The 144,179-nt window shown below is 42.2% G+C and overlaps 1 protein-coding gene across 3 annotated transcripts; it reads left to right on the top strand.

Annotated features, from left to right (window-relative positions):
- The first annotated feature begins 70,922 nt into the window (after window positions 1-70,922).
- On the top strand, window positions 70,923-116,284 carry lmo3 (LIM domain only 3). Of its 3 annotated transcripts, none has more exons than XM_039792353.1 (4): window positions 70,923-71,490; window positions 76,684-76,897; window positions 107,505-107,630; window positions 114,922-116,284. In XM_039792353.1, exons 2-4 carry the CDS (start codon window positions 76,692-76,694, stop codon window positions 115,025-115,027), a joined length of 438 nt encoding a protein of 145 aa, XP_039648287.1. In that variant the 5' UTR covers window positions 70,923-71,490; window positions 76,684-76,691; the 3' UTR covers window positions 115,028-116,284. The 3 variants fall into 3 exon arrangements, with proteins under 3 accessions (XP_039648287.1, XP_039648286.1, XP_039648285.1); XM_039792352.1 differs by lacking the exon at window positions 70,923-71,490 and adding an exon at window positions 72,899-73,260; XM_039792351.1 differs by lacking the exon at window positions 70,923-71,490 and adding an exon at window positions 73,315-73,826.
- The last annotated feature ends 27,895 nt before the right edge of the window (window positions 116,285-144,179 follow it).

Genomic DNA, 144,179 nt, shown 5'->3' with positions numbered 1-144,179 from the left:
TGTTTTCATGTTTGAGAATAAAGAATCCAGTGGCCAGTGTGAGTGATTGTCACTGTTAGAGCTCTAATGACCCACTAGACAATTCTTATTGTTATCGTCACCATCTAAGCACTACAGCTGTCCGCACGCTGGATGTTCCCCAGCAGCCCTGACTGCCTCCATTTGTCTCAACTTCTGCAGGGCCACATCTCCTCTAAATCACTCCCCTCTGAAACATCTATAACGCTGGAGCAGTTTGAAAAAAAAAAAAAAAGAGGATCTGAAAATGGTCTCACACTGCAGTCGCCGCGCTACATCCAGTGGAAGAGAAAATGAGGGCGAGAGTGAGGAAGTCTCGGCCCGGTGAATAACAGGCAGCAGCACATAACGAGCCTCATCCTCCAGCTTCATTAGCGAGGAGGAGTCCCTAACCCCGAGGGGAGAGGGGCCATTCCCACAGCGCCCATTGCACTTTTTAACAAGCCCCTGTTCCAGACACAGCCCACCAGAGATTTGTCCAGTCCACCTGATTTGTCGAGTCCGGCCCACTAGCACGTTTTAGTTTAAATCCGCCCCAGATGATGGTGGTCCTGTGGGAGCTGCCGAAGCCTCCTCTGACACCGCCTGCTTGTGTTTGCAAACAGAAGAGTCTCGGCACTAAATACTGTATTAGGAGCTAAAGAACCACTGCCTCGTACAGCACACGTATTAGCACAGCACAAGGCAGCAAAAGCTTGTGTAAACTGCCCTTACAAGCCACAAACAACAACACGTGTTTGAACGTGAGGTCGGACTCAATTCTAATGGCTGTTATTGCACAAAATGTCACCCCATAATGACTGATCCCACGGATTACAAATTGCCTTTTTTTTGCCATACATTATAGTAAACACATCTTTAATGCAGAATCACCTCATCATTTGGTTAAGATGTTTACCGATGTCACGTCCCTTGTTTCCGTCTGATCTTTCCCAAGGCCGCAGGCTTCTTAGCTGAAACAACATTATCATAGTGACAGCGTGCCGCATCCATTTACTGGAGGGGTCTCTGTAATAGCTCTCCAGGTATGTTCAGCTCATATTCACAACAACTGCTTCTCCGAACAGAAGGAGGAGATGCGCACGGTAATCACTCTGTTTTCTCAGAGAAAATGCTGTTATTATTCAAACTTCACTGTGAATAATTGAGCTAGTGAATGTGCTCGGAAGGGCCCAGAAATGAGACAGTAAGTGAAGTGTGTCTGTGTGTGTGTGTGTGTGTGTGTGTGTGTGTGCGCCTTCTTAGCATTCGCCTGCTGCCTTCTCTTTGAGGAGCAGCCATTACTAATCGCAAAGAAATTTCCTCCCTTTCCTACCTGCGGGCCTGTCAGGTCGTAAATGAAAAGGAATTAAGTAGAAATCCATACGTCTCCGTGCCTGCTTCCACCCCCACTGCCTGCACCACAACGCCGTATATCATTAGAGGAGCAAATTAAACATTAGCGCTTCGGCTGCCGCTAGTTTGGGCTAATTGCTAATCAGCAGTAAAAGTTGCCTGGCACAGAATATTGCTTACCATAAGCTAAAGGTATTTTGCTTCTCAAGACGAGCTAGAACGGCTCGTCTGTTGTTGTCCAGAGTCCATGCCTAATTACTGCCGGAGGGTGATGACAGTCACTCAATGGAGATTAAGACCGAGGCGAAAAATGGAAATGTGCCATAATGCTGGAATGAGCTAGAAGTGCTTCTGTCTGCTTTTCTTTAATTCCCTCTCATTCTCCCTGCATGGCTTGCTACTGAAATAGATGGATTCTGGGAGGGGAAGTCAGAGACAGGGCTGTTGCTCTCTGCAGTGTGGCCCTGAACGCAACACTCAGTCACGTTTGTGCATTATAACCATTTATTAATTCAACTTTATAGAGGTGTGTTCAAATCCTAACTGAGAGATCCAGACAGACGACAGTGTGAAATTGTCTTAAAAGGTACACTGTGTAGTGTTTTAAGTATTTTATTAGCTAAAATCAATGTCTTCATTCATAAATACTGTATGTCCTCATTGGTGTAAAATGACCTCTGCCAATGATCTGACTTATCCTCGAAAGCGAAGAATTTCTTATCTGTATTTACATTGGACAGGCAAATCCAAGGAAGCTTCCATGTCGTTCCACCATTTTGAAAAACTATGATCGCTGAGAGGGACATAAAGCGCTAGCCGACATGTCTAACTGATCCACGACGCGTTTTCCTTCAGAGCCAGCGTCACGTGACTGAAACCAGCTGAAATGGAGAAGGAGATCAGTGAGAGGCACTTGTCACTGCCCCGGCAAATTTGAAAGCCTGCACCTGCACTTTAGTTCACAATGAAAATTGGAAGAGATGTTGTCATAGCTTCTTCGTACATAACGGCTACCGTAGTTGCGACATGCATTTGAAAAAGCGAGGCGCTAGAGAGCACGATTTGTTTCAATGCAAAATACAATTTCACTGCTAGATGGGATATATTCCTACACAGTGTATCTTTAACTCTAAATAAGGATATAGCCAGCAAAGATCTGTGTATGTATGTGAGTAGTTGTAATTAAATTTTTTTTTGACAAACTACAAAACATACAACTCACACCGTGAACAAACCCCCCCCCTCATCATCACCACCCACCCAGACAAAAATCAAGAAAAGATGACACAGCAATTACAACATTCCAGATCATTCAACAAAACAGTAACAAAATAGACAATAAACCATAAACCAAATAAACCTATTTATAAATGACAACATCACAAGCATATCATACACGTCTCTCCCCAGCACAAAGCTTCTTAGGAGCCCTCCAGAAAGTTCAGGTACTTCCCCACTTTCTAGTGTCATGGTTTTGAATTTTGAAGTCCTCTTGTGTTCTTAATTATGCCTGTGTCTAACTCTGCTGTCATTTCAGACCCTGTTTACACGTAGGTGGTTATTTTTTACAAACTGAGACATATCCCTTCCTTTGTACCCTTCGTTTACATGCAAACGGAGAATTTGGCTCTGAAACCGTGTCTTTCTAAAAACTCCGGCCAGAATGGCGGTTTTTGAAATCTTCGTTTGCGCGTTTTCCTGTAAACTGAGACAAACGGAGGTTAGGCAGCCGAGAGAGAGAAAGAGGAAGTGATTTGTTGATGTTGTTGCTATTTTGGGGATTCTGATTGGCTAACATGGGCTTGAGCTTCTCGTTTACACCGCCACTTACAGGTTTGGAGTGCTCTTGGCAGCATTGACGGCATATATAAACGGGTACGTGTAAACGAACACTTTTCTGAAAACTGACAGCTGTGCACAATGTTATTTTTGAAAACTGAGAGGTTGAAATGTCCGTTTATGAAAATAGCCGGCCACGTGTAAATGTAGCATCAGACCCTGCCACTTCCGTCTGCCTGCCCTCCCATCACTTGATTAACTTCACCTGCTCATCCTCCCCACTCAGCTGTTTCCCATTCACTCAATAGCTCCATAGTATATCATCAAGTCATTTCCACTGTCCCTCTGCCAGATTGTCTCAGTGCTTTTGCTCTAGCGGTCTAGCGGTCTAGCGTCTATCGTCTAGTGTCTAGCGTGTTAATCTGGAGCCTACCTAGTTTTTGACCCTGTCTTTGCCTCAGCCTTACCCCTTTGTTCTTTTGTCTGCCAGGATTTTGCTTCAAGTAAAAGACCTTTTGGACCATCTTCCAGAACAAATAATCTTGGGCTGAATGGAGCCTGGGTTCTTGCTATCTGACATAGGTTATCATGTATTCTGGTCCAAAATTCCTGGACCTTATCACAGGACCATAGGACATCAAGTAATTGGCCGTCCTCTGTCGTACATTTCCAACAATTTGGTGTGTCTTTGAGACCAATTCTAAACAATCTGGAGGGAGTCCAATAGATGCGATGCATAATCTTGAACTGAATGAGGCGCACCCTCACATCGGGTGACATAGTTTTAATATTCCTACAGATTCTGTCCCACTCCTCCAGTGTAATACTCAGATCCCTTTCCTATGTCTTTTTGAGGGCTGTCCAGGCTCCATCCCCCAGGTCCTGCATAAGCATAGAATAATAGCCAGAAGCCTCATGACCTTTTCCATATTTCAACAACAACTTATCTAAACATTCTGGTGCCTTTAGGGCTGAAGAACTGGATCCAAAATTCCCCACCAACAGATGGCAATATGCAAATATTTAAAAAATTAAGACCTAGGGATTCGAAATTGCTGTACCACATCCTCAAAGGATTTCAATATGCAACCGAGATATAGATCTCCCAGTTTAACAATTCTCGTCTTCAACCAATCCCTCCAAAAAAGGAGAGATCTACCAATACATAACTTTGGATGACACCAGATACTTAATGAAGTATTTAGATATGGATCCAGTTCAAACAGCCGGGCCACTTTGGTCCAAAGCACATTTAAGTGAGAGATTATCAGATGTGTTTTTGCCTCACCATTCACTTTAACAGACAGGCTTTGTAAGGGCGATAATGGGGCAAGAACAGATTGATCAATACAATACCAGGGTGGGGCTCTCTCAGGAGGAAGTGACCAGTAGGCCAGATGCCTTAAGTTAAAAGCATAGTAATAATACAACATCTGTCATGGTTGCGATTTTCTGTTATAGTTTTTCCTGTTTTATTGTATTAATTTATTCCTTGTTGTTTACTGTCTCTTGTGTTCTCTGTTGCGTTTTATGCTTCAGTTTCCTGTTTTATTTTGTAGTCTGTTTCTCCCATGTCCTGTCCTGTTTTACTTCCTGCCTTTGTGATTGTCTGCCCCACTCCGATGTGTTTCACCTGTTCCTGAGCCCTCGTGTCACCTGTCCCTTGTTTCACCCTCGTTACTTTGTGTATTTAGTCTTTGTGTTGTCTTTGTCTGTTGTCAGATCAGTGTGTCTGTGTAAAAAGTCTACGCCCTTATTCTCGGAGTGCCAGTTTATTTTTGGATGCCTGGTCTTTTGGTTCCTCAACGGTTTTTGGTACCATTTTTGCCTACTTTCTTCAGGACTCATTTTGTTCTGTTGCTTTTTATTTTATTAAATCTCCAAGCTCACCACTGCCCTGTTGTCGCTGCATTTTTGGGTCCACCATTTCCCTAATCTTAACATCTTTGGTAGACCCAAACCTTCTCTATCAATCGGTCTTTGTAATGTATTAAAATGTAGCCGGGTTTTTTTACCATTCCATATAAATGTCTTTGTTATCCTGTCAAAACATTTAAATATGACAGAGGAACTTCCAGAGGAAGATATTGGATAAGGTAATTCAGCTTAGGAACACAAACATTTTATAACATTGACCCTTACTGCTATTAAGAGATGAGAGTCGCCCATCTATACACATCAAAAAAGATTGTATTTAAATAATGGATCCAAATTAACTAACTAGGTCTTTTAACTAGGGAGGGAATAAGATCCCCACATATACGATACCTTGCTTTGCCCACTGAAATGCACCCTATTGGAAGGCTGTTATGGGGCACTGAGCTGTTAAAGGTAACACTTCTGACTTGGACCAGTTTACCCTATAACCTGAAACTTTCGAGAGTCAATGATTCAGAGTAGACAGGGTATTGATCTGCTAGGATCGGACACAAAAAGTAATATGTCATCCGCATAAAGCATATGTTTGTGCACTGCACCTCCTACCCTAACACCTTGGAAGTTAGTCTCCCCACTAATAATAATAATAATAAGTTTATTTGATATAGCACCTTTCACAGACAGAGTCACAAAGTGCTTCACATGATAACAATTTGTACAAAACATAGTAAGTTATACAACTAAAAAGACTAAAAACAGTCATTAAAAGACAACATTTTACATACAGGAATCAAAAGCAAATTTAAACAAGTGCGTCTTCAGCTGCTTTTTAAAAGCTTCAACAGAGACTGCAGAACGTAAGACAATAGGAAGAGCATTCCACAGGTTTGGAGCCACCGCTTCAAAGGAACGGTCACCTCTAGTCTTTAAACGGGTGCGTGGGACAACCAGTAGTCCCTGGTTAGAAGACCTGAGGGGCCTATTCGTAGTGTATGAATGGAGCAAGTCCGAGATATACGCCAGAGCCTGATCATGCAAAGCTTTATAAGTCAGAACCAATGAGAGAAGAACTAATGGCTGCTGCTAAGGCTCTATGGCTAAACAAATAAAACAAAGGAGAAAGAGGTGAGTCCTGTCTTATTTCCCTTTCAAGAGCAGAATATTCCGAAATCAACCTGTTAGTTTGCACCACAGCCTCTGGGTGTTCTACAGCACCTTAATCCACTTCATAAAAATGCTGCCAAACCCATACATTTCCAAAATTTTAACATATAGTATATATTCCACCATATCAAACGCCATTTCGGCATCGAGGGAAATAGCAGCTATTGCAGATTGTCTATCAGCTACAGACCATGCAATATTAATAAGACGCCTGATATTATCTGACGAGCTACGCCCGGTAATAAACCCCACCTGATCAGGATGAATTATAGAAGTATTAACCTTATTTAAGCTATTTGCCAAAATGTTAGCAATAATCTTAACATCGAACTGCATTAGGGAAATTGGGCGGTAATTCTTACAGTCTCCTGGGCCTGGGTCTTTACCTTTTTTAGGAATCAAAGTTATCAAAGCCTGCCTAAATGTTGGTGGCAGTGTGCCCTTCTCCACTGCCTCTCTATACACCTCTAACAGAAGTGGAGCTAGTTCAGTTGCAAAACTCTTTTCTGCTGTGAAGCCATCGGGCCCCAATTTGCTCTTAATTTCCTCTATAGTCAAATCCGCATCAAGGAGTTTTCTTTGCTCTTCTGTCAGTTTGGGAAGCCCTAGTGGCTCAATGAAGGAACAAATTTCTTCATCAGTAGAGGTAGATAATGACCCATTGAGATCAGTGTAAAATTCCACAGTTGCTGTAAAAATAAAAAAATCTCCACATTTATATCTAACTCCAAAAACACTGGAAGCTGATTCCCTCTCTTTTATGTATTTAGCGAGTAATTTTCCTGCTTTGTCTCCTGATTGAAAATTATTTTGTCTTGCCCTGAATACATTGAATTCAACCTTCTGAGATAGAATATGATTATATTGGTATTTTAATTGAGTCAGGTTTCTCAGGCCATCCCGTGAAATTCTTTGTTTAATCCACGTTTCAGCGTGTTAGATTTTACTTTCTAGTTCTAACAGTGCTTTAGCTCTATTACTCTTACGAAATGAAGCATGTTGTATAATGCGCTCCCTGAACACAGCCTTTAAGGCCTCCCGTGCCACCTCTGAATACGACACTGAGGACCAATTGATCGGCAATAATCTTTTAGCTCAGACCTAAGCCATTCTATATTTTCTGGCTCCTGTAAAAGGGAGGAGTTAAGGCGCCAACTATAAGAGCACCGTCCCTCACTTTGAGGCAGCAGGTCTAGGCACACCCACGCATGGTCAGAAATTACCATATTTCCTATCTCACATCCTGTAGCAAAGGGAGCCAGTGATTTGGACATTTAAAAGAAAAAGTCTTTCCTAGAATATGTCTTGTGCACTGATGGAAAAAAAGGATAGTCTCTCCCAAATATTAACCAAACCTAAAATCCTACTCATCCTCTGTAATGTGAGAGAGGCTCTGGGGGCCCTGCGTGCTGCAACCCCACTGTAGTCCAGAACTGGATCTATTATCAAAGTAAAATCGCCCCCTAGAACAATATTGTCGTTCGCTACAGCTTGTACTTTCTTTTCCAAATCTATAACAAATGCTTGATCATCTGCATTAGGTGCATATATGTTAGCCAGAATTAGTTCTTGCCCTTGTAGAAGAAGAAGTTGTTAAATTAATTTAAATTGCAGGTGCTTGCTAATCAGTCTAATGACCCCTCTACTCCTGCTAGACCCCACACTATGAAACACATATCCTACCCATCCTCCACACAATTTTTAAGATTCCACAATCAAATTGCGTTTCTTGTAAAAACATCACATCATGTTAAGATTGAACATAACCTTCCTCCTCTTGATGGTAATCCCCATTCCATTAACATTCCAGGTGGAGAAATGTACAGAGCTTAAGTTGGACAACATAAATATATATTCAAATACCACAGCCATCTTCTGAGCACATACCAAATACATAGTGGTGATGACTAAACACAGCTAAATCCCAAATACTCACAGAACAGTCCATGTGCACCTGAACCTGAACAATGCACAGCTAAACTCCCTTTTTAAAGTTCGTCTTTACGGTCCGTAATCCATTTGAGTCTGAGAAATATCGAGAAATATGTCTATCTTTGCACCAGTCCCATGAGAAAGCAGAGACAAAAGAAAAAAAGTTAAAGCGGCCTTTAGCAGGGGCTGCACATATAAATATAAATCCCTCGCCGACAAATCACTCCATATTTTCTATGAATGCCATCGCCTTCCGGGGGGTGGGGGGGCATTCAAATGTCTTAACTCCAGCCTTGGTTTCTATTTTAAGTTAGGTAGGATACAGTTTTCAGAATCAATCGTTACCCTCAGGGATGCCAACAAAACGGACATTATTGCATCGGGATTGATCTTTAAAATCTTCAATTTTGTCCCAAAGCATGTCGACCTCTCTCTTGCTAGCTAGGATCATCCTGTCTCTCCCTCTCGGCCGCCTTGGAACTCTCCACGTGGCTCTCAATCTCATTTATTCTGGTGACCAGGCTGGAGACGATCGACTCCATCAAAACAATGGAGCGTCGAATTTCTTTCAGACCTTCTAGCTTAGCAGAGATTTTCTCTAGTGTTGCGATTATTTTACCAATATGTCAACATATTAGCCTGCTTTTCTGCCACGATCACAGCAGCGGTGCCATTTTGACAACTTTCAGCCGCGTCTCCCCCACGGAGCATATGCTGCTTAATATCTCCAACGGCCGCTTACTTTTTAGATTTAGACAAATTTCGGCATCCAGAATGTTTCTCGTTCTGGCTGAGCACAAATATCTCTGGTCAGTATCTCCAAAAGGATAAATACAGCAGTGCACTTTACGGAGCTTGTCCTTCACCTAACTAGTTCGCCATTAGGTCACCTGACACCCTCTAATTTCTTCTTTTTAATCAAACAGGCTACAAATTATTTAGGTTTGTTTCTATATTTAGATACAACGAACACACAGACAGACCAAACACATTCACGAACATTCAGAAAGGCCCAACCTAGTGGATTTGAACATACCGTGCTCCAAGGTAGCATCCCATTCATTCTGATGAAAATTTCTCACTGGATGCATACTTCAGTGTTAATGTTTATGGGCCAATATAGCACCAAAGACCATCTGCCACTCGCCGCCCACATGAATGGCACAACAAGAATTTACTCAACGGCTCATTGTTGTCGTTCTGAAGTGTTTGTGACACTTAGAAAAATGTATTTATCATTATAACAACAGCAACAACAATTTACACAGTAACAATTTAAACAATAGAATCAAACTGTTACACGTTACAAAGTAATGTACCAGGTCTGTACACTTGCAGGTATTTGATTGGCCAAAGCTGTGTGTTGCCAGATGACATTGCATTGCGATGAAAGTGGCTGTTTTCCAAATCACGGGGCGGATATATGAATTAATTTTCACTTTTGTTAACATTGCGAGATAGAAAGTTTGTGCTACATTCATGTGGTGTTGGAATAATAGGGAAAATTCCCACTGCATTAACAGAGAGAGGACATGGCTTGGCAGAGGTCTGCACTCTCTGAGTATCCTTCTGGTTTATTTATGGAACTGTTTGTGTTTTAACATCATTTTATGTGAGTGTTTCATGGGTGTCTGTCTTTTATGTTATTTGAAAGCGTTTGACCTAAGATATTGTTCTATCATAATGTGATAGACACTAACATTTTAAGAATCTTGAATCTTGAAAAATTTGTCATTTTTGACAATGGGATCCACCCCAAAATATTTAAGTTTGGTTTTCTCATCATCATTGATGTGCCACCTTGTGTCAGCCGGGTGTTGATGTGTACTGATAGGCAGCCGAGCTGCCATGCTACAGCACATGTCACCCCACAGATACTGTGGCCATAGATCGCTGTGTTAGTGAGTGCTGTTTGGTCTGAGCTGTCCTTCATGTTTCAGAGCTCAGGGCTGTAGAGCAGCTGATAGAGATCAGAGAGCATTCTTATCATAATTAACTATCTCTCATTGCTCCTCTACTGCTTCACAGGCCAACAGTCACACCTGTATGCTTCTGCTCAAAAGGACGATACTGGTACACTGTAGACACACGTTGTTGATAATACACCAATATTTCAGTATATTATACTTCAAAGTAGTAGGTTCAATTAAAGACCCGCAAAACATTTAATATTGCCAATTGAAATTCTGTTAAAAGCAGAAATGTGTCTGCATTACTGTGAATGGTTAGTTGTTGCACCATGAAAGAACAAATATTATTTACCTTGAAGATAAAAGTGTAGAGACCCATAAGTAGTTATTGTAGAAGTAGGGTTTGTTATTGAAAGATGAAATGTTGCCTCCACACACGGTTATATTAGGTCCTCTCAATGGGCTGTCTATTCTTTCCTTCTTCATCACAGTTATAATGACATGGTCAATCAATCTGGCCAATCAGATTTCACTCTGGGGCTGGTGCCACCCCAACTGTATGCTACCTAGAAAACAAACTAAATTATGTCTGGTCTTAACCTAGGATAATACATGTCTCATCACCTACAAATCAGCAAAACACTGCTCATTGGGAAATCTCAGGTCTGCTTTTCCAGACAGGAAGAAATCTCCATTATTATTATCAGAGCTGGAAGATACTGACCCACCCAAATACCTCGGAGAATAAAAGGCCAATATCAGCCTCATATAATGGTCTATCCTTGTTCAAGAAAATAACTTCTTCTAAGTGTGTGTATATGTGTATTATATTTCACACACAGTATCGGCGCCTGTCTTCCTCATATCAAAGTCTGAAATAGCTCCAAACCAAAAGGTATAGCAGTCAGATACAGGACGATGGAGAGGAGGTGTAGGTGTCTCTGGCATGAAAAGCAGGCCAGTTGGATCCCAACTACAGTCCAATCAATACATCGTTATAGATCGTAATCACGTGAAGCGTATAATCGCCTAAAACCTATCAATTATAAAGAGAGAGATAGCCGGGGCCTCCAAATCCTGGCCTGCAGCCCTCTTCCTCCTTGGATAAGGATCTGAGATTGGGTCAGGATCATAGGGGCTGCGCCCAGGCCGGCCAGATATCAGATTAATGACCACTCCAGGGGCACACATCTCAGCCAACAGTTAGAGGGAGAGGGATCAGCGAGTTACTGCAAAATAAATAATACATCATTTGGTCTGGGAGCTGACATAATTATCACCTTAGACACAGGCTCTCTGGCCAGTGCATGAAATATCTCATAGACAAGAGTGATATCAGTCTGTTGGAAAGCACAGCTCAGATAGATATGACGAAAACAAGGGAGACTGCCATGTTGTATTTACTTGTAGTATTTTCTTGATTTTTGTAGATTCATTAAAATATAAGAACACTCTTTAGTTCATACACGCTTTCAGACTTTCTTCAGCCATACAAGGCAAGCAGAAGAAAATAACACAAAGTGTATTTATGAATGTTCCAGTAATGATCAGTGTTGGGAACGTTACTTTAAAAAAGTAATTAGTTATAGTTACTCACTACTTGTTCAAAAAAGTAACTGAGTTAGTAACTGAATTACTCTATAATAAAAGTAACTCGTTACAGGGAAAGTAACTATTTGCGTTACTTTAAAAAAAAGTTGCTATATGTCAAAGAATTTGGATTTTTTTTAGCAGTTTTCACAAGTCGGTTGAAATGAGTAGAACAGACAGGTGTTTAACGTACATAACTTTCCATATTTATTGCACGTCGACAGACAGCAAGCGGTTTATCCTGCACTTCAAGTATTATCTTTGTAAGAAAAGTAAACAGTTACACCATATAAACTTATATGACACATATACTTTAACAACATACCTGCCTATCATACGGTTGACTTCAGCCTGTGTCATAGGTTTTTGTTGTGAGGCAGAAAGATCTAGCTTTTGCTGCTTGGAGGACTTTGCTCCGAGTCCTTCTTTGCTAGTGGATAGCGAGCTATCATCTGTGGTGGAGGTATCGCTGGTTTTGGCCACTAGCTTTGTAGATGCGTGTCGTTGTGAGATGCTTCATTAAATTTCTTACAACGGATGTCGACAAAGTCTTCACTCCTGGACATAATGTACACATTACATGCACGTTCTTGCCTTTGACCACAATTAATTTGAAGTAGTGCTTATATCTCCACCTTGAAAACGCCAACTTTTCATTGGATTGCTCCTGACTCGCCATCTCTGCTGAATCTGTTTAGCTGTTGTGTGTGTGTGTGTGTGTGTGTGGCGCGTGTGCTGGCATGTGTGTAAAAACACTGGCTCTGATTGGCTACCATGAAACATGATCAATCATAATCGCTTATCTCGTTATTAACCCACCTCCTCACTAGCTGCGAGCCAGGGGTGCGTTCGGATTACACAGTTTATTCAATCAATGCCTAGTAACGCACCGCATTTAACGTCCAGTAACGTTAACAGCGTTGTAACGACGGGAAAAGTAATAAGTTACATTACCCCGTTACTGAAAAAATAACGTCGTTACCTAACGCCGTTCTTTTAAACGGCGTTATTCCAAACACTGGTAATGATCCCCAATGTAAAACATCTGTGTGTCCCTGACATAAGATATAGTACTCAAGGGAATTGTAGCCTTAAGGTATGTATGGACTAAAACATTAGACATCGGATAGAATGTCGATGAAGTGAAGTAAGAAAACCTTGGATCATAACCTCGCTCAATGTGTTGTGCTTTTCACTCCATATGTAAGGCTTTTAAATCTTTAAAAAAGTATTTTTTTATCAGACCACAATGCTGTTACTTTGAAAGGTCCTTTACACTCTTCTTTTTATAAAACCCCACCACATCGTACTGCAGCCTAATTCAGTGACATATTTCCAACTGTTGTATTCCTATTACAACACTGCCACAAAATCTGGATGAATTCTTCACTGTTGGGTCGTGCCTCTGACCGGGCAGAGAGACGATAGTTTAGGATAACGATTTCAGGGTCCCGTTCCACTCCCTGGACATGCCCCTGTTGACGCGCTCTCCATGGCAAAGCTAGTAAGCAATTGGCCTTCCCCCGCTGAAAGACCTTGTAGCCAACAGCAAGGCAATTAAAGTCACAGGAAGTAATTTCACATGCGTGTCTCTGCAGCTGGAATCTCCAATCAAGACACTGCCTGTGAGGTGAGGCGCTCTCATTTCCTATACTGCTGTGTGTGGATGGTAAGGCCTTCTGCTTCCAGCTCCCCTCCACCCTCTGCTTTCACTAGAAATGAAAAACAGTCTGATGGTTATGGGAAATCCAACTACAAAAACAAATATGTATATTTTCAATTTATCTCACCTCCCATACCTGTCTGTGCTCCCCACAAGACTTGGCATCTCTCCTAGCTGCCCCTCCAACTCACTATTTAAATTCAGAATTCATAAGCGGATTTTCTCAATTTAGCCATACTTTTAATCTTTGGCGAAATGAGTGATGACTTCTTTCAATAAAAAAAAATAAAAAAAAACCCTGACAGGCTTACAGCGCACACCGGCGGATTAGTTTCCCGTGGAGATGAGGTTTTCCTTTGTGCCGCCATGTGTCTGTTTGATGGGGTTTAACAGGAAGCGTTGCTGCTGAAATTGGATGCAGCAGGGATCGTGGGTAGATGGCCCGGGTTCGATACAGACCCCCACGCTGCAACTTTGCCCTGTGCCTTTTCCTTCATTTTCCTTTCCCTCGGGTCCAATGACTGAGCCTTTAAACACTTAAAGACAGACTGACACACAGATATACACACACCTCCAGACACAAATACAAACAGAAATACTGCCTCTAAACACACATACACAAAGCAGCACACACACACCAGCACATATGCTGTTAGCAATATGCACACCTACTTTGAACAGTCCAGTCGAGTATTAAATCCCACCTGCTCTATAATCTATCAGAGTCCGCACTTTGTTGTGCTGGATGCTCACCATCTTTCACTACACAACAGTGGAGCGCCAGTCTGTTCATCATCCATCCTGTTAAAACAATGTACATACTGGCTGCCATCACTGCCAAACAACCGTTTGTACCGCCACGTGCATGTTGAATAGTAACTGTAATGGCAGTGTGATGAAGGCAGCAGTGTTTCCTCTCTGATTGGATCTATACGCGATAAAACGAGTTGGGTGACCATACCTGATTTGCTAGTCTGGAAAACATCCTCTGATAGCTGCCTGGAGCCGGGAGTTGGTAGCTGGTCCAGTGAGAGAATGGAGCTGTGGAATGGGAGGATTCCTCCAGTGTTTTTCACCTCTGTAAATTCCCATTTGAATGTTTTTTTTTTTAGAAAGGAATATTTCAATATTTGGGAAAATACTACTGACTTTGGTCTTAATAAGTATAGATGGATTGTCATGGAATTTGGAATATTTGTGGTGGCTAAAGGACAAATCCTTTGACTTTGATGAGCCCTTGATTTATCGCCATCATCAGGCCAAAATATTAATTTGTCCAATGCATGCAAAACTAATGACATTCCCATCAGCCTCAGCTGTTTAGTGCTGCTAAGCACAGGTTAGCATGCTAATATGCTAAACTGACCATGGGGTCAGCCCTATGTTCCCACAGCCCTATGTTCCCATATTTCTAAGATGTTTCTTAAAAGTAGGTCCTGTGTTAGGATTAGGGTTTCATTTAATCTGTAGTCCATTGCTACTGGATAATAGGTTGGGTGTAATTGGCTACCAAATTGGGAGAAAGGAAATGTGGGAACATAGGGCCTAATTTTCGAAAAAAAATCGTAGAACTGTGGGAACATAGGGCCTAATTTTGAAAAATAAAATCTTAGAAATGTGGGAACATAGGGCCTAATTTTGAAAAATAAAATCTTAGAAATGTCTGAACATAAGGCTGTGGGAACATAGGCAGGCTTCCCTGACCATAGTTAAACGAAAAACTATTTCTATGGTTTTGCTTGCAGTCAATCACAGCAGGCATTTTTCGATTTAATGTAACATGTTGGCCTACCCTAACCCTAACCCTACCACAGCAGCTAGTGGTGGAGTGGTGCTTTGCAGTTTCCATTCACATGATGGATATAGAATGAAGTAGAAAAAAATGGTATCAAATGAAGGTTTCCCTAATTATTTGAAGCTTTGGCCCTGTGTAATGTGACATCTGACAATATACATTATAGATAGGCTATGACAGAAAATACAGAAAAGCATAATACATCTCCTTTAACATCATATGCCAACAACAATCTATGGGATTATGTGTATAGTGTAAAACAAATGTTTTACATTATACACTCAACACAAGTTAGAGTCAGGACGTGGTTAGCTTAGCTTAGCATAAAGACGCAGGGGGGAAACAGCTAGCCTGGCTCTGTCCAAAGTTCACTGATAAACATGTTGGATCTGGTTTGCGTTATCTGTACATGAGCAGAAATGTAAAGGCAATTTGTGGCTTTAGGGGCAGTCAGGTGCCCAGCAGTTCTGTGCAGCATGTCCAGCTATAGCACAGGTTGCCAGATACCATTGGTAAGCACAGGTTTTGGTCTCCCATGTCAACACTGTTAGCTGATTCTTCTGTTTTTCAGAGATACATCTTGGGGTTAAAATTCTACTTAGAAGTAGTTCATTTATTGACTTACAGCTGTTAAGTAATTTGGCAATGTCTCCACAAAAGCTGACATGTTTTTTAGGGACAGAGTCCAGTGATGGCCCAGTGAGTGGTGCATTCATCCATTCAGGTGTAGGAAGAGTTCTTGTTGATGTCAGGGTCTATCAGTCATCGGCTGTAAGTTTTCCTGAAATGATTTATGTCTCAAGTTGATACATATGGACCAAACTGATGATGGTCAGAGTAACCACTGCGTGTTGCACAGGCTCATGACAGATGGGCTCAGCTAGGCTGGGCTCAGACAGTCTGAGACACTTGGCTTGGTGTGGCTGGGTGCATGGTAGCCAGCAGCAGCCGTGCTCACTGAGTATCTATGGCCCACCATTATTCCTATACCTCCTTAATCCAGTATAGAGGATTTAAGCTTCTTTGTTTGCTCATTTGACTGTGTGGGTGCCATATCCCAAAGCTGGGCGTAGGATTAGTCAGGCATTGTGTCAGTAGCTTGTGATGATGCTGGGGAGGGGGATGGGGCTGCCTGATTAAACAGAGGCAGCAGAAACAACAACATGAGCCTTCATTTGATGAGGGACTGCAGTAAGGTAGGTGGGATCCCACAAGGACACAGGGTCTGATTCTATAAAATCCATGCGATACTTTGGCATTTCTATAAGATCTGTTGACTCATTTTGCATTGACGCAGCCTTGCCCACCAGCAGGAGAGGCATTTAGGTAATCTAACAATGCAGAGAGTGCTCTGGAAATAGCCATTCTCCTCATTTCCTTTGATGTGTACATACATTTAACGTGAGCCAGAGCTGGCTGAGAAGCATGACAAATTCGCTGGAGAGAGTTTCTTCTCCACACGTTTTTCTCCAGGGTCGGGCTGGCGGTATGGGGTAGTACAGGGGTGGGAGATTTTGGCATTCCCTTTGGAACTCTGCACTTGACCTACTTTTCATTAATGGGGATTCTGGGTGAATAAGATGAGCTGTTTAGCTTGTGATGAACAGCATAATGACATTTGGTTAAAGGCAGTGGACAGGGTAGGATGCAGTCACATTCACTGACCCCCACGGGTGTGTGCCTTTTGTGTTTGGGTGAGGCTGCTGGTTGGACGGGCTGGCTGAGTGGAGAGCTAGATGAGCTTGGTGACACAAACACCTTTTGAAAAATGTTAGGTGAAAGCACTGCTGGGAGGTTTCCAATGCTCTCGCTCATGAATCCAAAAAAGGCAATTTTCAAGATGCTCGGAACTTAAAGTCTAAAGGGGATATATTGTATGAAGAGCATTCACATCCATCATACTGAGTGGAGATGAGCTAGCCTTAGGTGAGGGAACCTCGGAAGTTTGGCTGTGTACAGTGACAGCAGGTGAAAGAGAGATATGTGAATGCTGTCCAGAAAGAGTGGAGAGAGGAGAGAAACGGTACTGGGCCGTGGCAATTAGAGAGTCTTACTTCTGAGGTCCAACTGACATCAAAGAGAATTATTCAGGGCCCACCCTTTTCCATTTATTTTATTATGGCCATTCTGACCTCTCATCGATGCAGCCACAATGTGTTTCACCAATTAGCCTTGCTAGTGGACACGGCTGATATGTTGTCAGAGCATGGCAGGTGGCACAATGTGTTGAGGCAATGTTGTGTCTCAATCTGCAAATTATTCACCCCAGCACATGAATATATGATGACTGCAACTCACAGCAATGTATTGGATTTCTCTGACCCCTAAGGCCATATATATAGAATGTTCAAATTGGAAATATAGATGTTTCACAATAATATTTTTGACCATCTCAACCATCTTCTCCACTCCCCTGTCTCATTTTTCCTTCCTCTCTTATTCTCTTTCGTGCTCATGTTCCCTCTTTCTCATTTGCTATTTGAAGCAACTATTAGTGTTTTAACACCACAGGAAAGCGGCTTCATTGAAATGCAATGAAAACTGCACAGAGAAGGCAAAGTTAACTAATGGGCTCAAATTTTCAAACGAATGCAAGATTAAAGTCAATTGAATCTCCCATTGGGTTTTGACTGAAACCCTTTGAAAAGAAGCCCCACAGTGGGTTTCAGAAATGAAAAATAGGGCTTGTTCTAAAATATTAATAACATTTTATACCCTCATTACAGCAAGCAATAACATTTGTTCAGAAAACTTACTTCTATCTTTACCTTGAGGTGGTTCATGCGCTGCAGATAGGACGGCAAGGTGATGTCTGTTCACCTCAGCCTCCTCCAACATGGCTCTGCAGATGCTACTCATTGACAACAACACACGACAGGATATCACTGCAAATATGCTATATTCATATGTGATCTGCAGCTCTTAACTCTGCTGCCTTCTCTGATGCTATTTCATTGTGAGCAGTTTTTTGAGCCATGATCCAGATAAAATGAATGAGAGGGAAGACATTCCCTGACAATATTATGGTGTCTTGGCTGCCAGAAAAAAAAGAAGAAAAAAAAAAAAGCCGGGGAGCGGAACTACAGAATAACCAAACAGAAGAAAAAGAGCTGAAGCAAAGGGGGAGGGAAGAAAGGAAAAAAAGAAGGTGTTGTCTGACTCAAAACCTTAGAGAGAGAGCTCCATGGATTCCTTGGAGGGCGTTTTTTTCCTTCCTTTGCACTATTATTTAAGGAGCACACACAGCAGATCCTGCATCAACTACGATGGCCTAGTTTTTCAACTTTATATACCATGAATTAAATATATTTTACAATACGTGCCCACATTCCCATAAATGAAGTACGCATGATAAACGAACAACATAGAACACATTAGGGAAAGTTGCTCTCGTTCTTTGACAACATATTCAACAACTCTTTGTCTAAGGCTCTCATTCTTGCGTGCCTACACACACACACACACAGTGCATGTTCGTTCTCCCTGACTGTCTTTGGAGGATTTAAATGTGTCAAAACTCACATTCAAGCCTGAGACAAAGAGCAGCAGGCCCACAGGAGTGACAGGAGGAAGATCTGAAAACTCTTCCGTCGCCTGTAATGGGCTAGAAGTCATTAAAAACATCACTGCCGGCCTAATTAAGACGGGACATCTGGTCTTTCCTCACAGAATGGATCGCAGCAGAGTACAAATAACTCCTCTATGACAAGTTGAGAGGTGTCATACATCTCAGTGATTGTCAGTCAACATGGGAGTTATGGAGCTCTTTCATCATTAACGAGCAAATGCTTTGTTTTTGCCATGCGATTAAAAAAAAAAAACAGTTAGATAAATTAATAAAATAAAGATTTTGAGGTTTTTCTGTGTCTTCTAATGCTGCAATCTCCCTTTTATGTTGCTGCCAATTAGTTGGAGTAAACTTTACTCTGTCTTTGATGATACCAGTCTTTGCATAGAGCAAAAGTTGGCTGGAGTCTTCTGTGCTGCATTCGGTCATTTTCCATTAAATGGGTCAATCACGGAATCAGCTGTTGCAGCATAAATAAGGCCTGATATGGAGTAGTTATGGGGACAATTTAGTTATACAACATATCATACTAAATGGAATTAGCTAACTGAATGAAATATTAGTACCCTGTAAAAACTTCAACAAATTTTATTTTGGCATAAATAACAATTACAAGTTGTTAGGCCTCAGAAACTTACAGGGAACACTTTATTTGAAGGGTGTGAATAAGACTGACGTGACACCGTCATAACCATGACATGACACCTGGGATGGAAATGAAGGAGTCTTAATTCATGTTTAAGACTGTTGTCATTGGGTAAATCATGACTTAATGAAAATCTGACTTTGTTTGAGATGTTTGTGTCATGACAACTTGACATTAAGCAAGACAACAAACCTGTCATAAATATGTCATAGCAGGCCAAATTATCAAAGCTAAGGGAACTATTTAGCTTTATATGTTAACATTACATTACACCATCATAAGTTGTTTTTTTAGACATGGGACCATTATAATTGAGTCATGAATATTTTCCTATACCTTAACTAAAGTGAAACATTTGGAACACATAAAATTGTCATGAAGTTTGATTTCACTATCAAATGGTGTCATGAATAATAGTTGCACTTTATTTTACAGTACATTAAAAATATGTAAACCTTAAATTAAATCAGAAATAGAAATAGAAATGACACGGTCTTTATTAGACAGAAACCAAACAGTTATATCCTATTTAGACAGCAAACACCTAAAGTATGCTGTAATTAGTACATAAATAAGACATAATAAGCCTTTACTTTGTCCAGGTTGATCCCACTAGGGGATTTTATCTGTCTGTCTGCACCTGATTGTTGTTGTATTGTCCCCAACAGGTCTCTCTTGAGAATGAGACCCCGTGTCTCAATGAGATTACCTGTATAAATAAAGGTTAAAATAAATAAATGACCTAGCTCAATTGTGCGTCACGTAGCAGCTAGATTTTCACACACAGGGTGGAAGCAAAACAGTATTTATTTAGCATTAACAAAGAATCTAATCAGACACCGAAGGCGCAAATGCATGAAAATAATTGGAGCCCAAGGGGTAATATTTGTTCTCCTGAAATGATGATTATTCTTATGGTCTTTGTGTGCTAACGGTGAGCCACAGAGGGAGAGCACAATCCACCATTATATTTCCATCAATAACCATTTGTGGGCGTCTGTGGAGGCAGCTGTATTTCATGCATGTAGTCAGCCTCACCGTTTAAAGGGGTGATAGAATGCAAAACTGATTTTACCTTGTCATAGTTGAATAATGACAGTTTAGTGGGTAACTAGGACATACATAGAACCTCTAAATCCCATTGACACCTCTTTTCTCTGCAAATCTCACTATTTGAAACTGCCTCTGAAAACGGGCAAATCTCAACAAGCCTCATAGTTGACGTCAACTATTGCGGCTCCTCCTCATTTGGCTCTAGTCTGTGTTTGTCACGCCCCAACATTTGCATAGGCTACACAACTGACCCGAGATCAGTTAGTCTTCTGAATCTAGGTCGTGCAGATCTCAGAAATGGTATACATTGTTCATATGCTATTTTACCATTAAATTCACTTCTGAAACTTTTTTATGCGAGAAATCAACTATGTAAAGCTCAAATATGGGCCGCTTTACGAAAATGGATGGCTAATTGCAAATTTTGTCCGACTGTGTGTCGGAGTTCAGCGCCGGTGCTGCCTGTGTTGCTGCCTCGCCGCCCGGCCTGCCTTCCTTCACAGACCCCGGCCTGCTGTGAGGTACTTGTTGCTCCGTCACGACTGACAGCCCACAGCACTCCATACCAAAGCAAAGTCACCGTCTCTTGGGCTAATGACAACCAAATGCCCCTGCCCTGACAGAGCTCCAGGACTGCAACTCCCCTCTTCCTGCTAGGTAAATGTATGTGAGTGAGAGCGCGGTCAGCGAGCTTGTTACGTGAGTGAGAGCGCGGTCAGCGAGCTTGTTACGCCAGCAATCTCTTACCACAGGTTCCAGTTACTCTTTTAATGTGTGTAATTATAATGTTGAGTTATTTAAACAAACGATTGGGGAAATAAACGCTGCTTGTCTGCGAGTCTCATTGATAGAGCCTGCTGCTGGATGTAGCTCTATCAATGAGATCTAGCTAGCCTCCTCTTAGAATTCCTCTGGAATTCACAAATATTCATTAACTTGAAATCTGACACCATTGTTAGCTTTATAAGATATTTAGCTAGATGTTGTTTACGTGGCGTGACGAAATTCAAACTGTAAATATACTCGAATTACGACCAAAAATGAAGCTAACTATCCGTGATTTGTAGCTACACAGGTAGCAAGGATTGAAGGGACAGTTGCAGCTAATGGAAGCCCTACTCTTCACAAATATTCATTAATTTGAAATCTGACACTGTTGTTAGCTTTATAAGATATTTAGCTAGATGTTGTTTACGTGGCGTGACGAAATTCAAACTGTAAATATACTCGAATTACGACCAAAAATGAAGCTAACTATCCCTGATTTGTATCTACACAGGTAGCTAGGATTGAAGGGACAGTTGCAGCTAACGGAAGCCCTACTCTTCACAAATATTCATTAATTTGAAATCGGACACCGTTGTTAGCTTTATAAGATATTTAGCTAGATGTTGTTTACGTGGCGTGACGAAATTCAAACTGTAAATATACTCGAATTACGACCAAAAATGAAGCTAACTATCCGTGATTTGTAGCTACACAGGTAGCCATGATTGAAGGGACAGTTGCAGCTAACGGAAGCCCTACTCTTCACAAATATTCATTAATTTTAAATCGGACACCGTTGTTAGCTTTATAAGATATTTAGCTAGATGTTGTTTACGTGGCGTGACGAAATTCAAACTCTAAATATACTCGAATTACGACCAAAAATGAAGCTAACTATCCGTGATTTGTAGCTACACAGGTAGCTAGGATTGAAGGGACAGTTGCAGCTAACGGAAGCCCTACTCTTCACAAATATTCATTAATTTGAAATCATACACCGTTGTTAACTTTATAAGACATTTAGTTAGATGTTGTATACGTGGCGTGACGAAATTCAAACTGTAAATATACTCGGAATGACGCTGAAAATGAAGCTAACTATCCGTGATTTGTAGCTACAAATCTACATCCAGCCGCAGGCTCTATCAATGGGACTCGCGGACAAGCAGCGTTTATTTCCCCAATCGTTTGTTTAAATAACTCAACACATTATAATTACACACTTTAAAAGATTAACTGAAACCGGTGGTAAGAGATTGCTGGCGTAACAAGCTCGCTGACCGCGCTCTCACTCACATACACCGGGCATTTAGCTAGCAGGAAGAGGGGAGTTGCAGTCCCTGGAGCTCTGTCAGGGCAGGGGCATTTGGTTGTCATTAGCCCAAGAGACGGTGACTTTGCGTGGGTATGGAGTGCAGTGGGCTGCCAGTCGTGACGGAGCTCCAAGTACCTCACAGCAGGCCGGGGTCTGTGAAGGAAGGCAGGCCGGGCGGCGAGGCAGCAACACAGGCAGCACCGGCGCTGAACTCCGACACACAGTCGGACAAAATTTGCAATTAGCCATCCATTTTCGTAAAGCGGCCCATATTTGAGCTTTACATAGTTGATTTCTCGCATAAATTTTTTTTTCAATGGAATAGCCCGATAAACAATGTATAACTTTGCTGAAAATATGAAATATGAGAGTCTCCCATGTGTTTCTATGTAGTTTGCTCAAACCAATCAGCACGTAGCTTATTCGGAATATTCATGAGCATACCATATTTGGAAGAAAAGCTCTTGTTCCAAATAGAGCCATATTCACAGGGTAGTTAAGGGCCTAATAAAATAGCATTCGGGCAATTTTCAGCCCAACCAATGTTACATACCCTATTAGGAGACCTTAAGGAACAGTGTAAAATACCCTATATAATCATTCTATCACCCCTTTAAACGGATAACATAGCTCCTGCCATGGGGTATTCCATCCATTAACCTCATGGGTTAATAATGCCATTGTAAGGCTTGGGAAAAACGTCAGTATGGTTTATATGTTTAGTATTATTTGTAATATATGATTCTACTTTGGTTTCTGGTGTCTTTTTCTGAATAATGGTGTCTTGTTAGCCTGCCTAGGCTGAAAATATGACACAATAATAATAAAAATCAAATCAAATCATATAGGAAGCTGCTTCTGTAGATTCACGCCAATGTTGGACTTGACAATTAAACTATAGGCTATCAGGTGTAATCAATACATAGGCCTACATCCATTGTTTAGACTCTCTGAAACTAGATCATAGTGATAAAATACCTCAATGTTTATGCCAATCATATCGATGCCGGTAGTGAACTGCTTATGCCACGATGATAGCAACCGGTTACTCATTCAAAGTATTTATGGTGAATAATAAATAATAAGCCATAGTATGCCTGGGTAATGTTCCATGACATGGAGTATGATGCAATGTTTGATTGTGTGTTCTACTAATAAGTTAAACATGCCAAAAATAATACAAGGATTATTTATCTAGTCGGCCCTAAATTTCGGTTATGGGTTAGTCAGACCAGCTACACTGGATTTACGAACGCTTCAAAAGCACTGCACATATCCCAACAACAGAACAGACTAGAGACACTAACTCCGGGCTTCCTGTAACGATAGCTCTCAATCAAGGTAGACTAAGGCGGGTTTGTGTTCGTGAGATCACCTTGAAAGTGACCAATCATAAGCTGGCCAGTGCTTCCTTGGTTTGCTCCCCCAAAATGCAGAAATCAACTTGGAGAGGAAGTTTACCTGCGAGAGCGTGTATGCCCTCCTGCGCTTGCAAAGCAGCCACTCGTGGGCACGTGGTGGTTGCTCTGTGCACGTGCTGCTTAGTTTTGTACATGCACAAGCCATTCTTTCCCTCTCCCTATGTTTTGTTTTATGCTTGCAGCTGCCTGTACAACTCTTGATTGCTGAATTGGTGCGCAAAGAGTAATACCTGACCGTGTGAAATAATATAATTTGCTTGTGAGTATGTTCTATCGTGCTAAGGAGATATTATATGAATCATCTGCCCTACCTCCGTTTGGAATGATGATTGTGTATATAATGTGCATCAGATCTCCAAGTTTTCATTCCAACCCTTCTGGTGTCGTTTGATGCCTTGCAAGCCATTGATCCCAAGGGTTCTACTGGAGAGGGCAACTTGGATCCTTTCTTTCTTAAACTGACTGCTCCTTTTATTACTGAGCAATTAACTAATATTTTCAACCTTTCTATTTTAACAGGCATATTTCCCAGTATCTGGAAATTGGCACACATAACTAAAAAATGATAAGAATTACAGACCAATTTCAAAATGATCATGCCTTGCAAAAATCCTGGAATCTCAGGTAAATAATCAACTAAAGGTTTTCCTCACTAGTTCTTCAGTTTTAAGCCCTCATCAATCAGGATGTAGGACAATCACAGCACCATCTCATCCATTACATTAGTCACAAACAATTCTATGTCTGCTCTTGATGAAAAGAGGCATTGCGCTTCCCTTTTTGTAGACCTTTCAAAAGCATTTGATACTGTTGACCATGCTTTGCTTTTAAAATGATTTATATGGGAAACTCAGTGTGTAAGCATCCAATCTGTGTTCTTGCCAATTTCACAGTAGGGTTCACTTCTGGGACCAGTCCTTTTTTATTATTTATATCAATAATATTGTTTCTTCTTTGAATGACTGCCTTGTCCATCTCTATGCAGACGACACAATTATATATTGCATTGCAGAGTCTGTTCAGATTGTCTTGGAGAAGCTTCAGCATGCTTTTAATGCCCCACAGGAAGCTCTAGTTAAACTTAATGGTGTTTCTTCATGCATGTAAGACAGAATTCCTTTCATTTTATAAGGCCAGAGATATCGACTGATAGCTTGTTTATATACACTGCGAGGGTATCTAAAAGAGAGTGTGTCCAAGTAGAAATATCTTGGTATCTAGCTAGATGAGAAGAGCTCATTTCAATACCATACTGATAATCTTATCATCAATTTGATGCAAAAACATGGCTTCCTTTACAGAAACAAATCTTGCTTCCCTATGTTAAGTAGAAAAAGAATTGTTGAAAGTGTTGCTCCCTCCAACCTTAAACGCCTTATCAATCTGCTCTCAGATTCATCACTGGAGACAGCTATAATACTCATCACTGTGTACTCTATGCAAAAGCCGGACTATCATCTCTAGCAGAGAGGCGTAAAAATGTATTTTAAGGCCATAAATGGAATGCTCCTTCCTTACATTGCTGCACTGTTAACATGGAACTCCGGCCCTTATCAAACCCAACAACCTGGTTTTACTTAAGGTCCCGAGGGTACAGTCAGAGCTAGGTAAATCAGTTTTGTATTTTTAATGCTCCAACAACCTGGAACAGGCTTCAACAGTCAGTTCAATTAAATGCTCTTCCATCTTATGGGCAGTTAAGAGCAATGGTTTTAAATAGTTTCTGGTTGTAATTGTTTTTAGTCATTTAAATGTCTGTGATTTTATCCCGATTCTTTTACTTTGATCTGATTTATATCCCTCACATGTCATTTCACATACTTATTTTAGTATATTCTCCGGTCATTGTAATTTTTAATGTTTGCGCTGTTTGTATACTGTGTTTTAAATTTCATTGTCTACAGGTATTTATTTTCTGTAATCTCGGCTACATTGAAAATGGGGGCTCGCCATCAATTGTACCCCTGAGAACTGAATAAAGGTTTATGATAATGATGATAAAACTCATAATTACATAGATTATGTATGTAGTGACACTTGAACCTATGGGAATTCCATTTAGAACTGTTCAAAACTATGAATGAACACATGGAGTTATGTACTTAATAACTGAAAACATGTCTTATATTTTAGATTCCTCAAAGTAGCCACCCTTTGCTCTGATTACTGCTTTGCACACTCTTGACATTCTCTTGATGAGCTTCATGAGGTAGTCACCTGAAATGGTTTTCCAACAGTCTTGAAGGAGTTCCCAGAGATGCTTAGCATTTGTTGGCCCTTTTGCCTTAACTCTGCGGTCCAGCTCACCCCAAACCATCTCGATAGGGTTCAGGTCCGGTGACTGTGGAGGCCAGGTCATCTGGCATAGAGCTGTAATCGGGCCTTAAAAGTACGGCCTGAAAAGGCCCGAGCCCGACAGAGTTCGGCCCGAACCCGACAAGTACATTTTGATTGACAGCTTTTTAAAAGCCCGAATCCGTTTACAGCCCAACTGTACAAAAGGCCGTCTATCAGCAGTCATTAGAGTGTCGGAGAATAGCGCGGACACGCGCTTCACACTGCAAGTGGGCACACGCACCACTCAGTGGAAAAGGGAGAGAAAGAAAAAAGAGACTGCACCGCACGCACACAGCTCCTTTGTCTTCCGTAAAAAATGAGTCATTTATACATGTTTTAACATAATTTATTCATGACTAACGGAGGCTACAGGCCACTTGGAAGTTGGAACAAAGAAATTAATGAAGTCCTCCAGAGACCAGCCTCTGTTTCACCTCCTCAGGATCCAATTTCACGCTAATCGAAACGCATCAGCTGACCGCTCATTTACCATGGCAACCCGAAGCGCAAGCCCCAGCCCGTGTAAAATAATAGAAATTAAGACCGAACCCGTCGGGTCCTGTCGGGTTCGGGCAAAGATCTTCAGCTCTAATCTGGCACAGCACTCCATCATGCTCCTTCTTGGTCAAATAGCCCTTACACAGCCTGGAGGTGTGTTTGGGGTCATTGTCCTGTTGAAAAATAAATGATGGTCCAACTAAACGCAAACCGGATGGGATGGCATGTCGCTGCAGGATGCTGTGGTAGCCATGCTGGTTCAGTACGCCTTCAATTTTGAATAAATCCCCAACAGTGTCACCAGCAAAGCACCCCCACACCATCACACCTCCTCCTCCATGCTTCACGGTGGGAACCAGGCATGTAGAATCCATCCGTTCACCTTTTCTGCGTCGCACAAAGACACGGCGGTTGGAACCAAAGATCTCAAATTTGGACTCATCAGACCAAGGCACAGATTTTCGCTGGTCTAATGTCCATTCCTTGTGTTTCTTGGCCCAAACAAATCTCTTCTGCTTGTTGCCTCTCCTTAGCAGTGTTTTCCTAGCAGCTACTTGACCATGAATGCCTGATTCGCGCAGTCTCCTCTTAACAGAGATGTGTCTGCTGCTAGAACTCTGTGTGGCATTCATCTTGTCTCTAATCTGAGCTGCTGTTAACTTGCGATTTCTGAGGCTGGTGACTCAGATGAACTTATCCTCAGCAGCAGAGGTGACTCTTGGTCTTCCTTTCCTGGGTCGGTCCTCATGTGAGCCAGTTTCGTTGTAGCGCTTGATGGTTTTTGCGACTGCACTTGGGGACGCATTAAAAGTTTTCGCAATTTTCCGGACTGACTGACCTTCATTTGTTAAAGGAATATTTCACTGCTGGAAAGCTGAATATATCTTTAAATTGGGTCACTTATGTAGTAGAAATGTGAAAAAAAAATTGAAATTGGTGCCTTCTAGGCCGAGAAAAGCCAGAAAATGTGTTTTGGTCTTATATGGATGAAAAACACCAAATCCCAGAATGCACCTGCTTCGTTGCTTTGAGTCCACTCCCAAGCCACGCCTACCGCTTGACAGACCCTTATATATATGTCAATGGACAGACCCGGACAGACCGACAGAGGCATTCAACTCAACTCAAGCGTATTTTATTGTCATTTCAACCATATACACGAAACAGCGTTTCATCGTGACTCAAGTGGTGTTACACATTTAACATATATAAAAACGACATTATATAAAAACAGGCTACATTTAGTACACACACTTTATAGGCTCCGTAAAGTTCAGCTAACGCATACTAGCATTAGCGCTTGGTGGGCTGTAAACACCGAGCATAAACACAGCCGTGAATTAGTGTGTAATGTAGAATGGTCGGCATTTAACAGTCACAAACTCCACCAGCAGTTAGCAGTTAAATGGATACAAATCACCACATTTCTGCGCCACTCGGTGTTAACACAGCCCACAGCAGTTAGCAGTAGCTAGTTGGATTTTATTTCTACACCAGTCCACCTCCACGGGCCGGCGAGAGCAGCCTGGTAGCTGGATAGTCCCGGTTCCGGTACACTGTTGTTCAGGCATGTTTCCACAACAACAAAAACACAGCAGTCTCTGAACTCACGTTGGGAGTTTCGTTGAAGGAGGATGTAGTCCAGCTTGTTGTTTAATGAGCAGACACTTGCAAGCAGGATGGCTGGGACAGGTGGACAGCTAGCGTTAGCTTTCCACCTAGCCGATGAGGATGTCCCCTAGCCGGCTAGCGGCATTGAGCGATACCGCTGGTCTCTGTGCAGGCGAAGCTCACGTAGTGTGCCGAGTATTGCGTCTGTAATAACGTTTACTCCATATTCTCCGATCTGTACCGATGTATCCCGGTGGTACACACGTCCGGTAGTTTGAATGCAGATAATTGTTGTAAATGTTTTCTGCTGAAAACCGAGAGCCTGTTTAGCGAAGATTCAAGATGGCTGACAGTCGTTTTCATTCGGAATACCTCGGCCAGACTCGGCAGTCCAACCCTGTTAGGCGTGTTGAAAACATACGGAAGTAGATCCTACTACTGGCTGTAGTCCTTTGCCTCTGGCCCAAAAATCTTCCAATGACGCAAAAATCGTCATTTTACGTCATCGGAAGATTTTTTTCCAGGCCCCAAATGCAGAAATCTCTCGTCTCAGGGGGACATGAGGGAGGGAGGCACAGTCATTCAGAAATACTATCGGGTTTCTACTGATACAAAGCTGAATGCTAAATCGGTGAAGTATCCCTTTAAAGTAATGATGGCCACTCGTTTCTCTTTACTTAGCTGATTGGTTCTTGCCATAATATGAAATCTAACAGTTGTCCAATAGGGCTGTCGGCTGTGTATCAACCTGACTTCTGCACAACACAAGTTATTTCACACTTTTTTGTTAAGTACATAATTCCATATGTGTTCATTCATAGTTTTGATGCCTTCAGTGAGAATCTACAATGTAAATAGTCATGAAAATAAAGAAAACTCATTGAATGAGGTGTGTCCAAACTTTTGGCCTGTACTGTACACTATAAGTCTGTAGTGCACACTTTTAAATTTAGCCAATGACCATTTAAACCAACCATATCACGTACCACTACAAATTAAACATGTAAAGATTATTATGTTGAAAACGATTTGCCATCACTGAGGGAATACATATTTTCACTCATTTGCCAGACATTTCTGTCCAAAGAGACGCACAGTCCAGTTTTGCCTATTCTACACACGACACACGTGACAATATGTGGACGTGAGGAGCTGGGGATTGAACCACCAATCCTTTTGGGCAACCCATGCTATCACCTGACCTACAGATGCCTAACACATTTTGATGCCAACACAGTGAGTTAAACTTGAAGTTTTTTTTGTGTAGAATCTGAAGACAAGTAGTCAAAAAAGGCTGAGTAATATAGTGTCATTAACTGTACTGGATTAAAGTCTAGTACTGACTGTGTAGTACTGTTTCTTACCCCCTCTGAAAAGCAACAATAGAATGGGAAGTCCATTCTTAACTGTTGAAAATTGCTCCATCAGTGCAGTGCACTAGCACAGGAACACTCTCAATCAATACCATATCTTATCCCAGACCTCGGATAAAGAGCTATAATAAGAGAATGAAAGAAGTCCTTATTTAGTCTAAAATAAGGCAATTTCTATGTAAATCGGCAATAAAGCAGAACTTTAACAAATGCATAAGCTTTCCTATTATTGACATGTGGTAGCCGAAAATCGTTTAGCTGCTTCATAGCAAACATTTTATCTCAAGTATTTGCTTATCCTCCTCTTATATGAATGTTTCCTGCAATATTAAGCTGTCCTCCAAGGAGATAAATATCTGCTGTGTGGCAGCCATTCACACTATACCCTTTGATTATTTAGCCAGGTAATTCCTTCATAGACAGAGCTGTAGCTGAGCAGCCACATGATATTAACAGCAAGCAGAATATCAATTTCAAATTGAACCTTGGATGCATTATTGATTGACCGCTGATATTGTTCTCTGAAAATAAGTGCCATTGGGTTATTGTTTAATATGAATGATAATGCCAAGTCTCTATCTGGAAATAAGGTCCCTGTGTCCTACCCCGGCCTTTGGAATAAGCTCTGATTGACTCAATTGATACTGTGGGATTGCGAGCAAGGCAATACCGGTGGAGGCTAAGGTTCCTTCATTATTATAGCCACATAGACAGCACAGAGCCACATATATGTTTGGATATTTTTCCTTTGCTCTCTCTTTAATATGACTTTGATTACATTTTGTTGTTTGTGTACAACTTTTGTGCTTGTTTTGCTGTGGCCATCTAAGCAGCATAAAGATGAATTTGTTTTACTATCAATAAGTTCTTACCACAATTATTTCAGGACATTAACATAGTTGTCATTACCAAACAAGCTATCACTGAGGCATGTTTTCATGCATTTGACATTGTGTACCACTGGTTACAGGTCTTAAGGCAACACTTCTCTAGAACTTCAAGTATGTCTTTGTTCCAGGGGGAGCGTGCCTATGTTCCCACAGCCCTATGTTCCCACATTTCTAAGAATTCTTTTTTTCATTGAAAATTAGGCCCTATGTTCCCACAGCCATATGTCCCCACATTTCTAAAATTATTTTCAAAATTAAGCCCTATGTTCCCACAGTCCCCACATTTCTAAGATTTTTTTTCCAAAATTAGGCCCTATGTTCCCACAGTTCCTTTTTTATAAATTTTATATCAGAACATAAAAAATAACTTATTTTCAATGACTGCACACGATACACCCCCCCCCTACACATAACCATTATACCATACCATATGAGGTGTTCGGGTCTACTGGACCCAAGTGTAATTATTACAGTGTAATAATTGTAGGTGCTATGAAACTTGACTGTGTCCTCCACCTAACTGGGCCTGCTGTGTGTGTGTGTGTGTGTGTGTGTGTGTGTGTGTGTGTGTGTGTGTGTGTGTGTGTGTGTGTGTGTGTGTCTGTATCTGTGTCTATGTGTCTGAGTGTAGGTGTCTGTGTGTGGGAATGTTGTCTTTCTGCACCTGCTATTCCCACACAAAGTTACTAAATTGTTAGGAAAAAGTATTTTTTACATAAATTGTTATTGCTGTATTGATTTAAAAGCCTAATAATGTGGTGGTTCCACCAGACCTGGGAACATTGGTTGTGTAACAAAAATATGAACCACATACAAGGGTTAAAGAAGAAGTAGTAGAAGAAGAGGAGGTTGCTTACCAAAAAAAACAAAAAAAGCAATTGCCTTGGCCCTCTACCCCATGTATGATAGGAATCTGTTTCAGTTGGGCACATTTTAATTGTTCTTTCATTTCAGCTAGTATTGACCATGTTTCATGTTGTCCAGAGAAGAAGACATGTTAATGCAATGATTGTAATGCACGTAGCAAGACGGCAACAGCGGAAACATATGATCAGTCCTACTTCATAACTTATCTGGCAAAGACGTTTCCATATCCCATTTAGCAAATCAACTCTTTTTCAACAAAGGAAAACCCCACCTCAAACGTAAAAACCATGCTGTTTCCATATAGCATTTCTAATGCGATACTTCAAAATGTGCATAACAAAAGGTTTATGGAAACATGGCTAAGGTAACAATTTGACAACCAGGCTATGCTGCAACTGCAGCTGTAGCATATTTGGGATGTTTTCAAAGACCAGGCTCAGCATATACTGAAAGTATACAGCAGCTGTGATTGAATGCTAAAAAAACAACTTGAATAAAGTCAAAATTAATATCAGTGTTTCCCAAAGACTATATAAGGTCAGGCTGCAGAACCTACACCATTTGAATCCCAGTCAAAGGAGGTTATACTGTATGTACTGTAAACCTTAGGCAGTTTGGGTTTAATCCAGTTGTCTGTCACAAGCCCTGGCTGCTGATAAGTATACCCAGTTGTAGGGCATTGATTTATTCATGCTGTTTCCTTTAAATATTCACATTGTGGCAATCTATGGAGACATGCATTCTGTCTCCAGAGCAATAGACAAGACGATGCAACAGCCAAAGAAAAAGGACGAAGGGCAGTTAATTATTGAGTGAGTCAAAAAATAACCAGCAATATGTCTCCTTTGAGGAACATGAGCATGAGCTCTTTATACCAGGTCAATGATATGATGTGTGTATAAGAGCTGCTTATGGCAGTGTATACACTGGTGGCGTATTTGTCCTTTGGTTTATAGGACTTGTTGCTTCTGTAACTTAATGAAGGTAAGTATAGGTGTTGGTTATGCATGTTTTCTTACCATTAGCTCTTTGGAATGTACAGGTTAAGGAAACGGTGTCCAGAAACAGAAATAATAAATAACAGTAATATCAGATTTTCAAACCATTTACTATCCTTATCTAGATATGTTGATTGAAGCGCACAACATACTTTTGATCAGGGTTATGTATCAACACTATAACGTCATGAATGAGGTTTTCATACTCCGGTTGCGGTTTCACTTTGACAAATGTAGAGCAGTCTGTGTAGAGTGTAGAACGTATGCATAGGCTTGTAAATCTAAAATAATACTGTTTATATAACACAATACAGATTTGTGGGATTAAGAGCATCCATTCACATTTCATTTTTTTTAATTCAATGCTTGTAATTATGACAGTGAAAATGATATCAAATATAAAAACAGTTTTTGCCACAGAGAGTGTTGTTCCTAAAAGAACAGTTTGATATTTGGGGACTTGCAGAATGAGTTACTTACTTATCATTGCAATGGTGTACACCTGTCAATTTAGTCTTTTGACTGTATAAATCAGCACAGAGTAGTCTATATGCACCACGTTCCACTTCCGAGATTGTTCAGGTGCCGCTGGAAATTCCACCGAATGTCCCTCTTTTTTGGTCGGATGTCCGTCCCTTTCCTCTTTCTCTGTGTTGGCGTTCTAACCTCCGGTGGATTTGTGAGGACTATGGTTAACTGCTCCTCAGATCTCTGCAGGGTAAATCCAGACAGCTAGCTAGACTATCTGTCCAATCAAACAACAAATAAAACTACTTTTGAACGTACACGTTCCACCAAAACAAGTTCCTTCCCGAGGCTATTTTGTAGAGGCACCGTCACTGTGTCCGTGGTTTAGCACCGCCCATGACGACTGTGATTGGTTTAAAGAAATGCCAATAAACCAGAGCAAGTTTTTCTCCCATCCTGGAATGCTGTGTGGACTAGCCAGACCCTCCTTCGCAGCGCTGTGGAGGAAGGTCTGGCAATGCAAGACTAACACGGAGTAATGAGTCTTCACATCTTTTTGTTCAGATGTTCACATGTGATTTTGTGAATCAGGGAATAAAACACAATATTGCATAGTGATATGTGCCAAAAATTTTGATTGAGGTTTGGTTTTTGTCTCACATGAAATCATATAAAATTAAATTCCAGTGAAATGTGATCCTGTCAGTTACTACAATGTATGCTTGAGGTTTACCTCATCTATGAGAACTAAAATAGTTCATTCATTTAAGTACAACGCTCATTTCAAACTATTTGAAATCCAAATGTAAGATGAACCAATTACATTTTATTGTGAATCTTCTAATATATCGTTTTTTTGTTTATGCGAATGTACCATCTTAAAATGTTTTCATTTCATTTATTTTTATTTGAAACAAAACTAAAAATACATATATGCATACAGTATGTACCATATATACATATACATACATGCATACATACACATGCACATACGTATACATATAGACACATATACATACACACACATATATATATATAAAAAAAAAAAAAAAAAAAATATACACATATATATATATATACATACATACATACACCCATGCATATATATACATATAAAATAAAAAGTGTGTAGCAACACACAAAGGAAAAAGAACAATATCCTAACAGTGTTTACAAATAATATTAAAAATACTATTACAATTTCTAATTTCAAAAATTTGTCCGAAAAGGAGCGGGGTGAAGCCGAAGCTTGTAATGTTTCCTACCCCTCATTCACTTTAACTCGTTTCTTTATTTATCATATATTTTTACAACAGGATAACCAATATACACAACAATGCAACAATACATCTCTAATTTTTCACGATCCAAACCTTTTGTTTATTTATTTACATTTTAGGTAAGTCAACAACCTATTTCCGTAATCCATCACCATAACAATCCGTACACTAACCCACCTTCACAATCATCTCTCTTCCTCTTCATATCCTTTTAATAAAGTGTTTTTATATAACTTTTTAAACTTTATTATATTTGTACAATGTTTAAGCACCTGGTCTAACCCATTCCACAAACTCACCCCACCGATCGTGATGCACATACTTTTTAGAGTTGTTCTTATTTTGAGTTTTTTAAAGTTTATTTGTTCTCTCAGGTTATACCCACCCTGTCTTTCCATAAACATTTTTTGTAAATTTCATGGAAGTAAATTATTTCTTGCTTTGAACACGATTTGTGCCGTCTTAAATTTAACCAGATTGAACAGAATTTCAGAATATGTGACTTGAAGAATAAAGGACTTGTATCCTCCAGGTATCCGACATTATTTATGATTCTGATTACTCTCTTTTGTAATGTGCATAACAACTGTAGGTTGGTTTTGTATGCATTTCCGCAGATTTCCACACAGTAACTTAGATATGGTTGTATGAGGGTATTATACAGAGTATGTAATGATTTATTGTCTAAAATATGTCTCGATTTATTTATTATTGCTATGGTCTTTGTTAGTTTTGCTTTGACATGGTTTATATGAGGTTATATTGTGGTCTAAAATCACACCAAGAAATTTATTTTTATTTAATTTTTTTCCTATACTCTTTCAATACTTATGTTATCGATTTTTAATTCTACTTGACGGTTAGTTTTGTTTTCCAAATAACATTATTTTTGTTTTGCTTATATTTAATGACATAATTTGTCAATTTCTGGTGTGATCATCTCCAAAAGCTGCTGTAAATTATCACCAGAACAGAAAATATTTGTATCATCCGCAAATAAAATAAATTTTAGTATATTCGATACTCTACATATATCGATGTAAATTATGAAGAGCTTTGGTCCTAAGACCAACCCCTGTGGTACCCCACATGTTATGTTCATGTATGTTGATTTATGTTCCCCAATTTCTACAAATTGTTGCCTGTTTCTTAAGCTACTCACCCATTCCAATCCAACCCCTCTGATACCATATTTCTCTAATTTATGTAATAAAATGTCATGATTTAGATCTATAAATATTCCCACTACATGTTTCTTTTTATCCAAGCAATTTGTGATTTCCCCAACTAATTCCATTAGTGCCAAAGTTGTTGATCTATCTGTCCGGAATCCATATTGACTGTCAACTAAAAGCTTGGGTGTTTCGATAAAATTGTCAAGTCTTTCTGTAAAAAGCTTTTCAAGGATTTTGGAGAACTGGGGGAATATAGAAACAGGCCTGTAATTTGTGAAAAGGTGTCTAGCCCCAGTTTTATATACTGGTATTACTTTTGCTATTTTGATTTTGTTTGGAAATTTACCAGATTGAAAAGACAAGTTACAAATATGAGTTAGTGGTTCAGCAATTTCTTCAACAACTTGTTTTACTATAATCATATCAATATTATTCCAATCCGTGGAACATTTGCTTTTACACTTTTTTACAGTGTTTATTATTTAATTTTTTTCCACTGCTCTAAGGAAAATAGAGGTTGGGTTACAATTCCACAGATCAGCATTTACCCCATCTATTATTTCTTGTTTTTTTTATTTTTTCTGCTAAATCTCGTTCCACATTGTTAAAACCACTAACCACATCTTCCATGTTTTTTATTTTCAATATAAAATTCTGGGTATCTTGCCTTCCCATTGTTAGTTCCATTTCTAATGATATTATTTAGAATATTCCATAGACCTTTCATGTTATTTTTATTATCATCTAATATTTTGTTATAGTATTCTTTCTTGCATATCCTCATAATATTAGTTAATTTATTTCTATACTTTTTTATATTTATTTTCTCCATCTGGGATACGAAACTTGATACATTTTCTATAAAGTGTATTTTTCTTTTTGCAGGCATTAGATAAACCCTTAGCGATCCATGGGCTATTTGTTTTACTTTGTCTGTCACTGTATTGTTTTACAGGACAATTTTTGTCATACAGTGTTGTAAAAGTTTTTAGGAATCCATTGTCCATTATCAATGTCATTTTCTTCGTATAATATTTTCCAGTTTTGTTTCATTAACTCTTCCTTAAAAGCATTTATGTTTTCCGCAGTTCTTACTCTTTTGTATTTGAGATGCCTAATGTCTATGGGTTTCCTATAATTACAGTGATGAAAACAGGTAAATGGTCACTTATGTCATTATATAATAGCCCGCTGTCTACATTGTTTTCCATAATGTTGGTGAATATATTATCTATTAATGTAGCACAATGAGATGTGATTCTACTGGGTCTGGTGATTGTTGGATATAAGCCCATACTATATATTGTATTTATGAAGTCATTTATGCTTTTTTTGATTTAATAGGTCAATGTTATAATCTCCACATAAGAACATGATCTTTTTCAATGTTTTTGTAAAATTATTTTCCATCCACTCTTTAAATATCTCAATATTTGATCCAGGAATTCTGTATATACAGCTCATAACAATATTTTTTTGTCCTTTCCATACAAATTTCTACTGTAATACATTCCAGCAAATCATCAACAGCTGCTGTGGAACATGCATTTGTAAATTATTTTGTTCATAGTGTAATTTGTGCAGAATGCACGTATAAATTCTTATTATATGGGCAACAAATTATGACATTTAGGAATGAATAAACTGTTGACTCAATATCCTTCAAAGGACAGAATTAAACTCAGAGATAGTCATCAAGTCGTTGTTTCTCACTCAATATCTTGTTTTAGTGCATCAATCTAAAGGCAAAACTAATGGAATTCTGTGGAGCAGACTGTCTGGCATATTCTGATCACTAGAAGATTGCAGTATTGACCAAATGTCAGCTATAGAGCAATGCAATGATTGAATAAAAGAGGATACATAATCGAAGCTGAGGCTGCCGCCCTCCTAACAACACCCTGGGAAATTCTCAAAATCATTAGCACACATAAATACATGTGGAAACACACTCACATATCACTGGCCATTAGTATGGGGTTATGTTTGTTTTTGAAAAATATGTTCCGGGCATATTCCTTTTCTAACCAAGTCAAATAATAAATGATCTGTTAATAAAAGATTCACTTTGGTTTCAATCAGTTCAATACAGGGCAGTCCTACCAGCTGTCTTTCTGTGAATGCTGAACTGAAAAAGCACACGGTGCATGATGTGATTGGCTAATGTAATGAAGCGATTAAATGTCGGACAGTAACGGCTAATTGGCTGGGGTACACTCAGTGGAAATAAAGAAATATTTTGAGTTACACTCGCCCTGTCCTTCAGCTGTTCCTTATAGCCTCTCTTCAGGGCACACATACAAACACACACACCAACAGCTGCACTGGTCTTTTTGAGCAGCCCGTTCAGACGATAGAATCAGTTTTACTGGGTTTGTAAATGTCAAACATGAACATATGGGAAATTAAGAGAATGAATAAAAGCCAAACCTGTAAAGTGTCCCTAGATAACTAGATGACTATCAATAAAATTGAAATTGAAATAATATTGAGTATTTTGAAATATGAAATAAGTCTGCACCATATGTGCAAAGGCTGACTAAAGTGGATGTTAATGGGATTGTTTTAAAAATGTTTAACTCAAAAAGAATAATAGAATAATCAGGATATGTAGCATGAACAGTGGGGAAAAAAAAGTTGCACGATTTCCTGAATATTGCTCAACCATGACTTCTTTCTATAATCCCAGTCATATGAATCTTTTGTCAGTCCAGCAGATCATTCAAATAGTGACAAATAGTGGGTCTTTAAGTTGAGGTAAACGTACAGGCCTTGGATAGCATTTTAATTCTCATTGGAAATGTGGACAGCACAGCCCCATCTGTTTCACACAGGCCCTCTGAGCAACCCTCAGTATCACACACTATTTGATGGGAACAATGCTTGCCTAATGGACCTTCAAGAGCTCATTTGTTTGAAGCAATTATTCCAGGACGACTGTTTTTGTGAAGTTTCCCCTCAGACAGCAGAGATTATTTGCTCCTTGCTTTAGAGAATGACCGAAGGGCATTTGAAGACATCCCATGTCTGTGCAGTTGTGCTGCTACCAATAAAGAAATAAAAGGTAAGACTCTAGGGAAAGCCATCTGCCCACTCTGTGTATATAGAGGTGGAGGGGATCAACCAATCAGCTCTCAATGTGGGAAAAATATCTCAAAAATGAAAGAGAAGCTGGTCTGAGTCAGCAGCGGGTTTCTTTTTGGTGGCCCGGGCCTTCACATCAAAATGGAGGTTGAAAAGCTCTAAAAACTGGGATACAATGATCAGATGTCTTCCTCCTTGCAACAGGGGCATAATTACAGATGACCTAGCTCCATTTAATACATCCTGACACGGGGGCTCATCGCTCAGATTTGCCGCATCCTGTGGTTTTTCCATCCATAGTAGTCCAATTATTCTGCTTCCTCTCAGCCTTTTCAACCACGCAGTTCCATCCAGTTTGGAGCATGTGTCAACATTTCAGTAGCGGCACAGTCAAAGCAACAATGATAGCTAAATGCCTATTAGATGTGTCACCCACAGTATCGCTAAAATAAATTCTCATTCAAAGACACATGGCTACAGTGTGTTGACAACTGACACGAGACATGTAAGGACATTAAATATCACATTCTCCTTTTTATCATTCAACTATTTTGGATTTCCAAACCTTCCCTGATCTTCAACCTACCCCAGACTGATCAGTGGAGTGAATTTGAAAACAGCCCTTAGCCAATCTGAAAGGAGCCTAAGACGGGAGGAAATATCAAAATGGCAACAGAAGATGACAGGCCCAATGTGTAGCAAAGCCTGGATCTCTCAGCCTTATCCTTTGTGATTCCCTTCCTTTTTTTCCAGCATATCAATCCCCCCAATGGATAAGAGTGAGAAGAGACAGCTCCTCCTGTTTCTCCTGTCTCTATTAGCTCCCTGGTGGATCTGCCTGATGTGAAGTGACTCCAGCTATAATCTCTCACTAAGTTTGTATGTTCTACAACTTGGCATGATTTAACTCAACTTCTCACACTCTTTTCTTAGACTTTTTTTCCCCACTAGTGGCACTTCTGGATCAGACAATGAAGGAGCGATGCAATATTGCGGCCTCACACAGACTCAGTAATGCAGTCAACAGTATACGAGCAGCTGCCGTTTCAAACTGCTTATCCAGACTGAATCCAGGTGGAAATCAATCCCTAACAGTTTCCTTTTATAAGCGCTGGTTGGGGCTTAGCTCCGCTGTGTTTATCCCAGTGCACAAATCACTTTTCAGAATGGTCAAAAGAGCAAATAAATGATGGGAGTGACACCGAGGCTGGGGTCGACTTTCCAGATGGAGTCCCCTGTTATCAATATCGCTTTGGTGAAAAAAAAGAAATGCTGCACTTTGTGATCTTGCGCCTGCCATGCATAAATACACTCCACCACCTTCACTGGTTGAGTAATGTTTGGCTCCCTTTTCTCTACGAATCAGAATAAGTCCACTTGACATAAAGAGCAGCATCCAATACCTCACGGAGAGTGATTCTGAAAAGGACTGAGGTGACTCACTTCCTCCTGGATTCTTACTGTATAACAAGCTTGTCTCACAATGTATTCCTAGGCGGTTGCCAACGACATACACATATAATGGAGCAGTATCCAAGTTTTACCGGTCCCTCTGAGGCTGGGTTGGGGTGTGGTGATCACAGGGGGATTGACAAACTCTTGTGCATGGTCCCCTGGCACTCTGAGAGAGCAGTCAATTAAAACATGAAGGAGGAGAACGGGGGCTCTCAGCGAAAATAAAAAAAATAAAATCCAAGTGAGATGTAAAGACTTTGAGTTTTCTTGTACATCAACCATGTTATCTTGCGCTGTGTGCTGCGTCTGAGTTAAAGCCCTCACTCTCATCCTGAGGGGCTTTGAACCCCAAGCAGCCTGAACCACATGCCTAATTTGCAGTTTGACGACACGATTCCCATCAAACCCTCACATGTCTGTACATTAGAGGCCACAAAATGATGAAGGTGACAGTAAATACTCTCCCCTGGATTAATGGTGATATACAGAGATTAATGAAGAACAGACCTTGTTCTGCAAACATTTCTTAAGACTAAATTATTGAATGACAGACACATTTTCACATTTCACTTACCATAGAAATAGACTAACAAAGGACATCCGAGCAGCTAAATCCAATAGGGGAAGCTAAGGGAAATCACAAACCTGGGACCTCTCCTGTTTAGCTTATAGGTAAATGACTTACCATTGCACAGGGTGTGAAGTTCAGATGTATGCAGATGACAATATAATTTATGTCAGCTTCTAAACTCAGTGCAACAATGTCAAATCTAACCAAATGGCTTGATAATTCACAATGATTCACACTTGTTTCTTAATATCAAAGAAACTGTCGGCATATTTTTTTTCTGCATCTGACTGTGATCCCAACATTTATGTGTCTGGAGATATCATCCAAGTTGTCTCTCATGTCAAATATCTCTTATTCTTGACTCCACCTTGTCCATCAAAAAACAAGTGAAAAAAATAATGCAAATTACAAAATACAATCTGGCTAATTTTAGGTATATAGGAAGCTGCCTAACATATACAGCAGCAAAACTATATTTAGATGCAATGATCATCCCCCACTTAATTTACTGTATGACAAGCTGGACTCGAGCTACACTTAAGCTTCTCTCTGTGTACAAACTCTCAACTCTCAAAGTGTTAGACAGAAAACACAATACTTACCATCAATGCAACATTCTTGACAAATATGTCATCCTTAGTTGGGAAAATGTAATTAAATACAATGACACCTGCTAATGATTAACATCCTAAATAGCAAAGCTCCTCCACAACTTAATACTTTCATTAAGTAGAACAATTCCAACTAAATATCCACAAAATTTGAGAGAGGAGACTGTAACACCTTACAGGTACAGCTCCTTTAGCCAATCATGCTTTTCTGTAAGCGCCTCGCCTATGTGGAACACTCTACCAACTTAAACTGTACCACCTACCAAACAAAAAACATCTCAAGGTCTGGCTTCTGAAAAGTCAGACGTTAACATTTTTAATCTCATGTTAATTTTATTATTATTATTATTATTATTATTATTGTTATTACTAGCTAACCTGCTGCTAACATGTCCTATGTCTTACGGTTGTGAGATACAGCTAGCTCTGCATGGCGAGGCTTTGTATGAATGATCCATTCATTGTACTTAGCTAGTGCATAGTTTTCTGTCTCCCCAATGAGGAATTCGAAGTATTGACAACAACATTGTCGTTGCATCCACATGAAGCAAGCCTTCGGCGATCGCACCCCCACCCCTTCCTTAACGCGGTTGCTCGTAGCCAAGGAGGACAAGGAGGATTAAAAAAAACATAATGCACTCTTCAGAAGAGGTATTTATCTTCGCTCGAGCTTCTGCATGGGAAAGTCGCCGGACGCCACAATCTTCCGAACATAGTCATACTGAGAAATACAGAGAGAGAGTTGTGTGGAGCTGATAGTCTTAATTAGCTTGGTAGCAACTCATTTGGCAATGGCTTGAATGTAATGGATGTTCATTAATATCAAAAAGTTACACACTATAACTTTTATCTATTTTACCATCTTATTATCTTGTAATGGAACTTTTAATATTCTATCAAGATCTCCATAGTGAGTGTATTTATTTTAATTTGTTTTGTCTCACTGCTCATTACTTCTCTGTATGTTTGCATGTTTCAAGAAAATGGCTTAATGTACTGAATGTGGATACTGTTGATGTGTTACTGTTCTAATGTTCTACTGCTTCCTTTGGCTCTAAATGGCTTTTTTTGTTGTTGTTGCTATCTTTATGAAATCTTGTTGTCTTCTGTCTGTACATTTTAACCTGTACTAATGTCTTGCTATTTCCTGTTGCTCCGGTTTTCAAAACAGTGTGGAATCTCCGTTCAGTTATCTGTAGACTCTTTGAGCTTATTGGCAACCTTGGAGCTCCGGCTAACTGCTACTGTAGCTCTCTCCATCCACACCAGCCACGTTACATCAGGATTACACATACTCCAGTAAAACAGTCAAAAAAGTTGTTTAAACATTATAGAATGCTCTTTTTACCACAGCTTGCTCCAAAAATTAGCGTTCCTGAATGCATCAAGTTTCAGGCAATAGGTGGGCCGAGCGCTAGTGATGTGCGATACCACTTAATTCCTATTCGATCCGATACCAAGTAATACCCAGGCTGGTATTGCCGATACCGATACCAATAGCAATACTTTTTACGTATTTTATTTGTAGTGTGATGTGACAACTAGTTTAAAGTAAAGTAAAAAAGTAGGCTGTAGGCTTACCAATTCCAAATTATAGCTGCATAATGACAAGACAATAAACTACTCTCATATTATTTAATTATAAAAAAAATCTCAGAACAAACTGCTTTCTGTTAGCTTGTTGTAAGAATGCTGGGATTCCGGGGAACTCTTGAACATTAAAAAACTAAAGCCTTAACAGACGTGAATAACTTTACCAGAGTCAGTGATAACGCGACTATCACGCTATCTCCCTGTACCTGGATAACTTCTGCCGCTGCTGCCAAATGACTCACTAATTGAAGTATGTCTTGCCCTAGCACTTTGCGTCTTCTCGCCCTGGACCTCCTCCTCAGACTGACGCTATATTATATCATCATATTCACTCTTATGACTCACATGTTTAGCGAGGTTTGTAGTGTTACCACTGTATTTCACTGTCTTTCCACACACTCCTGTGCAGACTGCAGTCTTCTTCGTAGCGAGAAATTAAAGAATCGCTGCTGCTGCAGCGGCCGGCTCCGTCACAGAGCCGCAGTGCACAAACAACTGACCGGCGGAAGGAGAAGTAGTTCCTTCCCCTAACCGGATATAATTAGACTTTTCTGGTGACAACAAGTTACTTATGATAAAATAAAAACTCACTCCAAATTACTGAGTTTAAATATCGATCGAAATCGATACTACAGCAGGAGACGTTGGGATCGTAAATATCGATACTTTAGTATCGATCCGCACATCACTACCGAGCGCAAAGGCAGAGGCTTTGGCCTCTATTGCAGGTTTGACGCTCAGGTCAACCTTTACATCGATTTGCACACAAGTAGTCAGTTCTCACACTGTGTTGAATGATCAACGATGAGGCAAAGACCGAACCTGGCTCATGTCACGTGACATCCTCTCCTTCTCGCTCCAGGTCAGCGCCCTGATCTGAACTGCCCTTAGCAGTTGCACCCATAAGGTAGCACCTAGCAGCAAATAGTTACAGTGGTGGTCAGCATGGATGTTTCATACTTAAAAAAGATTTGATAGATTTTATTAAATAGCTGTGATGAACAATGGGAAACCAACACCTGACCTACGGGATCAAACTCAGCAGAAGGGACTCTGACTTTTCATAGCGTGGTTACGTTAAAAGAAGGACTGGCTATGTGGCTGCCTTAGACTAGCGTGCTCTTCTCGTCCAGCAGCGACAGCGTGTGGGTGAAAGTTGGATACTGTGTCTTGAATAATTTGCCAAGAGCTCTGCTAAAGCATGAAAAATCCACGGAAAATGTCTACTCTTAGATCACCTTGAAAACCTCGGCAAAAGTAGTGGCCCTGGATGAGCAGGCTCCATAACAGCCTGCACAATGCAAAAGTAAAGGAAAACAGCCGTTTTCTATTGATCAGTGTTGTCTCATCCTGGCGCGCTGTCACCAGACCCCTGTATGTGGTGATGCTTTTGCGCATGTTGTAGGAGTATGTTTATGTATTTAGCGAGCAATTTTCCTGCTTTGTCTCCTAATTCAAAATTATTATTTTTTGCCCTGAATGAATTGAATTCAATCTTCTGAGCTAGAATATGATTATATTAGTATTTTATTTGAGTCAGGCTTCTGAGGCCATCCTGCAGCATTTTTCGCTTAATCTCTGTTTTAGCATGTTTGATTTTACTTTCTAATTCTAACCTGATCTAATCTTTAGCACTATTCCTCTTGCGAAATGACCAAGTATAATGCGCCCCCTGATCACAGCCGTTAAGGCCTCTCATGCCACCCCTGAAGATGACACAGAGGACCAATTGATTGCCAAGTAGTATTTTAGCTCAGACCTAAGCCTTTCTGTATTTTCTGGCTCCTGTAAAAGGGAGGTATCACATCCAGCTCCCGTGCTTAGGTCATGTTTTTGTTTGTTTCCTGTTTTATATTGACACTCGCTGTCTGTCTCTGTTGCAGGTCTCTTGTCTTCTAGTCTTTGTCTGCCTTCCCGCCTGTGTGATTACCCGCCCTGCACTAATGTGTTCTACCCATGTCTAATTGTTTCCCCTGCCTTAGTGTATAAATACTCACCCTGTGTCATCTGTCACAGGGTGACTTTGTCTTTGTACCTCTGAGTCTAGCACTCCAGCCTTTGTTCCCAGTGTGTAGTTCTGACCATAGCTTGTGTTTTGACTTTGACTCTGCCTTGAGATTTGTAAACCTTATTGTACTCTTTGTACAATGAACATGTGCTAACATCAGAACCACTGCTACTGAGTTGTGCATTTGAGTCTTCTGGCTGAGCCTTGTGACAGAGGAGTTTTGCATTGCCAGACCTTCCTCCACAGCACTGCGGAGTCTGGCTAGTCCACACAACATTCCTGGATGGGAGAAAATCGTGCTCTGGTTTATTGGCATTTCTTTAAACCAATCACAATCATCTTGGGCAGCGCTAAGCACCAGATGGAGCCACAGTGCCTCTGCTAAATAGTCTCAGGAAGGAACTTGTTTTGGTGTAACGTGTACGTTTAAAAGTAGTTTTAGTCGTGCAACAGAAAACTCAGATTGGACCGATAGTCTAGCTAGCTGTCTGGATTTACCCTGCAGAGATCTGAGGAGCAGTTAACCATTGTCCTCATACACTAAATCCACCGGAGTTTAGAGCGGCAACACAGAGGAAGGTGACGGACATCCGGCCGAAAATTGGGGACATCTGGCAGAATTTACCACGACACCTGAACATTCACGTATATTAAACGTTGTCATATAAGAGCACCTTCTCTCACTTTGAGGCAGCAGGTCTAGGCACACACTTAGCATGGTCAGCTGGAGTCAAAATTGTCCAACTATCCACCAAGCCCAGAGTCCATAAGTCCAGAGTCCAGAATGGTTCTGGCTCTGTCTCTCGTGGAAAATTTCCTTCAGACTCTCCAGATCAGCCGCATTCTTCTCCAGTGCTGCCGATCATTAGCTGCGGTCATTAGCCTGACCCTTTTCTGCTTCTGTCACAGCAGTACCACCATCTTGGCCCTTTACAGCCGCGTCTCTGCCGGGGTGAATATGTAAATGTAAATGGACTGTATTTATATAGCGCCTTTCTAGTCTTAACGACTACTCAAGGCGCTTTAACATAGTACAGGAACCATTCAGCATTCTCTCACATTCAGACACTGTGGCTGAGGCTGCCATACAAGGTGCCACCTGCTCATCAGATAAACATTCACACACGTTCACACTTGGATGGCGCAGAATCGGGAGCAATTCGGGGTTCAGTGTCTTGCCCAAAGACACTTTGACATGGTACTGCAGGGCCAGGGATCGAACCACCAACGTTAGGCGACCGCTCTTACCACCTGAGCCACAGCCGCCCCTTCTTGCTTCTTAATATCTCCACAGGCCACTAACTTTTTGGTTTCCACAATGTTTCTCCTCAAGGCTAAGCACAAATGTCTCTCGTTGGTATCTTTAAAAGGACAAAGATATATTAGGTCACATGACTCCTTTCACCTTGGAAAATACTCATCATCTCATCATCTGGACCCCACTGCTCTCACCTGGATTTTCCACTGTGCTACGTGCCGGCTGTGCCGCGGATCTGTTCCGTCCTCCGCCACGCACCATACCACACCGGGAGCGTCTCACAAGCGGAGCATCTTGCTTCCCGACTCACATATTTTATTGTCTCTACAAGTACTTTACAGAACAATCATGTGTTTATTAACTTAGTATCTACCTTCCACTCCAAGCACTCAATTCAATTCAGTTCAATAAAAAAAAATGTATAGTGTCAAATCACAACACACAAGAGTTATCTCGACACTTTACAGATAGAGTAGGTCTAGACCACACTCTATAATTTACAAAGACCCAACACTTCCAGTAATTATTTAACTCCTACGGTTAAACTCCATGCCTTCTCTTTTCTGGTGTTGTCCCGCACACTTCTGGGATGCGGTGGTGGAAAATCAAGCATTGACTTGAATGGCCGCGATTGCTCGCTCAGGTTGTGGCGCCTCTGGAATGCAACACTAGAAGCGCCTGGTGCAAACTAGGCGTTAGTTGTCTTTTCCAGTTTATCTTCGGGATCCTAAAGGTTTCCATCACACCTCTGTCCAAGTGAGGAGTAAAACATTTTTATTCATAGCACTGCACACATGGGCTCTCTCAAGGTTGGCATCAGAGAGAGCATCCAACAAAAAACTGATTCTATTTCTGATTGCATTGGAGGGCAGTTTGAGCAAAGGCATCACCAGTCGGTGTTTGCTCTGGGCAGCTCCATTTCTGGAGGGTCCCCGCTGGCCATATCCTTTGCCTCTCTCCGCTGCATTTGTTCATCTGTATACTCTGGCTCGGATAAATATGGCTAAATATCCAAGTCAGCTAAAACACGGTAAATGTATCCTCGTCCTCTGCACTCAAATTTTTGTATGCCATTTTCACTTTCGGAAACGTATCTAGTTTTCAATATAGGTTAAGAGAAAAAGGAGTTCTGTTTCTGAGCGGTATCCAGAGTAACCCTCTGGATTACCAGAGGAGACATGCAAGCTGAATAGACTGTAGTTCTTCCTCGCCTCAAACTACGTCACTGTAACGGCACAGGATGCAGGGAGAACAACAGATTTTGCAGGTGTGACCTACAGCTTTCGCGGTCAATATGGCACGCACAGGAATGTATTGCCTAGATATACTACATTGACCATCAACACTGATTATTTTGGCCTCCCATAGCTTAGCTCAGTAGGATCTCTGTGTCATAGTCTAATCTAATTTAAAGGCCTAATGTTAGAAATGTTCAGCTTATTTTTTGTATTTTGTTTTTTTAAATCATGTCACTGACAGCAAACAACATGTGCTGGGAGAAGAGTGACAGAGCCTGCAGCCATTGTGAAATGAAGTGATTAGCCATCTTAATTAGCTGTCGTCTTTGGCCCTGGCCTTCTCTGCATGATGGAAAGTTGTGCTCTGAGGATCAATAGGGAGTAAAACAACAGCCACCCACAAGCCTCCTCTTAATCAACCGTTCCTCTGCTTGGAAGCTGAAAAACAGGGACAAAGTGAGAGTGGGCAGGCTGTTTAGGGTAGAGGACACGGTTTGCCCTCACTTTTGGCATCTGTTCAGCTCATTATTCATCCAGTCAATAGGTGTTACACTTCTTGCTTTATACATCAACTTGTGTTGAACTCGGCACATTTGACCTCTATGAATCAATATGAAAGGAAACCATGTTGCAATGTTTGATTGAATAATAGAGGAATAACCCCTGTGGAACAATGGTATCCAGGTCCATCACGGTTCCATTATCTGATGTCAGAGTTTTACATGCATTTTAAATATTAGTTTGTTTTATTTCCTCCAGTCCCAAACTAAAAAGTAGGTATTTTTTTGTCTTCGATTTAAAATTCCATGGACACTTAATAATGTAGCTAAAAAATTTCTTTATGAGATTTGCATTGCAATCTAATAACTAATATTCACAAGAACCAGGGTCATTTAATGGCTGCTTCAAATGAAAGTGCAGTCAGGTTGTTATTACTTTGATACTAGTCTATATCCACGACGTTCCACTTCCGGGATGTCTGTCCCTTTCCTCTTACTTTGTGTTGGCGGTCTAACCTCCGGTGGATTTGTGAGGACTATGGTTAACTGCTCCTCAGATCTCTGCAGGGTAAATCCAGACAGCTAGCTAGACTATCTGTCCAATATGATTTTTCTGTTGCACGACAAAAACAACTGTTAAACGTACACATGTTCCACCAAAACAAGTTCCTTGCAGAGAATATTTAGCAGAGGCACTGTTGCTCTGTCCGGCGCTTAGCGCCGCCCAAGAGGATTGTGATTGGTTTAAAGAAATGCCGATAAACCAGAGCATGTTTTTCTCCCATCCAGGAATGCTGTGTGGACTATAGCCAGACCTTCCTCCGCAGCGCTGAAAATGCGAGACTACTTTTATACCAATTCTTCCCATTTAATACCAGGTATTACTGCTTCCTGCACTGTTCATTGCTTCCTGCACTCCTAGCACTAGTTTCAGTGCCATACCCATACCAAACAGTTGAGCTTTGGCTGCTAGAACCCCTGTGTGAGCTGTCCCTAGCTAGCTTGGTCTTGTTCTACGTGGTGATGTTCTGCTTGACCGTGGCTCAGCTGTGTATCCCTCCAGGGGGGCTCATTTATAAGACTCCCTCCATGCGCGACTCTAAAGCAAGAACTACTTGCTTACATATGGCTCTCAATTAGTTTGGTTACTGAGGGCCTTAGAGATACTGCACTGGAAAATGTACTACAGCAAATGACTGACACGTTATTGTTCATAGCCAGAGGAGGTTGTGACTTGTTATTGTCCTCTCATTAGTGCCGTGAATATAGAGAAAATCACTACATGAAGATGATCTAGTGTGCTGCAGAGCTCAAGCGGCTGGAGCTAATGCTTAACTCTGTGTTGTAAAACAACTGCGTTTTTTCTTTCCATGACTTGAAATATTTCATTATAACGAATACCAGTGTTGTAGTACTCACGATCAGTCTTGGTCTTAAGACATTCGTAAATTTCTGAAACACTGCTAACAAGCGGGCAGACAGGCAGATGAAGTGCAAACATCTCTCCCTTCCAACTGCACTGGTATTTTTATTTTTTGTTGTTGGTACAGTTGTGTTCAAAATAATAGCAGTGTGATTTAAAAAAGTGAATAATGCTCAAAATCCTTTGAATAGCTTTAATTACATAATACCAATGCATTGGGAACACTGCACATTCAATTCCAAATCAAAACATGACCAAAATTGATCAAGTTTGTGTTATACCTTTACAGAAAGTGAAGAAAAAGGAATATTAGGCTGTTCAAAAAAATAGCAGTATTTGCATTTTTCTTTACAAACTCAAACATTTACTGAATCACTGCACTAATATTTAGTTGCATAACCATTATTTCTTTGAACTGCTTCACATCTGTGTTGCATGGAGTAGACCAACTTCTGTCACCTGTGAACAGGTATTCCAGCCCAGGACGATTGCACTACATTCCACAATTCCTCTGCATTACTGTCTTTTGCCTCAGAAACAGCATTTTTGATGTCACCTATGAGATTGAGGTCTGGGGATTGGGCTGACCACTCCATAACATCAATCTTGTTCATCTGGAACCAAGAATTTGCTTGCTTACTGGTGTGTTTTGGGTCATTGTCTTGTTGAAAGACCCATTTCAAAGGCATTTCCTCTTCAGCATGACCGCTTCAAGTATTTTGATGTATTGAAACTGATCCATGATCCCTGGTATGCAATAAATAGGCAAAACACCACAGTATGAAAAACATCCCCATAACATGATTTTTGCACCACCATGCTTTACTGTCTTCACAGTGTACTGTGGCTTGAATTCAGTGCATGGGGGTCATCGGACAAACTGTCTGCGGCCCCTAGACCCAAAAAGAAAAATTTTGCTCTCATCAGTCCACAGAATTCTCCTTTGGCCAGTCAGTGTGTCCTTTGGCAAATTTCAACCTATTCAGTACACGTCTTTTTTTTCAGCAATGGGACTTTGCGGGCGCTTCTAGCTGATAGCTTTGCCTCACATAGCCTTCTTCTGATCGTAACAGTACTCACAGGTAACTTTAAGTCTTCTTTGATTTTCCTGGAGCTGATCATTGGTTGAGCCTTTGCCATTTTGGCTATTCTTCAATCCATTCGAATGGTAGTTGATCGTTTTTTCCCACATCGTTCAGGCTTTGGATGCCATTTCAAGGCATTTGAAATCATTTTGGCTGAGCAGCCTATAGTTTTTTGCACTTCTTTATAGGTTTTCCCCTCTCCAATCAACATTTTAATCAAAGTCCGCTGTTCCTCAGAGCAATGACTGGAACAACCCATTTTGCTGAGTATTTCAGTGTGAAATGCACTATAACCAGCATGCACAACATTTGCTTCCTTCCTTCCTTAAATATGGGCCATAATTGACGCCTGTGTCTTCACAGAATCAATCACCTCACTAAGTGAACACAACACTGCTATTATTTTGAACATGCCCCTTTCAATTACAGATTAAATTACACAGAATGAGCAGCATGTATGTCATGACTGTTGGGTCTGTTGGTTTTCTATGACTCTACAACACTTACTAGTATTATATTAAGAAATATCACTTCTACCAAAAAATTTGATTTATGAGGTTAGTGATGTTGGACTGCTATTATTCTGAACACAACTGTATATTTGTCCCGCTCCTGACAGAGGTAAACACCTCGGCTTTGAAGGATGGAGAACAACACAAGCAATCTCTATGTACAACAGATGGCTTAATGTCAGAGGTACGATGAATATTTCAAAGATTTCTGTTCTTATTGAAATCTTTAATCCAGAGTGTGTTAAAATGTGAAAAGAACATTTCTCTCTCCAATTTGTACACAGAGAATTCAGCTGTGTGTGTGTGTGTGTGTGTGTGTGTGTGTGTGTGTGTGTGTGTGTGTGTGTGTGTGACCTTTTTTGTCTTTTTTTGCGACAGTGTCCTGGAGGATAGAACAGGATACGCGTAGGGAGAAAGCAATATCCCATCATCGGGAAGGGAAAAACTGTACTCACAGGTATTAAATTGACAATTCATTCATGTGTATGTAAAAATGGCAACCACAAATCCAATATAAACATCCCATTCTAAGCGGCACAGTTTGACTGTCAACTGATGCTCTGCACCGCAATCAGGGATTGTCTGCGAGAGATTAAAAGATATTTTCCTCTTCAGGCGGAGTAAATTGGTTTTGGATTAAGGCTGATTGATTGCTGCTGAGGTATACAGCAGTCTGCTTGAAATGCTCAGTTCTGAACACGCAAGTCATTTCAGCCAAACCTACTCAAGGAAATCACAGCGAATGGAATCGATAGATATTATGTGGCAGTTACCAACATTGCATTGTTCAAGGTTATGATTAAAGGCTTGGAGAAATAATATTATATGGCAGTGAATGAGTTTGCATGTTAGTGTGAGATACAGACAGAGAAAGCTTTTGTTAAGATAACAACAGTGTGTGTGTGTGTGTGTGTGTGTGTGTGTGTGTGTGTGTGTGTGTGTGTGTGTGTGTTTGTGTGCTGGCATGAGAAATGGCATCAGCATATATATTGGGGATGTCAAAATGAACGTAATTACAACAGAGTAAAAGCAATAGCCTTTTAATGCCACTATTTCTTTCAACACGTGATTAACTTGCGTGCGTGTGTTCTGAGATTTGGGCCTCGGGCAATCGTGAAATCAGGAAGCGATGCAGCAGTCATGTTGTGGATGGCTAGCGGTCTTTTGAATGGCAGGTTGAGTTTCTAAGCCCTTCCCGATGGTTCTTTCCACCAGACTAAAGTTATGTGCATGTACTGTGGATGTGAACTGAGTTACCACCGCGAGTACGTCCAGTCTCAAATACCACTTGAGCATTAAAAACCTGAAAATTATCCCTTTAAAGTACATTTAGTACAGAAAAAAATGTGCCATTAATTAGCGATTAATCATGAGTTAACTATAGACAATCATAAGATTAATTTGCTATTAAATATTTTATGAGCAATATGAATGAGGGATAGGAATTAGCTAGAGAGGTGGGGTATAGAGTGGGGAGTGGATAGGTGGGTTAGGTTTGAGAAAGGGGCTGTGGTTAAAGTTAGGGTTAGGGTTAAACGGATAGGAGAGATAGGAGGATGAATGGGGAAAATGATAGAGGAGGGGGAAAGGAAGTGTGTGGATAGATAAATACGCATGGATTAGGACCCCAAAGTGTAAAGACATTTACGTCAGACAGTCTGGCGAGGTCAGTAACTCGAGTCTGTTCGGTGTGTTCCGTGCCGATGACCAATCTGATTGTGAAGTGCTTTTGTAACTATTTTCGTAAAATATGAGATCGTATTCCAAACGAGCCGCCATTATGGTCTGGCTTTGAAATTCTGGAGAAGCCAGACCCACGTGACATGTTCGTCATTTCCGGTTTAAATTTTTTGGGCGACAATACATATTAGCGCTGCCTGCTTTTATGGAGATGTATTACGTATTACGTCTCGCGCATTCGCAGAACGTATGCTCAAGTCGGCGTCGCTTCGGTGTGTTCCGACGCACTTTTTTGACCTCGGGGAGCCGACTGATCAGTCCGACTGCTTTTTCTGCCGACGGTCGGCCGTCGGGTTGGTGTGTCAGAGCCTTTATACAAAAGTGAGTGTGTCTTGTGTCCCAACATGTGCCTTGAGTACATTCTTTCATCACTTTCCTCCCAATTTGAGCGAAAAAATCCTTTTTTATTGTAAATACATGTGTAAACATTAACAGAATATTATAACAAAATAGATGCAACTGGCAACTTTGAAGCTATTATAGGAACTATTTACGATAAATGGCTTTTTTTTATCTGTATAGGAATACCTATGGGAATTTTGACAGATTATTGGAACAAAACTTTAAGGTGATGAACTGTGCAAATGTATTGTAAGAACCGTATACAATCTTTTCTTCTGAGAGTGTTCCTGTTTGTTTCCAACTAAGCATTTATTCTTCTTCGGTGACGCTTTTTTTGGTTGAAGCATTAAGGAAAGCCCATATAAAGTCTATCAATTGTCTTTCTGCTCTCTGTCTTTAGTTAGTAGTCCAGTTTAGGTTATGCTCAAGGCCCCTTAGGTCAGGCTGTTGAACCCATGCTTTAGGTAGTGCTGGACCAGATGTGTAATCTTTTTGTGTCCTCCCTTAATGTTGCATTTTTGGTTCGATAGGCGTGCCCTCAACGTATTGCGTGTTTCACCAATGTACTGGAATGGCAATATTTTGCATTGTATTAGGTAAACACAATTTGATTGTGTCGAAGGAATGCTTTTCGGCAGAGCAACTGTAGTGCCGGCTGTCTGATTCCTGGTTGTTTTGTCCTCCTTTTGGTCATTGGTGGATTTATTTTGGCACTCACAAGGATGTCCTTTAGGTTTGGGATTTTTTCTGTAAGCCGCTATTACTCTAAAGTTTTCAACCAGTGCAGTGTTTGCCAGGACTTCTTGGAAGTTTTTCTTTATTCTTTGGCTGGCTCTTACCGTGTGGTTGAAATCAAAAGGATGACTTGTCTTTTCTCCTGCGTTGTAGTCTCCATTGGAGGGGTTGCTAGGGTTAGCAAGTTTTTGGAAACTTATATCCTCTCTGTCTTAGGGTTCGTACCAGTTGCTGTGGTGCTTTGACTCTGTCTGTTTTATTTGAACAGATTCTATGGAATCTGAGTAGTTGCGATTTCAGGATTCCCCTAAAAACATGTTTGTGGTGGAAACTCTGCCCATGGAAGAGGGCATGTGTGTCTGTAGGTTTGAAATAAACTTTGGTTTCCAGGGTCCCTGTTTCATCAAAATGTGGTACTTTGTACACACTGGTGTCCAAGAAGTTGACCTGCGGTTCATGTAGTACTGGATCCAGTTTTATTAGAGTTGGATGGCTATTTAAGTAGTGGACAAAGTTCTTAAAGTCCTCTGCTGAGTGGGTCCAAATCCCCCATATTTCATCCAAGTACCTAAAGTATTCTTTGGAGAGCTTGTCACATTTGTTGGAGCAAACCGTTTGCCCATTTCTGTGCCTTTAATTTGTAGGAAATATTATGTATTGAGCTGGAAGTCATTTCTTGTTAGGCTTAAATGCAATAGCTGCAAAATATCATCATCCTGTCTGTTGTCCGTTGGGTATTTTTCAAGCCATTTCTCAATAGCTAACATACCAAGGGGAATGTCAATATTGGTGTATAAGCTCTTTACATCCATTGTAAAGAGCATGCACGGTTACTTTATTTTGGTGTTTTTAATTGGTGATATTATCCGTCTTCGCGCTGGGATCCCTTTAGGTATTGTCCAGGTGTTCATGGGTTCATGTATTTCAGGTAAGAAGTAAAAAAGTAGTGGTCTGTAGGGAGCTTCCCCTTTTAATATGTGCATTGTTTTTTGTCAGGGATTTCTTTTTTTACAGAGTTCCCAGAATGTCAGCTATTCGAGCGGCTGTATCGCTATTTATGGGTTGGTCTAATGGTATGTAGTAGTTAGTGCCTTGTAATTGGCATAGGGCCTCTTTTATGTAATCTGCATGGTCCACTATGACCACAGCATCTGCTGGTATTAAGACGATACTTGTGTTGTCCCGTCTGTTCTTCCTCTGTGGTGAGGTTGGGTTGGTCTTTGGTTTGTATCAGTTTGCCAATTGTTTGCTGATCTGTTTCTATCAGTCTTAGTAAAACCTGGGGTAATTTATCCAGATCCGGTTCCCATTGGGATGTTGGAAGAAAGGTTTTCTTTTTTCTGGAGGTGTTGCAGGGTCGAAGTATGTGCAGAGTTTTAATCTTCTTATATACTGTGAGAGGCCATTTCCACTAAGAACAGAGAAATGTCTGGAGTTACAACTGGGCAGTCTGATGTGTGTAGAGGTCCGTATGGTGCCCCCAAAACCCCCCAAAAAAACTTCCCTCCACGAAACCCCTAAAAGGATGGCATTCGTGGCAGCCCTACTAGCCAGGGGTATATATTAGGGATGGTACGGTTCATGAAAAAACACCCGAACCGCTCGGTTCGCTAGTCTCGGTTCGGAGCATGTGTGTACCGCACGGTTCGTCAGTACACTGTTAATGGTCACTAACCTCTTACTGCCGTATTATACACCTATGTTAAAACACTAACTTGACACTAACTAAAGCTGATTGGACGATCGCGTCACATGGGTCTGGCTGGTCCCTAATTTCAAAACAGACTGTCATGGCGGCTCGTTTTGCTGAATCTGTCTTCATTTCAGATCAACAAAGGTCAGTTTAAAAGATTTTCGTCAGATTTTGAGAGACACCGAGCCGACCGCTCCTCAAGTGGAGTGGGGTGCCGCTGCAGGTCACGTCACCTGCAGAAATGTCCAGTGGGAGAGAGGCTGCCCAGAGCTAGAGGATGCGCCAGCGTCGTTTATAGTCTGGTGTGTGGGAACATTTTGGATTTCATGGTACCTATGATGAAATAAAACAATATATAGAACTGCCACTGTGTGCATGTTTTGTGCAACATGCATTCAATATGCTAATTTTAGCTATATATCGTATGCTGAAGTATATTCTGGAGTGTTAAAGATTAAAAGAAAAAATAACAAGAACCGTACAGAACCGAAAACCGTGACCCTAAAACCGTGCTACGAACCGAACCGTGGGTTTTGTGAACCGTACCACCCCTAGTATATATGCAGCTAACTGAAACAAGATCTAATATAGGACCACAACTACAGAACAGAAAAGGACATGGACAATGTAAATGAGCTTCTTCGATTCAATGCAGGTTGGTTTTTGATTGTTAACAGAGATACAAAAAAGGCTTTGCATGCTGCCTGCTAAACAACACTGCGTTATCTTTATGTTAAAAAGGCAAGAATATGTTTAATGCTATGTTCTGCTAATTTGTACAGGGGAATAAGTCATTTTTGTGCACACTTTATTGATTCAAGAGCATAATTTGATACCTGCTGGATTTCTGAGATATTAATAGAATATAATCCTTTTAGTTTTTGTTTTTTTTATCTGTATTAAACCAGCTCAGACAGACCCTACCCATTAAAAGTGTACAGCACAGACATCTTTCATACCATTTCATGCATTGCTCGTATTTATTCTTCAAAAGTTTTCTTTGCTGAGCTGATTTTGAAACAGGCCTTTACTTCATTTTCCTCTAGCTATAGTCTGATGGCTTGACCTTGTTAGGTCTGTTTCTCTATAACATATTCACAAGATTCAAGTCCAGTCATTTGAAAGTGCTGTTTTGATGTCCACCCTAATTCAATAGTATGTACATAACTTTAATTTGCATTCATTACTCAGAGAGCCAAAGGAAAAAGTTGTTATTGTGTTGTTCTGATCGATAAGTCCTTGAATATAAAATTACTCAGAATATAGGGATTAGAATATATTGCTTTTTCTTTTGAGAAGCTTGTACACAAGAGATGTATCCAATGTAATCCAACACCAACCTCTTTTTTTTGTCATCTTGTAGTCTACCTGACATCAAATTGTAAATATATTTCATCATCTATGACATGTATTCACAAGGGTGTGCAGGTGGATTACAAATCACCACATGGTAACTACAGAAATAATTCCTGGAGAATAAAAAGGAGTGTTGATAAAGAGATTATATTCCTTCTTTTCAAATCAGAAGAAACTAATAGGATGGGCGTAAGGTCGTAACTGAAAAACTCTACTTGATTCAAAGACTTGACTGTAAGGCCCCTCTGAAAACTTTATCCAGATTATCCAGCATAACAGGACACTGTTTCTTGATAGACGTGTTGCTGTTGAAGATTTTAAATGTCATTTTTTAGTGCGGTGTGTACTGCTGTCCTTTCATTTACTCTGTTCCAACAGTCTCTAATTAGAGGTTACACACTGTCAAGACACATTTACATACAACAGATCCACTGGTATTTTTCTCTTGTACAGCACTTTGTGACTTTGTCTGTAAAAGGTGCTATATTAAAGGTCCCATGGCATGAAAATTTCACTTAATGAGGTTTTTTAACATTAATATGAGTTCCCCCAGCCTGCCTATGGTCCCCCAGTGGCTAGAAATGGTGATAGGTGTAAACCGAGCCCTGGGTATCCTGCTCTGCCTTTGAGAAAATGAAAGCTCAGATGGGCCAATCAGAAATCTTCTCCTTATGAGGTCATAAGGAGCAAGGTTACCTCCCCTTTCTCTGCTTTGCCCGCCCAGAGAATTTGGCCCACCCATGGGACCTTTAAATAATCTTGTTATAATATTATTATTTCTTTTTTTTTACAAGAAGCACCAACATGTGGAAAAATAAACAAACTTCTGTGCTTACTGCACATCACACTTCTACATTTTTTAATGCAGTTTACATCAACAGACATGTTGGATACTGGCACATAAAACACAGTTCCGTCGTTTGCCCTGCGTCATACCACACCGGGAGTTTCAGAAGCGGGGTGTTTGGCCTATCCCTACTGGAGCTCAAGCCCTTTGACTCCCAGTTAAACGCCCCGTGGCTCTGGTAAAAAAAGACCTGGCACGTATTTTCTGGGATGCGCTGGCAGAGCATTCGACAGTCTCGGTGCTGCGTACGTGAGGCTGTGATCACCAACATGATGTGAAGAAGATTCCGGTTACGTTCTACAGTGGTGATCCCCTAACTTACTTGTGGATCATTATCAGGATCATTGGAATGTCATTTGGACTAGAAAAGTGTAGTCGGATGGTATCAAAGAGAGGTAAGAGGGTCACAACTGAAGGGGTGGAACTACCACAAGCCAAAATACACAGGGTAATGCCGGTCCTGAGGAGCTAGCTGAAGGGTCTGAGCCATCAACACATATGTTCTGCCAGTCATTAGATACCCAGCTGGTATAATAACCTAGCCATAGGAAGAGAGAGAAGCCACTGATATCAAGACAAGAAAGCTCCTCGCAATGCATGGAGAGTTTCAGCCTTAGTCCAGAACCCTGAGACTATACACCAAGTGGAAGGAGGGTGGCAGAGGACTAGTAAGCATCAGAGCCACTATCCAGGATAAACAACAAAGATCCAGGACTCACTACGAAGATGGCCCCGAGCGATGACCTGGTAAGTGAATATCTCAGGCAGCAGAGACCCGGTGATGAGGAAGCAGTGGAAGAAGAGGAATCATCATGGAAGGACAAGCCCTTGCATGGCACGTACCACCAACACGGAACTAATCACGGCAGCACAAGAACAGGCGCTGAGCACAAGATCAATTGAGGCCGGGGTCTACTATATCAGACAGGACCCCAGGTGCAGGCTTGGTAAATATGCCCCTGAGACAGTCCAGCACATAACAGCAGGGTGTAAGATACAGGCAGGTACGGCATTCATGGAGCGCCATAACCAAGTGGCTGGCATAGTGTACAGGAACATCTGTGTTGGCGAGATGTTGGGGAGTATGGGCTGAAAGTCCTGAGGTCAGAGTGGGAGGCACCTTCAACGGTGGCATAGAATGACAGAGGTAAGATCATATGGGACCTCCAGATTCAGACTGATAAAAGGGTGGCTAACCATTGTGGTTGAAAACAAGTACCAAAAAAATACCAAGGCTTAGAGAGCCTGAATAACAAAGTCATGAATTCACATTTTTTTCTAAAAAAAATAAACAAACTTTTTCTTATTAGTGGAAAAGTTAGATCTGGCTGGGTTAAGATATTTACAGTGACTGTATATTTACAGTAACTTTTTTTTAATTGACAATCAATATACAACACAAGTGTGATTCAAGTCTTTTCATTTAGATGGAGATGAACTGGCTCAGTGTGTGGATTCACAATGTTAATTTTTACCGATCTGCTGTATGAATGTCCAGTTTTTCCAATAGGTAAAGCTGTAGCTTCCCTCTGATTGCGGTTTCCATCTTCCACTTGCCACCGGCCACTCTTTTATTTCCTGTCCAGAGTCAGAGAGAATGACACTGCCTATTACTAAAGTCCCAGCTCTGTGACTGCTGCTGTTCTCTTTTTATATTCTGACTAAATGAATTAAGTAATCTCCATTAACTCTCAGTGGAGTAATAAGAAGGGTCAATACTCTTTGGCCCAGCTATTCTTTAGATTTGGAGGGCTCCCTTCTGACCTATTACCGAAGGTGATTCTCATGATTCTTTTGTGGAAAGATGGCTCTGGAACTTAGCTCTGCCACTTCTCTTTCTGCCAAAAGACAAAATTGGCCTGCGGGGGAGAAGAAAAGTTGTCATTAAAATTACGTATCCCTTGACCCCACTTGAAGGTCGTATACTGGCAGCAATTACTGAGTGTGACTTTAAGGAGAGGAGAGGAGACAAGAGGAGGAGAGGAGAGGAGAGGAGAGGAGAGGAGAGGAGAGGAGAGGAGGGTCCTTAGTGGAGACAGGCTCCTGGCTTATCCCCCTGGGGGAGAACAAGGTATGTGTGTGTGGGGGGGGGGACTGGAGGGTCCTCTAGTAAATGTCAAAGCCCTCAAAGAAGATTCTCTTAGAAGGACAGACATCAAAAATGTTACTGATGGGACAATCCACTCACATCTGGTAATCATGAATATCAATATTCCTCAACAGCCATGTTGTTTAAAGCTTTCCATCAGCTGTTCTAAACACTGCTGTATGTGAGTCATATGCCATACATTTCACATTTCCAACGTGTTTGTGATCAATTGGAGAAAGAAAAGAGGTGGGTAGAAAGGATGAACAGCCAACAAAGAAAACAGAAACTTGATGTAATACTATACTTCAAACTGAACACTCAGTGTGACTGACCACAGAAATGCTCAGCCACACATCCTGTAGGCCTATGTATTTGCATTGTCATCTCATTGTTATCATCTGAAAACCAGTGGTGGACATATTTTAACTACATTCACTCAAGACCAGTTTCATTATCAGATAGGCTACTTGTACTTATCTTGAGTATTTATACTACTACTACTACTACTACTACTACTACTACTACTACTACTACAGTACAGTAATTTATGTTTCATCATCCTTCCAAAATATGAAGCTGTAGGCAACATGAAGCTGTTCCTGTAACTTAATTAACTGTAACTGCAACTAAATCTGAGAGCTGGTATCAGCAGCACCCGAGGGATCAGTTCAGGGGTCTGGGCTGGTAGTAGTGAACGGTCTGGGTCACGTGACATCAGCTACAGAGCTCCGTGCTACAGAGCGGCGGTTGCTAACTGTTTAAGCCGCTACAGGGCTTTGTGATGCGGCTACGGTGCTCCGCATGGTGGTTCGTCAGGTCAGCGGTAGTTGGTGGTTCAGTTACCCAAGAATAGGTAACCCTGAGCAGGGTACAGAGCACCGCGAGCTGCCGGTCGTTGTTGGTGGTACGGTTACCCGAGAATAGGTGACTGTGAGACACAGAGCACACACCCACAGCAGAATATCACCCACTTCAGTAATTCCGCTCAGCTCTACGGAAGGTTTTAGCATTTTTAAAATCACTGTTTTAAAATCCACAGTACGCTCCCGGTGCAGCACCAGACTACAGACACACAGGTAGAACCTATCGTGGAGCATTTAGCAAAGAGACACAAATTATTATTTATCTCATGGAGCATTTTTTAATCCTTCAATGTATCTGCAAATATAGGAATTTTTTTGAGAACCAGCTTCTTTTGTTTCTTTTTCACCCATTCCCTTCCAGTTTCTCTCCCTGGCAATGTTGGTGCAGCTGACTGGCTGAGGGCGTGGCCGGCTGAGCTGGGTCTCTCTAACAAGGCACACCTGGAATTCATGTTGTTATCACTCCACACATAAAAGCCCGGTCACGACTCCACTCCTTTGCCAGATTTTCCTGTTGCTATCGGTAGAGTGAAGTGGCTCCTTATTCCAAGCCTTCCTGGTGTGTTTGAAATAGATAGATAATTCATTTTATTTATCCCCGCGGGGAAATTAAGGTTTCTTCGCAGCCAGGTACTTATATACATTTACAACATAAAACACTACTATTAATACAGTACAATGCATTAAAATGCAATAAAGTACAGTCACGATACAATACAAATGCATTTAAAAAGGAAGGATACAAATACAACTACAGTGGGACTGCATAATGAATAAGGTGCAGAGAGGAGATAAGGCAAATATATATGAATGTGTTTGTACACAACATACGCGTCCATTCCAACACAGCTCTACAGCCAGCATGTTGTCATGGCAACCACCAGCATGGTGTTGTTGCATCAGGCGAGCCAATCACAAGTGAGAGGAGAAGGAATCAAACTTAAAAGTTCAAGTTTAGTCGTTTTCTTTTTATTTTTTTTTGTTCCTGCATTTTTGACTCCTGGACTAACCACAGTTTTTTTTCCATGTGTACAGTCTCCAGTGTTCCAGTGTTCTCTGGCTCAAGTAATTCTTCAGTACAGACAACTTTCTTCATCTGCCACGCCAACCAGCCCTCAGCTGCCACCACCTGCCCCCAGCCAGTTCTCCAGTGAACTTTAAAAAAAAAAAAAAAAAAATCTTAATAAACACTCTTGCTACAGCTGATACTGTCCTTCTATGACTGCTGGACTTGTAATAATAACCACTCAGTACTCTGTGGAAGTACTCCGTGTCAGAGCAACACTCTACTGTAAATGTATTTACCTGATTTACATCAGTACATTTGTATTTTTTTCTCATACATATGTGACTTTTGATAAGATGCATAACTCCTATTCAGTTCATGTTAATGTTCATTAGATTTATTAAAATGTTTTAGGATGTTGGCTAGGATAGGTCGTCGGGTCGCAAGTCTCGCGAGAGTTTCTTGGGCAAATCTAGGGTTAATAATAACTACTCCCGTAAGAAGGAAGTTGTTTGGAGAGAGCCGGAGGGAGACAGAAAAGATGGCGAGTGTGAAAGTCGCCATATGCCGTATAACAGTCAGGGCCCTATCTTGCACCGGGCGCAGCGCGGCACAAAGCCCGACGCGAAGCCCGGCGCAAGTGTCTTTGCTAGTTTAAGACCATCCAGCGCCCACGTTGTTTAAATAGCAAACGCACGTGTGCCCATCTTTTCGCCCATGGGCGTGCTGGTCTTACAGGGAGGTGTGTTCAAGTGCATTCTGGGCGTGCTGGTCTTACAGGGAGGTGTGTTCAGGTGCATTCTGGGAGTATTGCTATCTTGAGGCAGCGGGAAGCGATCGCACCATTGACCAACAAAAACCTGGTCTAAAGTCAATAACACAGAATTTCATTGTTATTTTAACAGCAAATTAGTAAAATGCTCCTAGGCTCGTGCACAGCGTGCACACACATGCTTGTTACACACACAGGGACGCACAGCAGCAAACAAACGACACAAATCCTCCATCATAATAGCAATGCGCCAAGGTCCAAACGCGCCTGGCTTTTAAAGGGAACGGGAGATGCCACTCTGATTGGTTTATTGCATGTTACGCCCAAAACACACCTATGAATTAATTAAGACACGGACCCTCTTTTCCGCCGTCAAACTAGCAAAAGTGAATTTGTACACACCCTAAACGCACCTGCGCCAGGCGCTTCATGCCGTGCACTTAGATCGTTAAAATAGGGCCCTTAGTGTTTTTCATGTTGGACTGTGAACAGTTTGCCGGTTAAAGCTCTCTGACGTTAGCCTAGAAATCTAGACGCACCAGCGGCAGCAAAATTATTTTGCAGCCAGGGGGGTCTAGGCACTCTCCGTTGACTTTTATTTTATTTTATTGATTTATGTATTTGATATGGACAACGCTCATTGATCAACAGACAAGTTACTTGCTGTAAACAAGCCAGAGTTAGCTACAAGTGCTAGTTTCCATCTGTTGTCCCTAGCCAGGTCTTAACAGGCACCCTAAAATACAAAAAGAAATACAAATACACTAAAAATTTAATAAATACAGTAGCAATGTAATAAATACAGCAGGAATTTTAAAACAATATGAATATACCCTCAAACAGACAATATATTGCTCACCTCATCTAATCCTCAACTTAATTACAGTATAAAATACAGTATAAATAACGAAAGAAAATAAAAGCAAAGTATGTTCATGGGCTTACGTATTTGGTGTATAATTACAATTGTAATTGTCCCTAATCCAAGATTTAAGATGTTTTTTAAAAGAGGAGAGACTATTACACTCCCTTAACTCATTGGGCAGACTATACCAAAAAATTGTGGCTCTGACAGAAAAGGCTGTGCTTCCAATCCTACTTTTTCTAAATTGAACTATGCAGTCCCCTCTGGTGGTTGCTCTGGTTACTCTATTGACCTTATCTTTCTGTTTTATAAACTGGCACAGTGGTGGTGGAGCAAGCCCACGGAGTACCTTAAAGACAAGACAGGCATCAGCAAAGTTTCTGAAGTTTTCAAAGCTAAACATGTTGTGTTTTTTAATTATGTGACATTGATACCCTTACGGTCCAATGTCTTTAATGCCTGCTTATAAAGTGCTCCAATGGTTGCAATTTTGTTTTATTGGCTTGCAACCAGCTAGTTAAACAGTAAGAAAAATGTGAGAAGATCATCGCATGCAAGAAGAGCTTTGCGGCCTTCATTGGTAGGTATGGTCTTATGTGCTTAAAATTTGCCAGGTTAAATTTAACAATATTGGCAACCTTTGTATGCTTTTTAAATGAGAGTTGTGAGTCTAGGATGATTCCCAGATATTTAAAGTCAGATACCACTCTAACCTTCTCTTGGTTAACAATTACCTCAGGATCATAAGTCACAGTAGTTTGTTTTATAGTAGCATGAATTAGTTAGCCATATGGATACCTTACTCATTGCTTCAGTCAGTTGTTGTGCAGCTTGTTGTTTATTTTTACCATACACATAGAGGACTGTGTCATCTGCATACATTTGTAAATGTACAGATGGACAAACAGTGGACAGGTCATTTATGTAGAGACTGAACAGGAGGGGGCCCAGTATAGATCCTTGAGGTACACCCATTTTACAGTTTAGATATGTAGATTGAGTGTTGTTAATGTGTGTGCTTTGTTTTCTGTCAGTTAAGTATGATTTCATCCATTTGATTGCATTACCACATAAATTAAAATATGATAGTTTTGACAAAAGAACGTCATGATCGACAGTGTCAAATGCTTTTTTTAAATCTAAAAATATTGCGCACATCACGCCTCCTTTATCTAGATTAATTTTGATGTTCTCGATAAAAAAGCAGTTGGGTGTTTCTGTGGAGTGATTACTATGAAAGCCAAACTGCATTGGGTGCAGTGATGTATGGCCTTTACTAAGATAAGTAGTCAGCTGTTTCACCACCCATTTCTCTGCTACCTTGGATATTACAGGTAGTATACTGATAGGCCTGTAGTTCTCCACCAGTGTTTTATCGCTGGCCTTGAAAATGGGGTTTACCACAGCTGTTTTCCAGGAGCTTGGGAAAATACCTTGTTTTATTGATAGATTAATTAAATGTGTAAGAGGTTTGATTAAAGACTGTTTATGAGTTTTTAAAAATACAGAATCAAGACCAAAGGCATCTTTAGCTTTTGAGTTCCTTAATTAATTTATGGTATTCTCTACCTCAAGTTCACTAATTTCCTCAATTCTAAAAACAGGTTTGTCAATATCAATAGGAATACTCACTACATTACTAGCAATGCAATTCTGTGTCAATTCCTCAACTGATTGGATAAAAACATTGTTAAAAGTGCTTGCTATAATATCATCTTCTCTGGTTATGATTCCATTTAATTTCAGTTCAAGTGCTGGTGCGCAATGCTGAATATCTTTCCCAATTAATTTATTATGATTGTTTCAGATTAATTTCCCATCTCCCTTTGCATCATCAATTGCTTTTATATAGAAATCTGCTTTGGCTTTCCTTATGTTCCTTACTACTCTATTTCTGAGGGATGTATAACTATATCAGTCACTTCTAAGTCCTGACTTAAGTGCAATCTTTAGTGAGGAATCTCTGTCCCTTATCTGTTTCCAGAAAGCCTAATTGAGCCAAGGTGGAGAATGTTTGTCTTGGTCTGCGTCTCATTGTTCTGCTATATGAGGATATTATAGTATTAACAGTGCTTGAAAAACTTGCGAGCTGGAAAAACCAAACTCTGGTCAGGCCAATCACATGGTGTATAGAGTCGGTGGGCGGGCTTATGGCTGCTGCTGCTGGGAACAGCGGTCTTCTGGAAGACTTGGAGTTCAGCTTTTCTTTGAGAAAAGAACAAAGAACGGCACAGGAATCATTCTTAAAAAAGGAAGATGTGTTCGGAGTTTTGCCGACTGGATACGGCAAAAGTTTAATCTATCAACTAGCTTCTCTTCCTTCTTCGTTGCTCTGGTTGGTTGTAGCGCTATCCTATTACGTGCAGAGGGAATTTGAAAGACAACCATTTATCCTGCCCCTCGGATTGAGTCCTGTCAATGGTGAGTTCCCAGACCCAACATCTGGATGTGGGTCTGGCTTGTCAGGCTATTCTGACGTCAGTCAGGGGTCAGTATATATACTATATATATAGGTAAATACATAATATATACATATATTTTTTATTGCTCCATTATATCCCAATTTATTCCGGTTGGCGACTGTAGTTTTTATCCAACATTACTCAAACAGGAGGAAATAGTGCATCATTTGTTGGGGGAATCACAGTCATGGGTTGTGATTAAGCACGATTAATCGCAAATTTAAAATACTAGGATTTACTTGTAAATGTGCAGTATTAAAATAAATAAATTAGGGCTGTCAATCAATTAAAATATTTAATCGTGATAAATCATGTGGTTTCCATAGTTAACTTGCGATTAATCGCAAATTACTTTCACATTATCTGTTCTAAATGTACTTTAAAAACTGTATTTTTGAAGTTTTTAATGCTCAAGGGGTGTTTGAGACTGAATGTACAGTGGTAACTCAGTTCACATTAACAGTTCATGCAGACAACTTTAGTCTTGAGGAGAGAACCATCTGGACCCTTTTCTTTCTCCATTTATGCTCAAGGAATTTGGATTCTTTGTTTTTCTTTGGCTCTTGAGCTTCTTTTGAATGGTCATTGAATTCGTTCAAAAATGGAAGTAATGAAGCCTGTTACTCGGACTGGGAAGTCTCTCTTTAGATGAAGGGTGTGGCTCTTAAAAGAGCCTTTTATTTGTGATTCAGGATAAGGTTTAACCTCTGAAGCCGTATGGAAGGGTTAGGGTTAACCCCGCAGAACGTGCTTGCTTTAATCGCGCATTTAAAAAAATGAGTGCTGTTAAAAGGAATTTGCGTTAACTCGTTATTAACACGTTAATTTTGACTGCCCTAATATATATATATATATATATATATATAATATTTTCAGCGGTGGATGAATCCACATTTGTTGCTCTAGTTAGTATTTGTGGCAGCAGGACGGTGTGTGTTTGAGATTGTGTCAGAATAAACTGCAGTGTGTGTATTGATTGTGATGAGGAACATGTCCCGGAGTGCAACAGTGTGGCTCACTGATGAGTTTCAATAGTTTTTGGAAAACAATGGAGCGGTGTGACCCAGAGGAAGCAGATAGATCGGGCTGGCTGGACCCCCCGCTTGTGTTACAATTGGAACCGATCGGATTCCAATAAAGAAAGGATTCCATTAGAATCGTAGCCTGACAAGCCAGACCCACATCAAGATGTTGGGTCTGGGACCACACACACATCTTCCTTTTTTAAGAATGACTTCAGTGCCGTTCTTTGTTCTTTTCTCAAAGAAAAGCTTAACTCCAAGTCTTCCAGAGTCGCGGCCAAAGCCGATTCCAAAGACTGCTGTTCACCAGCAGCAGCAGCCATCTTCTTTGTTTTCAAGTAGCAGGGAATTCACGCGGAACCGTCGCAACTCTGCCATCATTATGTTAAAGGGAAATTTCACCTCTGGAAAGCTGACTATATCTTTAAATTGGGTCACTAATGTAGTAGAAATGTGAAAAGAAAATTGAAATTGGTGCCTTCTAGGCCGAGATAAGCCAGAAAATGTGTTTTTGGCTCATATGGATGAAAGACACCAAAACCCAGAATGCACTTGCTTTGCTGCTGTATGAGGCCACTCCCAAGCCACGCCTACCCTTTACAGACAGACAGTGAGACGATCAACTCAACAAGTGTGTTTTATTGTCATTTCAACCATATACACGAAAAAACGTTTCACCGTGGCCCAAGTGATGTTACACATTTAAAACATGCTTTTTTTTGCCACAGCTGATACATTATCCGGACTTCTTTCAGCGGATTGATTGATAGCTCCAGAGTGAACAGAACTGTGTCCATGGCAACGCTCTGTTATGCATGGCAACGGTGTGTTATCCTTAGCAACGGTCTGTTATCAAGAAATAACAGACCTCATTCTACATTAGAATTCAACCAAGCCATGTAATAAAAGAAGGCTAACTCATAGCTACTAGCATTAGCTCTTGGTGGGCTGTGGTATAAACACAGCCGTACATTTGCGTGGGATGTAGCTAGAATTGTCGGCATTTTACAGTCACAAACTCCACCAGCAGTTAGCAGTTAGTTGGATACAAATCACCACATTTCTGCAACAGGCAGTCCGGGGTAACACAGCCCACCTCCACTAGTAGTCTTACCCGGTGACCGAGCAGCAGGCTGGATTGTCCACAGCAATATTTCCACAACAACAAAAACACAGCACAGCAGTCTCTGAACTCACGTTGGGAGTTTCGTTGAAGTTGGATGTAGTCCAGTTTGTTTAATGAGCGGACACTTGCAAGCAAGATTGGTGAACAGATGGCTGGCTAGCGTTAGCTTTCCACCGGCACACTCGTTCAACGCTCCCCGCTGATGAGGTCACTTTACCGGCCACAGGAATCGAGCACCACGGCTGGTCTCCGTGCAGGCAAAGCTTGCGTAGTGTGTGGAGTATTGCGTCTGTAATAAAGTGTCCTGCATATTCTCCGATCTGTACCAATGTATCCCGGTGGTACACGTGTGTGGTAGTTTGAATGCACATAATTGTTGTTCTAACATTTCCGTCGGGATGAACTGTTTCTGCTCCTACTGAGAAGCTAAGCGAGGATTCAAGATGGCTGACACTCGTTTTTTCCTCGGCAATCTCTGGAAAAAGCCGACAGTCCAACCCCCTATGGGCTATGTGGAACGGCTCCTAGTACAGGCTGTAGTCTTTTGCCTCTGGGCAAAAAAACCTCAGATGACGCAAAAATCGTCATTTTGCGTCATCTGAGGCTTTTTTCCAGACCCACAATACAGAGATCTCCCCTCTCAGGGGGACATGAGGGAGGGAAGCATGGTCATTCAAAAATACTACCAGGTTTCTACTGATACAAAGCTTAATGCTAATCTGTGAAGTTTCCCTTTAAGCCTGCCCACCGACTGTATACACGATGTGATTGGCCTGACTAGAGTTTGGTTTTTCCAGCTCGCAAGCCAACGGAGAGTTGCTAGACGACCCTGGCAGCAAATTACATTTCTAGGCTATTGGAATCGTAATTTTCGAAACGATTCCAAGTTGGAACTGGTTCTCGATGCCCAACCCTACCGGAGAATGTTAACAGCGGCAACCTGAGGAAAGTCACTCCTCCATGTTTATACTCATTTCTGAGATGGATATAAGGCCCTCCCCCGCCCACCTCTCATTTCTGCCTCTGCCTTGCTATAGGCAGAAACTCAAACGTGACCCATCGGTGACACGGACCCCTAACAAATGCCATAGCGAGTAGATAGCTACAGACTGCAGGCCCATTAGTGTTGTGGAGGACGTCGGTCTGAGAAACATTCCTAGAATCGCAACAAATGACGGCAGGTAGGAGATTTTACAAGACGCACCATCACAAGAAGAATACACGAGTTGTATGAAAAGGAGAGGACCGCAAAAGCGACAACTTTCCAACGTGTTACTCTCACTGGGAACTACTGGACATCACTGGGTAACCATAATTTCCTCGGAGTTCCAGTGCATTATATTGATGAATAGTGGGCGCTGCATTCACATGCTCTGACTGTAATGAAAACAGAGGGGAGACATTATGCTGAAACATTTGTGCTTCACCTCACTCTAACAGGGACATTTGGTACTGGACATGCTGGTTATGCTACTCCCTGATAAAAGAAAAAAAAATGTTCTGCTGTTATCTCAGAAATTGCCTGTTTTAATGTTATGATTGTGGCTCAGGATTTTGTGGGCAGTTTTATTTTATATATAACAAACAGGATAACATTAATGCCCTGGCAGTGGCAATAAGCTTTAATTTTGTGTTTGCTTTGATTACATTGTTTAAGTTGAGATTTACACTAAATATTTTATTGAACTGCTTAAACAAAATGCTGATGTTAAGTGTTTGCAGAACAAATGCACTTTCGTTGATATGGCAGAACATTTAAAATAAAATTGCGCTATACACTACTTTTGAATTCATTATTGGATTTTGCATATAACAATGCGATTAATCGCGATTAATCAGGGAAATCATGCGATTAATCGTGATTAAAACTTTTAATCGTTGCCCAGCCCTAATATATATATATATATATATATATTCTTCTCATTATGCATATAGATACTATATGCATATTACTACATTCCTTTTTACACTCTGTTTCATTCATTTGCTATCCTGTCTATACAAATACTATTATACAATTATATTACTTCATTTATATTTGATTTGTTAATATATCTTAACTGCAATATATTTTGCTTGTGTGTTTTTCTTTTGAGTGCCATTATGAGCATTGTTGAAGTGTCCCAGGCTGAAGACTTCCATTGCCAATGACTTCTGTTATTGTTGTGCACATAACTAATAAATAACCTTAATACCTTGACACACACTTGGTAGTACGTACATTCATTGTTTATCGACAATAGGAAAATATAGAATATCACCAGATCTAAACTACTGGACCAGACGAAAACAATGTAAAGACCTGTGCTTGCTGATAATGCATACACTCATGTACTGTCACCACCATCACACCTGAAGACATCTGTCCTCCAGTCACACACACACACACACACACACACACACACACACACACACACACACACACACACACACACACACACACACACACACACACACACACACACACACAAAGGAACATTTCAATCTGGGTCATGCATCCAGACATCCAGAAAAATGTGTGACAACATAAAGATCTGGGAACATTTTATCAAACACGGCTTTCTCAGAAAACACTTGATTACACCCCCGTCACAAATAGTTTTTATACGTCAGAGTGAAAATTGTCTTCTTTTGAACATGCAAAAGCATGACATTACCATTTCCCCAGTGCTTTCTGTTCTAGCACTCTGGCTAATTAGATGGGTGATAGGAGTGGCACTGATTGGCATTATAAAAGCTGCACTATCACTCCTCACTCCTCTCTCTCTCTCTCTCTTTCTCTCTCTCTCTCTCTCTCTGTTCAAAGTTGCCATCAGAGGAATTATTTAAGATAAAAAAAACACTATGGAAAAAAAGATTCTCCCCTGACAGATATTATCATTACAACCCTTTATGGTAAGCGCTAACTTACTTCTTTCCCCCTTCCTCTCTTTGTTTCTCCATCTGTGCTACTCACTCTGACTCTCTCTCTCTCTCTCTCTCTCTCTCTCTCTCTCTCTCTCTCTTTCTCTCTCTCTCACTCTCTTTCTCTCTCTGTGTCTCCCAACGGGTAAAAAAGGCAAGGAGAGAGGAAGGAGGAATAGAAGAGTGAGTGAGCTCTGTCAATTGGAGTGAGTAACACTGCTAAGTCTGGCTCCACTACAAAGGTTAGCAGATCTGACTGTCAATAGTGTCTTGTGGGTGGGAGGGGGAGGAGACATGGGGGTAAGGTGGTGGGGGGGCGGTCGCTTTGAGAGAAAGAGATACTTTGATATTTCGGAATGTTAGAAGGGTGAATGTGGAGAACTGGAGGTTGGGGATCTAATTACCGGGCCATAATTGGGGGCTGGGGAATAGGTTGCCGTCCTCTCAACTCGCTGCAGATCAATTATGTTAAGAGAACATCTGTAAGTAGAGCTTAATGAGGTCCATTAGAGCAACATGCGCTGCCTTCCCTAACGGTGCTTGTCAGCTTCTTGGATGAGCTGGAGTGTGCTGCTGACTGGGGACCTGGTGGAGGGGCTTAAATAGAGAGGAGGCTCCACTCTCCGCAGCTTTTTCCTGCTAGAGAACCAGAGAGACACACATAGACAGACAGACAGACAGACAGACAGACAGACAGACAGACAGACAGAGAGACAGACACACACACACACACACACACACACACACAGGGGGAGCCAGGACGCGCAAAGCCGTGGGGAAGCAGAGTTTAGGGGTTCAGTGTGATTTGACATCCCAGCAACAACTGGGCAGAGAACCAACTGTTCCAACTCCTGTCGCCAAGTTTTCTTTACACAATCTGGAGTTGCTGTGAGAAAGTTGCCCTGTGGACACTTCAGTCAAGAGAACAGAGAAAGAGAAACGCCGCTGCAGCGACCCTGAGAAGAGGTTGTGGGCATCCCCTGGCTGTACTTTTAAAGGTAGGCTGTGTTCAGTCCTCTGCGTGTTTTCTGGCTTTCCGCAAAGCAACCCGCGAGTCCGCGAGCTGCGCAACGAGACACAGATACAAGCAGCATGCAGCTGCTGAGGGCAGAGGACCAAAACCCTCTGCTCATCAGAGAGGCTGCTGCTGTAACGGAGCGGCCGACGGTGCTGAGGATGTGCTCTCTGGGTTTGGTGCTCTCATTTGATTTGTTGTTGTGAGGGAGGGATGGGGGGGGGGTTGGGGGCTGGGGTCAGGCACAGACAGAACAAGCGTCTCCTCTGTCCGTGTGCGCACATGTGATGGGTAGCTATATAAAATAATAGGGGGTGCGTGCTTCCGTTGGCATCTCCTCCATCCTCCCACCTTCACCGCTGCCTTCTGTCTCCATCTCCCATTCACAGAACAGAAGGGCACCGGGAGAGAGGTGGCAGCCTTTACACACTCTACACACACTATACACACACTCTGCAGAAAATTGCATGATTACCAAGATAGGCCTCCTTGAAATAATTCAATCCATGACAAAAGCTAATTACTGGCAGGTAATACGCTGTCAGCTTTAATGCTTCTCATCACTCATAATGGCGCAGAGAGCATTTTATGACCCATCTCATTATCGCTGCATTTTAGGCTGGAGCCGCATGCCAACTATTGACTTGCATCTCCTCCTCCCACAGCCACAACCCTCCCCTAGCAGAATATTTAAGGGAATAACTTAAACCTGTCAGGCTGTGTGCTTAAACCTGTCAGGCTGTGTGTTTGGAGCCCTGTGTGGAGGCGTGAGGTGCCCTAACATGTGGGGCTGGTGCAATAACAGGCCAAAGAATCCTTACAGGAAGGGTTGAAAAATAAAGAGTTTAGAGAGAGGCTGCCTGCGTGTGCGCACACGGAGAATGAATGCCAGAGAGAGGAATCAGGATTGATTTCATTGTCCATATTAGATTTGCTTCCTCTTTATTCTTTTCTCAGACTAGTCTAGACTAGAGCCGAGTGAAAACACACCACATGACCAACAACACAGGGAATGCTGATGGCAGTCTTTGCAGGCCACTCTTCTGACCACAGAGAATCCTTCGGAGGGACATTCAGTGGTGCTACAGTCCTGAGTAGCCTGGTTTAATGTAACACAACAACATGTTGAACTCTCTCTGGACCTTTGGTAAACTACACCTGGATGAGTCTGGTTGGTGAAGGACATGTCAGTCAGGTGTCCAGACCCAATAATGTGTCCCTGAAGACACATTGGTGTCCTGTGGACAGACCTATAGGCTACCTGTGTTTCTGGCTCTAGAATAGAATGAGGCGCCGCGCGTCTGCGCGCACCCCGGCTCCAGAATTGAAGGACGTTGGGAAGAAATGGGCGTTCCGGGGGCGCGCACGCGATGCTTGCTCCGTCATATAGTGGAGCGGCTGCTAATAAGTGAATGACCTTATATCGTGGCGGTGTAATGTCTCAGCGGTGAGGGTACCGGGCTGTGTGACTTCTCCCCGCTGCTGCTGCTGCACCGACTCCGCACGCTCTCCGAACGCTCTCCGCACGCTCTCCGAACGCTCTCCGCACGCTCTCCGCGCGCTCTCCGCGCGCGCTCCGCAGGCTGTACGGCGGGCGGCTCAACACCTGTAGCTGTGGGTACTCTCCTCGGATCCACGTGGAGCTCGTTGCGTCCATCCTGAAGATCAGCGCAATGCCAGTTTGGTGAACTTTTTAGTGGCCAGAGGGACAGAGACTTAGCACTTCACACTTCTGCTTCACTTGTTGAGAAAGGTGAGAGAGCTGAGACTAAGATACTCATTTAGCCCACATGTTCCAACAATAATCTTTTAATGTTCTCCATCATTCCATCCAAGCTGAAATGAATGCCAATGTGCTTGGGTGCAGGCCTGTGAGATGTGAGATGTGAATCCAGCTGTGTGAGTGTGTAGTACTGTTGGCCGGTGATGCCCGCTGCTTGCTACGTCAAAGCGCTGATTAGGAAGGCAGCGTGCAGTGAGCGCGAGCCTCCGTGTCCGTGAGCCAGGCGGATCAGACGGGCTGTGTGCGGCGGAGGGGAAGCATCTCTTTGTCGTTGCTGACTAAAATAGTAACCGAGCTCCGGAACGACGGCAGGAACAGAGCCGCTCCGCAGCGTCCTCTTTCCCCCCCCCTGCCTCTCTTTCCTCCTCCCCGGGCTCCGTGTCGGATTGTCTCCCCACTGTAGGCTAACAAAGCCCCCGCTGCCAGCCTCCCCGCAGACGGCGGCTCTCCCGGACCAGGCGGCTCCGGGTTGCATGGTGGTGGTGCTTCGGCTGCTTCAGCGCTTCAACAAATGCAGAAAAGGGAGAAAAGTTTCGGTAAGAGCTGACTTTATGAACGGCCCCGTTTCATGTTGTTGTTTAGTGTTAGCGGTGGAACCAAGCTGCTTTTAGCCCCGCTGTACAGAGAGCTGTTACCGCTGCTCGGGTGTGTGTGTGTGTGTGTGTGTGTGTGTGTGTGTGTGTGTTTGTGTGTGTGTGGAGCTGCATGGCAGATTGGGTCCGTGTGTTAAATCCGTTATTGGCCTTTAGCAGCACTCCGCTGCCATGGCAACAGTAATTAAAGTGATTGGGTGAAATGTCAGCGTGTGTACTAGCAGGCTGCTGTCCGTCAGTCTCTAGCCGCTACACAGCGGCTCACAGGGGGGAGACGTGCGGCCGAGGACGCGCAGCTGGCGGCCGCAGCGCGAGCTCCTACATTGACAGGGTGCACAGACACACACACACACCGCCCGCACCAGGGCTCCGGGGCAGCTGGCTCTCTTTCCCTTTATGGAACATGGAGCTTTTGTTCTTGCACTTCCCCTCGGAGCGCTCACATTCCTGCCATGCTTGTCCCCTTCTCTTCTCCCGGGTTGATTGCACAGTAAAAACCTCTGCCTTCTTTTGGTTTGCTAATGAGTCGCGGGGACTTTGTAGTGTTAACGAGGCTGGACAGAGGCAGCAGCGCGCGCTGCGCCGGTGGCCGAGCCGAGCCGAGAACCACCACAACCTGTGTTTCTCACTGTCTTTGCAATCGATTTACAGTAGAAATACATTGGTTTGTAGGTATATAATGTGTGTGAGGCGAGGGGAAATGATGGTTATGAGTAGTGACAGGATTCCAAATGCTCTAAGCCCGTTTGCAATGCAACTCAGGACTGTTAACCTCTCAGTCCTAGTTAGACAACAAAAGGGCTTCTCCATCTTAACTTCCAAGGCAGCCGCTAGTTAACAACATTAGACCACAACCTGCAAATTGAAACTTGATAGGTCCATCCCGTTGTGTGTGTGTGTGTGTGTGTGTGTGTGTGTGTGTGTGTGTGTGTGTGTGTTGTGTGTATGTATGTGTGCGCGCTGTAGTGTGTGTCAGAGCCCACTGTTTACATCAGTGGGCTCTGACACACGGTGACCGCAGATGGCTGATCTGCACTGGGATGGCTCAACCTTTCAACTTTGTGTACACGGCCTGGCTGTAGTGAAGTTAATGCACACCACTGACTGGCTTCCAGCGAGGAAGAGAGTCCAGAGACCCCAGCGTCCTTCAGCAATCAGGCAATGCTTCCATCACCCTCTGAAAGAGGAAGAGGAGAAGAGGAAGTTTACAGCAGTTTTTCAAATGCTGAAACTAAGAATGATTAAGTGTGTGTGTGTGTGTGTGTGTGTGTGTGTGTGTGTGTGTGTGTGTGTGTGTGTGTGTGTGTGTGTGTGTGTGTGTGTGTGTGTGGTGAATGGGGGACAAAGGGGAGTGGGGGTGTGCCTCTCCTCAGGGAATGGTAGGAGAATACTAATTCCAGCCTGGTGTGAAGCCCCATTGCCCCCCCCCTCCCTCCCTGCCCCCTGATGGGCCAACAAAGGCTCTCCTCAGTCAGCTCAGGCCAAACAATGCAGGCCACTGCCTGTAGCCACGCCCCTTCACACACAGAGGAGGTCAATGTGAAAAAGTGTCCTGAAGAAATGTGAAACTGTGGCTTTGTGTGTGTGTGTGTGTGTGTGGGCTGCATCACTGCATCTTCAGCTGTTATTTTACAGTACTGGGACTACAACAGCCTCTTCATCTGTGCTGCTACATGAGGCTTTTGTTACGTCTTGTTTAAATAATCAAATACATTTAAAGCAGTGTTACATAACAACACTGCATGTCTGTTTCCTGGGAGGAACAGTGAAATGCAGGGGGCTCCTCAAACTAGTTTCCATTAAAAGTGTGTTTGTGTGTGTGTGTGGTGTGTGTGTGTGTGTGTGTGTCTCCAATCCTACTAACTAACTCCTTTTCCTTTTGTGCATTGCATTTGTGGGACACTACTTCAACAGCACACTGGCGTTTTTTGCTAGACGTCATTTTTAAATAAGTGTGCACTTAATGTTAAGTACCCTTCAGTACGCTGGACTTCATTTTAAGTACACTTAGTATCGTTTTTTTTTTTTTAGCTAAACTGGGACTTCTGAATACCACTGCCATTTAAACCTGAAAAAGATTATTCTTTAAAACTTCTTTTCTAAGGGCTTCCTTTAGAAAACCTTTCTCATCACAATTTACACATTAGATTTTTATTAGTTTGCACCGCCTTGCACCACCAAGGAACATCTGCAGAGTCTGCTTACTAACCTTTGATTGAATTTGAATTTGTCCCTAAAAACACCCAGCTCTGCTCCTGGCCCTGCACATACAGTAACATGGCTTGAACCTGACAGTTCCAGATTATAATCAGTGTTTTCTACACACAAGTGACAAAAAGATGATTTATTTTCACACCTAACATGTTGACATTGGGTCCATACAACGTACATCCATGCATCCATGTTATTTTTGGGCAATTTGTTTGAAATAAACCCATATTTCTGATACATAAAAAAAACAAGGGTTAAATTCTATGTTATTTGACAATAAAGAAATAAATGAATGAAATAATTACGAATGTTTTTTTTTCTCAGGTGTCTTATTTAATTTAAGTGTTATTTTAAACGTGTGTTAAATACATGAATATTGTACTTTTGACCACCGCTGCTGCTCAGAGATCGAGGAGCACAATGGAGACAAGTGACACCCGGCTTATCTGTCATCATTTCACTTTTCCTGTCAACCAAAATCTTCAAAACAAAGTTCTACATGGCGTACATGTCTTGTTGTGTTTCTTTGGTTGTCCTCCTCTGTCAGGGCGCCGAGTGTTTGAAGCCTCTCTCTGTGCTTCTCCGTCAGGTATACAAATGCTCTCCGTCCAGCCGGACACCAAGCCAAAAGGCTGTGCCGGCTGCAACCGGAAGATCAAGGACCGCTACCTGCTGAAGGCCCTGGATAAGTACTGGCACGAGGACTGCCTCAAGTGTGCCTGCTGTGACTGCCGGCTGGGCGAGGTGGGCTCCACGCTCTACACCAAAGCCAACCTCATCCTGTGCCGGAGAGACTACCTACGGTAAGCGAGACTGTGTGTTCATCCCATCCAGATACGGCTCGGTGTGCTGGTGTGTGCGGGGCGGCGCAGAGCGTTTGTATTCACAGGAAGGCGTTTGCTTTTGGCCTGGGACCCCGTTTTAAGGCCTCACAATTTGTCACAACCCAGCTATTAGAAAAGCTGCATATTTGACCTGTAAATTAGGGTATGGCACTCAAGTTTTTAATTAGTTAGACTTAGGTATATTTTGTTATCTTTTTATTGTCTTCTTTTCATTTTTTTTTTCTTTGATTATATGTGTTCTGTTTGTATTTATCTCAAATTAGCTTCAAATATGGTTGTTATGGCACCTTTCTTTTTTTTTCCAACCCTTGTGTTGTCCTCCCGGATCAAAATTAACACTCTTTTAAGACTTTTGTTTTTGTTTTTTTACCTTTTTGATGCTTTTTTTTCACGTTTTGCTTGCTTATTTTTAATGTTTTTAGCAACAACAAAAAAAGTCCATTACCGCCAATATCTTCACCACTAGAATCAACTCATTCACACTAGTTTTACACTTGTGTTTTTTGGAATGAATGGTTAATAAACCTCATTTATATGAAATTATACCTAATTTTTGTGTAAGAAAAAAGCAGAAATGATGATGATGCATGGTGGATGATTGGACTAATGGTTAAGATCAGAGGAATGAAGGTAATGGATAATCACAGATACGTCAAACGTTTAGTCAGGATAATGCTATGAAATTGAATACAACACCCACAATTCAATAAAAGTAAAGATCGGATCCTTAATTTCGCTTGCGAAGAGCGTTGCACGGAACCATCCGTGTTATTTCGGGGCAATTCGGTTGAAAGAAACCCAAATTTCTGATATAGAAACTTTGAAAATGGGTCAAATTTGACCCAAAGACAACAGGAGGGTTAAGATAACCAGGGCTGTTTGAAAATGAAGCTCATCTAGATTTTTATAATGGATTATGTACATGTAGAAATTAAGTTTTTCTTAAAAAGGTCCAACTTTAAAATATGGCAGCTTGTTTTGTTTTTTTAAGTGAAACTGTTAGCAATAAAAGAGCATCATAAGTAATAAATATCACAGGTGACAAATGATAAAGTGCAAAATTTACTCACGTGTCCGCTCCAGTCCAGCCATGTCACTAACCTTTCTGACAGTAAAGGGTTAATTATTCTCTCATAATAATAATAATATCATATTAATATAATAATGTGTTTCCTGTATGGAGAGTGGCTCTCTTTGCACCATGATTCTCTGACTGACAGAGAGAACCGGTTGCAGGCAGTGGAACCTCAGCATTTTATTGACTGATAGGATTAATTCATCTATTTTGTTGTTTTTATCTGGATTGAATTTATTTACTGGAATAGAGTTCACTCACCTGTTTATTCAGGAAAAGACTGAATCATTTCTTTAATTCACAGAAACAGACTTGTAGATCTTTTTTTATTTGCAGTGCAGCGTGTTTTGGAGTCTGGCATTATAGTTTATCAGTGTTTTTCCGTTATTGGACATAAGCAGTCGAGTTGGTAAGGTCCAATCCGTGATCACGGGGCAGACTCACTGCCAAAACCACATGTAGTTTCTGCATCTTTAAAAAAACTCTTTAGTAATACATGGGAGTGAATCTACAGTGTTTGTGTGCTCAAAATCTGTTATTGTGCCTTTTAAAAACAATTTAAAAAAGGACATGTGAATAAGAGGTGAAATCATTTCCAATATAAATCAGTATTTAGATTTTGTTGACCTCGTTTTTAGAAAATAAATAACAGAACATTTACATATAACATGAAAAAGGTTAGGGGTCAGGGTTAGGGTTAGGGGTTAGGGTGAAATGTTGGAAAACCATTTGAGACCCTTTATTATTACTATTATTATTATTATTATTATTATTATTTAGTAAAGTGTTTCCATCTCCCTGTTTTCCATCCCTTTAACATAGTAAAAGATGACTGAAATGAGTGGGCTCAGAGGGTAGCTCAGGTCATCCAGGTTGGTGTCTCTCTGGCATTTGTGTGTGTGTGTGTCTTTGTGCGCGTGTGCGTGTAAAATGTAAGTTGCTTTGGAATAAAGTGGAGGAGTCTCTGTTCGAAGTGTTGTTGAATAGTTAGCGTAAATAAATACTGCCGATCTGCCCGTCCCGAGTGCAATCTAATCTTTATTGATATTATATTTTGTTATATATTTCTTCCTACATAACACAGCTTTACTGTGCTACAGTGAGACTGGGCTAACATTAGGAAAGCTAACTGGGCTACTGTAAGACTGGGCTAATATTAGGAAAGCTAACTGGGCTGACATTAGGAAAGCTAACTGGGCTACAGTGAGACTGGGCTAACATTAGGAAAGCTAACTGGGCTGACATTAGGAAAGCTAACTGGGCTACAGTGAGACTGGGCTAACATTAGGAAAGCTAACTGGGCTACATTGAGACTGGGCTGACATTAGGAAAGCTAACTGGGCTACAGTGAGACTGGGCTTACATTAGGAAAGCTAACTGGGCTGACATTAGGAAAGCTAACTGGGCTAAAGTGAGACTGGACTAACATTAGGAAAGCTAACTGGGCTGACATTAGGAAAGCTAACTGGGCTAAGGTGAGACTGGGCTTACATTAGGAAAGCTAACTGGGCTGACATTAGGAAAGCTAACTGGGCTAAAGTGAGACTGGGCTAACATTAGGAAAGCTAACTGGGCTGACATTAGGAAAGCTAACTGGGCTACAGTGAGACTGGGCTAACATTAGGAAAGCTAACTGGGCTACAGTGAGACTGGGCTAACATTAGGAAAGCTAACTGGGCTGACATTAGGAAAGCTAACTGGGCTACAGTGAGACTGGGCTAACATTAGGAAAGCCCTTCTGATGTTTGAATTCAGAGTGACTCCCATTCACCGGTTTAGTGGAACGCTGGGTTATAATTGTTGTATTGCAGATTGTGATTACTTGCTCATTTTCCACAAGCCAATGACATGTGAACACACACAATGAAGTTTAATTTGACTCAATCAACACATACACGTCCTGCTGCCCCAAATGTGTATTAATCCGCCACTGAAAATAGTTCTCAACAAAGGCACCATTTCCTCCTGTTTGAGTAGCGTTTGCTAAAAACTTCCGTGACAATCTGTTTTAAACCGTTCTGAAAGAAAAACCAACCGGTCTTTAGTAGGAACCAAAGGCCTTATTGAGAGACAGACTGTTCACTGGTCTTTCTGGTGGCTACTGTGTCACTAAATGTGGTGAAGGAAGCCGTTGTTTTCCAACACCGGTGCATTCAGGAGCAGTGTTTGTGAGCAGGCGTGCAGGAAGACCAATTCCAACATGTTATTCTTTCATCTTCAAAGTTCAAGGTGACTGAATTGATTTGACGCTCGCTATCACACAAGTGGCCTGCGCGCGGATGCGCTCTGACATCTCCTCACTGCCGGCTAATGAATGGCAAATATAGAAACGGCAGTCGTCCACATCTGATCTGCAGAGCAACAAAGAAAGCCAGGCTCCATCACTGAGCCAATCAATGGCAGCAGCATCACAAAGCAATACAATTTCACACACACACACACACACACACACACACACACACACACACACACACACACACACACACACACACACACACACACACACACACACACACACACACCCTTACTCAAAAAGCAACATCAAATCTATATTATTTCTACTTGTGTTTATCTCATCTGTCAGCACAGGTTAGCAACAGGAGAGGAAAAAATAAGCATGACTACACATTTAGTCCATTATTATATTCTGTTGGCTTTAACAGTAAATTAGTTGGCCCTTCATTATACAGCCCTACCCCCTTCTCCAAGTCAATCCTTTTCTGCTTAGCAGGGTGGCATGTTATTAGGCCTGACATAACCAGGCGTAATATAATTATTCAGGGGTCTACAACCATGAGCCATGTGATCCCACACGCAGAGAAATAATAATCCTTTATCACAACACATGCACAAACAACGGACGAAAAAAAAAAACGTAGTTTCAGCAGTCCCTGTGTGATCAAATATGATGTACAGAGAGGAGTGTGTGTGTGTGTGTGTGTGTGTTTCTGTGCAACCAAGCCATCCCTTCATAAACCTGCGACTGCAAACATAATTACAGGTATTATCTCCTAGAGCTTGATTTGTGCTTTGCTCTCCGAATATGGAGAAATGCAGCAGGAACATTTTATCAACAAATGATCCCTTTGAGAGCAAAGCTTCCATTGATGATACTGGTAACAGTGCGACACCACTGTTTATATGCTGATGTGTGATTTCCACAGTACACAGCGATAATGTTTGAAAGGCCAGAGGAGGGGGGGGGGAGCACACAGACTGACACATTTAAGTTAGAAAACGCTGAGAAAATGAAGACTGCAGTACAGCGGCCTGCTGAGTGCCAGCACACACACACGCACGCACGCACGCACACACACACACACACACACACACACACACACACACACACACACACACACACACACACACACACACACACACACACACACACACAGAGTGGCTCCAAGGCCAGCTGCAGGCGTGAAAAAGCTGTTGGGCATCAGTTAATGGAAAACTGTAAATTCCAGGCATCCATTTTAAAGACAGCACCAGGAGAACACTTATTTATTTATCTATCTATTCATTCATTTTTTTTTAATCCAACTTCAATTTTCCTCTACAGTGGTTTTACTAAGATTGTAAATGCAAGCAAACTCACAGAGCCGTCAACATGGCTGGATTTATTAACGTTTTGGAAAGCTATCAGTGAGAGATAACCAACATGTAATAACTTACATCCCCCCCCCTTCAGAATCAACTTGGCAGCATACGGCCACCTTGTATAACCATGTATGTAAATGTAACTGAAAATGTATCGTCTTTCATCTCACATCGGGCTTGTGACGCGTTGTCAGTTTGTATGTCGGCGTCGGGCGTGACTGTGACATCGAGTCAAGCTTTATCTCCAGGGACCGGCAGGGAGAGAGGAGGAACGGCTCCGGCTGTCTGAAGCTCATCTATTCTTTTCAGAAATCTCATTTAGATACATTCTTCCCTATGAACACGTGTCACACCTTTAATAAAAAAAACTGTTCAGTGTGTGATCACTCACAAAGTATAGACACAAAATATAGTTTTCTTAGCTCAGACATTCAAATGAAGTGTTTAAGGCAGATCGGGAATTGTCTTGAGATCCACTGTATAGCTCCATCCCACCAAGTCCCCCCCCAATAGGACCCACAAGAGCGTTTCATAAATTAGCGCTCCTAGTGTTGGCAGGAAATACGACCTCATATCTAAACCAGAGAAGGTAACGGTCGCGGTTTGGTTAGGTTTAGGGACCAAAACTACTTTAGGTTAGTTTAGAAAAAGATGGCGGTTTGCGTTAAAATCAGCACATCTGTTATGTAACTTCACTACCAGTTAGGTACGTGACGCAGAACGTGACCTAGTTCTGTTTGTTTCGGAATTCAGGGTTACCTCGCCATTTCCTTTTTCTTTTCATACTGGACATGAACCCCGGTCTCCTGGGTGAATGTCCTGTGTTTGTTTGACCCATCCCCCCCCCCACGACATTTGACGCTCTTCTACTTCCTCACCTTACTTCCTGCTTTGCTCCCGTCAGAACTACTACGGCCACTAGAGGGCGCTGCCACTACAAACCTAAATATTGGGCAGAATGATGCTGGATCAAACCACTCATGGGGGTGTTGTCCATTGTTTGCATTGTGGCAACATCTGCCAAATCTCAGAAAGTTGGCTCATACAGCTTCACAGTGAGCTGAACGTGGCCATAACATGCATATGTCACTCATTATTTTCCCTATTTTCTTGTGACTGTTTAATATTCCTCATGTCAAACAGGCCTAATAATAAAATAATTGTGTGTGAATTGGAGTGCTGGACTGAGTGCAGTTTATGTACAGATGTAGCCAGTGTGTGTGTGTGTGTGTGTGTGTGTGTGGAGTCTGTTTGTGTGTGCTTGTGTAAGCACTGTGTAAGAACTCACCAGGAACTCCAGTACTTTCTGTTACCCCTCTTTCTTTCTTCTTCTCTATGTACCTGAATGATTTGGAGTCCAAAAGCCTCAAGATAAGACACTACTTGCTAAAATTGAAACACGTAATGCGCGTGGGTGCCCCGAGCAAAATCACATCCAGTCTAAACACTGAAAAAGGTCCAGCCCAAATCAGAAAATCTTGTGAGCATCCAGACCTCACCCAGAAAAAGGCCATACAGGTCATTTGTGCAAGCAGCTCATAACATATGTATCATAATGTGGCTGAAGTAATTATCATCAAACAAACACAGGACTTTGACTCAGGAGGTCGGATTTGGACCCTGGCCGCTGCAGGACTCAGCCTACATGGGGCGCACGCTCTTACTGAGTGAGCTAGAGGCCGCCCCTACGTTATCTATTTTAAGCCAATCCCTGAGGTTTTACTCTTAAAGCAACACTAGAGAACTTTTCCCGCTTCGGTCCCCCTACAGGTTGGAAGCGTCGAATTGTCCTTTACATTACATTATGCAAGTTTGCCAGATCGGGTGGTGGAGCTGTAGTTCCAATGACACATAATGTGACAATTCCGCTTCCAACCTGTAGGGGGACCGAAGCCTGAGAAGTTCTTTACTGTTTCTTTAAATGTTTTTGTTGCCTAAACTTAACTAATTTCCGCTTCATAACATTTACGACGTGTTTGAAATGGCACCTGACATGATTAAGATTTCCACCGTGGTCATGGGTAACGGTTTAAAACATCCACCATTGTGGCCTAGTTTGCTCTCACGATAATAATGTATACACATATTGGTCATACATGTTGTTTGGGAGTCTTGTCAATCAACGTGTTCTGTCTCTTTGGTATGAGGGCGTGTTGTCAGTATCAGACACTCACTCGCTGTAAGGTGGCTGTAGAAGGGTTGTAGTTTGCACCTTAATGAAGAACAGCGCTTGTACTTACCAAAGTTGATAACACGTTTTTATAACCATAATATGGAAATACCCATAGCACCTTGTTAAAGCACTCTTGCAGCATAACTCACCATTCTTCTGTCTGTGTATATATGTGTGTTCCATAGTTGGACCACAAAATGGAGAAAAACTGCCAGCTGTGGAGTTTTGAGGAGAGCATATTTAATAGTTACCTGGTGGAACATACTGAGCATATGGAAGGACATTCATTATCGTATTGTTCGTTATAATTATCTAATTAATATTTATTAATAATTCATTATTATTGGAGCCACATAAATCCAAACTGAACATAGCCTCTATGAAGGACTAAGCTTTTTACAGGCTCCTTCGAGACCTACGGGAATGACTGTTGCTAACTGTACACTGGCTAATGTAGCTTTACTGATAATGATGTAGGAGCAGCGGGGCACATCACTCAGTATTGATTGTTTATCGGTGTTTTAAGCTCCCAACATCTCTAGGATTAGGCAATGGTTAGGGTTAGGGTTAGGTGCCTTGAAGTCACCGGTCGCAGCGCTGCCTTGAAGGAGACGTTGGGGTCTTAAAACACCATCAGGCGTATTGATTGGTTATGAAAAATAAAATCTCCCCCACCAAAGAGATAGAGACAGCAGCAAAAGAGTGATCAGTGTCAGACTGAATAACGGAGTGGTAAAGAAATGGCCATTCAGTGTGACTATCAGGCTAAAGATTACAGCTACCCAAATCACGCAGAGCACACTGGACTCCCGGCTCCATCTCTCATTGTTATGGCAGCGATGGATGGCAAACAGGCCCCACAAAGAGCTGCGGGCCCGGGATCTTAGAGTAGCCAGAGCACAGCGTCCCGCTAGGCCGAGGGTAGCCGAGCTCCTGGGAGAGCTGCAGGAAGCTGCTGTAGTTTGTCATCAGCTCTCTCCTCGCTGATTCTCTGCAGGCTGAAAGATTCAGGCCAGCTCCTCTTCCTCTAATGACTAGCGCAGATGTTCAGCTCTTCTCCCGACTAACGGTGAAGGGCGCCGGGACACGGTGAGCCGGCCGCTGGTCACTGACACCACAGCTTCCTGTCCTCAGCGACGCGGCACTGGCTGCAGTCAGAGGACAGACAGTAATGGCATTTTTTTCTGTGCGTCCGTTTTCCATCGCAGATTTTAGTACCGCCATAGCGTGGCTGGTGATCATAGCGGCGCCGCAGTAAACTGCCGTGACCTAACGCGACACACACACACGGAACATCGAAGGTATGTTGTTGTCGTCGCAGCCAGAAGACACATTTTGGCGAGTAGCGTCGAGGCGAGCAGGTACCACGTGATGGAAAAACACCATAAGACTTCACATCACTGCTGACCCTTTTTAAAGCCTGTTACAACGGTGTATGTGTTTGCCCATAACGCTTGCCACCTATTCTGAGAAATAATGTTCATATTGGATGATTATGAAGCAAGGGAGGTAGATGGGCATCGTGTCCCATTTTTCTGCAGCAGACTAGGGCTGCACAATTAATCGCAATTTTATCGAAATCACAATATGGACTAGTGCAATACCCAAATCGCAGGGGGGGCGCAATATAATATACAATAGCCCGTCCTCACGCAGAAAACGACCGTATGATTACACAACCAGCTCATGACGTAAGTTGGCAGGTTGGGGCGGGGGGAGGGCGGATGGGTCAGGACTTTGACTCAGGAGCAGGGGCGTAGCACTAACTTCAGCGCCCCTGCAGAAAGGCATTCTCTACGGGCCCCTCCCCTATTCTCCATAGCCAGGATCTGGCCCTACCCAGACAGTAAAGGTTATGTGCAGATATTAAAAACAATGCCACTGAATGTAATCAGTTCTCTGTCTGGCGATAGGGTCACTGGTAAACATCATGCTTGCTTGTTACTTACTTACAGTTGCAAGTCGTATGTAGATTTTTAAATTGCCAAACAATCATAACATAACTTCAGTCTGTTAAAAGAATAAGTGCAGGCATGATGTTCACTGATGGATATGAATATGTTTACAAGTTTCTACAGAGTTAAATATGTGTGCGATTTAAAAATGGACCTAAACAACAGACTGAGGGCCACATAGCAGGTGCCTGTGTGGATCTGCTTTTACATGATTCTGACTAGAATCTGAGTATGAACACGTCAGGCTAGGACCAACCAGCAATAGAATATCATGTCTTCAGCCTGTCTCTCTCATGTCTGCACCTGTGCTGTAATTGTTTTTTTGTTTTTTTGTTGTTAGAGGAGAATGGGGAGGGTTTTGGTTTTTTTGAAGAATGTGGCTCTCTAAAAGGTTACAGTGCCTGCTGTGTCAGTGAATGCCACCATCATTACTTACTCTGTCCTTGTGCCTGGCCACATTTGAGTTTTTCTTTGGCGTGACAGCAGCAGAACAGCGCTCTGTTAACTGCAGTTTAGATCTGAAAGTCAAGTCAGTCCCACACTGACAGACCAACAGGCTTTAGCTCCTCCACTTATGTGATTTGCCATTTATTGAAGTCACTATCATGTTAATGTTAAATGGCACGTGAGGTTAAGTATTAACACTGGTATGCAGAGGTTCGTTTTTTGGCGCAAAGATTCCGCTCAGGACAAAATCCTTTTTGAGGCCTCAAACAGACGCAGCCTTCAGTATATATATATATATATATATATATATATTTTTTTTTTTTGAATCACTTGAGCACTTGAGGGGGAGAATTAGCCTGGAATGTGTCGGTTCATTCAGGCCCCAGATTGAATCCTGTCTCCGCTGCTTCTTATTACAATAGAACACTCAGCTTCTCCTGATCAGCTCCTAAGGGGACTCATAGGTAGAGAATGCACACACACACACACACACACACACACACACACACACACACACACACACACACACACACACACTCTTTTGGCCTTCTTTGATGCTGCTAATCAGGCTCTCTATCACTTTAGATGATTACCTGATTCTAATTACATACAAGGGGGAAACTTTGTTTGATGTCTTTTGTGTGTTTCTGGCTCTGGCTTCCTATAGCTTCCCCCCCCTCCACACACACACCCTTCTCCCCCCCCCTTCCCCTGGAGACTCCTCCGTATGAGGCCAGACACAGACGCAGCAGCGAGGCGGCCACAGCACTACAAGGTGAACGATTCCCCGGCACGTGTTATTATTAATAACTGCCACAGAGAGGGGTCACCCAAGACAACTCCTTGAAAAGAACCGCAGGCAAGGCAAGTAGGCCGCAGCTGGGTGTGTTGTAAAACAATACCCCCCCTCACCTCTCCCCTTCCCGCGGACTCGCTTCGTAAAAGCAAGAATAATGCGCGCGGGAGGGCACCCGCAGCCAATTTTCAGCCGTGACAAATTAAGATGTCACCACCTGGCGCTTTTAAGAATACCTTTACCACTGAGCTGAAGGTATTAGAATATGAATAGGTCTCTTTCTCTGCACCCTGCTTTGTCGTTAAACTTCTGATGGCAGTGTTGAATTCATGTGGCCTGTGTGTGTGTGTGTGTGAGAGAGTGTGTGTGTGTGTGTGTGTGTGTGTGTGTGTGTGGGGGCAGGGGGCGATCAGAGATGAAAATGGGAGAAATGCTAATCAGCAGTCAAATTATGGGACATCTCTGGTTAGTGAACTTTCTGGGGTTTTATCGCCATTCAGCTAGGGCTGCACAAATAATCGCAATTTTATCGAAATCGCAATATGGACTATAGCGCAATATCCATATCGCAGAGGGGCGCGATATTAGTTAAAGGCAAAATCTTTGTCAAACCATTCTGAATGAAGTATTGTGGTGCTGCAGAGACAAATCCTATCCTACAGACTACAGAAGACACTGTTTGGTACAGATCCTCGCATTAATCACACTATAATCATGTTAACTTTTTAAGATTTAATATTGGTCAAAGGAAATGAGAATAATGATACAAGCATGATCATTCCCTTCAATATCGTGAATCATATCGCAATCGCAATATCAGTCAAAATAATCGCAATTAGATATTTTCCTCATGTCGTGCAGCCCTGCATTCAGCTGCAGGGAACATACAGTGGCTGTGATTAAGGTTTGAGAGCACGGTCTAGATGTCAGCAGTTAGGAGTAAATACAGTCTAAAGCAGGACAGTGTTTTGCACCCTGAAAGTGCTCTACAGCACGATTCACATGTTGCTGTATCTTTCAGATTTCTTTTAGCAGAGGGAAATATGGGACTGCAGTTTGCTCCCACTAACTTTTTCAGGTTTCTTTAACCCTTGTGTTGTCTTCCCCGTCGACCATGCAACTTGTTCTGTTTTTCTGGGTCAAAATGTTACAAAAAATTCCAACGTTTTGGTCATCTCTTTCGACACCTCTGTCACTTTTTCCAAAGTTTCTGTCAATATTTTTTCTGTGCTTTTTTGACATTTTTTTTTAAGCTTTTTGCTGACGTTTTTGAAGATGATCCTGATGTTTTTGTCAATTTTCCGGACATATTTTGTCACTTTTTTCCAAGTTTTTTGTCACTTTTTCGGTGCTTTTTATTTTTTTTACTTTTTTTTACTTTTTTTCCCCTATGTGATTCAACAATCTATTATCAATTTTTATTTACATGCTATGAAATTTTACAAAACACCTAAATTCAATGAAAGTAATGAACTGATCATTTGTTTAACTTGTGAAGAGCGAACCATCCAAGTTATTTTTTTTTTATTTGGTTGAAAGAAACCCACATTTCTGATATAGAAACCTTTTGAAAATGGGTCAGATTTGACCCGAGGACATCAGGAGGGTTAAGCCTCTCTCAGTTTGCATGCATCACAAATCTAGCTTAACGTCCTCGACAGTACGGCACGATTCACCCCTCCATCTCTCCAAATGAAATGGGTTTTTGGTGGGGTCAAGGTTCACAGCGTGGTCTATGTCATGATGTGATCTGATCTGTGCTGAGGAATGGAATGGGCTGATTCTCACCATGTAGCTATCAGACCTATAGCTTCACATTTACTGTACGTGCCTCAGCGTAAAGGCCTAACATTGCTGCGTTACAGCGTCCTGTTGGTTTTTGGGGAGGACGCGGTCAGTGAGAGGAGAGTCCGATGGTTCAGGCTCTTACAGTGATTATTCATTCTGTTAACTCTTCGATCCGTGGGAATCAAACAGCTCGGCGCGTACCCAGAGCAGAGACGGAACCACGTACTGTGTAATGAATGAACAAAAAATAGGCTTTGTTTTCACATATGATTTCACTTAAAGGGATAGCTTCCTGAGGTTTAAGAAACATAGGTAAAATAAGTGAATGTTTGCCTTCCCTTTCTATCCATTCAAAAAACAGAATATTAAAAAGTATTCTGTTTTTTTTGACGATGTATGTATCTCCTTGCATGGTGCACCTTCACATTTCTTATGATTTTGTCTGAAATAGTCAAATGTGATGATAGTGACTCTTAAAATACCACAAGCAGCTAAGACAGTTCTAACTTATTTAAATGAACTATTAATATGACTTCCCTTTTAGTAGACGGCCGTGATTATAACATGACTAAACGTACGACAGTAGGCATGATCGGCCCACGTAAATGAAACGAGTCTGGGTTACCTTATTTGACTGAAATCATTGCATTTTCCTGTTATTTCTGACAATTTGATAAACACAATGTATATTATGCTTGAGTAAATGTAACCCGATTTAACAAAACTGCTTAAGAAAAATAGCAATCATATGTATATAAATCACCGGGATAGTCCGTTACAGCTGGCCGATAAAACTGAGGTTAGCTCTCATATGCAAGTTTTTGTTCTTCTTGTTCATTAGTTCTTTAAACACATTTAGAGAGGATGTGAATTGCCAATTTTTATTCTCAGTTCTTATCATTTTGGTGCTGGAGATTTTCCTATAGTGCTGGCTAAAAAAATTCCTCTATGCAGGAAAAACCGAACTAACATCCAGCAACAACTGCCTCTATACCATCAGATATGCATAGTACTGGCAATTAGCTTGATTTAATTAGACAAATATTATTGTACTGGTTGGTTTTCTGTGGATTGGATGTCAGGGTCCACTCTATGGGTGACTATCAGTGATCAGTTTGGGTTCTCTGGCTGGCTGATAACATCACACGGGCTGAGCGTGGCCTTTGGTCCAATGGTTGGGCAGTAGAGTGGGCCGTGTGTGTGTGTGCAGCCTTCACTTTGTGCCGGTCGTTGTTGATTCCTCACAGCCACATATTCCTGGAAGAGTTCCGAGGCTCCGAGCTATCAGATCACACAGCTTTAGCAGAGCTGCCAGCAGGTTACGTCTTCCCCCTTAGAGGTATCTGTGTAGTAAGGATGACGATACAAAGGGAGACGTCAGGGCAAATCTACCTCAAAATGTTCTTCGTATCATTACTGGGATGCTTTATGCACATTATATAAAGTCAGTGCACAGAGAGATGTACACGCATTAGAAAATGTTTTCATTTGAGTAAAACAAAAAGCTCATTCCGAGACTTTGCGCATCACAATGTAATAGGTTCATATGTTGTGCAAATAGATTTAGAATTTGCTTTGCTCTCTGTCCTAAAACACCTTTTTAACTAAATATTTATACCCATATCAGAATGTTGGATTGAAAACACACCTTGATCAAAGAGTCTCAGGTTAGGGGTAACTAACTGAGCAGCTGGATAATGCATGTCCAAATCCAATTATATTTCTGTCATTCAATTGCTCTCACTTTTTAAAGTGTGTGACTTAGTCACAAATTAGTTTCACTGACACAATGTCATATTAGTAAGGCTTAATGCCCGACGAGGTGTCCATTGTCAGGTATTAATGGACGACGGCGAACCGTCCGACATCACAGACGTATAGACAAGATTGTTAATTCATGGTCGGATGACGCAAATCCCAGTTCGAGCCAAGTCTTATTTTGGTAGTTATTCCCATCATTTCTATCTGTGATGACTATTCTGTAAACATTGTTGTCACCAAGTCAAATAGTGAAACCAACTGGAAGAAACAGGAGCAGTCACACAACCAGACAGGTTATTAACAAAGGTCAGGCAAACGTTCTGCTTCTGCTGTGTACTGAGGGATGCCTGGCAACATTACAGGTGATCTCCCTTTCACTTTGACTTCCTCAGTGCTTTAGGTCATCACCATCAAATGCTGGTTTGATTCCAAACTGTCTGATCATGTGACCGCTCGTGTTTCCTGCCTGACCATTCACACTTCTCTTGATGTCAGTATCCTTTTTTTTTAATGATTAACATTTTATTTTATTTTTATCACAAAACATACAACTCACGTCATGGACACATCTCCCCCCCCCCCCCTTGACCTCCCAATACAAAATGTAAGACAAGGCACATTGCATACACTGCATACGTCTATACATGGCATCTTAGAAGCCCTCCAAAGAGCTACGGTACTACCCCCCACTTAATTTTGCAAACCATTTGTATAAACGCTGCTACTCTCGCCGTCTCACAAGCCCATTCTTTGATTGTAGGAACCCCTTTGTTCCTCCATACTTTCCGAATAATCTGTCTGGCTGTCATTAAACTAGTCTGGACCCAGCTTCTTATGTGCTTATCCATCCCGTTTAGGATTGACCCATCTCCCAGAACAAAAAATCTTGGGCTGAATGGAACCTGGGTCCCTGCAATCTGACATAGCTTATCCTGTATCCTGCTCCAAAATCCCTGGACCTTTATCACAGGACCATAGGACATGAAGTAATTGGCCGTCCTCTTGTCTTACATTTCCAACAATTTGGGGTGTCTCTTAATCCAAGTCTAAACAATCAGGATGGAGTCCAATATAAGCAATATCAGTATCTTTAAAGCATACTGTTGCCCACCAGCTTTACTTTCCGGAGACACAAGAACAATAGCCCTTCTTTTCAGTGTGTTAACATGAGGCTCATTCAGTGTTACCATGAGCCCTGCCTCAGTTCTGATAGTGTAGGTTAGCCTACCAGTCCACATGGACAGCCTAGTGTTTGTGAGTGCTGAGATCCTCCTGTACACAGCCGCAGCTCTGGCTTTCATCACTGGCCTTATCTAATTCAGTGTCCAAAACACATCAACCAGGGTAATGAAAAATTCATTGAGTCAGTTACTTCGTGCAATTGAACACATCCATCATCTCCTGCTGCTTTGTAATATTGTAAATCATGTGGCCGTCCCAGTCAGGAACCCCTCTGACCACGCAGACCTCTTTCTAATGAATATTGACTCATATTGCGTTCAATCAATTCAAGCGAATCAAGCCTTTTAAATGTCTAAAACCCGCTGTAGCCCACTCTGGTCACGGGCGCCGAAGTGTCAGCATTCAATTGTTTTCAAGGTTCTCATTTCATTTCTCCCAGTGTAGAAGTTGATGTTGGTAACTCCATTACCGCCACAGGCTGAATGTAACTCCCCTTCCACAGTGGTAGCTTGTGTGGATTTCTCTCCTCATCCCGACTATTTGATATCCTCTCTCCTTCCAGATTAACCTTTATGGCCCTAATAAATGTTCTATATTGACATCAAAGGGATGGGAAGATGGCGCTATGCCTTATGGGAAGGGGAACACGGCCTTCTGAACGAGCCTGAGCCCAGCTTCCCTCAGTGAGCAGTAATTGTGCCCGTCCTCTCCGAAATGATGCTCTTCTTTGTCTTTTTAATTAAACTCTAGTGCAGTTTGGAGGCTATTTGACCTTTGCAGGCCCCTCTTTATGGGGAGTGCCGCAGGTCATTTCCATGCATATATTAATGACTCGCCCTCCTTCCTTTTCCTCTCAAGCAATGATCCAGCAGGCTTTACAGATTAACGAGAGGTTTGGGTCTCAAGTTATGCCCGTTTTTAATCTGCTATGCGGGAAGTTCTTTGATAGACAAGAAGCAAAATGTTTGAGATTTGAGTTAGAATGGTTGAGGGAACGTGTATTTGAAGCGATTGTGTTCTCTATGTGGCCATGGTTAACCTCCAGAACCCTCGCCTTCAATTTCCTCTTAAGTCAATTTACAATTGAGAAAACCTTTTTTTTTACCCTCACTTCACGGCAATATTATTTAGCAGAGTAAGAATCCGAGTTGAATCAATTTATCATTCCTTTGGTGCAGGTGTCAGTACCGCAAAATGAAGAAATGAAATAAAGAAATATGAGAAGAGAATGAGTAAGATTTGTTTGTTTAAGATTAGAATTAAATAAACAGAAACAATAGAAATATGCTTGATCATTACGGTGTTTGGTGTTTTAAGCCCCCAATGTCAGCAGCGCTGCCTGGAAGGCACTAGGATTAGGCAACGGTTAGGGTTAGGGTTAGGGTTAGGTGCCTTGAAGTCGACGGTCGCAGCGCTGCCTTCAAGTCGACATTGGGGGCTTAAAACACCATCGAGCGATCATTACACATGAGTATAAAAATACACAGATAGGCAAACAATATACGTATAAAAGTAGGTTTAGAGAGGGCGTACATGTGACACGTGTGTGCAAAAATACCAGGAATGTATGGATGGAGAATAGTAAATAAAATGTACAGAGTAATGTAAAAATACTTGGATACAATGTGCAAAGTGCAGGAAAGTGAGGTAATTAAGGCCCAAAAATGGATTTACTGAAATGTTGTTTTGAAGCTTCCATGCGGCAATGACTTAAATTCTTTAAACTTTATTCCCTTTATTATATTTTACTTAAAGTTTATATATATTTTAAAACAATCAAACTGGATTAAATCGTCAGTCTAAAAACAATTTTTTAAACCTTCGGACAGAGTAAACGCACCCAATTTCCAAGGCACCATACTGAGGACAAATGCATCCTGGGTATTTAGAACCTTTTCAAACTCTGGGACCAATGTGAGGTTTTCAAATGATTAAGGAATGACAAAAGAGGACAGATTAGAGGGCTGGGTGTTCATAGTGTGACCCTGTCGCCTCCCTGCTGAACTCTGAGCTGTGATTGGCTGTCATGTCTACAGCTGTGTGTATGTGAAGAGTGTGTGCGGTCCCATGCTGGCTGCAGCGCTGCCACAGGTTTGGCTGCCACCTCTCTTCTGCAGGCATGTGAGAGGATGATAAGAGCCCACAGCCTTTGGCATTGGATACGTTTGGTTTCAGGGCTCTGTGTTTGGGAATCATCCGCAGTTTCCAGCCTGTATACAATCACACTCGCATGGTCCAAAAGCTAAATAAATGCCCCTCCCTTCTGGAAGGTTTAGTGTGGTGGAGGGACTCTGCCTTCTCCCTGTGGACCTGCACACATTTTGGTTTTCAGCTATTGATTCTAAATTGCTCCAAGTGAGAAAAGCAGATGTGCTGTGGCGTGCGGGATCAGATGCGGCCATGCATGACTAATGAGGCAGGATTTAGGAGCAGAGGAGGTAGGAGTTAGGAGGTTGGAGCAGAGGAGGGAGATATATGTTAGTGTGACCTTTAACCTCTGCGTGTGTGTTAGCAGCTCAGTGAGGATCCAGTCAGCCGTAGATGTAGAGCTGCTCTGGGATCAGCTGAGGGCTGGCTGCTCTGGGATCAGCTAAGGCTGGCTGCTGCGGGGTTCCAGTGATGGCTGTGGGCCGAAGGCTCAATAGTAAGTGGATTAGTATTTCATTAGTTGTGGATTAGAATATGTCCAGAGACAGAAAAGACATGTACATGTCCCTTTGCAGCAGTGAGGCCATGTCCACTGTATTGTGGATAATTACTGTTTTCCATCAGATCGTTTATAGATTTTGACATTTCTGACCGCACTTGAAGGCAGCTTCATTTAACAGGAGAGAGAAAGAAAAGGGAGGAGCGAGACAGTTGTAGCAGGAAACAGTCAGCTGTTCCACAAACTCCTGGGCAGTTCAGCTCTTGTGTTTGGTGTTTTAAATCGTTCTTGTGGCAGCGATAGAGGCAGTGATGTTTCCTGTTTCCTGTACAGGACTCTCAGAACGCCTCAAACCACTCCGACAACTCTGATCTCCGTTATGTGACTGGCCACCGCAGCGTGACGCTGGGTTGCGTTTCTCCAAAAGTCGAGTCTGTCTCAACTTTTTGCTGCAGGCCCACTGCGTTTTATTTCAGAATAAATGGAAAGACCTGTATGCTGAGCCCGAGCTGTTAATGTGAGCAGCTAGTGGGCTTAAGCCAGGCTTTCTGACCCTCCCCCCCCACGCTTAATGACGCCTTTATGGAGATCAAGTAGGAGAGGAGACTGGTGCTGGCTGCAGCTGTTAGAACACTGTGGAGGTGGTGTGTGTGTGTGTGTGTGTGTGTGGGGGGGGGGGGGGGGGCAGCACTGTGGAAAACAGGATTTCAACATGCTGATTGGTTGGTGTCAGCCCCACTTACAGCCGTTATTTGGATGCTATAGGCAGAGCTGTGAGGCCTGCGCTGAACCCCTGAGCGACTTCTCAATTAGTGGGCGGCCTAGCGGAACTGCCATACACACTATTGTGCCCCCCCAGCGCCCTGATCCAGGCGCCCACATCTCTGCAGGATCAGCGCTGGGCAGGGTATTCTGGGCTGACTCTGAGAGAACATGCTATGATCGAATCCTTTTGTGAAGCGTCTTTTAGTACAAACATCATGTGGCAGAGCGCTGAAAAGCTCTTCTCAGGCTCCTGTTGTTTTCATAGTGCAAAGCTTTGGGAACATAATATGATGTGTTTGATGCTGTGCTCTCCTTCATGATAACCACAGTGCTCAGAACGGAGGAGTGAGATGCTTTGTGATGCGTGGAACCTGAATCTCTGTGATAACACACGCCACAGTGAGGAGGGAAAAGGCCGGCTTGCGTAACCAAGCCGAGCCAGGCGCAGTCACTGTGCTATGCTTGTGTAAAATGAGATGTAAATGCGGCAATTTTAACAGCCCGAGTTATTCATGAGGAAGCCAAAAGAAAGAGAGGAATGCTAATGCTACACACGGCTGTGCCCTTGGCCAGAGCACATTAACAAACAAGTCACTCAGCAAAGGAATTAACATCTTCATTAAGTTACCTGACAGCGTTGGCACATGCAGCCCTATATCACTCTGTACTGGCTGATGCAGAGCTATCTACAGACACACCTGAGAACAGTGTTAGCTCAAACAGTTTGAAGGCATCATCGCAGGATGGTTGCCCAAGCCAAGACCCTGAAAACTGAACAAAAATCTGTCAGGCCAAATCCATACAAAGACTCATTATTGAGAAGACATCCGATCTAGAATTGGCTTCGGAGGTCTAAAGCAAGCAACGTGTTGCTAAAGTCACGCATGCCTCTGTATATGTGTTGTGTATCTGAGTACATGGAGTGAGAGGCTGGAGGACACAGCAGTGACTGCGCATGGCTTTCCGTACCATTTTAATCTGTGAAATGCTAAAGAGGCAATCAGAGCGGTGTGCAGGCGGCTGTCAGTCTGGGGATGCTCAGCCACCTCCACTGATCAACGGCTGGGACTGCACAGAAAGCATCCCGCCAGCTGACTGCACAACACAGCCCGCAGCCCTGCTCCATCTCCTCTATGGTGAGGAACTGACAATATGCTGGGGGTGACGTGCTTTCTTCTCTAAACTAATCATCATTTGATCACGCGATTTGCAGATGTGTTGTTAGAATTCTGGTTGTTTTCAGGTTTCACATTTGAAGACGCTCTTAAAGCAACACTATGTAACTTTTAGCTGCAGCTGTAGTTCCAATGGGACAACCTGTAGGGGACCGAAGAGGGAGCTGTAGTTCCAATGGGACAACCTGTAGGGGACCGAAGAGGGAGCTGTAGTTCCAATGGGACAACCTGTAGGGGACCGAAGAGGGAGCTGTAGTTCCAATGGGACAACCTGTAGGGGACCGAAGAGGGAGCTGTAGTTCCAATGGGACAACCTGTAGGGGACCGAAGAGGGAGCTGTAGTTCCAATGGGACAACCTGTAGGGGACCAAAGAGGGAGCTGTAGTTCCAATGGGACAACCTGTAGGGGCACCAAGAGGGAGCTGTAGTTCCAATGAGACAACCTGTAGGGGACCAAAGAGGGAGCTGTAGTTCCAATGGGACAACCTGTAGGGGACCAAAGAGGGAGCTGTAGTTCCAATGAGACAACCTGTAGGGGACCAAAGAGGGACCAAGAGGGAGCTGTAGTTCCAATGGGACAACCTGTAGGGGACCAAAGAGGGAGCTGATAATGGGACAACCTGTAGGGCAAGGGAGCTGTAGTTCCAATGGGACAACCTTGTGGGGACCAAAGAGGGAGCTGTAGTTCCAATGGGACAACCTGTATGGGGACCAAAGAGGAGCTGTAGTTCCAATGAGACAAACCTTTAGAGGACTTCAAGAGAGGAGCTGTAGCCAAATGAGCAATCAACCATTCAGATGGAAAAATAACCTAACACCACAGCATTGACCACTGGATGTCAGAGAGCAGATACCAGGTCTCACTTGTAAACGATCTTCATCTCAATGTGATTTCCTGATATAATAAAGTATATATATATATATATATATTTATATTTTTTTTTTATATATATATATATATATATATATATATGTTATAGTACCAATACAGATAATAGAACTATGACTAGAAATAATATATATATATATATATATATATATATATATATATATATATATATAATATATATATATATATATATATATATGTGTATACGTTAAGTCCAGGGTTCCGCTTTACTTTTTGTTCAACAGCCCAATGGCTAGTGAATGTTCAAATTCTAACATCCACTCAATAGACTACCATTGCTTTTTTGGCTGGTAGATGGTGCTAATTTTGAAGCCTGGTTAAGTCATGCATTGCATATTGAGATCAGATCCCAGCGTGAGCAGAAGCGAGGTAACCTTTGGAGACTCATGTCAGGGCTGCATCTGTTCTAAACCTGATGTCCACAAAGCCCAGTGGTCCTGTTCTCTGACATGACAAGTGCTCTTAATGGTGCTTAGTCTTGCTTCAGCTGCTCTAACACAAACTGCTCAAGGTCGCTCTACAGCAGTGCTACACAAAGCTTCTCACACTTTAATGCTTTTCCACATTTGGGTTTGGCCAGACCTGAGTCTTTGGTAGGCTCTCATTAATTTGATTGGCTGCACTTGGTCCATTCATTATCAAGATCTCCTTTGTTCCACAAAGTTGGTTTCATTTTCACACATTTTTGCCTCATGGCCACGTTTTTGGAACAATATTATTCCCCAGGAAATGTAGGCGTTCCTGTCCATAATGCCACACTGTGATACCCAGGTGAACTCAGTCATTAGGCAGGGCATTTGACACTTAATAATATGAATATTGAGATGTTCTAACATTTGAAAGAAAAATGTATGAAAGAAAAATGTTTTGAGAGTTCATCTGCTTTCATCATTATTAGGGATGTTAATGGTTGACCGTTTTACAATGTTGACTTATTACTACTATCAGTTAACAGTTAAAAACAATGCAATGTTGCATGATAAAAGAAAAGTAGGCTAAACAATATATTTCTTTACTGCTAGTTAGCACTAACACGTTGTTTGAAGCTCTTTGTTTTTGCTGACTCTGTGGCTTTCTACTGAACCGATGATCATGCTGCTGTATCAAATTTACTAATAATTAAATTTAAAATGTGTTTTCATTTTTTTGTTTGCTTTAGATCTGAAAACGATGAGTCAATTGCTGGATAAGTTAAAGTGCTCATATTATTATGCTCATTTTCAGGTTCATAACTGTATTTAAAGGTTATATCAGAATAGGTTTACATGGTTTAATTTTCAAAAACACCATATTTTTGTTGTACTGCACATTCCTGTAGCTCCTATTTTCACCCTGTGTGTTGAGCTCACTGTTTTAGCTACAGAGTGAGACATCTCACTTCTGTTCCATCTTTGTTGGGAGTCGGACATGCAAAGTACCTAGGTAAGGACTACTAGCCAGTCAGAAGTAGAGTATGAGGGCGTGCCCTGACAGTACCTAGGTAAGGACTACTAGCCAGTCAGTTGCAGACTATGAGGGCGTGCCCTGACAGTACCTAGGTAAGGACTACTAGCCAGTCAGTTGCAGACTATGAGGGCGTGCCCTGACAGTACCTAGGTAAGGACTACTAGCCAGTCAGAAGCAGAGTATGAGGGCGTGCTACGCTAGCAGCTAGGCGAGCATTATAACGTGTGTTCCAAAGTGACCACGTTTGTCTCTGAAGTAAAGGCTGGACTACAATAGAGCTGTTTGGAGCAGTTGGTGAACAGTGTTTTCTGTTGGAGATGGTAAGTCCCTTTGGGGTGGACCAAACCTATAACGTGCACAAAAAAGATATAACACAATAAAGGAAAGGGAAAAAGCCCCAAAAAAAAGCATAATATGAGCACTTTAAATGATAGAAAAGTAATCAGCAGCAGTATTGCTAATTGATTAATGCCAACATGGTGTGGTCCTCGATGCTTCTCTCGCCTCAGTGTCCATGTTTAGGAATGTTTTTGGGTTACAGACTGTTGGTCTGACCAATAAAGCTATTTGAGGATGTCAACTTGGGAACTTTTTCTGACTTTATATACTCCAAAGACAATTGAGAGCCTAACAACAATGAGCATAGCATTATTTGCAGGCCTACTGCTGTAAAACGCATCACAACCAATTTGATCACGTTTATTCTAGGTGGATATAATTGTATGCAAATGCAGTAAATATGATTTCTGTCACTAAATTCTACAAAAAGCTCTCCACTTGCCACCTGAAAATGTTCACCTCGCTAAAATCCTACATGAAGTGTCATATTACACACTTTAGGGTTAGGGTTATGTAAAAGCCGAGGAAATTAATGAACACAATGTTGAACTGCCTTTCTGTTAAAACTGTTTTTTGAGAAAAAAATTATTGTTGCAAATGTTGACAGTGAACCAGACCAGACAATGGATTTGGTTACAAGCTACAAACAACAGGAAGTTGTTGGATATGTTTTTTTTTTGTGTGCGTGTTCTTCCGCTAAAGTGAAGGGTAACACACCACTCGTTTCTAAATTCTCAATCATTTGTTATATTTGCCTGTGTCTCTTAAAGTTTCAATTGTCAGAAAGTATAATACAAAGAAATGAGAAGCTGAGAAGCTTCCACCTCAGTTTGCAGTTTAATGAAATGGCACATAGATGTTAAAAGCTCTGAAAGCACCCTATAATTGGTATGTTGTGCTTAGGAAAGCTTGGTTGCCATTAACCTCCCAACACCACAATTCACTTCACACGTCTAGCAATTACCACGGCAATAATGCCAGAGCTCGCAAATGCGTGTGTTCTGAGGTTCCTGTAATTAAGTTGGGCTTTTCACATGTAATCTGAAAATGTTAAGGGGTCAAACTGGGCACCGGTAATCACAAGCAATTGAGTCTGAAGGAGGGTCACATGAACTGGAGGCTCGGTTTCCTTCCAGCACTTCATTGTCCCAATGAGAGGGGTCACATTTCCTTAAGGGGAGGTCAAGAATGGGGTGCCTTTGTTTTGTTTCCCAAAAGCACAGAAAGAATGCCATTTTATGGAATAAATGACAGGCCTTCAATGACAATATAATTTAGCCTGCATTTGAAATATAGCCAGAATGATGTGGGAAGGAAGCTGTTAAATCTTGTCATTTCCAATACCGAAATAAAGCAGCTCTACCATTAAAGAATAGGGAAAACCCACTCAAGGTGATGAACATGGCTAACTAATCCCAAACCTCACACTGTAACAATTTCATTAGTATTAAGTTGCTGTAATTTAGTTCTTAAAGGTTTACAATCTCTCTGTCCTAAAACAATAACTAGGGGGACATTAAATGCTTTTTGGTCACTGTGCTCAAGTGCAGCAGGCTGTGCCTTATAATTCAGTGTGTGTGTGTGTGTGGGGGGAGGGTGGTCTAACGCACTGATGTCTAATACATAGACTAGGCTACTGTTCTCCTCCTGAAATCTGCTGAACTGATAACCATGAAACCAAACCATCGGAGAAGTAATGTGAGGAAGCAGGTCTGGATTCGCCACCACCGATGGAAACATTGTGGTCAGGCTGTTTGCTGACTTTGTAAGATGCAACTGCTTACAGTAAAGTTAGTTTGTCAATGGCGTGAGACAGAAGTCAATGTCAAGTCTACAACATAGTTTAGTTTAGGTACTTGGGTTGTACATTCCTTTGAACCGGAAAAGTGACTGGCCGGTACCACGTACACCGTCCTGCTGGCGGAACTACTCACTACAGTACCACACGAAGAGTACTCCGCTGCTAAAAATAGTCCCCAACAAATGCACTGTTTTCACTATATTTATATTTCAGAAAGAATCAACGGCACACAAACAGACAGGGTGGGAAAGTCAGAAGGTATTCAAGGGTGAACTAACATGTTGTTGTTGATTCATTTACTACTGGATATAGAATAAGGCCTCCTTTTAAGTGCCATGTTTTTCAAATTGGCAAACACTGCACTGGTTCCATTCTTTCAGTATTTTCCAAAATCTCGTTCTAGTTATTAATGTTTGAAAATACATACAAAATGACACATACACGTTTGCTTTTCTCTCACTTCCCTTGAATAATATGGCCACCATTTTGTCTCCACGCAGGACACAACTCTGGTATTTTCATTTGAACTAAAATGCTTCAGTTCAGTCGCCTGGACACATCATTTTTTGGATCGTCCCCTCCAGTTGAGATTAGCTAAATTAGCTGTGAAGAGCAATGACTCATGGGACTGTGCGTGTTTGGTGCCGATAATTATGGGCTGGTGTGCCACAGCCTGGCACCCAGCTTGGGATTGCAGGTGGGTTGGCGTAGGGAAGTGCCTATCGAACTGCACATCTGGCCCCTGCGGGGCTTAAAATCTTTCATTACACCCACTTCAAAATGGACCCAAACACAGCCCTGCCAAAAAACAGCCGAAAGCCTTTTCCTGGTTACTTTGTTTGAAGCAGACTTTAAAAAAAAAAAAAAAAAGAGTTGTTTCTCGTTTAAGGACAGATGAACTTTGGTATTTTGACCAAGAATTATGTTAGGTGTGAGTAGATTTGGGAGAGGGAGTTGAAGGTTAAATATAAGGAATAATATTGTGATGGTTTAGGGTTGGGTTTGCTTTAAAAAAACAAATACATTTGATGATAGTAACTAAGGACAGGACTGCCACCAGTAGTTTATCTCTTCTTCTTACAGTTTCAGAGAAGTGTGCAATGGTGGAACCTAAAATGGTGAGTGTTTTTCGACCTTTTGGAGGAGTTTCTATAGGAGCTAATTAGGTAGCACTCTGCTGCTGCTCTTCAGGCTGACAGTTCAGGCGAATGTTCCTCGGTATGGTCTGCAGTCTCTCAGAAAGCAGGCCATAATTCATCATTAGGATATCAGAGTCCAGGTGCAGATGAGAACTGATAGAGCCGGCAGTCAGGCAAGTCGGGGCACTCAAGGAGGAAAATCTTATCCCAGGGACAATTCCCAGGTCATGCCTGTGGTAATTGAAATAATTTTGCCCCCAGAGTTGGTTAATCACTGACAATCACCCACGCGGGGCGGTCAAAATTGATGCACAAGTCTGATTACATCTGCCACCTTTAACGGTCTCCCCTCCCCCGACTGCCACAGTGCACATCAGCCCTACTTTTCCGTTTCTGTTCTTCTGCTCATGTCAAGATTGTCTTGAGCTGAAGCATTGATGGGCAAACCATATTTAGTATTTCTTACCTCTCTTGTACCTTTAATGGACAGAATCTTGTTTGCACAGCCAAGCTTCTCAATGTGATTAAATTCCAAGTGGGACACCAGCGTGGCTCATCAAATGGACAAAGCGCGGTCCCATTAAAAAAGCCTGTGTTGAGATGCAACGAATCATTTGTCTGTTATTAACCCTGAGCCTGTGATTATGCAGATTGCCATAGATTTTCCCTGGTTGCCTGGAAGTGAGATCCAGGGGTTGTTCTCAGCATGGCAGGCGGACGAGGGAACGGCCGTGCATTACTGAACTTGCCACATTCATCATGTTGACTGATGGCACAGGGAGTCGGTCCCCGGGTCCCGGTGGTTAATGTAGTGGGTAATTAACTGTCATTTGCCTAGTAATAGGCCGATGATCAATGGTTTGTGAGGAAACAAATTCTAATCCGGCAGCTGATGAATGCATGCCGAGGCTGGAGCAATTGAAGTGGTGGGAGGGATGGAAGAGATCGGGTTGGGGGAGGAAGGAGGAGAGCAAAGCCGCCACCGGAATTTCAAACGGCAACTGAATGCACCCGTGGTATCAGTGCCCCCCACACACACACACACACACACACACTCTAAAAAATGCAATAACCCCAAAAAAGGTGAATGATGGAGGAGTTGATTGATCCTTGTGACTCCAGTTTGTTCTGTAGGCAGCATTCAACAACTAGTTTTAAAGGGTTGGTTCACCCAAATCACGAAATCTCTCTTCCCTCTTCCCCTAGTGTTATCGATCCATGCAGATCGTTTAGATTTTGTCTGCCTCTCCCTCAATACAATGGAGGTGAATGACATTCATTTTCAAAATCACATTTAAAACATTCAACAGCCACATTTCTCTCTAGAATCCCATCTGTGTCTCTCTCCACAGAATAATCCACTGGACACTTTCGTTGGGACTATAGTTTTGATACAAAATAGTTCCCATGTAAACAATTTGAACTTACAGACATTTAATCCTTCCAGCACAGACTTGTTTGCCTTCGTACAGTATCAGTAGCTCCATGTATATATTCCAGGATAATGCATTTTACTTCCTACGCCCCAGTAATTGGGCGGTCATTGTATTTCGGATTTAGCTTGACAAAGCTGAGAAAAAGCATTGGGGTGACACCACTCCTACATTCTCTCGAAGGGGCGGGGGCCTGCACATCAGATTGGGTTTTGGGTTCCACTGGGCTAAAGCCTTGTGGAATAATTTAATTGGTGTCTGTTATTCTCTCATCAAATAGGTACCACTGAGCCGTACCAGGCTGTAATGCACAGTGAATGCCTTTTGACTAGAACAAGGTATTGGGCACCGACTGCCTCTATTCTCTTTCAAATTCAGATTCGAGCAAAGCATGAATTTTAATTTCATGTTGTATCTTCAACCTCTTTAAATATACATGCTGTCTTGTCAGCCATGGATATGATGTGTATGTCAAGCCCGCTATTCTACATATGTTATTCTGTTTTCTTTCTTTTTGTGAAGCAGACCCACAGTTAGAAGCCTTCTAGATATGGCAGACAGCTGTAATGTTGTCAGTCTGAGAGAGATGCATTGGAAATGTATGTAATTATTACCAATTATATTATAATCCAGTGCTGAAAGCGTTGAGTCCCAGGCCCTGGGTCTTGCACACAAGGCCTCTAAACTGTCATCCTCTGATTGTATTGGAGCCTGTGCCTTTGAATTCATTGCAACCAAACCACGCTTAATTTGCCTCGTCCCTTGAGAGCCATTAGCGTCTGTGACATCAAACTGGCGGAGCGGCGAAAGACGAGTGGCAGGTACGCTCCATCCATCTTCCCTCCCCACAGGGTGAGCTAGGGCTTTCTGTGTGCTGCCGGTTTGAAGAGTGTTTGCCACACAAGAGCCCAGGCAGACGGCAGGCTGCGGGCTGCATGCTGGCGCTGCCACAGATCCAGGTTGGGTAGGCTGTTATCAGCCGCTCCACTTCTTTAGCTCAGTCAGAGACACTAACAAAGATCTGTTTGATTTGAATGTGACTGTAGGTATTGTTCCCATTATGTGGTCTTTAATCATTTAAAACAGTGGTTAAAGTAGCACAGGAATGTACAGCGTGAATTCTCCAGCAGAATAGTGGATGAGAAGAAGCTAGGAGTTTGGCTGTTCTGTTCGAGAACCCTAGGGGTCTTTGGAATGTTTTATTTGTATTGTATTGTATCTTATTGAATAGGTCTTTTACACGGATTCCATTTCCTTAGTAAGAAAAATCAATGCACGTATTTGGTGAAAAATATCCTCAAAAATAGATGTTCTCTTATTCAGAGTCTAATACCTCAGCATGGATGTTGGTGTCTACTTAAGGCCTACAGTATATTTCTCAATGTACTGATTTTAACCGTACCATTGTCTTCTTTTAAACCTGAGTAGTTTTTGTCAATGTCAACGTGTTTAAAACCACAACTGTTACGTTTAGGTATGAGGAGGAAAACTCTCCTGTGGGTTGTATTTCCTGCCACCACTAGGGGCGCTCATTTAGTAAACGCTCCTGTGGGTCGTATTGGGGGGGGGGCAAACGACCTATGTGGTCGTATATAGTTTGGAGGACTTCTTGACTCACACAAAAGAGTTGACTCACTCCTACCCACTTACTTACTTGTGTTCACTGTTATAACTTACATATGTATGTATTGCTTTTATTCAAATGTATAATTTAAATTCATATCATTAGTTTATATTTTTTGTTTTTGAAGAATGGGAAGCCGTGCTGGCGTTTATCTCAGCAGGATACACTACATATCTCATATCAGATCTATCTTACTCTGGTCTATGCGCTGGACTATTACAGAATACTGTCCATACCATCTGTAAGATGTTAAATCATTCCTTTTCTTTCTTTAATGTGTAAACTTTCACAGTGTGCAAACCTTTTACATTGAGTAATTCACGTGCTGTGTTCAAATGATTAAAGTGGCGACCAGAACACACACAAACACAGATTCACAGAGAGCAGACTTTCACCCTGAATGTCTCAGAGCAAAGTGTGACAGTCCTTTTCACCTGGGCAGGCCACACTATAAATTTGCAAGAGATGGGAGAAGAGCATAAGCAGACATACCGTTTGGATTCAGGCTGGCAGGCAGAAAGCTTAAAACATCACTTTTTTTTTTTTTTTTTACAGAAAAACCTTCCATCATTTATAATACAGAGCCTTGAGTGCACACTATGTGAAAATGACTCAGATTACTGGAAAACAAGGACGTTCGCCCCTGCACGGTGAGAGGCAGCTGCATTGTCGTAAGATGCCAGACAAAGTGCCGCTGTTATGCTCAAACATTCATGCTCATTATCTCGCACTGAATCTATCATTTCTTGTTCTTTTTTTAAGGATTTTTTTTTTAGATCAATTACTCGCCTTTGTAAGGAGAGAAATAGATGAAATATCTATTTCATGTGAAGGCCTTCCGGCAATGCACATTGGTGCAGAAAAGAGAAAGGACAAGAGATAGCACAAATGTATCCAAAATTAGATTGCTCAAAGGAGAAGGCATAATTCTTTTAATTAAAGTCAGCACTAATCCGTTGAGTTGGCCCTCTTTGTTTTCTCCCACCTACTATGTTACAAGAGATATCCTTCATTGTCTCAAGGTGTGTTGACAGTGGCTCTTAATTCTGTAGATATTCATGAGGGCACAATCTATCTGCTTCCTTTGCCTCTGGGAAACATACTTTCTGAAGGTTAATAAACAACCCTGCATTTCCCAAGCCCTGAGATCATTTATCAGATTGCGATCTCTTACAGACTGTGAGAGTGGCATGCCGTTTTATCATTTTAACAACGACGGCTAAAAGTGCCTCAAGAAGTCTGCCTAATAGGTTATTTTGTTATATGATTTCGTTATCAGATATGTTTTTTTCCCTTGCTAGTATAGTCTAGGTCGCTGTGTAGTAACAGCCCTGACTCCCTAATGAATACTCACATTAATGTCCCCGGAGCAGGCTAGGAAATAATAGGCTCCTCCCTGGGCAGTAGTGCTAGCTCTGTCCCATCTATTTCTATGGCACAAGCTGTGGCCCTGTGCTACTGCAGCCCGCCTCTGTCCAACCTATTCCCGTGACTGATTCAGAGAGCCGATCATGTTAGCGTGTCTACCACAATCTCTCTGACAGCTGTCGCTCTCGTGTTTCAGACGCTCCGAGAAGCAGCACGAGCACTCGGCCTCTTGCAATTCTGTTGGCTGTATTATAATGGAAGGGTGGGACACAGTGGTGGGGGAGTCAAGTTCACAAACTCTGGACGCCAAATAATATGATACTGTACATTCAAGGTGTCTTGGAAATAAGCATGGCGTTTACCTGCCGTGTCCCCAAAACATTTAGGGAAAAAGTCACCTCATGTCTCTGTGATTGTTGTCTGATTTATGTCAAACTAGTGGACTGTTGAAGCTTTCATTAGAGCATGGACGGCAGCAGTGAGCTTCCTTATTAAATGGCACATCATGCAATCAACAGTCAGTGGGAAACATGAACAGAAGATCCATACACCTAAAAAATTAGTCAAATAAGATTAAAAACTGAAAATAAAAAGAAGGGCTGCACGATATGAGGAAGATATGCAATAATGTTGTTGAATACTGCGATAACGATATTACGTGTGATAAAAAGATACTAAAGTGTACTCAGTTCTGCCTTTCTGCTGCTTTCAGTATTCTAACATATCGTTTGTTGGATTTAAAACAAATGAAAGGAAATCATTTCCAGCTGTCTTTTATTGAACCAATTGAACATTAAATGAAATATAAAAGGCACCACCAGAAAAGAATGAAAACATAAAGTGCAGTTTTCTGCTGATATTTTCTGTGTCTTTCGCGATGTGTCGCAGCCTTTGGCGATGGTGTTTATTGCACCCGTTGATATCGCAATGACGGTAACATTTTGCAGCCCCAATCAAAAGTAATAACGGGAAAAATACATTTGCCGTGTATGTCACTTTTCATTGCTAAGCAAAGCTAAGCTGCAGACACCTCCCAGACTTATTGTTGTGTACTGAATTCTGGGAGAATGACTTACATCATGTGTCTTCTCTGTGTGTGTGTGTGTGTCTGTGTGTGTGTGTGTCTGCGTGTCTCTCTCAGGTTGTTTGGCGTAACGGGGAACTGTGCAGCCTGCAGCAAGCTAATTCCAGCCTTCGAGATGGTCATGAGGGCCAAGGAGAACGTCTACCACCTGGACTGTTTCGCATGCCAGCTCTGCAATCAGAGGTGAGTGATTGGGCCGCTCGTGCTCCTCTGCCATGCCTGCGTCGGGGCACATGGCTGCTCAGGGAACGCCAGATCACAGCGCAGTGAATCTCGAGCGCTGCTGAACGTTGAAGACCGATCCCATATGATAGATTCATCACTCTAACCAGTGACTTAAGAAGACACATCCGGGGCCTTAGGGACGCATGCTGGACCTGGCACAGTGATTCTAATCCTGCACTACTACAACCGTCATTAGGATGTGGTCAGAGATTTCAGGACACAGCACAGAGGAAAGTTTGATAAACTCCTCACTGAATCTCTACAATGCCTTTATTATGTACACCGTTACAATTTATTGCAATCTTATACAACAGCCCTGAAATACATTCTATCTCTGTGAAGCTTATAATACTCAGTGTGTGGTTCATAGTTAGTGGTGGTGGATTGAACTGTAATAGTGCTTCTGTCCTTCCTCATTTACATACAATGAAGGGAGTTTAAGATACAATAAAACGCAGTTCCACAGTGACACACAAGTGGAGTCTGAGGGAGAGCGGGGTAAAGCCAAGGGGCAGATCAGGGTTTGCCAGAGTCCAGTGATCCAGGACCAGTGGTTTCCAGTGTGGTTAAATCAAATTCTTTGGGATCCTGTGTCCATGTTTGGCAGGAGCGGAGTGGTGGCAGGAGTCGGGTCCAGGTGGCAAGGGTTAGCGAACGATATATACGAGCAACGAGCACAACAGAGTGGCTAGAATATGACTAACTGGGAGGTACTGTCTACGATCTGGCGCTGAGTTGAGGGAGGTTGATTGTGGCTGATGACATGCAGCTGGACACGTGGACACCTGGCTCCAGTCCTGCCATTAACACACAGACAGAAACAGAGAGAACACAGCAGATACCTGCTACACCCTGGGCCCCAGAACGTTTTCTCCACACATGTAAAACATTACAGTTCATAGTCATGGGAACCCTGCAGCAAAAAAACAAATAAAATCAAACATTCTGGAGATCCTCAAAGGTTCTATCTTCCCATGGTACTATGATGAAACGCTGCCTGGGAGCGTTCATGGAGTTGAATGAACAAACCAGAATGTTATCCAAGGTTAGAAGAAACGCCATCGAACAGAAAACCTTAGCGGAACGTCAGGAGGGTTACTTTGTTGGCCGCGTTCCTTTGTTTCTCTCACCTTCCCCAAACTCGGCTTTGTTGCAGACACATAGACACAAGCGCCTGCATGCAACCACACGAAGCAGACACATTGTGCATGCTAAAGGCAAAGGACGTGGTTACGCACAATTAGCACTGGGTTATTGTCTTGCCACTTCAGCCGGCTGCACCAGACAGCCTCCCCTAATGGAAGAAGTCAGCTAATCTTCATCAGCCAGGTCCAGGCAGGCCAGCTTTGCTCTCCCACATTAAAACCCATTAAAGCGCGAGCAAATCTTTCTTTTTACATTAGGCCAGTTGATGAACTGTTGAATAAAATCGACGTCAGTGTGTTTCACATGGTCCACTGTGGCCTTGCAAGCACCGTTCAAATGCCCATCACAATTTCACCGGGGCCTGGCCAAGATTTATGGTGTGGCTCCGGCTCTAATTGAAGCTGTTCCTCGCCTCGGACTGTTTGTTTTCCATTTAGTTTCTTTACATCGGTGGAGCTGTTGTGGGAGAAATACCTGTGCAGGAATATGACTTTAAAGGATCAATTAGTTTACCATGAGTCAAATTCTAGAGACATATTTCAGTGGGTATATATACCTTGAAAATAAAGCTCTGATGTACAAATTATTATTGTTACCCTCTGTCTGCAAACAGGAGACTACAGTAAACAGCCTACTAAGTGTCTTTGAGTTGTATGCCACTGTAAGATTCAAGGCATAGCTCTAACATTTGTGAGTTAATGAACTTCTGTCTTGAAGAAGATTTTCTGATTCAGAGCAGGTTTGATGCATTCTCAGGGATGACCACAACATTACTGGATTAGTCTAGAGTGAGTTTCTCACATCTATATCCAGATTAATAGAATGACCTTTTACAAATGTTCCCAGCCTCAGCCTGAGATCTATCACGAGATCTCACTTAAGGTTTCCTGAATAGTTTTTCAGCGCCTTGTTGCCTGGAAATAGGCTTCTGGTCTGGCATACCGATTTGCTGTCTTGTTTATCAGCCAGCTCAAACAAACATAAAAGCCCCCACGGGCCCCTCAATAAAGTAATCTAATCCATCTCACAAATGGCCCAGAGATTTCTCAGTGTAACATCGTCAGAAAATGTGGAATCTGATAAACAGAGCAGGCGATGGCGAGGTCAGCAGGGGTCACGCAGTGTAATTATCTGTCGCTCCTGCAGGTCAGCCGCAGCCCATGTTGCCGTTTGAAGGTTGAATTGCTATAATCAAGTCTAACCATACATCCCCCCTCCCACACACACACACACACACAAACATACTCACTCATGCATCTATCCACGCCATCAGTTGCTTTGTGGGTACATCCACCCTACTGTATCCCACAGAGCAAGGATGGGAAACGCCAAGCCAGTAATTACTCTGATTTCATCAGGGACTCCCTGCAGGACTCTAATGGTCATCGCCATGCTCAGCTATTAGGGGCCTTGCTTAAGTTATAGGCCAGTTAGTACAGGGCAGAGATGGGAGGACACGTGAGTGCAATCGTGACCTGCAACTGCTTTTTTTTCTTCTTTGTCATCATCACCATCAAAGTGGCGGCAATCTCTGGCTTGCCACGAAAGAAGCATTGAGAGCTGAACCTTTTCAGGAATAAGAAAAATGGAAAAGCCTTACCAGTTATCTTACTTGTTTATCTGCCAGAGAGCAAAAGCTCCCTCCCCCCCGCCCGTCTTCACTCTGTGCATGACTTTGAAATGGTATCAAGCTGAGGGGAGTGAATAGCTCCTGTCCCTGGTCTATCAGTGAAAATATAGGATCCTACATTGGCTCTGATTGCTCATGTCTGCACCCAGTGTGGCCTTACTCTGTTAAACTGGACATAAATCTACCGTTGTGACCTTCCCACCAGCTGGACCTGTTATTTCTTCTTCTTGGGGAAACCATGGTCTTAGAGCCAAAGGGATGAGGGGGGGGCTGGTTCTGAGAAGAGAGGAGGTGTCAGTGAGGGTGGGGGTGTTGGGAATAAGGACAGAGATATGAGACTCCATCCAGCAAGCAGTTAGCCACAGATCAGCCCTGGGGGACAGCTAATCGATGGGGCTGTCGTCCAGCCTCATCATCTAGCCACTGCTGGCCCAATTTCCCCCTGATGAGCTGGAGGCCACAGTCTGGGAGGCTGGAGGAAGGTTAGAGGAGAGGGGAGTGGGGGAGAGCAGGATGGGTGACAGTGCAGAGGAAGGTCAGTGCTGATAAGGGAGGATGCTCCATACTGGAGCTTTGGAAGGCCAGACTGACACCAATTGGGTTCAGCAGAGCTAAGCTCAGCCACTGGTGCCTTGCATGTCACGAGTTAGGCTTGTTAGACAGGAGCCTAATAGCCAATAAGGGACACAGTTGTCACTTTGTGTATGATTGGTGTTGAGAACTCAGAGCTTGTGCAGCCAGCCTACAAGAGAACACAATTTAACTCCCTAATCCTGCACAATTTCAAGTAAAAATGACACATTTTATACAAATAAATGTCAGTTTTTCTCCACTCGTGGAGATGATAGAATAGTGTTTCAACCAATAACCAGTCCATGCATTTGCAGCACTGTAAAGATCCTAGCTGTGTACCATCAGCAGCCGCATCCTTCGAGGTCTGCATTTTTGGACCTTGACTAGTAGAGCTGTCAATCTTCCTCTATAATACCATTCAAATTTAATTTGTTCATGATAAAAGCATTTCATATTCGCATGTGGGTAGGCCAAGGCAAGAACAGGGAGATTAGCCAACATTAGCAAACATATCTATACATATACATATCTTTTTTTCTACTATTCGAATTATATTTGACTTTCGGAATTCGTTCCAACAGCCCTATTGACTAGTAATGTGCACGTACCCAGATGAGTTCTGAGTACCATTTTAGGTGCTGCCTATTTCAAAGGAAGCCAAACTGAGCTGCATTTGGAAGAACTTTTGGAATGGGATAGCCTTGCCAAATCCCTATTTTATGGTTTTATGATTAGTACTATCCATTTCTGTGTCGTGAACAGGGCCACGCAGCATCTGCAGACCCAGAATTCTGCAGAATTCTTCCGCAGACTAAAAAAAGGAAAGACTATTTTACTCTGGCAGAGCAGGGTCATATTCAATTGGATGGTGCAACAGAGCTAATATGATGGCGTCCTCCAGTTGTGGCCAGAAATGATTTTTGTTAGTGTTGAAGTACAGAAACCTGGCGTCTGAGCACTGAGCATCATAAATGGAGACAATGAAAAACAAAATGAAAAAATAGCAGTGGACATTTAGCACCAAAGATGGAGACAAAGTAAATACATGTCAATCTCCTTCTTTCCAGATGTGAAATTATTTTCTCCACGTTACACTCCACAAGGAAACGCTCATCTTCAGTGTGTCCTTGTGCTGCTGTCTCATTGCCCAGCAGCAATCTGCCAGTGAAGATTTACAACATGCTGTTACAATTAAGCATCGGTGTCACTGGGCCAAGTGTCTCTGAACCTGTTTGCATCTCAACAGTAATTAGATTTGGTGCAGTTGAGACTGTTTTCTCTCTTTGACAATCTCCCTGTTTCTTCATCTGAGTGGAAAGTGAATACTCTAGTTAACACGGGCCTCCGAGGCAAATTGCTGGCATCGCAATACATCTTTTAAGTGTGTGCCTGTGGACAGCCATTCTTTCTCTTCCTCCGACAACAAGAGGTCTTTAAAGACTCATTAGTCACAGTCACCTCTCGGTAAAGGAAGGAAGATGGAGGCAGTACAGGGAGAGACCAAGACAGCAGAAGCTGACTGACTGGAAGTTAGAAACCATCATATGATCGGCCAACTCTTTGGATCCTAACAGATGTGGCGTTAAGGTTAAAGCTAGCTCATATCAGCTGCTCACACAGCAACGTGTGGTTTAGCTACAGTACATATGGGTGACATCATAAAGAAAGAACCTGAACCGGAGTAAATTAATACAGAGTACTGAAAGCAGTGGTTTCATACAGGGTCCGGGGCTGAATGCTTTGATGAGCGGCTTGACAGTCACCAGATCTCAACCTAATTGAACTCCAATTACAGATTTTTGCGCAACATGGCGAGGTGTCCCTATTATACTCATTTTCAGCATCATATTTGTACTCTTGGGGTCTAGTAGAATAGGGTTACATGCTTTGATGTTCAAGAAAACATATTCTGTTTCTCATACTGCCCACTCTGTCTGAGCTCTTGGCCCGCCTTCCTGAAAATCTCAGTCTGCTCTGATTGGTAAGCCGGCCCACGCTGTTGTGATTGGTCAACCAAATTCAAACAAGCCACTGGGCGGGCTGTGCTTGCTCAGGCAGCACCAATGGGCAGCACAGATGACAAACTGGGCTGTGCTGGTCAATCAGTGATATCACTAATGGAGCGTTTTCAGAGAAAGCTCCGTTTGGAGTGAAATGTGTTTTTTTGCACTTTATACATCTATGACATACACAACTAACTTGCCCACTAAAAGACGGGAAATCCCAAAAAGCAAAATAGGGTCTGTGAGCGTGTTTACCAAATGTTTACCGAAAGTCCAGTAGCAGGCGACCAATATATCAGCGTTCTCTAATAGAAGACGTACCCTGCAACTGTTTTTAAGGAAGTGGAAATACCCAGGCAACTCAAGGTCCTTTATTAGACACGCCTGTGTAATATCCTCAGCATAATTGGTGCACAGATGTCAAATATGCTGTTGACATTTCACCGAGCAGAAACAATTTGGCCGTGTGAAATAAGCGGAGGAGGGCGGGGGTAAGAGTAAGGGGGTGTCACTGCTAGTGGAGAGAAAAAATAAAGGGAGATAAAGTGAAAGTGGGAGTGGGCTCGGCGTCGGTAAAGACAGCCACTTAATAGATGCTGTCATTTTTTTATTAGAGTGGATGACACCATTACATGAAACACAATAATCACCATGCCAAGATGAATGGATATTAGTCGTCTGGGTTTAGTTGGGTAAAAACAAGTCCTAGCAACAACCACAATAGATATGTAAGAAAATAACTGTAGGTATTGCAGGCTAAACATTTCTATCTGCAACTTATTAGCTGTTTTTTTGCTAATCTTGAGATGCTGGCTCTTGGGATCATCTCGTACGATTTAGGAAACCTTTAATAAAACATGTTTTATTTATATATCTATTTATGAAACTTTATTTTTTTTTTTTATGTGCCAAGGTTGCCGTTTACTGTCTCTCATGTATCTGGCCAGGGCATTAATGGGCGGAGCTTTAAAAGTACTTCCTGATAGGATGCTGCAGGGAGTTTTCATGGACAAAGCTTCCAAGAAGTTAATAAGGCCAGGTGACTATTATCCTGCAGTGCTGGGGCGATTGGCAGGAGTAGGTGACTGACAGAAATGTTCATGAATTCAGTACATACATCAGAGTGTGCAGCTTTACATGATTATTATTTTTTTTTTCAAAATAAACGTCAGCTCTTCCTCAGAGCATTTGGATTTATTTCCAAAAACACACCGTTCTTACACTTTTTGGTATTTTAGTGCCAACACCTTCGGTGTTATAAGTCCTGCTAATTGGTCCCAAATGGAAGTAACAAATCACGCTCGGAATCTGCCCTGCAGCCCTGAACACATGCTGCCATGCTTGTCAGGTACCCGGGCTCCGTCCCAGCACTCAACTCAGCAGTCTTAACATCCAAGGAAGTCAAACGCAGGCGAGCCCCCCCCCCCCCCCCCAGGTAAACACTGGCACCGCTGCTTGCCGACCTTGTCTAACCTGCACACCGAGGGAGATAAGCAGCCCTCGGGACAGAACAGAGAGTTACCGCTCCTACGCGCTCAACATAATCTCCACTTGGCACTGTGCTGAAAGGTCAAGCGTATCTGTGCCCCCCCCCTTGGCTGGAGCAGGACGGGCCTCTGCCGAGTTCGGTGGGGGTTTCTGGAAGAGCTGCAGGTGGAAAGACCCCATCCCCAAGCTCTGCATTTTACCCCTTGTAACTGAGAACTGCTTCCTAGAGGAGAACCTTGCAGGGACACTGTGGGGTTGGTTAGGTGTTGCTAAAGTAGAGATTTTGCACTGTAGTCAGGAAGCTAGCTGCAGCTGGCTAGGCCTGCTAGCCTAGAGCTCAGTGCTAATGATGAGATGCTTGCTTTGATGCTTATGTAAAGCCTTCTCTCTCTCTCTTTGTGTGGCGCAGGTTTTGTGTGGGAGACAAGTTTTTCCTGAAGAACAACATGATCCTGTGCCAGACGGACTACGAGGAGGGGCTGATGAAGGAGGGCTACGCCCCCCAGGTCCGCTGACCCCCGCTAGACGAGGAGGAGGAAGAGGAGGAAGAGGAGGAGGAGGAGGAAGAGGAGGAGTAGGAGTGGGAGAAAGAGAAAGAGAGACTGAAGGAGAGATTGCTCCTGTCCCCATCATGTACATAACTCAGCTTCCCTGGGGGGGGTGGGGGGTGGCACACTCTGCTGTACAGAATAGCCATACAGACGCCAACGTGGCAGGGAAAGGCCCTGGAAGCCTCCAACAAACTACACAAATGAAAGCAAACAGTTTGGCCATTTCTGTGTTTGTGACAGCGCTGCCTCTTTCCTCCTGGCCAACCACCAGCCGCCTCAGAGCATTCTAACCAACAGCTGATCCTGCCTGTTGGAAAGAAAAAGATAATGAACCCACCCCAAAAGCAGTCTTGTCTCATCTTATCTGGACAGGACAGACAACTTACTACTTGAATCTAAAATACACTGAGGTATTGCCAATCAATGTTTTAGCGAAAAGACCTCTGTAGTGTATGATAGATTTAAAACAGTGAATGTAAACTGATGATTTATTTGTTGCTGTGCGTGCGTGCATGCGTGCGTGCGTGCGTGCGTGCTTGCGTGCGTGCGTACGTGCGTGCGTGCATGGTCCTTTCAGAACCTTCAGATTCCAAACTTAAACACACCAGTAGCAACATGCTTCCAAAGCACACAGCTTTATTATTTCACAAACTCTAAAATGTAGACTTTGTGATAATCAGTGCGTTTCTCTGGATGGATGGAATCTCTCACACGGCCACTAGATGAATATATTTGAGAACACTATGTCACTAGAAGCAGTTGACCCTTGAAGACTAGTGTCACATAGGACTACTCTTCTGGTAGCACAAAGTAAATGTGTTGATTGGCCAATCAGTGAAAAGACCTTTCCTGGTCAAAGGAGTCGGCTTTTGAGGGGACCAGGCCTCCAAACTATACAATGATATCGCTTGTTTATTCCTCCCTCTATTATGACCCACAGGAGCGTTTTCCATCCTCGTGTCTAAATCCGAGAACCAACAATTAAATGCGTTGTTAAAGATGTGGAAGGTTGCAGTTTTGTTACTTTTGAATAGTCTGTATCCACGACGTTCCACTTCTGGGATTGCTACGTTGCTGCTGGAAAATCCACCGGATTTCAGTCATTTAGGCCAGATATCCGTTGCCTTGGGCTTCCTTTATGTTGGCGTACTAAACTCCGGTGGATTTGTGAGGACTATGGTTAACTGCTCCTCAGATCTCTGCAGGGTAAATCCAGACAGCTAGCTAGACTATCTGTCCAATCTGAGTTTTCTCTCGCACGACTAAAACTACTTTTGAACGTACACATGTTCCACCAAAACAAGTTCCTTCCCGAGGCTATTTTGCAGAGGTGCCGTTGCTCCGTCCAGCGCCTAGCGCCGCCCAAGACGATTGTGATTGGTTTAAATAAATGCCAATAAACCAGAGCACAATTTTCTCCCATCCAGGAATGCTGTGTGGACTAGCCAGACCCTCCTCCGCAGTGCTGTGGAGGAAGGTCTGGCCATGCGAGACTAACTCTCTTATACAGCATGATTTACGCTTCTGTGTTAAATCTACGCCGTGGCTACCTCACCCTACGCCGTATCCTGACGTGCACCTCTCCAAAAATGCAACTACACATCACGGCGACGCAATTCACTCGGCTTTGGCTTGGTAGCAAGGAGAGGGTTAACTTTTCCTGCTACATATTTCCCACCGTGGTCAGAAAGAACAGGGGAGACTCTTTGTTTCTCTAGCGTCACTACTCGCTCCGGAAGCTAATCACCATCCCTCTCTCACTCGCACACATGCACCAAACAGCAGTCAAAGTTAGCAGCTAGTTGGCTCAGAGGAGCATTCAGCAGCAGAGCCGGATGTTCTCACGGTATTACCGGAGACCAAAACCGAGCTTAAACAATGAGCAGTGGACTTCCATTCATCCTGATGATGTCGCTCTGTGTCTGCTGGATGTGTAAATAGGCAACAAACAGTATTTTTTAAGATGTTATTCTCTCTACTGCCCCCAAGTGGTCCAAAAACAGATGCAGCAGCTTTAAACATGATGGAGCAGATGTAATGCCTGTGGACAAACATGTGGCTGTGCCACGCTATCTTTCATGGGGGGGCAGGGGGGAACCAGAGGCACCGTTCCATTCCTGAGATGCATTGTTTCAGGGCTACATTCAGCAAGGTTTGGGCAGCCGGGTTCTGACTGTGACTCCAGCTTCTGTTCTGAAAGAGGGCTGTGTATTTTTTTGCTGGAAACAGTCTTTCTATTTATGAAAACCTTGCTTTCACACTGCTCAAATGGAAATGTGGGGACATGCTGGTGGAGGTGGTTTGTTGTGGGGGTGTACAGATTGGGGGTTGGTTACTTTTTGTACACTATTTATTTGATAAGCATTACCTGTTGTCCAACATTTGGCATTGTTTGACATGCCGATACTTGAATCCAGTTGATGATTTCTCAGTCTCTGTTTGGTCGTGTGTTGAGGGTAGCTGTGTCATTTCCCACACAGCTTTGGGTTCAGTGAACTGCTCTCTGCAGCAGGGCGGCCATCTTGGTCCCAGCGGCTCCCTGCTGCAGAAGAATTCCATCCGGTATTAACTGTCGGCATCGGAGCGTGTGCAACAGTGCTCAGCATCATTTCTTAGCTGGAGAAAAAAAAAAACATTCTTTCATTTGTAAATTGTGGGTGTACATATAAGAAATATTCATTTTGGCTTGCTACTGTACAATGATTTCTTTTTACGTGTCATCCAGCATGAGATGTTTATTTTTAGGACAACGCTTGTAAATACTGTAATTGTAATAATTTTAAGCACAAATGTAATACAGTTTTATTGTGTTACCAGGGAGTGTGGTGTCTTTTCTTTGAGTGTCTTTTCAATAGTTGTCAGGCTGTGATTTATATCTGAAGAAAGTTTAGACTTTCATACTTTGTATATCCATTTAGAAATCAGCGTTTGCTGAAACAACTAAGGTTAAGTATTTAGCTCAAGGGCACAGCGCTAGATCCAAACCCGGAGCCAGAAAGAGCCCGTTTCCTGTCCATTACCCAAACCAGCAGAGCATGGTGCAGCCTATGATATATGATTGATCTAAAGTGCATTCATTTCCTCAGTTTGTTGTCTCTGCTGCTTGTAAAAATGCCCCTTTTGTCCCCGTGATAGGGAGCTCAGAAAGAAGAGGCTTGGTTGCATGGTACAATTTCCCATTCAAATGAGATTCATTTTTCAAATCAATCCTTTTGTTCAGCTATAAAAACACAACAGGCTTTCATCTTGTCGGAGGACAAAAAGTGGATTTTTTTCTATTTTGGTCCTGTCATGTGTCAAACATGAAAAAAAAAAATGCTGCTTACATTGCCATCAGCAGCTTTCAAGAAGAAGCGCCCGCTATCACCTCAGAGGTTGTTTCAACTAATTACCTGGATTTCAATTTAGAATCACGTGGAATGTCGAAGTAAAACATTTGGATTAAAGTTATTGCTCTCATTAGCGAGGTGCTTCCAAAGTGCCCTGTGAAGTTTGTCGACACTGATGCTTACATCACATTACAGAGCATAATATCCAGGCCAATTAAGCTAATTGAATTTCCTTATCCAGAGACAAAGACGAAAGAGAAACACTTTGATTAGGCTCAAGCTGTTGGAAGTTGTTTGGTGGATGAAAACACTCAGAGTAGATGGAGCCCAGGCAAATTAAAAGCAAGCGTGGCAACCACAGGGAGAATTCTCGCTAATGGCCGACATGTGTCATGTGTTATTATGGCTCAGCTGCTCTGGAGTCAGATGTTAGCCCCTGAATCCTGCTGCCGAGAACGTAGCATCATTACCACCTCTTTGTCTGGTGTCACAGGGATGATGCAACACAAAGCCATGGCTAAATCTAGTGTACGATACTAGCCATGTAGCCATATTCACCACATGGCGTTATGATCACTGGTGGTAGGAACAATGCTTTCATATGCTAGAGGTAAACAGAGCCCAGGAAAGGATAAGTCGCTTGTAAGAACCAAAAAACAAAGAAGTATTAATAGGCTTACTTCATGTGTTATCTAGGTACCTTTGAATGTCGTCTATATCCACAACGTTCCACTCCCGGGATTGCTGCGTTGCCGCCTGAAATTCTGCCGGATGTCCCTCTTTTCGGCCGGATGTCCGTTACCTTCCTCGTTCTCCGGTGGATTTGTGAGGACTATGGTTAACTGCTCCTCAGATCTCTGCAGTGTCAATCCAGACAGCTAGCTAGACTATCTGTCCAATCAGAGTTTTCTGTTGCACGACTAAAACTACTTTTGAACGTACACATGTTCCACCAAAACAAGTTCCTTCCTGAGACTGTTTAGCAGAGGCACCGTGGCTCTGTCCGGAGCTTAGCACCGCCCAAGACGATTGTGATTGGTTTAAAGAAATACCAATAAACCAGAGCACGTTTTTCTCCCATCCAGGAATGCTGTGTGGACTACTAAGCAGGTGGAGAGAAAAACAAACTGGGAGAATCATCAATCCTGCTTTTGATTTCAATGATTAAAATTGAAAGGTTATGATGGATTACACAGACTGATGTACCTATACCACACTAAAATGAATAGTAGGTATTGGCTTACTGCAATGACAGAAAAGAAAACACTGTAACAAACCCAAATGCTACCACAGGCAATACGTATGGCAATCAGGGGTGTACACACCCAAACCACTTTCTTTCTTCACGTGAGGAAAAAGAAGATTTGCAGTTGTCATAATTTGGTTGAAAGGCTACTTGCACACGGGTTACTTCATATTTAATATTATACACATTTTACTTTGCTATATATACTACGTATGTTGCTTGTACATTTTATTCTACACTTGTATGTATATATATATATATATATGTACATTATTTTCATTACTCTAAGTATATATAAAGTATTTTTTTTCAGTAGTTTTTCTGGCTTTTTTTTTTGCTATCTTATTTTATCATATTTTTTATCTCATGTATTATTTGTAGTATATTTCTTGTATTTTCTGTGTGTGTGAATGAGTATGTGTGTATGTCCTTGTTACTTGCAACTGTAACAAATTTCCCAATTTAGGATTAATAAAGTCCATCTATTTATCTATCTAAATTCATATTTTGTAAGCGCTTGAAAATCCAATAATCACTAAAGCATATTTCATGCAAGAGAGATATAACAAACAAAACAGCACTAAACCCCTGATGATGTCTTACCCTGAATATAAAGTAGCGTACTAGCACGCATTTGTTTCTGGATCAGTTATTATTGCAGAACCAAAACATATGATCAAGAAGAAACATAGAATGTAAAAGGACAATATCAATTTCGGAAATTTTCAAAATGTGAACTGAAGGGTATACTGCATGGATAGAGGCAAACAGAAACCTTTTGCAAATCCTCGAGGTGAGAAATGTTATTTATTATTTCTGAAGTCTGTAATCTCTCCATCAGGAATCATTTCTGGCTGCAACAAATGTCATTGACAGTTTAAAATGATTCCATTTAATTTCCTTAAAAATTACATTTTCTTAAAAATGTTAACATCCAGGGCATGTTTACCCAAATGACCTGAAAATAAAACACAATTTGTGTGGTCCTTTGGGTCACCAGGACCCGAAGAACCACACAAGGGTTAAAGATCTGTTGCAGCTGTGACTGGTGATGCGTGCCGTATTGTTTTCTGCTCGTTTTGCTGCGTGTCCCGCGCTGTGATTGTCTTCAGGTGTGTACCTGTGCAGGTGATGCCCCCCCCCCCCACAGCTGAAGCCACTCAGCTGTAATCAGGGAGCATAGCGTGGCCGGGCTGAGCCGCCAGGAGCCGCTGATTGCCAGTGGGAGTTGGACAGAGCTTCAGTGGAAGCCAGAGTGGAGCCGGTGGGCCAGAGACTGCACTTTTAGTTTGTTAAAACGTAGCTCTGTAGTTAACCTTTCGTGATATATCCGTGTTCCTTTTTGAGGAGATCGCTTTCAGTCGTTGGTGTGTGTCTAGTATGACAATAAATAATTGTATTCATCATGAACTGTTTCCACCTTTCCCCTGGCGCTTTTTTAAAATGCTTTTGGCGCTTTAAAAGAAAAAAACAATTATATGCACCACTAACATCAACTTGTTACCACAAGTTTTACACTTAGAATTCATGGTCATTAAACCTCATTCATACAAAATTATACCAAATTATAACAAAAAAAAAACAGCAGGAATTATGAATTATTTGGAATAGTTAAGATTGGAGGATGTTAGATTATCACAGACCGGTTCATGTTGTTTTGTCAGGAGACTGATTTCAAACTATTTAAAACAGTTTTTTCAAGTGCTATAAAATTGAATAAAACACCCTCAATGAAAGTAGTAAACTGATCCTTCATTTTACTTGCAAAGAGCGTTGTATGGAACCATCTACGTTTTTTGGGGGCAATTTTGGTACAAAAGGTCTACATACATGTAGACCATGTTGGTTTGACCCTAGTCTATATCCTTCATGTTGCACTTCCGGGATTGCTCCGGTGTTGCAGGAAATTCTGCCGGATGCATGTCTTTTCCCATTTCCTTCCTCTTTCTGTTCTAAACTCCGGTGGATTTCTCAGTCCCTCCAGAAAAACGTGATTATGCGATCGCATAATCAGCCAAAGTCCGCATATTTATGCGGGGGCCGCATTTTTTCAAATACACCGCACTTTCGCCGCATAAATTGCCGATTTCCACGCAAAATATGCGAGGCTTGCATGATTTCATAATCCCCGCATTTTCATTGCAAAAAAGTCCCATATATCTTAGCAGAAAGTTGAAAAATGTTGCGTTTACTTCACACAAGAGCAGCCATTTTCCCCTGTTGCCATGGGAACGTTATGAAGTGACGTAATTACGCGACATGAACATCATCGAAAAGCAGGGTGTTGGCGGAATCACTTTTTTTCTCTTTTTCATCAAACCGCAGTTTTGGCAAGGTCCCGCAATTTCAGCACATAAAATTGCATAAATATCCCGCATATTCCATTGTATTTTTTAAGAAAACGTGCCGCATAATCAAGGATTTTTGCCCGCAACAATCACAAAAAAACTCCGCATTTTTCTGGAAGGACTGATTTGTGAGGATTATGGTTAACTGCTCCTCAGATCTCTGCAGGGTAAATCCAGACAGCTAGCTAGACTATCTGTCCAATCGAAGTTTTCTGTTGCACCGCTATTTTGCAGCAGCTCTGTGTGGAGTTCAGCACCGCCCATGACGATTGTGATTGGTTTAAAGAAATGCCAATAAACCAGAGCACGTTTTTCTCCCATCCCGGAATGCTGTGTGGACTAGCCAGACCCTCCTTCAGCGCGCTTTGGAGGAGGGTCTGGCAAAGTGAGACTAGTTTGACTCAAACAAGCCATTCTTATTGTCCCTGTTATATCTGGGTAGTCCCATAGGAAATATTAGGCTTAGAATCCATAGTAAATTAAGCCCTTAGTCAACTTACAATATTCTTTGCCTATTCTTTAAAGGTGCAATATGTAATATTGTATGTAATACTGGCAGCTAGCGGTTAAAATAGTTACTGGACTACCAATTCAAAATACTGGAGAGTCGTTTCCCCCGCCCCCTCCTGCCCAGACTCGAAGTTCACGGAGGTTGCCAGGCTGAGACCGCAGCATTCACAACAATGTTGCTAGACGCTTGTCTCACATAGCCAGACATTACTTCACAGCACAGCAGAGTAGCTAACGTTAGATGCTAGTCTCACATAGCCAGACATTACTCCACAGCACAGCAGAGTAGCTAACGTTAGATGCTAGTCTCACATAGCCAGACATTACTCCACAGCACAGCAGAGTAGCTAACGTTAGATGCTAGTCTCACATAGCCAGACATTACTCCACAGCACAGCGTCTTTTATATATGTCAATGAGCGGAGTAGCTAACGTTAGATGCTGGCTATATTGACAGTCATAAAAGCCCGTGCTCACGTGGAGCTCTGTAACCAACTGACAGACACACTTTTTCGGCTTAAAATTACAGTATGAACCGCTAAAAACACAACAACATCACCGTCCTCTCCACACGCCAGTCAGGCACACTTCCTCGGCTTAGAATTACAATACGAAACGCTAAATATACCACTACCTTGCCGACGGAACACACTTCATTGGCTTAGAATTACGGCAACAATCGCTAAACACACTGCAAACTCATAGTCCTCTCTTTCCGATTTACAGCCCCCCTCTCGTGGTTTAAAATAACTCACCGTTGTCGGCTCCAGCCGCTGAACTACACGTTGTAAACAGCCATGGCCCGCTTGCCTGGTCCCCCGGTAACGTTAGCAGTTAACAGGGTTAGCATGGCGGCGTTAGCCAGGACCAGTCGGGATCACTTTACTGGCTGTGTCTCAATTGTTTTTGCGAGTAACCAACTCGGGTACTCTAGCTATTTAATTCAATGTGAGTACACAAATGTTGAAATGACATAAAATGCCCGTCCCTAGTGGCTGTGATAAATTAGCCTGAAGCTATGCTTACCTGTTCAGGAGGAAATAAGCCAATTCTGCGTCCTTTTGGGATCTAAGCTGTCTCCATCTTTCAAATACATCTCCAATATTTACCAGGGGGTTGTTACGTCTCTGGTCACGCAACTGTTAGAAACATGCTGTTTTCTTTTTTTTAGGTCGGGTAGAATCTATCTCCATTTATCCTGTTCGTTTGTGTGCTGCTTTCATGGATGTACTACCGTTACAGCTGTAGCGTGCTGGGTTTACGTTTTTACAGGTATATCTGGCAACCCGGCCTGGCTGTCAAACTAGGCAGTTGATAACAACACACAGATCAAAACATAAACATAAATTCCGTCACGGAATGTAAATTTCAAAAAGAAAAAATACTGACATTAGCATTGTTGTCAGAAAAGTTGTCAAGTCATTTTTGGATTTATTACAGTACAAATATTACATATTGGACCTTTAACTTTTAAGTTACCAGATGATTATTTTAATAGATAGTGAAGTGAAACACAGTGAACATTTCTTCTGTCTACAAGTAGCTGACTTGAGCACGGTACTTGCTAAAGTCAGCCTCCTCTTGCTCCCTTGTGTTTCTAAAGTTTGGAGTAGTCCATCCCATAAACACTTGGCTGTACCAAAGGAGAAGCTAGACAGCCAGCCTGTGTTTTATTTAGGAGTTTTGATTACAATATCAGCCGCTTACTACTCACTGGGGCCGTCAGTGAGATGTGCTCTCCCCTCCCTCCGCCCGCAAGGGGGAAAAAAAATACATCAAAGTAGAAGAAACCCTGATAAAAGTAGAGAAAAAGCAACAACAGTGCCACATGGAGCTGACAAAGCACAAAGAAAGATCCCAAACTCTCATACATTAGGGTTGGCAGTCATTAGGAGCATTTAGAAAAAGCTTTAGCTGCCAGGCTGCGTATCGTTAGCGTCTTCATCCCTGTGTTACAGCTGACCCTGGAGTTAGCGCTGGCTGTGTAGTTAGCCCTGCTCTCCGTTGCCAAACGGCTCCAGGGGCAAAAATAATGATCTTTACAGACATGCCAATGCTATCTGGACCAGATAACGCTGCTTTAATGACTCCTTATCCTTTGGCCCTTTCAAGGAGATGGGTGCCATGGCAAATATATTCTTGTTGTTGGGTCATTAGCTCTTTATTGCAGGGATAATGGAGTTTTGTGTCTGGTTTGAGTGTACTTCCCAACTGAGTACAGTCTCGTGAAAGATTAGGGAGCCCTCGGTAACAATGCATAACACTGGGGTTGACCAATCAGAGGCTGGTAGCCAAAACAACTCTTGACATGTGTTCTATGAAAAGAAAACACACATTAAAGTGATGGTTCGGAGTAATTTCACCCTAGGGTCCTTTGCGCCATGACCTCGAGCCAAACACCCCCCCAGAAGTTTTTTTCACCTGGGTCTAACATTGGGAGAGTTAGCGTAGAGTAGCGTTATCAGCTGAATAGCTTAGCGCAGGGGCTAATGGACCCACGTTTGTATCTCGTAAATGACCCCACTAATAATGCCCGAAATGATACCAAACATCTACACTAGTACATATAGGTTATGCTCTCATAAAACGATGGATTGGAAAGTTTGTAAGTACACCAGAAGTTTATGTAAATAACACTTGCCTGCTGGCTTGTGCTCTCTGCTGTTGTTGTTGCTGCTGTAAGACGAGTGCTTAGGGACGTCTACAAATTACAACACCGAAAAGAGATGCAAAATAAATATTTTTTATTTTTTTAATTTATTTTTTAAGTAAGTGCTGTAGTATAAATAGCAGGAGACAAGTAATAATTGAGGTAAGTTTGGAGACATTACATTATTTAATCATTGAATTAATAAATATTTTTGTTGGTGTAGTAATTTGTAGACAGCCCTAAGCACTCGTCTAACTGCAGGTAGCAGCAGCAGCAACAGAGAGCTGAAGAGAGCAGGCAAGTGTTCATTAACTTCTGGTGTACTTACAAACTTTCCAATCCATCGTTTTATGAGAGCATAACCTATTTGTACTAGTGTAGAAGTTTGGTCTCATTTCGGGCATTATTAGTGGGGTCATTTACGAGATACAAACGTGGGTCCATTAGCCCCTGCGCTAAACTATTCAGCTGATAACGCTACTCTACGCTAACTCTCCCAATGTTAGACCCAGGTGAAAAAAGCTTCTGGGGGGGTGTTTGGCTCGAGGTCATGGTGCAAAGGACCCTAGGGTGAATTACTCCGAACCATCACTTTAACAAAAAAGTGTGAAATAACTGAAAACATGTCTTATATTCTAGATTCTTCAAAGTAGCCAACCTTTGCTTTTTTATTAATAAGGGAAAACATTCCACTAATTAACCCTGAGAAGGCACACCTGTGAAGTGAAAACCATTTCAGGTGACTACCTCATGAAGCTCATTGAGAGAACACCAAGAGTTTGCCCCTGCGCTAAGCTATTCAGCGGCTAACGCTACTCTACGCTAACTCTCCCAATGTTTGACCCAGGTGAAAAAAGCTTCTGGGGGGGTGTTTGGCTTGAGGTCATGGTGCATAGGACCCTAGGGTGAAATTACTCCAAACCATCACTTTAAATGAATATATGTTTTTCTGGATAGTGATTGTACCAAAGTCGTGGTTCTCTGAAGTTGTTTTTAAAAAACTCACCACTAATTATGTAATGTTCCATCTGTGCAGCGTAACTGTGTTGACCCGCTGTGGTACTATTCTATTCTAGATTCTGACCCTCCCAAACGAGGGAGGGAACAAGGAGCAGTAAACTAATTCCATACACTGTTCTTTAATTTCATGAGCAATACTTGGAGGTAACAGCTGTGGTGTTATGAATGCAGCTGCTGCTGCGCTTCAGTCATGGCTGTCAAATCAGCTGTTTGGACTTTGACAGCTGATGGAAAGCAGCTGCTTTGACATCCCTTATTGAGGTGTAGAGAGATTCCATGCAGAATCTAATATGGATCTTTGTGGTCGCCATAGAATGTGTCCTAAATCAGGTGGTCCCTTGACCCCCTTCAGTTCCACCAACCAACTAGGTTTCTTCAAAACTAGTGACTGAATGTATATGTGAAATTTGCTGGGGATGGTGCAAAGCACTAGCTTGTTTGCGATTGAAATGTTGTCATGACCTTGTAGCATTAATTATTCATTGAGAACGAGATGTGGGTGTATATGGTTTTCCTTCTGATAATACCCTGCTTTCAGACTTGTTAAGTATAAGTTCACGCTTGCAACAGGATGAAACCATTTGAGTTTAACGACCCGAAGCTGTTTCCTGTGGTGGACAGTTTAAATGTATACAGTCTCAGCAGTACAGTGTTAGTGCTCTGTCACACCAGGAAGTGGCATAGCGAAATGTATCGGCACGTTCTTGTGAAGGAAGGTAGTTCTTGATTACGTGAGCTCTCGTTAGGAAGGGTATATAAGATTGCATGGTGCAATGCAGCTAAAATGATACCTTCCTCCATTCTGGACCCTCCACTTTATAAACTAAAATTGCTAAGTGGTGAGAAATTGCATCTTATGGCGTTTTTCCATTACATGGTACCTGCCCGACTCGCCTCGACTCTACTTGCCTTTTTGCGGTTTTCCATTATGAAACAAAGTCTCTGGTACCTGCTAACAGGTACTTTATTTAGTATCACCTCCGTTGAGGTTCAACGCGAGCTGAGGCGATACCAAAAGGTGACGTGAAAACATGCAGACTTCTGATTGGGCGGAGAGAATCGTCACTAATCACATCAATTGCGACAGACGGGGGTGTCCTGGACAAACCCGCCATTTTTAAATAGTTTAGCCTGCGGTGTTTTTTTTTTTTTTTGCTGCCTCCAGCTTCATTTGAAACTAAATTTGTCTTCTGGCAAACAGCCACGTGCCGAGAATCAAAAACAACACACCTCCGACGTTCTGTGCGTGTGTCGCGTTAGGTCACGGCAGTTTCCTGCGGCGCCGCTATGACGACCAGCCACGCTCGCCGCACGCATGAGGCGGTTCTAAATCTGCAATGGTAAATGGAGGACGGGGCACCGTGGTCGAGCCGAGCCAAGCAGAGCTAGTACTAGCAGTGGGTAATCGCCATTAGAGCTCACCAGAGTTGAATTCTGCAAATGTGAATGTACTTGCAGGAATTCCACTCAAATGAACTGATTTCAGTCTAAAATGTGGCTCTTCTAAATGCTGACTGAGCTCTAAGAATAGCAAAATCAGTATGGTGTTCACTCGGCTGTGGTTCAGGAGCTAGAGCAGTCGCAGGTCGGTGGTTCGATCCCTGGCCCCTGCAGTCTACATGTCCTTGGGCAAGATACACCCCACATTGCTCGTGTGAATGTTTCTCGCTCCCCTCCTGATGAACATGCTAGCCTCAGTGTGTGAGTGAGTGAATGGTGGCTTTTGTTCTGAAGTGCTTGGAGTGGTGGAGTGGAGGGCGTTATCACACTTATAGAAAAATCCAAGCGTACCAAAATGCGTCACAACAAACCACTGAAGAACGTTCACCTCTCTTATTGGTCGGATGTGTCTGGGAGCAAGAAAGTAAATACAGGAGGAAGGTCCTGTGTGCTGGACTAGTTCATGTGGTCAAACCAGCTCATTTAATTTCAACAATCACACATTGTTTCGCGAGCGACATTACTACATTTGCTCTGCTTACCGAGACTTCGCTCTGCTCTGTCGGCGTCTGTCTCCGACTTTAGCGGCGGCTGGTTTGAACACAAAGATGTGAGTGACGGCGAGCTTGACTGCTGTCAATTTCTGTGAGAGAAACCTTGAAGCTGCTGAAGTTTGTTGCTCTGCTGCATCGCAGATTGCTAAGTACAGCTGACTACAGGAGACATTAGCTCAGACTTGTGGAGTTTATATAGTTGGTGCTGTTCTGGGTCAGATCACGTTCTCACCACGAACCAACCGCTCCAGAGTTGGATTGAAAGCGAGACCTGCTTGATGAGGTGGTCTCGGTACGCTTGTTTGGGCCACTTTTGGTGAACCCGAGCGCCATTGCTGTGTTCTCACAGCTGCCCAAACAAACCACATCAGCGGGGCAAACCAATTCAAGCGATTCATCCGAACTAAATGAGGCAGGTGTGAAAGTGCCCTAAGACTAGAAAAACGCAATCTAAATGCTGTCCATTTACGTCTAGCAGGCCGTAATGGACAATGAACACAACCTCCCATGGTTACCAGTGAGGCCTTAGAATTTTGATTTGGTGGTGGAATGTTTGAATATATTCTACCCACCTTTTGCAGTAGATCGAATGTTATTTTGTCTAATTACCAGGCTAATCTTTATTGTTTAAACTGGTATCATGTTGTCTCTTCAGTCACAAGCTAACCCGGTTGATTATTGACATTCTAGATAGCAGAAGATGTCAGTGTCCCGGAGACACACAATTAGCACCCCATTGATTGTGCAGTTGCATCTCAAACACATGTCCCAGCCCTAATCTAACCCAGTCAACTGATCCTCTATTCAGAGAACGCATTAGGCGAGTTAGCATCGCTGAGGAATCTGCCTGTCGTTAGCCACAGTGCAGCCAGGGTGCGTAGCAAGAGGCTAATGGTCGGTGAGATGCAGGATTCTGCAGGCATTCAGCTTTCTGGGTCTCACAAATCTGTCGTTTGATGTAGCAGGGTAACCTCTACCAGATGCTCAACCATGTAAGCAAAATGATTGCAATCCACCTCCCACAAACACACACACACACACACACACACACAGCCACAGCTGACCAACAGAAGCCATGCACTGCAACTTTATTTAAAGCATTTAAATGATAAAAGTGTGCCTCTAGTAGTGCTAAGAGAAATATTAAGGCTCTTCGCAGATGGCAGCGCTGATGTCAATACTGTCGTATCTCAAACCGTGAGAACTGGTTTGTTTGTTCAGATATGATTTATGTTGAATCAAAAGAAACAGCCAAAGCCGTAGTGTGTTTACTGATCCAGCCGCAAATCAAACATCCAATCTGGTCAGGCTGCTTCGGGAGGAGGGTGGGGGGTCGGCTTCTCTCTTTCTCCCAGTTAGTAACAGAGATCTGTGGATTTCTGTTTGTTTGTTGCACTGGTTTCTCCTACTGCCAGTGTCATGGCAATCAAGGCTGGATGCACCCAGAACAGGGGGAAACGGTGCCACCCTCCCCATCCTCCACCGCCGGCACGCCGACCCTGTGTGTTTACGATGCGCTGTTTCCATATGACCTAATCTCAAACAAATTGGAAAGATGATTGTCATCTGCAGGGGGGCAGGAGCTGCATTATTCTCAACAATAACCTTCAGAAAACCTTTCAGGAGCAAAAAAGAAAAAAAGAATCAAGAAGTGGATTATTCAAAAGGCAATTTTCTCTGTTTCCAACCCACCCAGCTCGTTTGGTAGAGAAGCGCTGTGCGATGAAACATTTATTTTGTTGTGTGAAATGGTGGCGGAGACTCAAATACACCGCTCTCTCTCTCTCTGGAGGATGAGTGTAATCAAACAGGGCGGATGACGGATCTGAGCAGAACTGTGTATCAGCGATAAACAGAGGCGCAGTCTTAGAAAATACAGAAAGCAATAGTTCTACCTGAACACTACACACACTTAAAAACTTTCAGATAAATGTACAAGCAGGCAATGGAAATCAAAATGAATATGTGCAAGATGCAATATATGACCAAAATCCTGTGGACACCCTTGTGTGCTTTCAGCCTCCTCCTACTTTTTTTTTAAGTTGACTTGAAGGGAAATCTGAAAGCTTCAGCATAAAATGGACAATAATTTGCTTCCATCAGTTTGGGAAAAGCCCTTTCCTGGCTGTTTCAACATGGTGATCATAGGCGTAGATTTCGGGGGGGTGCAGGGGATTTGTCCCCCTCCAATATTTAGCATAGGTAGATTTGTCCCCCCTCAAAAAATATGAAAGACAACCCACTCCGCAGGTCAAAATAACCATTCAGGGGGCTCAAAACATGTACGGAAAACAAGAATTGTTTATGCTTGTGCTACATTAGGGCATTAAAGAACACAACATCATCGTGAAAAATAAAGATAGATTCATGCAGCTTTAAACTTTGGAGCTTATGGCTTTAACAAGGTCTCATTCTCCAAGAGTTTTGTTGTTGAGATGTACATGGTTCCGAAAATAAACATCTTAACCTCTTAAGGCCCAAGCAGTTTTTTTACATGCATTTTTTTATTTCTCTTTGCTATTTGGGCTTATTGGAACCTAATTAGAAGAAAAACTAAGTATCATCTTTTGATATGAAGTACTTTTAGAGAAAAATGAAAAATGGTCAGAATTTCCACAATAAAGTCACCTTTGTGTAATAGAATGAAAAACTCTTTATTTCTGCCTTGAACACAGCAGTTTTTTGACTATCAGAGTAAAAATAATATGGAAACATTGCATTTTTGCCCATTTTGGACAGTTAAAAATAGTGTTTGGAACATTTGATATGCTGCAAAACAGTTGCAGGATGACATTGTATGTCTGTAACAAAATATAAAACATTCAAAGCATTTTAAATAGTCACTCTTGCATTAGGCTACTATTTGAACATCATAGTGAAAAGAAGAAAAAATAGTAGGTGAGTAGCTCATGTGACATTTTGCATTGGTAATGTAAAAAAGGGAACATGTTAAAGGCTGCGATAACTGAGCACTGAAGGACCAGGCCTGCTTACAGAGGCCCAGAGGTCACCTGATTGATTGACCTTCACGGAGTCGGAGAACATGGAGGAACCAAGGAACATGTACACACCTTGAGAATCACTGCCATCACTTATGTGTTAAAGGCTGAGTAACAGTTGTGCTCGGTTTGCAAGCACAAGAACACTTTGCAGGTCATACAATGCACTCGGGTTCTTCCAGTGCAGCCTAGTTGTCTGCAGCGCATTGCATTCTTCAGGCCGATCATCTCTGGGAGGTGGGCATTAGCCCTCCTGCAGACCGAGACATGGGGCAACTCTGTCACATGACATTTCACTCCCTGGTTTGAATCTTCTTCTTCCTCTGACTGTGTCAAAAGGTCTGCATCTGCACCGTGATGCTGGGCCAAGAGAATCTTAGCCACTTCCATGCAGAACTGAAGGAACTGGATGGGTCTTGTCTTTGGTCCAGCACATATTGCATGGTCTTTTCGGTAGAGTAGCCAGCTTTTGGCTAAAGCCAGATCCGTGAAGTGCATTACCATCCGCATTGTCCACTTCTTAGTACGGGTGCTCATGCGATAGTAACTTATCATTCTATCCATCAAATCAACTCCACCCATCTTGATGTTGTACTCACGGACAATGCTTGGTCGCGAGACAGTGACATATTGTTTCACTTTCTTGTCCCAGCGCTGGCAGGTGTCTTCAGGCTGTGTACCATGAACAACAGACATCAGCAATACTGGTTTGTTGTCGTACCACTTCACTACACACAACTTTCCATCTTCAGCGGAAACTTCTGATGAGGTACCTCTTCCTGCGTTTTTCATGGCTTCTCACTGGGTAACTTATGCTTCGCTTCAGCGAGTCGGTTCTTCATTATTGTTCCAGTCATGTACAGCTCTTTCTCCATCATTCGTTGCGCACCTTTGATGGTGGTGAGTTGCAGAGTTTGGCACAGACGCTCGATGAGCGATGAAGCTTCCCAAACTCAGGCCCTCTGGTTCTTCGACCTTCTCAATCAGTGAACCTGTGCCTTGATACAGCTCAAAGTCAAGCACAATGCCATCTGCTGTAGCACAAACAAAGTTCTTTATGCCAACTGGGTTTGGCTTCATTGGCAGATATTGTCTGCACGGACAGGCTCCTGTGAAAGGAATCATCTGCTCATCAATAGATGCGCAATCAGGTCGATTCAGAGACAAGCAGCCTCGCAGAATCCGATCCAGAAAAGGCCTCACCTTCCAAAAAATGGTCCGACATTCTCAGGTCTTCTGGCACATCATGATCAATAACCACTTTTATTGCTCCCCTCAGTTTGAAGAATCTGGCACGTGTGAATTTGTCAGTGATGGCAGTGATTTTCAAGGCTTTGGACCAGTACATCCTAATGGTTGGGTATCGGATGCAGGACATCAAAATACAGGCACCAAAAAAGTGGTAAACCTCATCTACTGTCATGTTAAGTGGCTCCCCACTCTTAGACAGTGACATAATATTAGAGCATTCTGCAATCGTCATCATCAAATCTCTATCTATGTACTGTTCAAAATAGTCTAGTGGGGTCCAGCCATGTCTGTCTAGATCAGTTTCGTCCTGATGCTGATACTCTGCCAGGTTTGGCGTCAATGGAGTAGCCTTCCAGCGTAGTCCACGTCCTGCACAACCAGAATCAGAATAAAAATAGTATTTATTGTAGGAAGTTACATTTTTACCCATGTAAGCAATTGAGGTATATTGGTGCATAAAATACTTGAATCTGTGTGGTAGTTTATATGAAATTTGAAGATTTACCCTCAAGTTGTGAAGGCCAAAAATAATAACAATTACCTTGTTCAGAGTCTCCCTTTTTCTTTTTTTTTGTTTGGCTTGGTCTTGGCGTTGGCTCTTCCAAGTCATCTTCTGAGCTATCAGCCTCAATCTCTTGACTTTGATGGCGACATCTGAGAGTGCGGGATGAACCTGTACCTGTGCCTGTACCTGTCTCTGTCCCTGTCCATGAACCTGTCAACAAGTTTTGTAAATAAGCATTTTGCTTCCAATCCTTCACATAGCCCTAAGGCCCTAACTGCATAAAATAAACAAATATCTACTGGGTCTTGGCTAACCATTATCTGCACTGTGGTCAGTGGGCTCAGGAATGGGGTCCTCAACATCACTACTGTGCTCACTGCTGCTTTCCTCCTGTGGTGATGGTTGGTAATTGCCATCCAGGATAGGATCATCGTTGTCAGACACGTCCAAATCTGAGTTGTTTCCATCAATTAACCCAAGTAGCTCCAATGCTCTTTGCAAAGAAAAACGCTCTATAAAAACATGATAAAATCAAATACAAATTAATTTCATTTATGTATGTAGGTTTGCATTATTTATTTGTTATTTATTCCAATGGGATAATATGCAAGCTAATTTACATGTGCACATTTTTACTAGCATATTACATTTTTACTAACATTTTCAACCCAACTAATTTAAGTATGTATGTATGTATTTAGTGATTTAATTGTTATTTATTTCATTGGGACCATGTACAGCTTTTTAGCTGCATCAGAGCTAGCTTTTTTTTCCCCATTTTACGTGTGTGCATGTTTACAAGCATATTAGCTGTTTCGAGGAGCCTCAGTCCATAAGTACACTTACGTGTACTTCATGTTTAGCGACTTACAAAGTTGCTAGTTTTACACTTTTTTTTTTTAATTTGCACGTCATGACAAATATACAAGGCTTTTATAAATATCTAAATCAGAATAAGCCATGAAATATGACAGAACTTCTTACCTGGTCGACGTTTGTGTATGGAGCTACCACTTGAATCTTCCCTTGTTGTGTTCGCCGCCATTTTGAATTTTGACCGTAGTGTGTTATAAACTTCTGAGACCACCAGATGGCAGTGTAAGTACCCCCATACGTGTCCGTAACACCACCAATTCAGCAGTGAACACAATTGTGGACATAAGAGCTAAAAAGTGCTGTCCATGTATGTGACCACTAAGCCCTAGGAGGTTAAAACATGTATAATGTTTAGAATGTGCAGAAAATTTTGAAAAATACAGGAGAATAATGTATCATAATAATACCATAAATTGATGCAGAAAAAAGGCACACATTGTTGCATATAAATTCACCAGAATGCAGGAAATTAAGTGTTAAAAATGTTATTGGGCGAAGACCCCCTGGTTATGTGTACCCCTGTGCCCTGCACAGAGCCCAGACCTCCACCCCATCCAACATCTGTGGGGTCAAGACTTATCACTATCTCAATTGAGTAAAAGCATAGGAAGTGGTATTAATTAAGAGGCAAGGGGAAGCCTACTACATAAAAAAAAAAAAAAGGAACCTTCAACAAACTCATGATTTTTCTGGCCAGTATACTACTTGCAAACATTGAACTCAGCAGCAGGGTTGTTAGGCCTGGGCGTCCGAGGCTACAGCCCCGAATGTTTTAGGAATAGTCCCTGACTATTCAGAGCCGTTTAGCGACTTGCTGCTTAGAGTAATCTCAGCGGCTCTACTGGAAGAAGCGTCTCTCCCTCCCCTCTCTAGGCATGCGCACGCAGGCAGGACTGAGTTACTTGTGGTTACGGGAATTGGGGGTCTGGCGGTCAGCGCTGAGTGACACAAGTTACAGTGGGAGAAGTAGAGGAGAAATGATGAGCGTACAGGTCCAGGTGAAAAAAACTTATAAACAAACTGAAAGTCTGTAAGCAAACAGTAAAAGCCCTCAGTAGAAGCCTGTCTCCATTTCAGTAGTAAGACATCCGGAATGTGTCCTGAATATAATATCAACCCAAACTATCCTTATACACACTGAGCAATTACAAAGCCTGCAGCCTGCTTTTTCAATAATAGGCCCAGTGCACCACAAGGTCAGAATCTCTCTACCAATCAGATCTCATGAAAACATCACAGGGAAGCGGTAACCTCCATTAACTTAACGTGCACGTCTCACCCGGCTAACTGCTGCTCTGCGAGCTCTTGCTACTGAGTGTGTTATTAAGGAGGCTGTGGACTGAGGTGACGCTAACAACAACCGTGAGCTCCACTGAGTGGGCCTAGCTATAGTTGTGCAGTGAAAGTGCACAGGGGTTGCTTGATCAGGACACTGGGCCTCTGTCTTAATGGGTCCTCTGGAGACTCAGGGATAGGTGCTCCTCTTGCCAATCCAGTGCTGTCCTCCTGACACCAGGGGATCTTGATGGGGGCCAGGGCCTCGCTGTAATTACTGTTCACCGTCCCGTCACAGAACCTGACATTCCTAATTCCCCGGCAAGCCCTAGCCTGAAAGGCCAAGGTGGCCCGCAGAGGCCTGCAGACGCTGAGAGAGCTTCATTTCTGAAAGTCAGTTGGATTGTGGGGCTGCCACAGAAATCACCCCAACGCCAGAAACTGCACCGTTAGTTTGTATCAGCATTAGATTCAAGTGATATTTCGGATTTCCTGTTGTGACAGGGATTGTTTGCTGTTTAGATTCAGACCCAGAGGAAGGAGAGATGTATGTGCTATTGTTAAACAATAAATATGTGTTAAGATTTTCATATTTCATACAGCTGCTATCAGCATGACTCTCATCCTGTCCCTCCTCTCTTTGTTGATGTATTTGTAATGGTGAAGTCACGAAAGACGTCTTTTGGCCGCCTCCACCATTGACCCCCTGACCCCACTTGAACAATTTTGAAGAGCACACCCACATGCAATACTTGTAGGGTGTAAATCACTTTGGGTTGAATATGTGGGCAGAGTGAGAGAGGAACAGAATATGAGAGAAAGCAGAGACAGAGCTGCCGATAGATACCGGAGTGTTTTGTCTCTGAAGATGGAACGAACCAGTTGAGCAGGACAGTCTCTTGAGAGCAGCTGGGCCAAAGCCATTGCCCGAGGCCCTACCCCAGGGCCTCCCAGCCCCATACAGCACCACTGAGGCACAAGGACTTACCTGGGACTGCCTGCATGGACAACAAAGAAACCAAAACTGTGAGTATGAATTATTGATTTGTGGCACAAAGGGAAGCTTGAATACAGGCAGTGAGATACAGCTGTAATCAACATGTTAGAATCAGCACAGGTAATGCACTGAAGGCCTTTCACTATCATTTAGCCAGTACTTGACCAGATGTGTGCTCTATATACAGTACATACATAGAGTGATTACTCAAAATCCTCTGAACGAAACTATTCATATCTGTGTATCTCTTTTTCTTCATGTAGATGGCTTCTAAATAATGAGTGCAATCGGTCAGGCTCCAACAGAGAATTATGGGCATACTGTTAGCATGTTGCTTAACCTAACTTTAAGGGATTACAAGGATTTAGTATTACACTCCCATAAAACATGCTAGTTAAACAGTTAAACATGTATTGATAAGGACAGTTAAATGATATATTGACAAAAGTGAGGATTCAAAAGCTTTCAGGCATGGGTAGAAAGTCCAACATAAGTAACTGATTATTCACAGGTGACCAGAATGGAGCGGGAATAAAGGTGCAGGCAGACAGGCAGATCCAGATACAGCTTTCAAGATACAGGTTGCAGGGTTCAGGTAAAGATTCCAGATTACTTTTCTGGTAATTCTTACCTTTTAACAGAACCTGTGCGGTCACCATGGGCAACTAACTACTTGTTCTCTACAACTCAAATTGCCTATGGTGTTCCGCAGGGTTCAATTTTAGGTCCAATTTTATTTTCTATTAATAAGGTTCCACTCAACCAAATTATCCAGCGGCACAATGTTTGTTTTTATTGCTATGCTGACGACACACAGATACCTCCCGCTGAGAACCAACTACCCAAGAAGCCCAGCTCCTGTCTCAGACTGCCTCAAAGATGTGAACCCCTGGATGGCCCATAACTTTCTCCAACTAAATGACTCAAAAATCTGAAATAGTACTGTTCATTCCACCCAACACTATCACCCATCAGCCAACTGCCAGAAACGTACGTGTCATTTTATATGATTACCAATTATTTATAGTATCAAATCATAAGAAGAGTTATCTCAAGACACTTTACAGATAGAGTAGGTCTAGACCACAGTATATATTACAAAGACCCAACAATTCCAGTAATTCCCCCAAGAGCAAGCATTTAGTGTGAGAGTGGTGAGGAAAAACTCCCTTTTAAGAGAAACCTTGGGTGGTGAGGAAAACTTCCTTTTAGGGAGAAACTTCAGACAGACCCACATAAACAGCATACAAAACACACTATTTACAACATGCACACATCCCCTCCCCCAGAACACCCCTATTCATCATCACCACTTACTCAAAGGAAAAAAAACATAAGCTAACATAAAAACCATAATTATTCCATACAATACAATTACAAAATAACATCTGTAAACATATGTATATGTGAAAAAACAATAAACACATTGTATACGTCTCTCCACAGTACGTGGCTTCTTAGGAGCCCTCCAGAAAGTTCAGGTTCTTTCCCCATTTTCTTGTGTAGAAATTTAATCTGGCAGACCATCTCACAAGCCCACTCTTGGACGGACGGCACCCCTTCATTCCTCCATTAAAATAATCTGTCTGGCTCTTATTAAACTAGTTTGGATCCAGCATCTTATGTGCCAACAAATGGGCTGAATGGAACCTGGGTCCCTGCAATCCGACATAGGTTATCATGTATCCCGGTCAAAAATTCCTGGACCTTATCACAGGACCATATGACATGAAGTAATTGGCCGTCCTCTGTCGTACATTTCCAACAATTTGGTGTGTCTTTAAGACCAATTCTAAACAATCTGGAGGGAGTCCAATAGATGCGATGCATAATCTTGAACTGAATGAGGCGCAGCCTCACATCGGGTGACATAGTTTTAATATTCCTACAGATTCTGTCCCACTCCTCCAGTGTAAGCATAGAATAATAGCCAGAAGCCTCATGACCTTTTCCATATTTCAACAACAACTTATCTAAACATTCTGGTGCCTTCAGGGCTGAAGAACGGTATCGAAAAATCCCCACCAACAGATGGCGAAATGCAAATATCTAAAAAATTAAGACCTAGGGATTCGAAATTGCTGTACCACATCCTCAAAGGATTTCAATATGCCACCGAGATACAGATCCCCCAGTGAAACAATTCTCTTCTCCAACCAATCCCTCCAAAAAAAGGAGAGATCTACCAATACATAACTTTGGATGACACCAGATACTTAATGAAGTATTTAGATATGGATCCAGTTCAAACAGCCGGGCCACTTTGGTCCAAAGCACATTTAAGTGAGAGATTATCAGATGTGTTTTTGCCTCACCATTCACTTTAACAGACAGGCTTTGTAAGGGCGATAATGGGGCAAGAACAGATTGATCAATACAATACCAGGGTGGGGCTCTCTCAGGAGGAAGTGACCAGTAGGCCAGATGCCTTAAAGGTATTGTGGAGGATTTTCTTTTTCCGGGTGGATCATCAAGACTATTGGTCCTCCTAGTTGTCAATCATTCTGGCGCTATGTTTACATAAGGCCGTCGTACGTGCTCGTCCCTAGGGTAGTTTTCGCTTTCTGCGCATGAATACTTTCAGGTGTATATGTTTGGTGAGCTACGAGTGTCTACGAAAGGTATGACAAGAAGAGAAAGGCCTCTGAAGAAAGAAACAAGACCGGGTGTTTTTGGGAGAATGTTTCACACGCTGGTGTGCGCTAAAAGCACAGGTTGGGCTCTCCACTGATGCCTCAGTCGCCAAGTTTCTACTCCACAGGTAAAGTTTGTCTATTTGGAGAAATCCATTTAAAATCACTGCTAGTGAAAGTTTATGTAAGCTATGATTAGCGATGCTAGCCCTGGCACAAGTCACGCACCGCGCACACACGGTAAACATCTCCATTTGTGAAAAAGTGCAAATCTTATTTTGGAAAGTAGGCTTGTATGAACCATGCCGACAGCAACTTGTAAACAGTGCACTCTCGTGCACACGTTTAATAGGCGTTCCCTCTCTGGAGCAGGTAGAGTGTTGCACATGTGCATTTTTTCAAAAAGTGGAGAGGGCGGATCTTTTCTAAAATTCGGGAAAATCCTCCGCTATACCTTTAAGTTAAAAGCATAGTAATAATACAACATCTTTGGTAGACCCAAACCTCCTCTATCACTCAATCTTTGTAAGTTATTAAAATGTAGCCAGAGTTTTTTACCATTCCATATACATGTCGTTGTTATCCTGTCAAACCATTTAAAATATGAAAGAGGAACCTCCAGAGGAAGATATTGGATGAGATAATTCAGCTTGGGAACACAAACCATTTTAAAACCATTGACCTTCCCCATCTATTAACATCAAAAGAGATTTTATTAAATAATGGATCCAAAGAGATTTTATTAAATAATGGATCCAAATCAACTTTAACTAGGTATTTTTAACCAGGGAGGGAATAATTTACCCAGATATACGATACCTTGCTTTGCCCACTGAAATGCACCTTTTTGGAAGGCTGTTATGGGCACTGAGCTGTTAAAGGTAACGCTTCTGACTCGGACCAATTTACCCTATTACCTGAACATTTTGAGATACGATGTCAATGATTCCGAGTAGACAGAGTATTGATCTGCTAGGCTGGGACACAAAAAGTAATATATTGTCTGCATAAAGCATAAGTTTGTGCACTACATCTTCTCCCATAACACCTGGAAAGTTAGTCTCCCCCTAATGGCTGCTGCCAAAGTCTCTATGGCTAAACAAAACAACAAAGGAGAAAGAGGTGAGCCCTGTCTTGTTCCCCTTCCAAGAGCAAAATATTTTGAAATGTACCCGTTAGTTTGCACTGCAGCCTCTGGGTGCTTATACAGCACTTTAATCCACTTTATAGAAATGCTGCAGAATCCATACATTTCCTATATTTTGTACATTCCACCATATCAAACGCCTTTCGAGAGAAATAGCAGCTTTTGGGGATTTTCTATCAGCGAAAGACCATGCATTATTAATGAGACACCTAATGTTATCTGACGAGCTACCCATATTCAGTAATGTGTACATATTGGTATGTGTATTGATTTGATTTGTATATGTGTGTATTGATTTGTATGTGCTTTTGTTTCCTCTGTCAAAGCAAACTATTGAACTATGTGAACTATTGTTTTTATATGTGCTACACAATTGTTGTTGTTATTATTGTTATTATTATTATTATTATTATTATTATTATTATTATTATTACTACTACTACTACTTGCAGAATACAGAGGCAGGAAATTAAAGGCATGAAGTAGATAGCAACAATGACTACGTTTACGTAAATGCCTAAAATAGTCAGTTTTTTGCCCTTAATTGGAAACATATTTCTACTAAGCTGTTTACACATATCAAATGAAAATGAATATTCCACTAATATTCCCATTTACATTCAGCCGTGCATTCTGCATATTAACTTAAAACTAGAAAAACGACTAGAAAACTAAAACTATTTAAAAGTTTTTTTTGTCTTAATTTCTATCATTTTACAAGGGCTCGGGCCGGGCTCGGGCTTGCGCTCCAGGTGATGCGTTTCGATGAGCTCGAAAATGGATGCTGAGGAGGTGAAACGGAGGCTGGCCTCTGGAGGACTTATTTCATTTCTTTGTTCCAACTTCCAAGTGGCCTATAGCCTACGTTAGTCATGAATAAATGATGTTAAAAAATGTATAAATGACTCATTCGTGACAAAAGGCAAAAGAGCTGTGTGCGTGCGCACATTTGAATAATGTCGGACTGTTCGGGCTTTTAAAAAGCTGTCAATCAAAATGTACTTGTCGGGCTCAGGCCGATTTCTGTCGGGCTCGGGCCTTGTCGGGCCGAACTTTTAAGGCCCGGTTACAGCTCTACTTCACAGCTTCTTAAAAAGCTGGGTGACGTGATATTTCCTTCATGTTTAAAATGTATTTCTCCTTACAAGCAGAGATGTGGGTTTTTCTTGTGGACATGCATCTCTACCCTAGGCTTGCAAACTGTAGTTTAGGCTAGATGGTTTGTGAGCAACACACACATCCCCATATTTTGCAGTTCTCCTTTTTGTTAATAAACCATTTAAACCTGCCTTTGTCTGCCTAGTTGGTTCAGTTCTGTTTTCAAGGGGAAGGTTAACGCGGCGTGTCACTTCAACGTACATTTTGTAACCTCACCCATGATCTTTCCCTAACCCTAACTAAGTGGTTTTACCCTGCACGTGGAAAAATGAGGCCTAGAGACTCGTCTAAGCACGTCAAAGAATAGTTTCTTGTTAAAGAGTTAATACTGAAAATACAGAGAACTAAAAAGCGTTTCGAGTTTCGATGTTCAGCTGTAAGAACTTTCTTCTGACTTCATTAATAAAGGTTTACCTGGAACATCTGCTGCTGTTGGTCTCCACCAGTAACAGGAGTTTTACATGGCTCTCAGTAGAAACATTTATTTTAAATTTGGATGGAAAAGGAGTTTTCCCATAAGACAGCATCCATACCTCAAAGTACCCCAATCAAAGCAACTCCTCCAAGACCTTTTTATTGAGGCTGGCGTTAAAAGGTATCCCACCCCCCCGCCTCCCTATTCCTCCCCTCCCTAAACTTAATCAAGCGGTGAAGTGAGGAAACAAGGGGTAGTAGATAAAAGTGTTGGGAATGGTAATGATGCCAAGTAATGATTTCCCTGGAGGAAATCTGATCTATTGCCATGGGGAAAAGCTGGAGAAGAAAGGCCTGGGGGAGGGAGGGAGGGGGGTAACCACATCAGCATTTCATGCAGGAGCACCTAAGCCAGTGAAGAGGGAGGAGAGACCAAATAATGCAGAGGAAGGATTTTTTTAGCACCCTGTGGGTGCCTTCATCTGCCCCTCTCTCTCTCTCATTCTGTCTCTCTCTCTCTCTCTCTCTCTATCATTCTGACTCTCTCTCATTCCCTTCATCCCTCCCTCTGTACTGGGAGCAGATATCATGTATAAAGACAGAATGCTCGTGGGGAATGAAGGTCTAGTGAAAGGTGAAATCAAACAGCTGAAAGGTATGATTTAACAATGTTCAAAACTCAATAAGTGCAAGGTAAACAATAAATTAGACGTGTCTGTGTCAGGAGGACAGGAAAAGGGGGCAAAAATCTCTTTATTGATCCCATCGTCAAAAATGAATCTGCTCCTGTGCTCCTCCTGCCAAGGCTGGTGGAAAGTAAAGAAATCAAAGCAGTTAGTGGAACAGCCCTCGTCTGTGCCGCTTTCCAGCCTTCCTTTTACCTTTTTTCTTTTCTCAGGATGCAAGACTTTTCATAGAAGTAATCCTGACTTTTTCACACTGTGTTATCTCTGCAGGAACAATTTAATTAAGACAATGGTAACTAGGTATATATACGCCTCAATGCCGTAGCTAAATAAGAAACAAGAAGTGATATTATGGGATTATAAAAAAGCTTCAGGTATGTGTATACATCTTAGATTAGACTTTGGTTGAATGCTTGAAACTAACGGAGACGCTGACTGCCGAACAGAGCGGCGCTATGAAGGAGATGACATTTCCGCAGCGCTGGGAGGGGATTGGAGCACGTTGTGTTTGTTTACTAGGAAGTCCATGTGTTTTGGGGGCGAAGAGACGATGTATTGCAGAATCAGTCTCAAAGAAGACTAAAACTGACCCTCGTGATATGGAAACATTTATGATTGCTAGCCAAAGAAAAGGTTAAGGAGTCAGATATTATTCTCAGGAGTTGGGGGAGGCCAAACCAGAGACACAAACAAGTCCCTGCTAATGTTGCTCTGTGTAAACAGACAACTAATTTGCAGGAAAAAAAAAATCAGCTACTGGTCCACTGGTTGCAGGTCACTTTCCTCCTGGTCTTTGCCTGCCTTCCTGCCTTGTGTGATCAACTGCCCCACCCTAATGTCCTGCACTTGTGTCTAAAGTCTCCCTTCCTCTCTCATGTGTATATATTCACTCCCTTGCTGTTTGTTCTCTGCCGGTTCATCTTATACCCTTGTGTTTCTTAGCGTTTCAGCCTTTTATGTGCTTAGTAAGTGTGTGTTTGGATCTCTCTGCCTATTTTATTGAGTCTCTGCTTAGTGTTTTTTGGACACTGCCGCCAGATTAACATTTTGACCACTGCCTGTTTTTGACGCTGCCTTTGCCCAGTGTTTTTGGAAACTGTTGCCTGGTTTTATACCACCGTTGTACAATAAAACCCTTTTTTTTTGTCTGAATCCTGCATCCTGAGGCCCCTGTTTGCCCAGCCTGACAACTGTAAGTCTGTGCCTGCATATATAAATCCCAGAGAGCAGCAGCTCTGTTCCCTCATCCCTGAACAGCTCAGCATATCTTTTTCAGTGCCGTCTTGATCCACAAATGTACCTGCCTCCTAATACCAGCATTTTAAAATCTCATTATATTACGACCACAGTAAAGCAGCTATGTCACCAGGCTCCAGGACTGGGTTGCTTTTTCTAATCTGTGGGACGTGGGATCCGGCCCAGCTTTAAGAGTTATTATGACAGGAAGTGGGAGAGGAAACAAATAAGTACTTTATGTGTTGGAGGACATGTCAAGCATCAACAGAATCTCAGCAAACAAGCTAATGTGTGTACGACGGACACCCATCTCCATCCATCCTACAGAAAGGAGACAGGTGATGAGCAACTCAGGACCACAAACAGCCATTCATTTAGCCTCCAAATGAGTTTTTCCTCGCCATGCTCGGTGTATGATGTGTGCAGTAGCTATTATCCTTGCTCTGTTCAATTATTGATTTGGAGTGCCACAGGGTGAAAACCATAGCACACCACGCACAGGCCAAATAAATCTGTTTGCAATGGTTTAGGCGTTGTCTCCATTTTTCTCTCCCTCGTGCTGCGTTTCCAGATCCCAGTTCTGCCAGCAGGCTCAAACCTTTAGCAGCTCTTTCCCCAAGATCGTCCCACCCGCAGCATCAGTGACATCTCCGCAGTGTATGAGGGATGTTGCCTTGACAGATTCCCCCACTCATCCTTACAATCTGATCTGTCAAAGGGCTGGCAACACAACCAACACCCCAACATCCTCCACTACTCAGTCTTTGCCTACCAGGAGCAGATTTGTCTACGCCTCCTCGGCCTGGAGAAATGTTGAAATGATCACACACAAACTGCTATAA

Source organism: Perca fluviatilis, chromosome 23 (genome assembly GCF_010015445.1).
Source record: "Perca fluviatilis chromosome 23, GENO_Pfluv_1.0, whole genome shotgun sequence".
Taxonomy (NCBI): domain Eukaryota; kingdom Metazoa; phylum Chordata; class Actinopteri; order Perciformes; family Percidae; genus Perca; species Perca fluviatilis.
Note: the sequence above shows the minus strand (reverse complement) of the source record. Positions and strands in the feature narration are given on the sequence as shown.

Bases quoted from the DNA above. Each gene is read 5' to 3' on its own strand.
- lmo3 (XM_039792351.1), top strand. From the start codon at position 73,802: ATGCAGAAAAGGGAGAAAAGTTTCG. The intron at 73,827-76,683 runs GTAAGAGCTGAC...CTTCTCCGTCAG, and splicing joins GAAAAGGGAGAAAAGTTTCG to GTATACAAATGCTCTCCGTC. The intron at 76,898-107,504 runs GTAAGCGAGACT...TGTCTCTCTCAG, and splicing joins TGCCGGAGAGACTACCTACG to GTTGTTTGGCGTAACGGGGA.